Source organism: Pseudomyrmex gracilis, unplaced genomic scaffold (genome assembly GCF_002006095.1).
Source record: "Pseudomyrmex gracilis isolate BER0280 unplaced genomic scaffold, ASM200609v1 scaffold_5, whole genome shotgun sequence".
Lineage (NCBI taxonomy): Eukaryota > Metazoa > Arthropoda > Insecta > Hymenoptera > Formicidae > Pseudomyrmex > Pseudomyrmex gracilis.
The window spans coordinates 1,424,042-1,568,220 of record NW_018020589.1 but is presented as its reverse complement, the minus strand read 5'-3'; the positions used below and the strand labels follow the sequence as shown (position 1 = coordinate 1,568,220).

The 144,179-nt window shown below is 37.0% G+C and overlaps 8 protein-coding genes and 4 non-coding genes across 22 annotated transcripts in view; 7 read left to right on the top strand and 5 right to left on the bottom strand.

Annotated features, from left to right (window-relative positions):
• The window catches only part of LOC109857944, a 69,053-nt gene extending 47,705 nt beyond the window's left edge, over nt 1-21,348 (bottom strand). The window contains exon 1 of the mRNA XM_020434743.1: nt 17,462-21,348. Coding sequence (XP_020290332.1) covers nt 17,462-19,796 — 2,335 coding nt within the window. The 5' untranslated portion in view covers nt 19,797-21,348. The remainder of the gene's footprint in view (nt 1-17,461) is intronic.
• Nucleotides 21,349-29,709: 8,361 nt separating this feature from the next.
• On the bottom strand, nt 29,710-91,495 carry LOC109857950. 4 transcript variants are annotated; one of them, XM_020434765.1, is made up of 19 exons: nt 90,934-91,495; nt 90,785-90,850; nt 61,587-61,732; nt 51,394-51,566; nt 47,603-47,767; nt 41,971-42,875; nt 41,291-41,683; nt 39,193-39,373; nt 37,457-37,555; nt 35,176-35,396; nt 34,959-35,097; nt 33,709-34,445; nt 33,473-33,564; nt 32,431-33,029; nt 32,090-32,336; nt 31,535-31,780; nt 31,266-31,440; nt 30,773-31,034; nt 29,710-29,797 (listed from the first exon to the last, which is right to left on the bottom strand). In XM_020434765.1, exons 3-18 carry the CDS (start codon nt 61,729-61,731, stop codon nt 30,773-30,775), a joined length of 4,779 nt encoding a protein of 1,592 aa, XP_020290354.1. In that variant the 5' UTR covers nt 61,732; nt 90,785-90,850; nt 90,934-91,495; the 3' UTR covers nt 29,710-29,797. The 4 variants fall into 4 exon arrangements, 3 of the variants coding, with proteins under 3 accessions (XP_020290354.1, XP_020290345.1, XP_020290364.1); XR_002250559.1 differs by having other exon boundaries at nt 29,767-29,797; nt 30,773-30,833; nt 30,904-31,034; nt 90,785-91,495; XM_020434756.1 differs by having other exon boundaries at nt 90,785-91,495.
• Nucleotides 37,847-37,918, top strand: Trnae-uuc. Its single transcript has one exon. It is a non-coding gene; the product is annotated as a tRNA-Glu (tRNA).
• Trnae-uuc lies at nt 38,342-38,413 on the bottom strand. The gene has a single exon. It is a non-coding gene; the product is annotated as a tRNA-Glu (tRNA).
• Nucleotides 38,890-38,961, top strand: Trnae-cuc. Its single transcript has one exon. It is a non-coding gene; the product is annotated as a tRNA-Glu (tRNA).
• On the top strand, nt 61,285-61,356 carry Trnae-uuc. The gene has a single exon. It is a non-coding gene; the product is annotated as a tRNA-Glu (tRNA).
• Nucleotides 77,117-78,276, top strand: LOC109857982. The gene is made up of 3 exons (XM_020434812.1): nt 77,117-77,277; nt 77,508-77,670; nt 77,883-78,276. Exons 1-3 carry the CDS (start codon nt 77,146-77,148, stop codon nt 78,041-78,043), a joined length of 456 nt encoding a protein of 151 aa, XP_020290401.1. The 5' UTR covers nt 77,117-77,145; the 3' UTR covers nt 78,044-78,276.
• Nucleotides 91,496-92,161: 666 nt separating the features above from the next.
• On the top strand, nt 92,162-96,517 carry LOC109857388 (sialin-like). Of its 4 annotated transcripts, none has more exons than XM_020433632.1 (10): nt 92,162-92,395; nt 92,702-92,880; nt 93,528-93,733; nt 93,953-94,174; nt 94,294-94,378; nt 94,575-94,741; nt 95,010-95,159; nt 95,240-95,372; nt 95,589-95,842; nt 95,997-96,516. In XM_020433632.1, the coding sequence occupies exons 2-10, from the start codon at nt 92,796-92,798 to the stop codon at nt 96,288-96,290; spliced, it is 1,596 nt and encodes a 531-aa protein (XP_020289221.1). In that variant the 5' UTR covers nt 92,162-92,395; nt 92,702-92,795; the 3' UTR covers nt 96,291-96,516. The 4 variants fall into 4 exon arrangements, with proteins under 4 accessions (XP_020289221.1, XP_020289252.1, XP_020289241.1 ...); XM_020433652.1 differs by having other exon boundaries at nt 92,320-92,395; nt 92,705-92,880; XM_020433663.1 differs by lacking the exon at nt 92,702-92,880 and having other exon boundaries at nt 95,997-96,517.
• Nucleotides 96,518-113,291: 16,774 nt separating this feature from the next.
• On the top strand, nt 113,292-121,436 carry LOC109857764 (carbonic anhydrase-related protein 10). 5 transcript variants are annotated; one of them, XM_020434438.1, is made up of 10 exons: nt 113,292-113,647; nt 116,700-116,808; nt 117,924-117,974; nt 118,109-118,437; nt 118,708-118,803; nt 118,894-118,960; nt 119,670-119,824; nt 120,843-120,971; nt 121,056-121,101; nt 121,266-121,436. In XM_020434438.1, exons 2-10 carry the CDS (start codon nt 116,745-116,747, stop codon nt 121,280-121,282), a joined length of 954 nt encoding a protein of 317 aa, XP_020290027.1. In that variant the 5' UTR covers nt 113,292-113,647; nt 116,700-116,744; the 3' UTR covers nt 121,283-121,436. The 5 variants fall into 5 exon arrangements, with proteins under 5 accessions (XP_020290027.1, XP_020290043.1, XP_020290035.1 ...); XM_020434454.1 differs by lacking the exon at nt 113,292-113,647 and adding an exon at nt 113,965-114,258; XM_020434446.1 differs by lacking the exon at nt 113,292-113,647 and adding an exon at nt 113,965-114,297.
• A 977-nt stretch (nt 121,437-122,413) lies between these two features.
• LOC109857759 (leucine-rich repeat-containing protein 24-like) lies at nt 122,414-129,314 on the top strand. The gene is made up of 3 exons (XM_020434413.1): nt 122,414-124,454; nt 124,539-124,766; nt 125,327-129,314. Exon 3 carries the CDS (start codon nt 125,464-125,466, stop codon nt 127,486-127,488), a length of 2,025 nt encoding a protein of 674 aa, XP_020290002.1. The 5' UTR covers nt 122,414-124,454; nt 124,539-124,766; nt 125,327-125,463; the 3' UTR covers nt 127,489-129,314.
• Nucleotides 129,315-129,773: 459 nt separating this feature from the next.
• Nucleotides 129,774-132,587, bottom strand: LOC109857736 (CAPA peptides-like). Its single transcript, XM_020434360.1, has 4 exons — nt 132,485-132,587; nt 131,071-131,346; nt 130,523-130,666; nt 129,774-130,034 (listed from the first exon to the last, which is right to left on the bottom strand). Exons 1-4 carry the CDS (start codon nt 132,543-132,545, stop codon nt 129,952-129,954), a joined length of 564 nt encoding a protein of 187 aa, XP_020289949.1. The 5' UTR covers nt 132,546-132,587; the 3' UTR covers nt 129,774-129,951.
• A 1,440-nt stretch (nt 132,588-134,027) lies between these two features.
• On the bottom strand, nt 134,028-135,851 carry LOC109857499 (WD repeat-containing protein 18). Its single transcript, XM_020433846.1, has one exon. It carries the CDS (start codon nt 135,300-135,302, stop codon nt 134,028-134,030), a length of 1,275 nt encoding a protein of 424 aa, XP_020289435.1. The 5' UTR covers nt 135,303-135,851.
• Between the last annotated feature and the right edge of the window lie 8,328 nt (nt 135,852-144,179).

The window sequence follows — 144,179 nt, the reverse complement described above, 5'->3', positions numbered from 1 at the left end:
GTTGCAAGCTCGTATGTTGTAGTTATATAGATAGTACACGCAATATTAAGCATCATCTGTGCGCATCAGTTTGCGCTTATAATTAAATTTCGCACGTGTGCCATCTTCTGTCGTTGTTGTAACCGCGCGAGCGTGTACGTGCGGTGACGGTTCTCTCACGTTCAAAACGTCAAATGAACTCGTTAGGAAGTTTGGATGTGTATGTATCCATATATATATATATACGTATATGTATACGATATCGTATGTACTGATAAATTGCGCTCGTGTTGTTCGGAAAGTAATGTAGAAATTTCATATGCGGTAAAAATTGTCACCATATCGGAAACCGAAATTGATTATGTTACATCAAAGCCGCCGCGATTGTACATGACGAAATACAATTAGCGGAACTGTCGCTTTTAACGTACACCAATGTGGCGCGTTGGCCGAATTTCCGGTCGTTTAATTTAGGCAGAATAAATCGCTAATAATAATAATCTTGTGCTTGCCAATATTTCTTTAATTGCAGCAAAGTAGAGCAATTAAAAATACATAAAAATTAAAAAATACATAATCGTTTGATCAACCTTGTGGTTATTCTTGTTCTTTTCATAAAAAATCTAATGTCATAACATTTTCAAACAACTATATGAAATACGATACAAGTATGCTCACTAAAAGCATACATATTGGGAAAATATATGAAATCTTTATAAAAACCATTCATCATTCTCGGTATTACTCGTGTCTCGTAGATTTTCACAGAAAATATTGCACCATCAACCATAATATAGAAAAAAATGTATCTGCGTCTTTACTCGCTAACATACGACGCGACGTACATTATAGGTAAGATTACGTTTATTTCAGAATAAGACTAGCTACAGAATTAGCTACAGATGGAAGTAAGCATACTAAGTTATACATATATATGTAAATATATTCTTAAAAAACAATAAAAACAAAAAAACTATTTGTCGCTGTTCGAGAAACGAACTAACACATTTTTTCATTATCGTGTCCGTCAAGAATGATTTCAGAGCGTTATCAAAGATTTTCTTTTTTGACTCGTGCATCTGAGAAAAAGATAGCCATACTGCAAAAGTCATATTTTACGTGAAACATGGCTGGTTGGTGCACGAACGGTTGCGGTTATTTAACTACGAGTTTCTAAAATCCCTCTCAGAGAGCGTAAATTTTCACACGAGGCGATTTTCCAACGCACGTTATAAATCGCTGCCAGATACGTCGCCGAAAACGCAAAACTTTGCCAATAATTGGCGAACTTGGCTGGTAAAAGAAGAAATTGGTAACGATAAAAATTGCTCGTTGCTACAACGCCCAGTAGATTATGCCTGCCAGGCATATATGCATGAATGGCGTATACTGCATCATCGACAATGCGCCTGATGATGGTGGAATGCAACTGCACAGATCGGAATGCCGTTGTTCAGGACGGGCGGCCCATACATTCCATGAGAATATGCGAGAAGCTCAATTCGCGTAACAACATTTTCCTGTGTTATGGATTACCATATTCGCAGAGTTTTGTTTTCTCTTGAATTAAAAAAAAGTTGATTGCACAAGAGAGATAGATAGATAGATAGATAAATAGATAGATAGATAGACGCTTCATTTATATCGCGCTCTGGGAAGCCCCTTCAAGCGCATTAATAACAAAAATGAAAATATAATATAAAGTAACAAAATTAAATAAAGAAATTAAACAAAGTAATTAAGTGAGTGTTGAAAAGCAAAAAGAACGAAGAAAGCAAAAAAGAAAGAAGAAGAAGAAGAGAGAGAGAGAGAGAAAGAGAAATTACAATTGATACTGCTTTTTGCCTATCTAGAGATAAGTAGAATAAGTTTATCGCATTAGATTTAGGTGCTTAACACGACATGTTAACAAAAATTCAAAAGCTAATTAACTGCTACCTGTCTCGACACGAATCACTTTCACGTTGAAACGAAACACTTAATCTTTCAGTGCAAGACGCAAAAAATGATCTAGGAGTTGTTCAGACTGGATCTGTGAGATCCACGCGACTTTGCATATTTTTTTAGGTAGATCTCGGAGACCCATATCTGGCACTGATGGGTTAAAGTTGTCTATTATTCCCTTAAATTATACACTCCGTAATAAACTTGACCGGCATTTACGATGACGATGACACGTTAATTGCGTTTAACGAGCCAATTATTCGTATGCGTCCGTCGGTTAGAGCAATAGACTGTTATCGATTTATGATTAAATGTTCGAACAACTTCTAAAGAAGCGTCTCACCGTAACATAAGTTCACGGACGTGCACCTGCCAAGGACGTGCGGCAATTTGCGAGCTATCTCTGTTAATCACGAGATGGCCAGCCTCCGGCGCTTTCTATCTCGTTTTAATCTCAAGATCGAGAGATCGCGTGCAGCAATAAGTGCGCAGCGACGCAGGATCCACAACGAAATTAACGACGGCGTTACTTGCCACTAACGTTCCATCTGTAAAAGTTCTTCTATTTGTCGCGGGCTTTTATTACGAGCTTTCAAATGAGCGCGGTTCTAGGCGAGCGTATAATGAAGGAAAAATAATCCGTTCGTTAAAGTGTAACAAATCTCTATTGTTATAAGTATATATATGCATTTTTTAAGTACGCGCACTGCTCTGTCTCTTTCTCTTTCTCTCTCTTTTTCCGCAGTTTTCAACGAACCTCTAGAGAATTCAAATAAACGCCTGTTAAGAGGCTGTAACGTCGCATGAGTTAGCTTCTCGAGTAGAAATAAGAATTCCGGTGCCAGAAATCTTACGCAGTCAGAATTTTTATCCCGCGCGATAGCCCGTGACTCAACAGGATGGCATGGAAACGAAATATGTCAGTCCCCTAGACAGTTCAGGTAGAGAGGGAGAGATATTGTTGCTTGGATCCCAACGCGCCTTTCTCTCTGCGCTGGTTAGATGGGCAAAATTTTGCTGGATGTGTACTGAATTCCGAAACGTTTTACTTTCGGTTTATATATTTTGCAGAATATATCGAGAAACTAATATGCTCGGATTTATCAATAAATTATGTCACTAATAATTAATTTTAAATGTGCTATTTCTTGTGTAAGTATTTAGCAAGTCTTAAAAACTAAAAACTATTAGAAAAATATCATATAAAAGTTTAATTTCTCAATTAAAGAGAAACGTACAATTTAGAGGATTTTATTTTTATTGAATGAATACAAAACTTTTTGATGAAGTTTGTGATAGAAAAATTAATCACGTAGATTCATTAAAAATGACTTATTTATTCTAAGTAATCCTCATTGTTTTTCAGATGTATAATCTTATGTTTGTTCGATTAGAAAAAACAAAAACCGAAAAAGACGATGAGTAGTTATACACAAGGTTGCACGTAGCCGCCATTCGCATTCTCGCAAAACGTACTACAAGACGTATTATCTATTGTAATCGCGTTTCGCGAGTTTCTACCCTCAAATCCGACGATGAGGACAAGACGAACCGCCCTGAGAGAAACAACAATTTATTTAGAGCAGATAAGGCAAGTGTCTGATGCCGCGCTATCCACACAAGAGATATACGTGGCCCTCAACATCGTCTTACATAACATACAAGTACACATTTGCAGGAGCTAACTCACAAGTTGCTTTATCAAGTTTTTGATTGTCTCGCATTTGTTCTGACATTATAATCGCACAGAGATCTTCACAAATATTACATACATATCTATATTTCACATCTTTATTTAAAGAATGGAATATTTAAATCTCTACAAGTAAAAAACTTTAAAAATTTAATTGATAAATAAAAAAGATTGTAATTTATAATTTGTATGAGCGAATGATTGTATGATTCCATATTTCGAAATTACCATATGGAGTACACGAACTTATTTTATGCTTTGATCTCTTAAGTTGCTCTCTCATTAAAAAGTTCGATAGATCGCGTTTTAAAACAAGATGCTATACATTTGCTCTTACAATTTTTTATCTCTAAAGATAATTTTTCTATCTTAAAAACACTAAAATTTTTTTTATTTGAGTCATTGCGCACACGTTGTGATCGTTGCAGCTAAATATAACACTGAGATGATAATCGAACAGATACAGAGCCACGAAATGTTACTCATCGCGCTGACGCAACCGCTGATGTCAAGGCAATACTTGATGTGACTGAAGGATTTGCGTTAATATAAATGAAATCGTGTTCTAAAACGCCGCACAATCAAAAATCCGTGGCGCTTGACTACATAAGAGAAACAAAAAGAAAAAAAGAGACAGTTTATATAGAATTACGACACTATCTAATCTATACTCTAATCTCTATAGTCTTACTGTACAAAATTATATATATCATTTGACTGAAAAAGTTAACGCTATTTGTGTTCTAGTTATATAAATTCATTTTTTCAAGTGTTCCGCAATTTTCTTATAGAAATATTAAATATATGCAATAATAAGTGTGTTTACTTCAAAATATGATATCATGTTGAAACCAACTACATAGGTTTGTTAGCTTGACAACAGACTTAATCTTGTTTGAACTGCGATCTATCAAATGCCAGATTTATTAAATCCTGATACATACGATGTCATTACAAGAGAATTTGTCATAAATCTTACATTAAGTTCATCATCTATTAATATGTGCGCATTCGTACCGTATAATGAATGATTATCAAAGGCGTTCACTCGAATTTTAATTGTATTAAATTGATGGAGCTTTTATTGCTATGTGGAATATTTAGTTATTTGAGTATCTATCTAGGTTACTTTTTGTTAAGTTTAATGTAGATTCACCAGACAAAGAGACGTGTGTCGCATTCTATTGCTGACATTTCATTAGCTTCTCGTTAATGCATTATCTACATTTGAGTATCACCAATTTTATTATCTCAATTAGTATTATCATATTGAATTATTTCATTTTGTTAATTTTAATTGAATTTGACGTATCGCAATTGACGACAAACAAAAATCGCAGTTGTATTCACTCTCAATAAAGCAATGATTTATCGTCAACAATTTGTTAACTTTATTTGCTGTCTATCTATTTACAGAAGAACTTTTATATTTTACGTTGTATTGACTAGTCCGGATTCTGATTACGTCGACATGTGCCCGAGTTTCTCACGCAACTCGAGCCGGACTTTGGGTATTCGAAGTCCTCGCGCGGGTCGCAAGGTCGAGCTGGAGAGAATAGGATTAGAGGAGGAACACAGGATCTAGGTCACAGTTCCCTTTATTTGACCTCTTTCTTGGCTCTTCTCTCGCGGTCGCGCGAGTCCTCGCGTTATATATATATACTACTTCCCCCCCCCCCTTTTCCTCACCATCCTGTTTTCGTTCCTCATTCTTTTCATTTCGGACTATTCTTAATGGAGCTTTTCCGAATTCCCTTGTCGAAGCTATCACAATGCATAACGATGCATTGCCACCAAAGAATGCCGGCGACGCTTCATTGAATGTATTTTCGGTCCGCTTTTATCGTAAAAGAGTCGAGATACGACGACCGGTTAGAATGGTCCAGACTTAGATAGTTGGGCACAGAAGAGACGGAGAGCGCTAAACAACGTTAAAAGTGTTGCAGCAAATCACTTATGATTCACGCATTCCTGAACTTGCTCATATACTAATATTCGATCGTTTAGAAATATCTGTGAATTATCGAAAGATAATATATAAGTAGTGAAGAAAAGAAACTTTAAGAGATTTTAAATTATATATAGATGGAAAAGGTTAAAAAAATACAGAAAACTAAATCGCAATTTATCTCGCGACACTGAGCAATATGCAACGTCAGCGAATAAACAAGTTGATCTGTATTATCCGATAACGATCTTTCGAACTTCGATTCGGTAGCATCCGAACCGCGTTTGCGGTTTCTGGTAAAGTCTCGCGGTCGGAGTCGTGTCGATATATCGCTGCTTGTAGCTCTGAGCAAAGTTTCGAACATAATGTTTATACTCGCTATCGAGAACATTTAGCTCGATGTAAGTTAGATGTTTACGCAAAGTTTTCGTTTTTAGATTGAAAATTTACATTGCTAGTATCTAATTCTACCAATCGCTATGCTAAAGCGAACGATTGATTGAGAGAATTATTAATTATTTTATGTTGTAGAGATTAAAAAATCTCTCTAAATTAAACTGTAGATTGTATATATATATATATATTTATACAAAAAGCCTTATCTCTTAATCTCAGAGTAGAGTGCTTACGTAGTTGCCGCAGAACAGCAGTACGATGAAACCGATGGAGAATAGGTTTGATCATGCGCGAATTTGAGACCGTCCTGATTTCAAGCTAATCTTTTCAATTGTGCTTCGTCACCTGGTCAATGAAAGCGCTCAGTAACTCGCTTGCAAAACATCGCTAAAAATAAATTGAACTCTGTACAACCGATCGGTGCGTATATTGTTCAGCTCGGGAGATGTGTAATTTCTTTATTTCCCGCTATATTATATTATTATATCATTATTTATTAGGACAATGTTTCTTGCGCGTCAATTTGCAAGAGTTTGCGGGACGATTAAATCTTATATGTATATGACATCTATTAATTTTCATCAAACGCAACCTCTCATCCACGTCGTCGGTGATTTTATTCCATGCCTTCGGACATACCGTGACGAAGTTTCTGTTTCGTTCCAAAGCTGTTCATAAAGAAAGGTCAACTCTTATTGTTTTCTATTTTTAAAACGTTTCCTTTCATATATTGTCGCAAAAAATATTTATTATTTCTTGCTAACAAATCGCCGAATTTGGAGCAAAGTGATTTCACGAATTTCGTCGTCAGCGTTCTATGAAGTGTCGGAACTTTTTTAAATAACAATAAAATATTAACATAAAATTGCGACGAATATCAAGAAAAAGAAAATCAGACAAACATGACAAAAGCGAAAAGAAATCTGCGGATTATACACAATCACGTTACAATGAAATATTTATAAAAGTCCTTCTCAAATTCTTGTCGGATTTTCGTTCGTTTACTGAAACAGATGAAAAACAATATATAGAATCCTACATATTTAACACTCACGTTTTTTTTGTTTCTTGTGCAATGATTCACATCAGTTCGAACAGCTTAACGGCCAGCTGATGCACTTGGTTGGCGGCCGACGTGCTGCACTTCCCCCACACTACTTGCAGCTCATTTCCTTCTGAATGCAAATGACGCTTAAATCACGGAACTTAATTTCTCAGTTCACTTTTGCAGACAAAAAAAAAGCTTTGTATAGATCGCGATCTTGCCGGGCCGATTCTCACCAACGAGAAAAATCACGCGTTGCAACGAGACTGCGGGGAATCGTGCGTTGGAGGGGATGTGCGATCGAAGGACAGTGTGCTTTTGTCCACAACACAGATTTGTTCGTTCCGACGATTGGACACGCGCAGAAATTTCCGACAAGTAGATTTTTTGATCAGTAAAAATAACTGCAGCGTTGTTCGTTCGGAGAGATTTTGATTAATTAATCAAAGAAATGCATTTATAGAATGCGTTGCTGCTGCGTGTATCTCACTTTTCATCTCTTAATTCTGCACACTCATTTCTGTAAACTTGTACGTTGCCTGAAGCGAAAGTATTTTTAGATTATCAGAGAGAAGAGGAGGCAAATCAGCAATATTAAGTGCATATGAAAATACATCAGCATTTTCTGAAAAATATATTGCTTTAATCATTCTCTGCATGTATATAAAGCTATCTTAAGACAAATGTTAACAATTGAAATCAGCGTTCTCGCCGCAATGTGAAAAATACAATGCGTTTATCAGAGAAGGCACACGCGCGCGTATACGAAATATTGCTGATTCACGTACTAAGTTCTGCTTGGAATTAATTCAGTTGATTATATCTAATAAGGTACATTGATTTATATCAACTTGTCGTTCTTATACATTTGCTGTGATCTCTGTACAATGTCTTGATTCTCTAGCAAAAGAACAGCTCCAAAGATTGTCAGCATTGCCATCGATTCTTGAAACAGAATCGAATTACCAACGCAGAAATAAAATCACAGTTTTCACAAATATCTCACAATTATAACACCTAACTATATTGAAAGTCTAACACTTCATTCTAAAATTTCACTTATATAGTTATATAGTCATTTGTTACGCACTCTTGTGTCATCTCGCGCGCCCTATTTTCGAGCAATCATGAATGAAAATCTGTAGCGTGCACTTTGTGGCTGGCTCCGATCGAGCGAAACTCGTCACTGGAAACACTCAAAACTCGAATACGTATGCATTTCCGTTCACAAAAGCGCGAGCGCAAAAATTGCGTTATTCACAACGTTTGGCGTGACGTGACGCGCTTTGACGCAACGCAACGCAACGCAACGCAACGCAACACAACGTCAAAAGGATGCGCGTGCACGAAAAGGCGGTCTTTCGGTCAGCGCGAGTCGAGTCGATCGGTCAGGTGCGACAGGTGCAAAGAGGAAAACTGTGTGAATGAGAATGAACGAGAGAACTGTGCACATTCACACCTGACAAGATGCGACACGGCTCGCGGCTCGCGAGGAACTGGCAGGCCGCGCGGCAACGCAAACTCACCCGACCGCCCCTTTTCGACCGACCGAATCGTCGTGGAAGAACAGGTACTGTTCTTACTCCCCTTCGTCGTCGACTGCCGCCATCCCTTTATACAAGGCCGACCTTTCGACGTGCATCCTCATTTACCCCCGGATTTTATCCCAGGTCCGGACCGACACAGCAAGGATCCCTTTTTGGCACCTGTCGGGTGCCTTAGGTACATACCTGTTTTCAGTCTTTTGAACGTTTTTATTTGTCAGAATCAATTGTCATAAGATACGTGAGTATTGCGTGATACGGTAATTTTCCGAAAATTTGTTTGAAAAGAACATACCGAAAGAAATGCAGCGAAAACTACTTTTTGAAAAAGTATCGTAAATTTTGAACGCCGAAAAATATTAAAATTTTACAACGACTCATATAAAGATACAAAAAAACCTATTACAATACATTGCATATAAATCAGTTTTGACAGTAAAGTAAAATTATCTACTTTAACGCGTGCGTAGACAAAATGTGTTGACGTCATACGTTATATAGGTTTATAGAACACGAGACCAAAACCCGAACATTGAGCATGCGTCAAGCTTACGGAATACTTATATGTACATATGTAGAATGAAAACGAGTAGAATGAAACATCCGCCGATCATTGCATTATATTTGTTAGCGTTATGCGATAGTAATTATCCACATTTTTTCCGGTGTGCAATTATTTATGTATAACAATTATAGTTAAATCACACACACACAACCAATGAACTATCAGGAGTCAAGCACAAGCAGAAGGTTGCGATAATGCAACGATCGATAAATAAAGTCATTTGTCAAACTCTCCGCAGTCATTTATTATAATTGCGTGACTAATCGTTTTATTTATTTGCGATGATAAATCTGCGAACGATAAACCGTGTCGAGAATTTTTTTCAATCATAATCGCGTAGTTTACCTCATACTGAGACACTCCTCTGTTTAATATTTTCTTGTCATAGCGTTAACGAGTGACTCAACATTTATCGCCGTAATAAACTATCGGCACAACGCGGCGGTTACGAATTAATAAAATAATTTCTACGTGCAAGTAAACTTGAGTAATTTTAATTGGGTAATTGAGCAATATATGTATAATTTTCTGGTTTTTGAATTTGCATCATGTAACATATAAACAAAACAGATTTTACTACAAACAATTAAAAACAATTTTAAGGTAAGATATATAAGCATATTTTGTTTATGTTGAAAGTGCATTTTTATATCGTGTGTATATTTATATTTTTTATGAATCATGCTGAATTGTTACTAAAAACAACTGCAAGAGTTATTTTGAAAATCTAATCTTGTTAAAACCCAGACGTCAGGTTCGCAAAGGTATATTTGTGGCAATGTGAGATAACAACATAAAATTGCTCATTAAGAAACGAGGAACTAATTGCCCAGGTTGCTGAGAGAAGGTTACTGACATCTGAAATAATCAGCGAGCTGGAAAGCGACCTGAGAATAGAAGTAGCAAACGCGGTTAACAGCGGCATGTATTATACGTTAAACAGACGCGAAATTCGCGGCGATTAATATACGGTTGATGTGCAAAACCAGCGCAGCAACGAGAAACTGTCTTTTGTGTTTGCCAGATTATTACAGTCTGGTGACCAGGGCACGTGCAGATCTGTATACATACCGGTATAGTTGATACCGCCTTTGCGGCTTTTTTTTCTGATCCCGATTCGTGTTCTCGCGTGCTCATCCTTCACATCTATCCGTCTGTCTGATACATAGCTCGATTTGCGAACAAAAAGCAAGCCAGAAATGCAAACAATAAGAGAATCCTCTCTCTTTTCGCAAAGCGGCTTAATCTCCACCCGATCACTTCGCATATCGCTGATATTCGAAATCGGGAGAAAACTTGTGATCATTCTTTCAAAACAGATAGTCCATAAATGTAACACGTTCTTTTTCTAATAATTTTTATTTACCATCGTCAAACGTGCCTGACATTTAATTAATTTTATTTTCTAAACTTTTTTAGTTTTTATAAGAGATATTTTTTTCTTGTGCAATGTTTTTACTAATGCTCGAAAGAGTTCTAGTCACGTTTGAATATTGTTCTCTTGTAAATTGTCAAATTACGTGCGATCTGTTTCAACGATATTAGATACAAGCATTTGATATAAGCCAAAAATATATAGCTGTCGATATAAAATGAAAACCGAATGTAACGATATGTACATGTATATACACTATATGTACACAGGGAGAATATAATTTATGAGTAAAACAGCTGATTTCGGAAAAGATCCAGTTGTGTGATTAAAATAAACTGGATAAAATTAGCGAAAAGATCACATCATATCTCAACGACAAATCAACCTTGTCGTTGAAGAAAAAATAACATTTTCAAGCAACTTGTCCGCATATTACGTATTCGTGATCATAGAAGTTGAGATATCACATTATGTAAAAAATAAGTATGAAAACTGGCTGTATAAAATAAAGCGCGCGATGAATAATGTCGACGTCATCGTAAATATCAGTTCGCCGCTACTGCGCGCGAATCGGTACCTGAAATTCACCTCGTAGCATAAAGTTTCCGTTCAAAATCTCCTGCGCGACGGCGAATACATTTTACTTCTACTTTATTCGCCGTCTAAAGTTCTTCATTCGCAGAGAAGCGAGTTTATATTCTTGTTCCTTTCTTTTCTTCCGCACGAGAAGAAAACGCGATCGGAATCCTTCACCGCGTGCGTTCGACGGATCGCTCAAATTGCTTTCTGCAATTATTCTGGCGAAAAATGACGTTTTCTTTTCAGCCGCAGCGGTAGTAAAGTGTTTTTTTAATCACACAAAAATTGAGAATTTAATCCGAATTAGTCCGATTGAAATTGAAACGTTCGTGTTGAAGAACATATTAATTATTTATTATCATATTAAAAGCTTTGTGTGTCTCACATGAGGATTATGACAGTTGTTACATGAATGCGCATATTTCTGCATTTGATACAAACGACCACTGCTAATATATCGCTAGTTGCTTTGCAAGCACAACGGAACATAATATCCGACTAGTATTTGCGCGTACATTGCTCGGCAATATCTATGTTTGGAGAACATTGTTAATAAAAGCTTTACAACAATCACACATAGATTTATGCTTGTCGCACGGGCCGATGTCTCTTTTCGAAGACGTATGTACGTTAGACAGCTGCGCGTTGCAGTTTCCGAAGTTCCATTATCCCGCGCCACCTTTGAGTTTCACAACAGAGTTTACGCGCACAACTGCATTCACGGATCACTAAATTCTACAGACACGATGTCGATCAGAAACTGTTTTGAATATTTAGAATTGGTAATTCAAAATATCTGTAAACAAAAGTAGTAAAACAATAGAAAGAAAAAGATACATATTGCTGTAAGTATGTTTGTCGGGAAGATTTTAAACGCATACATATTAAAAACACATATTTATTATTTTTATGTATGTATGTAGTTCTTAAAAATGCGTCAGGTTATTTCTGCAATTTTGTAATAAAGTATCGTAAAGCATAATTATTCATCAAATTATATTTTGTCTATTTGTGGCGCACGAGCAACATTATGTCGGTAACATGTGCAAGTACTTAGGTTACAACTTGTGTTTCAACATCTACGCGGTGTTTGCGGTCGATTCGCGTAGCTCTAATTCATCCAAAGAGATGGATGTCGCATTACGTAATCGGGATAATATATCTTGTCGAGATTGTACACGATCTAGTATGTATGTACGTTCCACAATCTTCCATTATTAATCTGAAATTTCCCCAGAATATCTGTGTCAGTTTTAGTTTTAACAAATGTTTCTTATAATGACAGTCTGTACTGTAGACACAGAAATAAAATTGCGTTCAAAGGCCAGAAAAGTATGTCGCAAAATTTCAGTGGTTTTAATGAAACATCTTTTTTTTCCTATGTAAGTTCTTTTCCTGTGGGTTTTGTATGCCGTGATGACGTTGGAGTTTGAAACGTTCGTAGAGCGAACAAATATATTTCGCTTTTATCAAGCAATAATGTAAAAAAATATTTTTTTTTTACCACAGTATCTTATATTATTTATAATTATACTTTAAGACAATATTGTATATCTCTCGTACAAAACTCACTTCTTTTTATACACTAACTCACACTAACGAAATATATATAGGTACATACAGCACAGATCTTTGTTCCCAAAAATAAAAGTCTTATATCAATAGATATTATACGATGAAAACATTTTGATTTGCCATAAAAAAAAAGACTTAGAACGTCATCGTCAAAATGTTTTTGCTCGACGTTTCAACTTTCAACGAAACATACGCCTTTTTATTTTTATAGATGTTTTAAAATGATACATAAAATGAGACAATTTCAGTTTACGATTTTACAATCATTTCAGTACGTCTCTTCTACAAGAGCTTTCTCATGAATAGCTCGCTTAGCTATTGTGTTGATAACAGTACTGGTTACTCTTCTGAGTATTAATATTTCTACAAATCCGCGGACGAGCGAGTAGTAGTAGTACAAAGAATAATGAAAAATCCACGGCGCTTTAATTACACTTGCAACGATAGAAATCACAATGGTCGAAAAAGCGGAAAATTTAATTTTCCTTTCTTTGCTACAGTTGACTGGATAAGTAAAATAAAAGTTTGTTTCTGGTCACACAAGGATACGTGTGTGTATGTCATTTTTTTTTTATTATTGAATATTTATTTATACAGTAACACGTGCGATCAAAAGCGTAAACAAAATGCGGTTTTTTTCGCGTTGTGCGATCGTGATTTTTATTTTTTTAATTCGAAAGTCAGAATTCATTGTTCGAGTCGCATCGATGCAATTCATTACGGCGATGCATGTGCACACGATATGCAGCTGTCGGTGATGAATAAAACTGCGAAGGAAGAGCCGCGCACCAACGTTAAAACATAATTCTTTCTCAGCATTTTTAAAGGGCGTCAACAATACACCACGTCGTGTGTGACGACAGCAAGAATACGAATCGATAATTCTGTCGTTATGCGACGCGGCCTCGATTTCAAAACTAAGTTTGTCTTGTATTTATTGAAACGCATTGCGACGTGCGAGCGTAATCTTGAATTATTGTCCGCATAAAAAAGAGTGAGTAGCTGTGAAAGAAGAAATCTCTTAATTAATCTCTTACACTTTTGTGAGCTTTCAAAAAAGTCACGTATACTTCAATATATTTACACAATACAATATGCTTTTTTTTTTTAATAAATTTAAATGCTAAAACTTTTTCTAGAGACTTAATCTGTCTTATTTCGCCACAAAATCATTCATTCGATTCGAACGCATTAAATTTCGGCACGAGAAACCAGTATTGCGAAACAGTTCCACGCGGAGCATTTCAATTTTTCACAGTGCACCTGTACAACAAAATATGATATCACTTCGACATTCGCCCAAAACACACAAGCACGCACAAAAACTTTTTTGCGGTTTCTATACAACACAGATGATGTTTCTTTAATTCTGAGTAGAAATAGAAAAGTCGGGTCAATACAATTACTTTTTACAACAAGAATATAATTGCAGAAATATTAATTTTCATTTTTCTGTCTTTTAGTTGTGTGTTCCTGACTTTTGTCCGAATCAATATAGTTTTTCAAAGTAGCGACACAAATGTCTATATGATATACACACGATCGCATATTGCATTAAACTAGTGAAGATATGATGTAAATTAGAAAGATGCATAGACGACGACCAACGTTTGATTTACAAAATGAAAAAGAGAGTTTTGGATAAATATGTCATGTTTATTTATTTGTGTAGCACACATAGTCACACAAAGATGGAAAAGTTTTATTATATTTGGCACGAGATGAAGAGCAATGTTTACATCCTAGCAAAGTTACAAATAGTGGAAGGTTGTGAAAAGGCAACAGTTAGATGGAATAGTGTGTGTTTGTGCTTCGGCTTACAAAGTTACTTTCTGGAAAGTGCGCTAAAGCACGCTCTCTTTCATACTCAAGTCTCTACTCAAAAACGCAATGCAAAGTACCAAAGTAGCTCGGCGACGATAATGTAATTGTGCTATCTTTAATGTAACTTTTGCATCAAGCGTAATTGAACTTTGATACAACAAGGCTTAGACAACTTCTCACCCGCTGATTTCGCCGAAACTTTGTCGCCTGCCTTATCAAAGGGTCCGCCTACAACCCGACAAGAACTGAGAAACTTGTTACATCGTTCCTGTCGCACAAACAATCTTTTATGTTCCCGTCACAAATATAAAAAAAACTTCAATAAATATCTTATATCAAAAGATATATAAAGAAGAAAAAAAAACAATGCAAAATTTGTAGTGAACAAATGAAACAAAAAAATTACTTTGCGTTATTTAAAAATAAAACATTTAATTAAAATTAAAGTTTCTTTTAAATCCTATCCAATTATTTATATATTACTCGCGTGTAAATCTAGCAGCAATTTATGCAGCAAACGTGTAACGTTTCACCGTTGTGCTCTTGGTATATGTAGCATCGTGTAATGCGATGAGACACAAGGGATATTTTAGCATCCTTAACTGATCAAAGGATACCAGAGAGATGATGATGCTCGTTAAGTTGTTCTTATCTCGCGGAAAGCTCTTTGACATGGTCGTGCTATATAAACATTATACAGAAAGAAGTTGTGTGTAATTTTCTCTAACTTTTGTTTTTACTCATATTATATTCGCGATTATGTCGTAAGAATGGAAAGCGCTTAAACTTGATTTAGGATTTGGCTCTCCGGGAAAAACGATCAATAAAAATTTTTGTCGTACGTATATAGTATTGTCATATATATCCTATAAAGCACATATCAAAATATAAAGAAAACGCGATTTATCATGTAAAAGACGACGCTGCCAGCCAATTGTCTATTTGCCAGTGTCAAACGTAAGGCTGATACGCATCTAGCAACAAGTCCATTTGTTTTCAAACACTACGTCGTACAAACGTTTGAATTAAGGCCAACAACGCATAAAATATGCCTTTTGTGTCGCTTTGTATATAAAATGACTGGTTTTCGTGCTTGCGAATGGAATTTTACAAGTCTGATCGGTCATAAAATGACAACATGACAATTGCTATTTAGTTGTTTATAGTAATAAAACGAATAACTTTTGACTCAAAAAAACGACAGTTATAGAAGACACATCGCAGAAATGTAATTTAACACATGCGAAAATCTAAATCAAAAATGATGAAGGAAAGATGGAAGAATTGCGAGTGTATAGAACGAGAGCAAATCGCAACAAACGTCGGCAACGTCCGTTGCAACTGACCGTGCTGCATCGGTGCATTTTCGCGGCGACGCGGCACTAATCTGTTTGGCTGAAAGCCCGTTTCAGAAGAACTAGCTACGGTACTTTCCGGTACACGCGCAAGTCGCCGCATCTCGCCAAAAATTACACGGTTATTTTCTCTCTTTCTTTGTTGCTTTTTTTTGTTATTAACTCTGCGCTAATTTTGATAACAATTACTCTCGCATCGCAATACATCGTGAGCTTGTATCGCAAGCAGCGCTTAAAGCAAACGATCGTACCTCACTTCTTCATTGTGATAACGAGATAATCTTTGCAAAAAAATAGCGAACGAATCGGAAATGAAGAGTGTGCATGCGCGCGCGAAAGCTTTCTTCGCCATTTTCATAAATCCTAAAAGAAAGGCTTTAAGCCAAAAAAGTTTACGTAGGCTTCTGAGAAAGACTTCTAAGAATTGACAATGCCCGAGAGGAGTTTTCAACCTTTCAAAAGTCTGCCTGGTATTTTTCTTTTACGGTTGTGGATTTTTGTTCAAGTCTCTGGAAAAAGATGTCATGCTTTATGATTTATAAAGATTAAAATTTCACAAATCGTTCAATACAATTGTGAATTTTTAATTATTCAGAAAAAATACTTAATACTTTTTACGGGGATTAACATTTGAAAAACAATGTTATTGAAAGACCTGCTAAAATTATTCTTAGATCTAAATTATTTTGCTACAGTAATTTGACTAATGAACATTTGTAATGTCAGTTATTTCTGTATAATATTATTATAATGAGAGAGAAAGAGAGAGAAAGAAGAAATTTCTGTTGCATTAATAAAGAGACTTCTCTTACATTCAATTTATTCTAAGGTCAATACCTTGCCTGCTCAGGTGAATTTAATTATTCTACGAGAGAACCGATACTAAAGAGAGAAAGGTTCTTCAAAGAAGTTTGAAGGACCGACAGAACGGATATTGGAAAGCGAGCGGGTGAAAATCGTAAGAAAATGCATCGAAAGCAAAAACACAGTTTTCCGTGGCACGAGTTTACTTCTTGAAAAGGAAGGAAATTAACTGCCACAAACCTAAGAGAACGTCTGTGTTCCGTCAAGTCATACGAATATAGATTTTCTATTACTATAAAACATTTTTGAAATGTATTTATATTTTTAGTATAATATTATACGATCTTGGATATTTTACAGAGACAAAATATATAAAAGTTGCTGTATAACGACACGATATAACGCGCAATTTAGCTCGATAAGATGCAAAAACTTGGTTATGCTCGAATATTAAATATTTTTGAAACATGAGCGAAATACGAGCGCACTATGTCGCATAATACGAGTGGATACAATGAAGGCTGGCGTACTTTCACGGCGGAACTTTTCACATTAGCAAAAGGCACAAGGGCGATATCAGGCGTACCACTCTGCGGAGAGATAGTTATATAGATCGCAAGAGCAATATAAATTAAAGTTTTCAACCATCGCTTGTAATTACTGTTTTGCCGTAGTTAGTTTCGGCAAATTTTACGCGTAATATTTCTCTGATACTTTTGTTGCACATCCTCTGTTTGTTCATTTTTTTTACAAAAGTCAGAATAGTGGTTCTTGTAAGATTATTTATTATTTTAACAATTCTCACTACTGAATATATTGAGATCTTTTTTCTTACCTTGTGAATTTTTGTCCTTCTTTCTGCGCCGCTGTCTCTTCTTTTGCATTTCCTCGACGTAATTCGAGGACGAAGAGTCATCCTGATCTGGATACTCGCGGTTTCCGTCTACCGATTGTCGCATCTCTTCTTGTCTCTTCTTGAGCAGTTCGTAAACTCTTTTGAAATAATCTTTGGTGATATCTTCGTTCGATTTATTCGCCAGCTCGGCGTTTAAGTATCCGAGATCGCTGTCGGAACCATCGCCGCCATTTATCTTCGAGTCGTAGTCGTTCGTGCATTCCTCCAGATTCTCGCTTCCATCGACGATCTTGAAAGTGTCGCTTTTCTTTACGTTCGAGCGAGCGTACAGCTCCCGGTAGTCCTTGAAAGTACTCTTTGACGGGATCGAGTTGTAGCCGAAGTCCGGAGAATTGATGCTCAACGCGGATACGCTGCCGACGTCATTGCGATTTCTCACTTGAATCTTGCCGATTATCGGCGATAGACACCTGTCCTTGTTCTTCTCTTCAACAAGCAAGTAATTCTCTTGCAAGCTGGTGCCAGGTCTGCTGTCGTTCGCCGATGAAGTCTCATCATCTTTCATATCGGTTTCCTTTCTCATCGTCGATTTTTCATTTTCTTGATGGAACTTCTCGTTCTGTTCGTTAAACGGATTTACACAGTTTCTTAAGTTTTGACAGATCTTGCAGTTGCGCGACGAGCATAGATCGCGTTGCAGATCCTTCCATCTCGGTTTACTCATAAAGTCGTCCTCTTCTGGTACTTCTCTCTCCGATTCTCTGTGAAACCGTTCGCTTCTCTTCCGCTCTTTGTATTCTCTCCAGGACCTTTCCACATTCTCTTGGCTCTTCATACGTCTCGGGAGATTTGCCACGTCCTTGCAACTGTCCGTACTGATTGCCGTCGCCGCTGCTTGTCCGAGCAAAACGTCGCTTTTTGTTTTTCGATAGAGTTTCCTTCTGTCCGCGTTCGACGATTCCCTCTTCAACTGCGGCTTTGGCCGATCATCCAGTTCCGCAGCTTCAACCAGAGCTTCGCTTCTCGATCGCCTATACGTACGTCTTTTGAGCTGGAAAGCATCTGGGAATTCTTTGCAGCTTTTTTCTTTCTCTTCAAATTGTTTGCACGACTTCTCCTTCTCGAGTACTTCAGGATCGAATCGCAAAATACTTGTCTCGCTGCGCACCTTCCGTGTCCTGTAGTTCTTCCGATTGTTCTCGTGACTATAGTCCGAATATCTCTTTCTAATTCTATTATCGACAGTTTCCGAAACGTCAGCGCAAACTGCCGATCTACAACGCGCCTGTTCCATATTCATTCGCTGCTGTATCTTCTCGCGTAGAAATGTTCTGATCTTCGCCAACTCCTTCTCGGACATGTCATACTTTATCTTACGAATTACTTTATCCTCTGCGTTCAACGTAGAAGTCTCTTTCGCCGAGTTTTCTACCGAAATTATAGTGTTTCTCGATTGTGTCGTTTCTTCGCTTGAACTCTTCTCTTCGAAATTGACGGTGTCGTTTCTCATCAAACTGCGACTTCTTGAATATTTCTCATTCGGTTTGAATTTACCATTCTTCGTTTCATCTCCGCCGCTTTCTTCCTCGCGAACTAAGCTCAACAATGTCTCGCTCTGACTTCTCAGATACGCTTTAACTTTTCTACATCTGTCCTTAGCGACTTCTTCAGGAGTCTTGCCAATTGTGCTGCGCGTACATAAATCGTTCATGATCTGTTGCCGAAGATAATCACCGGCAGAATATGTCTTGACTCCTGACGTTAATTCCTTAACGTTCCTCTCGATCTTTGTCTTCGCTGTTGTATCTTCTGACAAACGAGTGGCGGACGAGTGTCTCTTTTTCTTGCTTCGTTCCTCCTTAATACAAACTTCGCTTCGTGACTTTCGCGGCGCAAAGTTGCACGTGCCGAATTTGCTGCTAAAGCCGTCGATATTACGATTTCTCTGAAACGGTGTCACAATGAACGACGCGGAAGTGGAAGACGTTGACGCGGACGATGTCGGTTCCTTGCTCTTTGAGCTGGCTCTTGACTCGTCGATGGGGAATTGCTCGTGAGTTTTCAGACCTTCCTTGAAAGAACCTCTGGCTCGTTGCGCCGTTCGCCCTGTTGTCTCCACCAGAAGCCGACCGTCCTTGTCGAGCAGTTGGATGACAGGCAACGCGTCGGCGGACGTCGTCAGTTCCCACTCCCAATGCAGCGGTTTCTGCAGCTTCAACCGGATGATCGGCTCCGCCGATTCGCTGAGGCCCGTGGAATCCGGACCAACCGGACTGGAAGTCGTCGCGCGAACGATCGGATGAGCGTTCTTCATGGTCCCGGTTTCTTCACCGTTCGCTTAAATAATCTGCTGGAAAACCCGCTCCACTCGCTCGCTCGCTCGCTCGCTTGATCGTTCTGATTAATTTTTCGTCCCAAACGGGTTCGCCGTCCGGGTTGAATTTCTTTTAAACAGGCTTTGCCTTGTCCCGGTCAATTTTATGAGCCCTCGAGACAGACTGATCGTTGTCTCGTTTTTCGCCCAACCGCGTTCACGATGATTGTCCGATAACGTTTTATTCTCTTGACGAAAATTATTTTTCTTGTTTAATAAAAACAAACACTATTTTCGTTTTAAGCATGTGGTTTCTTCCCTGATACTGATTAAATGTTGCAAATATAAATTGCAGGCACTATTTTTTGCGTGAGGCCACACGATCGTCGAGTTCACAAAACGATTTGAGAGACGCAGACTGTGCAACCGGTTACATGATTGAAAGTCGTCGTCGTTGAACCGTTCGCCTAGCGATAAGCTCCGAGTTAAAACTGCAGTCCCGTTTTCCAAGCACTCGCGAATATAGCAGCTGCGTGCAATAGTATGCGTTCTCGAGTTGCCACATTCGGGTTGTTGCATTCGCTGCGTGATCACATGATCGGCGACGAAGAGCGGACACGATCGCGAGACGGCGAGCTGCCGGTTCGCTCGTTCGTATCGTGGCGCGCAGTCCAAGTTCGCGCCGCGTTACATCGCTTACGTAACGCGACCTCGCGAGCTTGGCAGTCTGTCAAAACTCGCGGCGGAGACTCGGAGTTAACTTTCTTTCTTGTCTGTAGTTGATGGAGATGATATGCACACACATATACAGGGTTCCACGTTATACACGTCTCACATTGCGGGCAAATTTCGCGGAAGATCCATCTCCAGCGCGTTCCAGCACGCCGCTCGTAATTTGCAAAAACAGACGCCGAGCCGCTTTGCTCGCGAAATGATAGCACACATGCACGAGCGTGGTATGTTTGTGTGCGTCTGTATATCGCTGCAGGCAGTGATATTAATTAAATATGTTTCATAGACAACGTGCGCACGTAATAAACTACGTAATTCGCAATTAAATTTTCGTCAAATTTTCCTGAGATTTTATTTTATTTTATTTTATTTTATTTTTTTACAATATACAAAAAATTTATTTTATCTTCTTTATTTATTAATGAAGCACACACACTTCTTGTCAATGTTCGACGAAAAGTCAGTTAATTAACAACGCACAACAAATTGCTATGCCAATCGCAGATCTAATTTTCTGGCGTTTTAGTACAACAAATGCACGCGCTCGCGAGCAACCGTGAGTACGGGGAAGGTTTGGAAGAGGAAAATATTTCCACGACCTTCAATCTACCGGAGTTTAATCGCACACGTATAAACTTTCCGAAGGGATTCGTTCGGGTATCGCGTGATCGATCGCGAACTTCGTGATCGTCGTTTTCGTTCCTGTTCGAGACGCGGAGGATTTCGATCGGTCGATCGACGGATGTGTATCGGTTAATCGTCGCGTAACTTGCACGGGAGGCAACCGTGGATCTCACTGAAGAATCAGAGCGAAGAGAAAGAGAAGCGAATCTAGAGCTGAGCGACGCGGCACTACTGTAAATGCGCGCGGTGGCGTCATGCCGATCCGAAAATAAATCCCGCGGGATTCATCGAGTAGGGTACAGGAATTCCAACACGTGGGATGTGTCACGAATATCAGCCGAGACTTACATATGTGTTGTTTTTATTGCTCGCGCACAGATGTGCGCACTGCGTGGGTGATACGAAATCGTAATTGGAATTTGTATCGAGATTACAACATTACTGTTTGATCGCACGCAAATCGTTGTATTATTTGCATTTAGGATTGTATATTGCTAATTGCATAATGTGATTGAATGTCATATATAAAAAAATTCAAAAAATATAAAGTTAATCGGTACTAATTATATATTTTTAATAAAATATTCAGAATATGTAAATATAAACGTGCATTAGTAAGCATGTTTATATTTGTTCTTAGAAAATAATTGCAAAACTTACGAAGTAAGTTTAAGTTTATAAACCAGTGAGTTAAAATGATAAACAAGCGCTCTGAGTAAAGTAGACGCGCGCGCAAAACTAATTTTAAATCTGCAGTTTTAGAAGCTGTATATTTACTCAGCTTAAATTTGATTCATAATAACCGCGACATTACGAGATGATATATATCTCAGATATCTCCAAAAATAATTTTGATTAATAAACTAAGAATAGAATCTTTTTATTCGAAATTAAGTAAGTTTGAATTTTTTATTTCACGTAAAAGTAACCAAAAAAAGTAACACACACATATAAATATGTGTGTAATAAGTAGTAAATATCTGCTTTTAAATAATTCAAGATCATAGATACATTTTGTGTCAAACACGCGTCGAAGAAGATACATGACGTCGACTGGCAACTACAATATCGATATATCTCAAGAATAGATCATTGCCCTGCGAGAAATTTGTTTACGATCGATCGTGGGCAGAGTCGGCGGACGCTTGTATTGGTGCTTACATCTCAAACGAGTGTAGCATAAAATATTGTCGATATACGTTCGGGGTTTCAATATTTATTTCTTATTTGATTTAAAATTCATTCAGGCATTAATTAAAATTAATAACTACAGTCATTGTAAAATTGCTAAAATAGCATGTCAGCATAACGCTGCAAATGCGCAAAGATTAAAAATCCTGATATTTTTCAATATAATTTAAATAAAATTTTTAATATAATTTAAATAAAATTTTTAATATAATTTAAATAAAGAAGAGCTTCATATATGATTTCTTGAACTCAATGCACTCGATTTGATCGATACGACAGTTGCGCGATTGCATCCAAATTCGGTTAGTTTGTAATTACAGGAAGATAGGTATCCTTATATTTTGGTTTGAAATTAGTCATCTCCAGCAATCATGATGCGATTTATACTTTCAACAGAAATTTAGATTTAATAAAAGAGAGAATTTCGCGTACCCACGACTTAAAACAAAGTTTTTAGAAGCGGTGATGATTCTGTGAAGGGACTCTGACAAATCGAAGAGACAAAATTATTTTATACAGCATAAAAAATAATAATTTATTCAGCATCCAGCAGATATAAACGTACAGTAGACTGCTGGGAGTTACATATCTATCCGAATAAATGTAAACGAGAATTGTTGAATAGCTCGATAACAAATTGCATCACCGAGCATATAGCCAAGTACGCAGCTTGGTCTACGTAATGACCTTGTCATTTTTTTTTTTATATAAATCTCCTAAATATTATAAAACGCTATTAAAATATTCTGTGTCTAAAAACGCATCGAGGAGATTGAGAAACGATAAAATTGTTCTAAAATGATTCTTTTACACACGATCGCTTTTTTTATTCTTTCTTACATCTATTTCTAACAGGTGTCCCGGCTTCTGTGCCAAATACATTCGAATGTACAGGGCGTATTGTGCACGTGGTTCTTAATAGTCATGGTTCGTCGCTAATAAGAAAAACACATTTTCTATTGTAACACCACGATACCAAATTCAATCACCGAAGATAATTCGAAACTTACTCTCAGAATATAGATAAACTACAACATGATAATAAAAAACAACATCAGTGGCTGTAATAAAAAAAAAAAAAAGTTAATTGCCATCTGTATCACGTATGTTGTACGAATACAAAAAGCGGTATAAAGGAACTGCTATTCTAAAATTCTTTTAGCTTTTGCGGGAAAGCTTTTTGCACACCTAAACAAATTCTGCGCTTCTCACAACAGATCTATGCGCTAAGTAACGTTATATAAAACTCCGTATAATCAACGGGAGATTGCATTACATAGCGTTTTACAGAATCGTTATCACGCAATAATACTTACATTTATTGTGTTTACATATATAGTATATATATGACAATAATACGCGATAATACAAGTATATATATGCGCGTGTAATAATACTAAATTGTAATAAGCATTCTCTTGTAGCTTATCTAACCGCGTCGCTGTTTAGCTCGTACAAATGCAAATGCACTCGCTCGTACGACAAATCATAATACTTACAATAAGTCAACAGAACATACCCTTTGCGTAATTACAGGCGCGTTACGTTTCGTTTATCGCGGAATTGCACGTTTTCCAAGGAAATTGCTATATCACGTTCTATATTGCTGCATCTCTCATTGTAAAAAATACTTGCGTCGTGACACCTTGAACCCTTATTGCGTAAGCTGGTCTGACAGGAACTTGACAAAGGAGAACTACACGTACGTAATCGCAATAAGCATTCTATATTACCGCAGCGCGCGCGCATTATTATTTATTCAAAATAACATTCTCCAAAGGGAATAACTACTATTGATTTCATGAAATAACATATTAATGTCTTTATTTCGCGAAGAGCGTTTATAATACGTATCATCTCTCTCGCGTATGTTGTGTTTTAAACATTTGTGTTTGGAATATATATGAAATAGATTTCATTAAAACACAGTTTTTGAAAAGTAACTATACAATTCGTCACGTAAGAACCGGTACCAACAACAAAAATTTACGTCGCATCGTATCTATGTTAAATCAGTAGTCGCAGTGATTCCAAATTGATTCCAACTCTGGACTCACACAATCTGGACTATTTTGCACTAAAGGAACATACCGAGATACGTGCAACATATGAATGGCGCAACAAGTGTATTTTGCCGCTATTCTATTCACGTAAATTAGCGCAGTGGGACACGTCGTCGAAAATTCGCAAGGATAAGTCTCGACAATAACAAAGCAGTCCACTTTCGGAAATATATATCTAAAATATTCACATAGTATAAAATAACAATACACGAAACTTTTCCAAGGGAAGAACAGATCTACGCGAGATGAATGTGTTTTTACAGCTTGCATTGCACAGCTTGCAATCGCATATGCTCTTTCTACGCGCAATAGCCTCTTCGAGTTTGAATTTGAAATAGCATATACTTACTATCTCATTTTGACTGTTGCTAATTTAATTTGTAAGACAAATTATAAGGAAGCATGCGCATTTGAAATAACGCAAATTTGCTCTAGCTTTCTTTTTGACTGAACTAATTTTTAAAACGTAATCAGAAAATATAATTCAAACCTTGTATACATAGAAAGTTCTCTGTTCAAATTACGTGCTAGAAACATTTTGCGCCGATGTACAAGTTAATAAAAAAAAAAAAGAAAAAAAAATTTGTCCAGCACTCGAGAAGACCGGAAATTAGAGTATTTTACGAGTCACAAGCCGAATCACAATTGGTAGAAAAGAAACTATCGTGTTCCCACAAATCAACCGAATTCGTTCACGATCACGGGAATATCCAGACCGCGTTTGCATTTAAAGCATTCGAGATCGAGCAGCAAACGGTCTGTTTGAACGAGCGATTCACCACGAATCCTTTCGGAACACATTGGAAATTTGATTGTTGCAAATTCACTTGTCGCTTACGACTGAATTTCGCGCGTGAGATGTATCTTGCTTATTAAAACATACCATTGAATGAATACTTTGAACCGAAAAATTGACATTTTAATTTTACCTTCAAGTAAAGCTTTGTTTTTTTTTTCTGAAAATACATACATTTTAGTTTCATAAAAAACACGCCACTCATCAATCATACGAGCAAGCGTGATTTACTTTTTAGCAGGCGTTGCACAATTTCGTAAGAGAGATCTATTCTTCGGTTGATGACAAAAAAAACAAAATCACAATGTCACACGCGATGTAACTTGCTTGAGATTCGAAGAGAGCAACGGCTCATAAAAACTACGTATTATTTATATGGTACAGTAAAATACGAGCTGCGGAATTTCTGGTTTTGAAACGAAGCAGTTAATACCTGGATTCTCCTCGTGACTGGCTACTGCATGTATCTAAAAAGAAAGAAAATAATTAATAATAAACAAGAAGAAGATTCTTCGGGCTCCGGAGTCTTTAAACAAATGAATAAAATAACTTCGATTGTAGGAGCCGTTTGCAGAATGTTGTGCAGAGAATGTGCTTGAAAAATGTATATATGTATACACATATATACGTATATATGTATACACATATAAAAATTATTTCGACGTATATATGTATATACATATATACATTTTTCAAGCACATTCTCTGCACAACATCCTGCAAACGGCTCCTACAATCGAAGTTATTTCATTCATTTGTTTAAAGAAAATAATGTTTTAATTAAAAGCTTATATTAAAAAAGTAAACAAAATAGACGCGATACGAACACTTAGCGATTCGTGAACAAGAGCATTATTATTATTATTATTATTATTTATTTGCATTTATTAAACATAAAGAATTGAAAACTTTACATTTAAAACATGTAAAAGTTTGCTTTTAACTGACCTGCGCAACGGCATCCCGTCGCTGCAAGGAATCCTGACTGGCGTCCAGCAGTTTCTCCGACTTGATTTCGCGAACAAACTCTTGGCAATTCCGCGATGACGGTGGAGCTTTGTTCTTTTTCGACGTGTTCGCGGCAATCTCCGAGGATTCATCCCCGTCGAAAGTTTCTGAGTGAATCACAGTAAAACCGCCCAGAAACTGCACCGACTTTTTCGCACTGGGTTTAGTTAGTGGCGCGCGTGTTTTCTCGTCGAGCACGTGGACGTTTTTTTTATACTCTTGCGTCATCTTTGATTCAGCTTCCGTTTTGCAGACCGACTTATTGGTAGAATCTTCTGGATGCCTCGAGGCGGACGAAAGCCAAGTATTATTAGACATTTTAGTAACATCATTTGATGTGACGCTTTCGATCCCAACTTTTGTTCCCCTGCTGTCTTTTGTTACTTCGGGTCGGTGCGAGTTCTTCGCAGCGATGGGCGACGCGTGACTTTTGGTGGTGGACTTACACCTAGCTACTTTTTCCCTATCGTTAATTTTAGAATAACTCTCGACATTGGTAGCCGCGTCGCTCCGAATCTCGTAATACTTAACGAAGCTCCTAACTTTACCCGGGGTTATCGTTACAATGTCACGAGACGATTGGTCGTTATTTATACTATCTACAGGTGTTACGGCTCTGTTATTGTCATTATTATTACAAGGGATTACAGAAGTAATTTTCTTAGCTATGGCACACTTATCGCCGCTATCCGTCTTAGTTTCTAATTCTAGTATCGACTGACTCGCTATTCTCTTTTGATCGACGGCGCTTTCATTCGCGTTTACTTTGTCAGTCTTTTCTTCACCGCGGCGAGTCTCTTCTGACATTACATTATGCTTTTCAAATTCTTTGCTGTCGAAGATCTTGTTCATTGTCGCGGGCGCGCCAATGGGAATTCTCTTCTGAAATTCGTTTGTCTGCTCGCACTCAGTTTTTGTTTTCTTGAGTATTGGCTTGGGAATATCTTGCAATTTTTTCAACTCTAGTTTGATATCGACATTTTTTGAAGTTGCTAATGTTTCCTCAATTTTTATTTCTACGCAGGTCTCTTCCGGTGAGATATCTGAAGATTTCTCCTTGATCTTCATTTTTGTCGGGGAGCTATCCTCCACGATTTTAGTTTTTATATTGCACGATGATTTCTCGACCATCGTTATCTGAATATTTTTATTTCTTATAGTTTCCTCATCAATTGCAGGATCACAAGTGTCATTTTTACTATCCCGAGATCTCTCTTCGATCTTCATTTTCGTGAAATCTTCTTTCTCTACGATTCCCTCAACGACCGGTATGTCATTATTCGCGTCAACAATCCTGCTTGTAGGATCACGACAGACTTCGTCTCGAGATTCTTCAAACGTCAGCAAGTCAAAGCTCGCATTTTCTTTCTCTTTGCAAATTCTATTATCGATCACAACCGGGCAAACAATATTTTCGTTATCGCCTATCTGCGTAGTTGATTTTTTATTTTCGATACTTACTGTTTTTAACTTTATGTTACTAAAGTTATAAAGCAATTCGTTCAGTACGTCATTCTTCACATCACCGACACTTTTGTTTTCTGATTGCATTATGTCAGTGCTTGGAACTCTGGTAACCTTTTTTATCTCCTTGGATTTTTTTAAAACTTTTTGATCTTTTGTGTCCATTTCTATTGCTTTATTGAAGACAAGTTCGCTTTCTCTCGTGATATTCGTGTCCAATTCTATTTTATCTGATGCTTCCTTTGTAATGTTCAAAGCTTCATTTATGCTTGACAAAGACACTATAGATTGAGTCGAGATCACTTTGAAATTCAATGGAATATCTTCTATATCATTGGATAGCATAGTTTCCAGAAAAGAGTTTCGTCTGACCTTTACAGGAACATTTTTCTCGAAAATCTCTTCTAGTGGCAAAACGTTTTCACGATTATTCTCTGAATCTGAAACAGAATTGTTTGTTTCCTCAGTTTCTTCAATCGACAATCGTCGTGTTTCTTCGATTCTAGCAGATTTATTTGTCAGATCGTCAAAGAAAGTTCTTTCTTTCGATCTATTGTAAAAAGTGTCCTGATTCACGTTATCGGCAGCGTGATCGTTTAGAGAATTTTGAGATAATTCATTGAAAAGGATTGTTACGTTCTTGGCCGTACAATTCTCTTTAATGTCATCGGTAGCTGTTTTAAAAAATATTTCTTCTTCTCGAGTTGCTCTTTTTTGAATTATTTCCTCAGTGTTTGCTTGTTCACTTTTGCAAGCCGTTTCTGAGCTTTCACTTGAAAACTGACAAGTGTTCTCGGTGATTTTTGACGTAACATCTAGCTTCTCACTCTGATATGTTTGTTTTACAGCGCATTCTCCGCTTGTAGCAGTTTCTTCTATTACTAACGTCTGCCTATTTTCTTTTCCGCTTTCAAGATTCTCATGCTCGTTTTGCAATGTCCAATTAGATTCTTCTTTACCAATTTTCTCACAATTAATATCGTTACTTTTATCGTTACAATGCATTTGCGGAACTGTCTTTGATATTGCCTCAGCTTTGTTTAAACTCGACGGCATAAAGGCATCGTCATTCATCGTTATGAAAGTTTCTTCCTCAGAGGCACTCGAAGCGCTTGATTTATTTTCCAAAATGTCCCCGCAATCTTTTACGTCCATGGATTTGTCTTGTATTTCAGTTAACTTCACGGAAAAAACGGTACTTTGTACGCTGGTTTGCTCATCATTTGCAAGGACAAATTTACAATTTCGCTCACTATCGGATGACACACTGCTTTTTCTATTGAAGTCGTGTTTCGGACTGTTAAAAGGAGATGTAATTACAAATCGTACTTTCGTGCCTGCACGGCATTCTGAATAATCATTGTCATCGGAAATATAATCGGACGTTTTTCGATTATTTTTGTTCACGCTATCTTCGAATCGGCAATCATCAAACTTCTGACCAAAGTTTTCATCATCAAAAGGATCTCTCCACCTGTCCAGACACTTCTCGAATGGAAGATTCGTCGTCGTCACGCGAAAACATATGTCATCCGGTATACACGTTATCGATGACTCTTCATGAAAATCGTCGAGATTCGTGGAAGGCACGTTTACGAAATCGTCTTTATTCCGCATGGAAGACATCACGTCCTCGAAATCGTGTAGCGTGAAGAAGAGCGGTGGATATTCCTCGAGTGCTCTTCGTTTAGATGAGGAGGACAGAAACGGCGGTTTTGACGCGGTCGACTTCGGAACTGGGTCGTCACTCGCGTTGTTGCTCGCCGCCGAAAGTTCGGATATCGCATCATCGCGCGATCGCGGAAACTTCGTTTCGATCATACCGGTCGCGGTGTCGGTGGTGTCGTATTTGTTGATGACACTTTCGGCACTTGGACAATTCGGCATGTCGCATTGCGGCTGACAGCTTTTGACGGCAACTCGAGATTTGTTCCGTCGACATTTCTCCGGCGGGGTCGGTAGAGGCGGCGGCACCGGTTGTAAACATTTTTCCTGAGATCTCACATTATTGTTCGTTATCGCACCGCGATGGCTCGTCATCGATGGCGCGATCGGTGCCGATATGATTTTCTTGCGTTTCGTTCGCCGTGGTGGCACGGGTGGTCCGGTTGAAGTTTCATTATCTGTCGTATAAAAAAAATCTTTTAACTACAGAGATAGATTGTTTTTTTTGTTAAAATAAGGAAAAATAAAGATTTCGAATAATTTTTGAGGAAATTTCAAATATTTGATGTCGTTGTTATAATCGCGATTCTTACAATTATGCATAATATAACCGAATATGTAAATGTAATTAAGTTGAAAAAAAAAAACAATTGATTAAATCCAGAATGCGAACGCGAGAGAATAATCACGACAGACTGTCCGAGACGTACTAAAGGTGAGTCCTTAGAAATGACACGACAAAACTCCCCTTTTCGTAACACGGTCAATAGTAATACTTATATGTCACACACGTTACCACATATAATTTTCACATACTGACTGTAATTTATTTGAACACTAACTATAAATAATAATATATTTTTTTAGTTTAGCATATATTATTTTTATAAAAAAAACTAAGAATAAAATCTGTTTATTATTATTTCTTAAATATGAAAACGTTACACACACTCGCGTAAAAGTTCGTTAACAATTTTCCATTGTACTTTTCAGCGAGTAATGTTGTTGAAATTTGTAACGTTAGTCAAGTGAAAAAATATATTAAAAAAAAAAAAAATACTTTTTAAACACAGTATTATAAATTTACATCTTAAGAAATCGATATTACTTATCTCTTATATTTAATAAATTGTTTTACTCGATGAACGTTCCAAACTTCAACGACATCAATGATAAGAATTGCGAGAAGAATATACACTCAAAGTAGGGCTTCGCTAAATGGATAACACTAATTCGATTATCTGACGTAAATGCTATCTTCGGCAGTGTGTACAGTCTAATAAAAATCGCAGTCTTTTCACAAATAGAATTAATTATAGATAAGTTCTTCTCCCGTTTACGATCAAACAACAACAACACACGTAATGTAATGTATCAAGAAATTATTTTTTGTTCATCACTCTCTAAAATTATATTATTTTTATAGTATTTACCTAAATGAAAACTTGATGGCTTGCTCTACTGACGTCGAAGTCTTCTATACTTAGCAGCATACTGGCAGATTTCAACGCGTTATTGTCGATAAGTTCAGTCATATACAGGCTATTTGCGGTATTATGATTACCCATTGCGCTGGATGCGGCACTGCTATATGCACTCGAAGTATTCTGCACTGATGCTACGTCCGTCGTTTTCTGAATGATCCATTTGTTTGTCACACTGGATGCTTCCGATGACACATCAAATTTAATATCACTATAAAAAGAAGAAAGAATTTAGCCAAAATCTGTCTTTAAATAAAAAGTAATATTTACATACTTATACATATACATATACATAACAATGCATAAATCAACACACATAATTACACATATAATTTTATTTAAATTTACTTAAACTTAATATTTGTAAGAAATATATTTGTTTTATATAACTATTGTCTTAGTACATTTCTAAAGTATTAATTATATTTGTTCAAACGCTCACTGTAAGTAATTGCTCTGTACAGTCCGCTGATCTCTAGATTCTATGTGATTCTTCCGATTTGTGAGTTGCGAAAGAACCAACTCAATTGTTTCGGACGAACTCTGTAGCATCTTCAGAGCGTCCTCGTAGCAAAGGTTTAACAGATTCTGCCCATTTATCGCTACAATCCGGTCACCTAAATAATTGACAAGAAACTATTATTTTTATATATCTGTTTCTCTCACGCTCGATTTATTTCACATTATTAAACGAATATTTTACTTGCAAACCTTTATTGACATTTCCGGCCATATCAGCAGATCCGCCAACAGAGACCGCCTGAACATAAACGCCGCCGTCATTACCCTCAGTCACTTGCAAACCTATGCTACCACCGTGGCCGCGTTCCAGTTTGATCGTGTGTAAAATTCGTTCCTCGGCGAACGATAGCTCTTCCAAACGAACCATTAAAGATGCAGACATCGATTCATCTTCTGGAACCCGAAACGTTTCGTCGTTGGATCGTATATCGGTATCTATTCAAAAAAAAGTAAACAGACAACATTATAAGTTAGAAACATTATTTGTGAAAAACATTTTGTTAAAATATAAATTTGTCTGAATTTATATCAATCGTGTTGTACAGTTTAAAACTTTTCAGTTTGACTATTACCTATAGTAAGGTCATTATTTATATAATTATACGTACACACACACATGTAAAGACGTACACTTGAAATTGTTATTATATTTAGATATATGTAATATTAAAAGTGATAATAATTAATGATAACACAATATATGTACATGTATATGTTCTTAAGTAAAATATATAGTGTTATTACTTAGCACGTATGCCTCCGGCATGGGAGATTCGTTGGATCGCGCTGATAACGATTGGACAGACGATTCGGTGTCGGATTTTAGTGATAAAGATTCTGTATCGTCGGTAAGCGCGGCATCTTTCTGCGCTAAACTGCTGTAAATTGCTCGCGTTCCCATTTTCACACCTAACCGACGTGGCAAACTGGGTGTACGAAAACCACTCGATTGTCTTGACGTGCCGTAGTTCGGCAAACTGGATGTCTTCATCTGCAAGTGATCAAACTCGTATAAACTCGTTAAAATAGTTACATTAAATATCTTAAATATATTAACATGTTTTTTTTTTTTTTTATCGTTATACCTTGTGCAACGTTTTTTTCACGTCTGAGTTTTTTTCAACGTTTAAAACTTCATCTGGAACAGGAAGTTTGTTTTTTTCTTTCAGACGGACTTTATTAATAGCGGCATACAAGTCTTCAGGATTCTTAGGTTTATCTATTTCAGCGATATTGCTCGATATAACTTGTGGGAGTGAGTATGTACATTCGGTTTCTGTCTCGCTTTCAAGACCGGGAGAACCGTAAAGTTTGTTATCAGATTCTGGTTTGGTTTCTACGTGTTTCAACAAGATTACGTTTGATGTTGTTAAATCTCTGTCCGATTCTTCTTCCGTGTCTCGCGATTCACCTTCCGGCTCCAATCGCACGTTCACTTGCGCATAAAGAGCGTCTTCCTCCAATGAATAAAAGCCGGGTTCGCGACCGACGTCTTTAGCTACTACTACATTGCTATCCTTTTGAGGATTTTCGTTTTCTTTATTTTGATACTCCTCCAATTGCATTGTATAATTCACTTTCTGTTGCGCTTTAACTGTGTTTGCAATTGCTATCTTGGTTTTACCATCGCCAGTTTTTGTCTTTAATGGTGTTGTTGTTTTTGTTTCCAGAGGTATTCCGAAGTCTGGAAAACGATAGAAAATTATTTTTTCTAGACATCTTTATCTTTAGTCAAAGAAAAATATAACATATGAATAAAAGAGAAGAATGATCAATTTACTTTTTATATGTGTGCGTAATTGTACATGTACGTGTTAAAATTATTTGCATTTAAAAAATCAAATGTAGTACGATTAATTTAAGTGACGTTTGTGAGCAGCATTAATTAAGATATTTTGTGCTTAAGTTTTATTTATACACAAAAAGATTAACGACAAATAATTATCACTAGAAATTTCAACTTAATTTTCTGCGATATTTACGCTTCAAGATTTTCATAGAAAAGCAGTGCTGAAACGCGGAGAGCAAAGTGTCGTAATTTAGGTAGTTTCCCGCCGCATAAGTTTCGCAAGAAAGTTCAACTTCCCTAAGCATTTCAGCAAATTTAATCGATAGGAAAGAGTGTACCTTTCGCAATACCCTGAAGCGACGTGAGCTCTGAACGAAGTCTCAAGAAGAACTGATGATGCAGGGAGGTAAGTTTGAAGGCAAAGTAACTTCTAGAAAATAGAAAAGAGAGTACATTAACATAGATCGTTAGCGTTTGCGGGCAATGATAGACGTGTAATCACTACATATATTTCCGTTTCAGACACCGTTCGTAATCGATCTCTTAAATCACGAAACAAAATTACAACACTTACTTTCGATGATCCATCCGCAATTTGAACTTGCATCGTTTTCCGTTTAGCTTGCTGTATACCACCAGACAGCTCTTACTATAACTCAACGTTTGCACTTCTCGCCACTGAAAATTAGCTAGTTCCGTTCTCTCCCTCGGCTCGCCTCCCCGCTCCAGCAATTTCAATCCTTGAGAATGTATCGCCAGCCACACGTTGCTTTCCGTTTTTTTCTTGCCGTCCTTGTTCTTGTTGCTATTGCCATTAACGCTATTGATATTATTGCAGACTTCGTTGCGGCGTAACTTAGGGCTCGTCGCGTGCTCGTCCGTGTGCAAAATCAACGGTGCGTTATCACGAGAAACCGATTGGGCTCTGCTGTAAGCAGGACAGATTTCCCGACTGGATTTTTCTTGCCGATAAGCATTTTTCGAACCGTCGGGCGACGACACGACGACGTTGTCGTTGGACACTGCGTTTTTACTCTTTCGCTGCTGCGCTATCAGTTTCTCCAACTCTTTGGAGTCCATCGTGGCGATGTAGTAGTGCGAGCCGTAATCCGGCAAGGATTGCGCGTGAGTTATGAACATCTCTTCGGCTTTGTTCGAATCCAGACCATAGCGATCGCGGTGAGCGCGGTGTAACTGCGCCCGAAGTGTATCGGCGTCGACACAGGGCTGCGATTGATGCCGATTCGCGCTCAATATTAGTGCCTCCGGTACATAGTGCTCGAGGAGGAAGTAATCTCCGCATCCGTGCTCCTGTGGAGCGTACAATAACTTCAATGAAGCAGAGAAATTGCTGGTGAACTATGAAATTATCGTTACTCTATCTGTACGCGTGTCAGTTCCATGTTTTCAACTATTATTTTACCCAATGAGAACTAGTTCATCTTCGATTAGTAATCGCTTAATTATCCTTGCAGCTAATCGATTTAAATTCTTAGTAAAATCAAATCACATTTTTTATTTTAATTAACTGTCTAATTAACAAAAGTTAAAGATTAAAAAATTCTTTCCAATTTACTCATGTGTAAAAATGATTTTGATGGTTTTTAATTGTCATGTAGGAATTAATTCTGCAATGCGCGGAAAAGTAAAATTTTCGCGGAGAGTCACAAATATTCTCATTACTTTTTGTCGCAGCTCCAAATTTTACTTAATAGTATTATTTAGAACTTAATGATCATTCGAGATCCTAACGTTCTCGAATAGTTCACTGTACTGCGACGTTAATTTCATTTCAAGTATCGTATGGATCTCTCGTTAACTCACGGTGACGTTGTAGTTCCCAAATTCGGCTTGAAGCGCAAGACCCGTCAGATTTATTAATTCGGAATAAGGACAAACCAGCTGCTGCTCCAATATACATCGCCTTATTTGTAAGTATAGTAGATGCTTCGATATCCAATTTCTGAAAACGATACGATCAATCAGTTACAATGATCAAGTCATATGTATTGTTGTTGTCGAATTTGGCTTGAGAACAAACCTGATGCCACGAAGGGACGGCAGGAAGAATCGAAGCCGCAAGTACAACATGAAACTGGTCGGTAAACCCAGAAGACCTTTGCTCTTGCCGCTGCTTAACCATCCCGGTGGTGCGACTTTATTCAATTTCGTGTCAGGTGGTAATATTGCGAAATCCCCGGCTAGTAATACAGCCAGTCCTAGAGTGAAATTTTCATCGAGACTCTCCGCTTGAACAATAGCCTGCAAAGAGATTTGTGCTTATACAATGTGTGAAATAATACTTGTCCGCAGAATTAGTATAATAAGTGAGTTCTTAATGTACATAATAATAATTTTATTTTAGTGAAAAAAAAACTAAATTGACACACTATGACGTAATAAGTTGCCGATAGGATTGCATATTAATTTATAACGCAAAGTAGTTAATATAAATATACGCAAATGAGTTTAAAATATTTGATATCTTTTCAGCTTTTTATTGGTGTTCTTAGTTTTTACATGCAACACACCTATATGCGAATGAAATAATCGTATATAAAAAATAATCGTATATAAGATAGATAATCTATATGCTATGATATATTCCACGCAAAATTATTGTGAGATAGGCAATTAAATGCGGAAAGCGGCTGTATTTGATTTAAAAGTTTATTGTGACGCGACGCAATATCTATTTCTATCGCGGAATAATTGTCTATTGGTGCGAATTTGTGAAAATGATCTAATTTGCAAGTTCGAACTCTCAAGCCTCGAGCGACATACTCTATTTATTAAAAAAAAATTAACGCGTTGATATTTCAAGTATTCTTCAGTCACGTTTACAGCTCGAATTGGATGTAAAGAAAAAAACTACAAATTCAAGACGAAAACTTGTTTTTTTATAACTACCAAAGCTAACCGATAAATTTTCTCACTTTACTTCTGGCAAGTTGTTTAACTATGCGTCTCTGCCAAGTTTGTCAAGTATTCTATATACTTCTGTTTACGAAGTTTAAAGGCCTTAGCTGTGTGTGATAGTAATATTGTTTAATTAATTTTAAATATTACATTTACATTTAAATATTAAATATTAAATACATTAAATATTACAATATTTTTCTATTAAGATGAAGTATTTTCTTATATTGTTAGTTTTATTAGAAATATTTACAAGAATCGTTCTGAATTCGATTTAAAGTTGAAAAAAGATATTGAAACAAATAGTTTTTAAACAAGAAGAAATTTCACGATACATTTGTCGTTCAGATCGCATAACTCGAGGTTGTGGATTTGTCATATATAATGATTAGGCTTGGCGGCTTGCCAGAACTTCTCGTGAGTTCACGCCGGAATTTGTGGTCTCGTAAACAACCGGCTATGTCTTGGCTTTCGCGGCCCAACCGCGAGTTCGAGAGGCTACTACGCGCGTATTACGATTGAACCAGTTTCCGCTTGGAAAGAACTAGCGGACAAACTAATTTTTTAAAAGAATTTTGAAAGAAAGTATATTAAGAGTACGCATTCATCCGTGCGCGCAGCAAATAATTTCTTTGCGAAGATCTCGAAACCCAATATATTTTACTTATAGATGATACGATTTATTAGCGTTCTCAGGAATGATCTTTAAGAAAGTTTTAGACATAGAAGACTTTCTTGCAATAAAACAGAGTAATACATTCAATCTATTTAATAAATCTTTTCAATATCGTGTATGTGTGTGGGGTAATTCATCTCTCTCTCTCTTTCTCTTTGATAGTTTTCTATCAAACATACACCATATGTAAGTATACATCTTGTAATATGATGAAGTATTATTGTAAAATGTATTATGGATTATATGTTAAGATATTTTTTTAATCGTAATTTTATATATGTATGTAGTCCATTCAAGTAGATATAATTGCCCGACGAATTGAGCCCCTTATCGGTAACGGCCACTCTCCATGGCACATTCTCGATAGCTCTCACAGTTTTGATAGAGTTTCAATCAATTTTCTTGGGAAAACAAAAACGTTAGGTGACAATATCAAACTTTAAATTTGACAGAGTCTTTTTCATATAAGTAATTTATTTTAATTATTTCGATAATAATAATTTTTTCTAAAACAATTATTTGATTTTTTGTAAAAACATGAATTCTAAAACGTTTTTCGAAAAATAACAAAAACTTTTATTTTATTAATTTTTTAAATATATATAAACAGTGAAAAGTTACGTTTTTTTGTGTTTTTGTCCGAATTTATAACAAAATATAAGAATAAAACAACAACCGACGAAAAGTTAAAGTTAGATAAATTTTTATCTATTACGCTAATACTTACCTGGAATAAATCTCCGGCTGTGACCTTTTGAGGATCACAAGTTACCTCTACACGTTGTCCTGTTAGCATTATTACGACTATCCGGCCAGAGTTGCTCGCCTGCGCAAACGAATAAATTACTAGTTTATCATTATCATGTCATTTTTCTTTCTCTTTTTTTATGTGAAACTAGAGTTATATGCAACATATACAAATATATTCTAAGTGTATATGATGTGTATATACTATACGATAATATATAATATTACACAAAAGTTAAAAACATAAGTTACTTATAGTTTTTTATTTTTTAAATACATTAAATGTTTACACTTAATGTATTATTTTATTAAATATTATTTATATCGATTTCTAAAAAGTTGTGCACAATAAAGATGAATGTCATCAATATCCGGTATGGTCTAGTGGCTAGGATACCTGGCTTTCACCCAGGAGGCTCGGGTTCGATTCCCGGTACCGGAAAATTTTTAGTTTTACACACAACTAATAAAAACAAAATTTTTTAAGTAGTAAGTAAAAAATAAATTTTATATATAATTTTATGCTTTTTTTGCATATTTTTTATGTACATATTGTACATATTTTTAATATTTAAACAAATAAATAATTTTATATAATTTATATATGTATATAATTACATAAATATTAAATTTCATAAGTGTACAAAATAAGTATACAAAATACTATTTTTGTAAAAAAATATGTATTACTGTAATATTGATATATTTTGTATTTCAAATATTTTAATTATTATATTTTGTATGTAGTGATATATAACATTTTGTTTAAAAAAATTGTATGAATATTGAATATATTGATATTTAAATATATAATATAAAAAAATACAGTAAAAAAATCATAAACATTTTATGTCAAAAAATATAATTCCGGTACCGGGAATCGAACCCGAGCCTCCTGGGTGAAAGCCAGGTATCCTAGCCACTAGACCATACCGGATTGAGGAAAGTGCTTCTAAAGTTACAATATAAGCAGGTGTAAGTAAACCAAAAACTTTACACAATGACTAAAATAATTAATATATAATACATTATTATATTACACACTATGCATTTATTTAAAAAAAAGAATAAAGATAGTTCCAATTAAGTATTTGTATAACAATATAAAAATTCGACAAATATTATATTTATTTTTTATTACAATTGTTTCTTCTCTATTCTTTATATAATACTATAGTTTTTTGAAAATATAAATTTTTCATTATAATGTATAGGATGTCCAGTAATAACTATATCACTCGTGGACAGATAAAGCGGATTATACTGCGTCAAAAAGTCATTGCAAAACTAATAATAAAGAATTTTTCAATTCAATACAATTCCCTATACCTGTTGACATAAAATTGATAATTGTTGACCAAACATTTTATGTATGTGTGATAAGTACGTAAAATATAGACCTCCCTAACGTGATCCGGTATGGTCTAGTGGCTAGGATACCTGGCTCTCACCCAGGAGGCTCGGGTTCGATTCCCGGTACCGGAATTTTTTTTTTTTAATTTTTTGGAATGTAATTAATATGGGTAACTAATTTTTGAAGTTATAGGAGTAAAAATTATGAGTTTTTTTTTTAAATATATATTTTAAAGTCAGCAACTTAAGCTATGCAAAGCATAAGATATAGAGTACCAATCAATATCGCGATAAAAGATACTTTTATATGCATTTATATGCAGTTTTTCAAGAAAAAGAGAGAAGACTTGTATTTTTTCATACCTTGATTTGGCCTACACATAACGTTTTTGCGGGCTGATTGGCACGAATCACAAACTCAGGACCTACACATTGAGCTTTGTTGAAACACCTCATAGGACCACCAAGCGTTCGATACAAGCGTGATGGAGCTCTTTGCACTGCTTTTCCCCGTCTACCTCTTGGCCCATTTCTTGTCAGTATTCTGAAAATAGTTTTTTACACTTTCTCAAAATTATTAACAAATAAATAACGAGAATAAATTATAGAATTATGTAAAGTTTTAGAAAGAGCGTAGTAAATTATCATAAAATAAACGTACATAATTTTTTAATGAGAACTGATATTGCATAAGACTTATTTCTCTTGGATTAATTTTTTTCTCATTCCTTTTTTCTCTAAACCACGTGATTAATATGGATCAAGCTGGCTGGAGCTTATCATTAGGTATAAGAGACCGCAATGCTCGTAAGTAAGCAGCGAACCGGAACGCTTATAGCAAAATTTCACAGACGTGGAATGCGATTCACTATATGCAGCTGGACGTTAACAAACTCTCGCACTGAGTTTAATTAAACTTTAACTAGGGTAGACTCTACGGATGTTTTTTTGGGGCGCTCATCGCTAAGTGCCTTCTTATTTTGACCTTTTCTTTTCTTCTATTCTGTCTGTCTTCTGCCATTCGTACTGGAACTTAGAGAGAAGAAACGAAATAAAAGATCACAAAGTTCTCTCGAGGCCAAAACAATTTTTGCGATACGAAAGAAATTGTGTGGAGAATAAACTTGCAATCGAACGATAACATTTATTTTACTAATATTTTCGGAATATTTGAATTTGCGGACCGTTGAAAATTGTATATAGCAAACATTCTGCATCAACATTTCTGCGCTTTTTTTGGAAAATTACCGAGTTGTGAAGACAATAGTTTAATCAATTAATATTCTGATTTAATTTTTATGTAACACAAGTTGTAATAACTTTTATCTTTTTCCAATATATGTATGCTTCTCTATTTTTGCTCAACTATATGTCATTATAAAATCCAGGATTCTAACTTTCGCGAAGATTGAGGGTTCACCGGTGTATATGCCACGTTTCGATTTTTCCATAACCGACATGCAAAAAAGCACACTACAACCGGCTGCATCAACCAGTCGATTTCATGCGCTCCGGGCGTACGGAGCGCTTTGAAACTACAATAGTTAGCGTCAACGGAGCTTCAAGTGGTGCCTTTTAACGAGAGAAGCCGTATAAAAGTCGCTCGGAAGCGTTTATTAACACGAACATATGAGTGGGAGGCAAAACTTAATCATGCGGATGGCGTGTACGAAGATTCCGTGACTCTTTAACGTTCCATTGTGTTTTAATTTAATATCTCTCGTTGCAAGATTGATGAAATTCCGGCCGGGAAAATATGAATTTCGATAAGGGTAAATAAACAATATTTTTTTCAAAGTTTTGAGAGATGGCCAATTCCAGCTGTTATACAAACACTACGTGCGATAATAAACCACTGTTTGACATTTGTTTTTTCTGAAGAATGAAATTTGTCAGCAATGTGATACTATCTACATATTGTTTCGGATACTTATCAATCATCCGATTTATTGTATATAATATTAAAATTAATTATTTTTGTATATAATATATTTCTGAATTGTTCGTCTCTGATATTATTTTACGCAAAGTTGCGAGTCGGTTTGCTCTCGTACAACGGCGTTATCATACATTGGCATTGCTTTAAGAAAACTCTGTGTACGATTTTCCGAAAGAGCTGATTCTCTGCTTTTCAAGATCATACTTAATACAAAAAGAAGTGTCTAATTAAGAACGCAAGTCATTTCAGATACTCGTTTTCTTCTTCTCTTTTTGCTTCAAACGAAATTGGGTATTGATTAAAATTTTATTGCAGTAGATCGAACGGCTCGCAAAGATTTAAAATAGCGAGTTGCATCAAAATTGTTCCTCCGTTGTGTAATGAATAATAACACAACTCGTTATTTAAGTCTCTGATGAACAATCCGTTCTCTTTTTTCTTTTATCGCGACTGAAGCTAGTTTAACAGGCTACAGTTAATTAATGTCAGATAATTGATCGCGAAAATACAAACAATGACTACCTTGGTGGTTTCGCCGGCGGTTCCGTCTGGCTGTTGCACTCCGAGTCCGAGAAAGCAGCTCTTCTGAGAGAAGTGATAATTCGAGGTGGCTTCGGAGGTCCCTGAATTCCTCTGAGCTTTATGGAAGACACTGGATTTTGTTGTCGAATCGTCTGTTCTTCCTTTCGTGTGACACCACCGCTGCCACATCGAAGCTCGGTAGTCGCAACACTCGGTTGCGACAGTCGCTTGAAATCTTTGTCAGATTGTACTCTGCTCGGCAACTGGGGGTTTGAGTGTTGTCTTTGTAGAAATATTCTTTCCGGAGGTACTCGTCCGTAAAGATCCTCGCAAAGACGCTCGCTCGGTTGCGAACTTACGTCGGATTGTGAACGGCCGGTGTTCGAAGGATGCCTATTTTGTTCGTATTTTAAATGACATGCTTTGAATACTTAAAAAGTAAAATAAAACCATTGCACGGAATATACAATCATCTGTGTTTGAGTCGATTTACAGTTACACTAATTATAGTTATGTGTATTATTTATATAAAAAGGTCGATTTCTTTTTAATTTCAATAATGATAATGTTTTATTTTATAATATTTAAAAACAAAAAAATTAAAAAATAAAAATAAATAGTACAAGTAAATTTGATTTGTTCTTTTTTGGAGTTAATGTGGATATGTATTCTGCGCGTACCTGTTTATTGACGATGATCTGCCGTAAGCTTCGATGCCGCGGATCGCGGGAGGTTTTGCCGACAATCCATTGACTCTCACATCCTGGGAGCTTAAGAAGGGCTTAACCGGCAGGGCATATATCGGATCGGTGTAAACATTTCCGTCGGGATTACCATCGGCCGTCGCATTCATCGTCGTCGGCAAATTGCCGCTACTTCTGGTGTGTTGAAGCCGCGTGTAAACTGGCTGCGAATACGTCCGCGAATGATGATAAATCCGGCGTTGATGATATGTTGTTGACGGTCCGATCGATCGGCTGCCGCTCTGGATATCCAACTGCGATGGAAACTGCGCTTTGTAAGCGCTCAAGGTAGCTTCTTGATATTGCTGCTGCTGCGTTCCGCTTAAGCTCGTTAAATTAGGATGCGACTGAGAATTGCGCGATTGCGCTCTAAAATGCGTCCCTTTCATGTGATAATTGTGATAATTGTAGTGATAATCTTTCTGGCTCTTTGGCGGATGTTGCGTATAATCCTGTGTGTGATGTTGCAGCGAACGAAATTGATTATCCGGAACGTAATTCTGTTGTAGTTGTGGCTGATGACGCTGTTGAACAGTCAGCTGATTCGACAAGTGTTGCCCGACACGAACATCCTGTTGTTGAAACGACAACGGCTGATCGTTTGCAGCTGGTTGAATGTGAGTCTGTTGTTGCCGTTGTAAATGATGACGATAACCGTAGGTCTTTTGGTGATTTGATTGTTCGGTGATGACCCGCGTAGGATATTTGGCGTTCATCTGATAATATGTCGCTCGTTTTCGCGCAGCGTACTGGGGCGACCGCACAACTTCCCGATACATTTCCATTACTATGTGCGTAAAAGGCTTGGCTTGTAAACGCGTCCGACAATATTCAGATATCACCTACAAAGAGCAAGAACACGCATATCGCATTAATATAATGTCGGACTTTTATGATGTGAAACGACTTATATTGATACTTGATTAGACTAGAAAGAATTTCAATGGAAACTTTGCACAAATTATTATTTTATATAAAAAAATACTATTGCATAGAAAATTATATATAACCGTGTGTATACAGTTCACCTTAAAAATACTTAATTGATATCTTTTTTATATGTATATAGAATTACGATTATATATAATATGTATCTGCCAGACATATATAAAAATCCAAATCTAAAGTTCTTAATCGCAGACATAATAAGACCACGTCGATACGTTTATCGCGCTACTCAGCGAGCCTATTATCTAGTTTTGAAACTTTCTCGTCTTCCGGCAGACGAACTATTAGCTTAAGAGAACAATGGCTGTAGCCGGAATTCTATAGATCCAATAAGCTGAAATCCGCAGAGCGAAATGTCATTACTTATTAACGCTCTATTGTATATCGCGAAGTATTAAGTATAAAACGGTAAAAGATATCAAAAACATGGAATTCGATCAGAAGATAATAGTATATAATTCGGCAGACAATTTAATATAAAGAAGTATATTTTGCATAATATAAATCTGAGTATATAAATTCGTCGACAAAGTGTTTCACTCTTTCGTGACGAAAATTTTCTGTTATATGTACAAGCTACGGTCAGTTGTGTGTGACACGACGTTGATTCCATCATTCCGAAATATTCAAAAATAGCGATGTGCGGCAAAGATAATAGTCGTGTAAACTATTATTCTTAAATCTTCTTAAATAATAAATAATGGCAGATGATGAACTATCGCATTCACCGATTTGCAAAGTCAGGACTAAGGTTCTCGTCTTAACCCCCGACGCGTTCAACTTCCATCTGCTTTACGCGCTTTATCTGCGAGGATAGATACGGCAACTAGACAAAGTAGGTACTCGGACGGATAATTTATTGGACGCCGAGGAATCCTCGTTGAAATTGCGGCGCCGTGTTACGCTGCGCCCTTCGCGTCTTTCCATCTCCGCTAGCCTCGACCAATTTCATCAATTTCGGGAGTTATTAAGATGTAGCTGCAAACTTATCGCGGCTCGGAATAGACGACTTATTGTGATCTCCATGGCTTTGTTCTTCGCGTGCGATAACGGTAAGCGGCGTTTTTGAGATTGCTGGCCGTTAATCATCGACCTTCGCAAAATTATCATAGCTATAAACTACCTTCGTCCGCAATTTTGCTTTTGAAATCGCCGCTCGCTGTAGTTTTTAAGCCACGCTAAAATCTGCGAAAAATTCTTGGAATTGCAAGCAAACCGGTTGGTGAATTTATTTCTTATAATGTCGCAGCACCGTCGCCTAATGACGTCCCTGCGGCCGCATAAAGTAATCTCTCTCGAGAGCGAGATTTGTTTCGCGACTTAGTTTGCCTAAATTTATCGGTCACTTCACCGCGTTTGCATTAAGCTCGTTTTATTCTTCATTGTAACTTTCTCTCGTAATCAGTATAGTATTATCCACTTAGACTATTATAAAAGATAAATCGTTTGTGTTTAGATTTATTTAGCTGTTAAGTCTTTATTAATTTTGAGTGAATTATTGGAATATTCAAATAAGATTTTTTATGCACGAATGAACATCAATCATAATTCGATAAAGTAAGTCTTTTTCTTTCGTATTTAAAATTTCTGAAGAGAAGAAAGAGATTTGGTCTTTCACATCATACATACATATCTAATAGAAAGTTTATGTATTTTTAAAGTTGACAGAAAAATTTAAAAAGCGTTGAATTATTTATGTTTATATAAAAATATAATAGATATGCGCACTGTATTCTTGCGATGCATCGAGATGATGTTGCTACGTGCAATCGCATATTCTATCATACTATCTGTTTGTCCTAATATTTACACTCGAGAGAAATCTGTATTATGCGCGTTTCCTATCTGTTTACAGTTCAATCAAAATCATTTAATCACGATTGAGAACGTTCATCGCCAGTTTATCGATTGTCATGATTAAATTTCATCTTGTCGTTTGAAGCTTTATAAATAATAAGATAATATTCAATATACATAATATAAAATAAAAATCGACCGTGTATACATATATATGTATATACATATATATACAATATATATATATGCATATTAGTTCTCTTGATATGTAAATCGCAATTGTGAAATTGGGAGAATTGTAGACATTGTATCTGAAAAATATGCAATGATTTGATTCTGATACACAAACAACGAAAGTTTCAATTAATATTTATGTTTGTATTTATGTGAATAGATTACATGATGCAATACAATAACAGAAATTAATTGTATTCATTGATGGATTTATATTTTGTTCAAAGATTATTTATACTTAAATTAATGAACATATGCAAAATAGCACGTTTGTTGAAATAAAATCGGTACTTATTTTTAATATTGTAACAATAATGTCTTTGTGTTTGAATGTCATGCAATATAAAGCCTTTTTGCGGCGTTTTCTTACAATCAAATCAAATGACACATTTTTTTCACAATAGCATGAATCATTTTCCACTAGTGTTATTTTCATTATCTTGTTTTTTACGCAGCACCTTTTAGAACATGTTACACCGCAACTCGTCGAGCGATCGGTGGTGGCTGGAACGAACATTGATTCAATTGTGTGTGGTTTTCTTTCTCTCTCTCTCTTTCTCTCAATTCATATTGAAAGTGTTATCCACATATAGAGTAAAATATAAGAATGTATATAGCATTATGTGCTGTTCTATATACATTTCTCTGGGACTGTACATTCTCTAAAGAATTAAAAAAAAATGACTTCTTTCTATCTTGAAAAAAAAAAAGAAACAGAATAAGAAGAATTTCATTACATGTTCTTTCCAACTTTTTAATTGTCAACATTAAGTATCTTGATAATTAAGAAATTTTCATTAATATCTCATTATAACAAAGTTTCAAGTCATTTAAAGTATTAAAAAAAATCTGCAACACTGAATTTTATTATATAAATTGGATCTGTATTTTTATTTTGAGTTTTTTGTTATTTTTATCTTATCATAAAATGTTTTCTGCAGTAAGATAAGATTTGTTAGATATACAATTCAAACGTGGAAAGAAAATCGTCTTTTATCACCACGTTCTTTGAAATTTATTTACGTGCACGATGTGTCTACAACACAATATTGAACGTCCGTTACAATACAATATTGAACGTTCGTGTTTCCTTGTCACGCAAATCATCGGCGTCTGTCTACATCTCGAGTATCGTCTCATCGTCCGTCTCTATGCACAAATGCTGCGCAGCGTGTTCACTCTCTTCGTGATAGGTGATTCAATTAAAGCAAGCTTCTGTGCAGATGGCGACCACCCAAGAGCCGCATGGTGTCGTGGCTATGATTAAGCCTATGTGGTCCATTGATTAATCCTCGTACGTTATAATATCAAAGTCAGATATAAACAATGTCGCTGGTCAATTAGTTTTTTATTATTGAAGAATTAAGAGGTTGATATACATGTATAAGTTTCTTATATTTTTATTTATATGTCACCAAAAAAGAAGACAATCATATGCTTTGTTAGATTATCTTTTTTTTAAAGTACATGAACGTAATGCATGAAAACATACGACCATGTCGTCAAGACTGAAGCATTTGCTGGAGTTACACTCTAAGAACCGACGTGATACTCCGACATGTCTCGAAATTTCAGTGTCACGTTGGTGTCACGTATTATTAACGACAAATTGCTTTATTATCTCGCCATGGGGTCGACCTGGTTCCTCTTAGTGTCATGTTCTGCGCACATGCGCCTAATTCTAGTCCGACGCAGCTGCTTCGCAATTCACACGAGCACGTTTGCAATGCTGAATTACTCACCATTTGTAATGTAAAATATGAAAATTAATTTAACTATGTAATATTTGGTGCGCGAGTAGTTGATTTTGTTGTAAAGATCGGTTTCTGCAATATACTGGTTACTTCATGTATGATTATGCATATATAAAGTTTATAATATATATATATATATAACGCTTTAAAAATAGACTATGAGAAGTAATACAAGAAATTGCAAACATAATGACTATGATTGATTACGAGAAATTGAATCCTAATTAATCAACATTACTTGTATACGTTATTGGATATCGCTTGCGTGACTATAGATTACTTGTGGCCGTAGATTGATGTATTATGCTTATCTGACTGGAATCGTTTCGAACAGTTGCTAGCGATGTAACTGAAGAATCAAAAATGTTTGACAAAAATATACATGCGGAAAATGACTTACGCGTTGGCACGTGAAATGAAATATTGAATGCCAAAAAGACACCAGACGCTATTTGCTGATTTATTTCGTACAAGTGACAGTGCGCGCACACAAAACGGACTTGGAAATTTCGAGCTATCTAACTGTAGCGGCAAAAAAATTCGATATAGTCTCGGTTTTTTATTAAGAGATTGTACATCGCTCTGCACAATGCTCGCCAGTTACATAACACAAACGTTGTGTGCGTGCGCGTGAGTTTTTGCATTGACGATACAACAATTCAAATATGACAGCTTTTCAAAGAGAAAAAACAAAACGCGTTTTGAATGTGCGCGTGCGCGATTATCATAAGTAAAAAATTAAATAAGACAGAACAACACAGAAGTACAATGATATCGCTAGAAAGAGACCTTATAGGAATTGAATAAAAAACTTTTAATAAGACTCAAAAACTTACGTCGAGTAAATTCATCAAAGAGGCACGTCTGCGAGGATCAGGCTCCGTCATGGCAGCCAACACAGATTGCAAAGCAGAAGAAGGTGAAACGGAGACAGTCCCCGTTAACGCCGCTGCTCTAGGAGTCGTGTCCAATAACGCTCTTCCTAAAGAATACATCCACATCTGCAATTAAAAAGAGATTAAGTTTTAGTAGATTCGCAATTTTCATGACGACGAAAATTGGTCAAAAGGTGAAAAGAATAAGACAACTTATTCCTTTCACTTTTATTTGAAAAACTCTCTTATATATTGTATGTACAATATTTCTGCTCAGGTTTTTAAACTTGCACTGAACTTGCATAAAGCATTTCCTTGTTTTAGCAAGATGCTCAGTTGATAAATAAAGCAGCTGTCTCTAGGAAAAATATTAAGTAAGAAAAAACTATTTTTATTGAATTCTAACGGCAATAAATTTTGAACACTTTGTCGATTAATAAATGAAGAAGCAATAGCACACATTTCTCAAGCAAAGACACAGCATTCTCAGACGCAACTTTCATACATTGGCTAAACTGTTGTGTCGTTAAACTCGCGCGTCGAATAATAGGTACATCAAATTTGAATCTCGAAAATCGAGCCTGTTTCCATGTGTGAAACAGATTTAGTAACAATAAATTGTTTTCTTTTCAAGAAGAAAACATAGACACTCTCATACACACACATTTAAATATATATCTAGAAGGATTAGATAGAGATTCTAGAATATCGATATCAGTTATTGATGTTTTTTACTAAAAAAAATGATGTTGTCGTCCGATATGTTCATCATAGTTCGATAGTACTTCGATAGTACTTCGAGATAGATAGATTATGTAAATTTCCATACATGAAAAATAAACCTCACTCGCTAGTTCTATACTTGATATAGAATAACTAATACAGACAATAAATAACGACACAGAGAAGAAACTAAATAAGATCGTATCACTATGAACAATTCGTATTATGTACATTTTTATAAAATGTAACAGTGTTTGCATTTGTTTGCAGTTGTAATTATATTTCTCGGTTTTCACTAATTTTTTTCGCTTAGCGGTATGCGAGTATAAAAAATTCGTTAGCATTCGTAATTAAACGAGTCAAAAAGCGCAAATTTTTTGCGAATTCAAGCCACATTGACTTCAAGCCTGCAACCGCAACTTTCTTGTTTAGTTACGCAAAAGGGAAGCGAGAGAGATGGTAACCGTGTCACATACACCGCTAGATTCACGTGATTCCCATCGTATACCGTAGTGTCAGAGAGATCATTCCGGCAACTCGCGCTCGTGCACTACCACATCACGCTGTGAAAAATATAAGAGCGACAACCACCGGAAAAAGGAACGGTTTTTCGCGTTGACTTCGTGTCGCCCAGGTAATCGCTGTGTGTTCTGATGTTGAAGCTGCCGCCGTCGGCATTTTGTGTTTGCCGGAAAAGTAGAACCATGACACAAGCACAAATAATGCACACGATTCCGCTATCGGTGACGGATTTGGGACATATTTTGAACCAAAAGTATGATTTACACACTTACACTGAAAAATAAAACTTAAGTCTTGGATAAATTTTGAGATTGAAACGATATGAAGATATTATATATGTGTCTATTGGAACTTTCATACAAGATAAATTATTCGAAACATAAAAAAAGATTTTGAAAATACTTTATATATCACACAGACGGACAATTATAAAATATTTCAGACAATTATAAAATATGACAGACAATTATAAAATATGTGAATATTTAAATATTCACATCTTTAACTCGCGTGTTATAAATTCGTTGTTTCTTAATGCCGTCAGAAATCAGAGAAGATTACAACAAAAATAAACAAGATATTGTTGCTCGCGTTTACTTCCTTCTTCATTACATTATACAGAGAGAACTTAGGAAAAGACGGCTTCTCTTTTGCGCTTTGTGACTGCAACGTCAAATTAATTTCCTCCTGCAGATGTAGAAATCTTTTCTTTTGCCTTCCTGTTCGAGTTGTAATACTGAATATTCAACGAACTGTTAATTATCTTCTATCTAAAGCACAGAGAAACGTAATAAAATTTATCATATTTTCTACAGAGAGCACGCAGTAAAGCACACGCTCTTTTTAGTTTTCTTTCTCTACGAAAATCTCGTGTAATCGCAATAAATCCGAATTTTTTTCTATATCAAATTTTCACTATATCCGATTGAAACTGAATATTTTAATGTTAGTTTGCGTAACAAGTACAGACAAAAAGAAAAAAAAGAAATTGAATTAAATTCTAACGAGTTTTACTGCTCCAAGTATTTTACATTTAATCACTACCGTGCTTTTGCGTTAATCAATATCTATTTTCTTTTTTTAAACGCAAAAAAAAAAAAAATAAATATCTTTTATTCGGACACTATCACCATCACAATATTCTCTTATTTTGACAAAAACAATTTAGACAGAAGGTTAAATGTCAAGTTTTGTTTAACCAATCTATATAAAGTTTTTTATTTTACGCAAAGAAGTTTTTGGTAAATACATGATGTTGAATAGTATAAAGTCGAATTTATTTATAATAAAATTGAACATTGTGCTAAATCTTTATTCGAAAGGTTTACTTCTTCACTTGTTACGCAAACAAACTCTTTGACTATGACGTTTCTTCGTGATCGCGTAAGCATGAATTATCACACGTCTATCGCATGATTAATGAGCGCAGCGATGGAATGCATCAGGGTTGTACGCTTTTTGTAAAGAGTTATCTTCTCATTGAAGGATAGGAGCGAAACAGGGAAAAGCTTCGGAATTGGTGATATAAACGAACGAAGGACCGAAGTTTATTTATCGTGTGCGCCGTTTGTTCTCCCTTTAATCTGCAAAAGATAAATACCAGTCCGTTGGGGTAAAACAACGGAACCCTATCCGAGGCCGTTGACGGGAAGAAAGGATGGCGCTAAAAAGGGGGAAAGGGATCGCAACGAGGGTGGAGGAAGTGGAGATTGCGAGAAAATCCGCGTTAAATAAAAAAGTGCAGGAGGGGAACACAGAAACTGTCGTCGGCCTCAACTGCTTCTCTGTCGGTTCTTCGAATAGTTCGCCTCTCGCACAACGACGAAACCGTTAAAAATTCACTGAGCGTTGAAACGCAGCGGCCGAGCAAATAAAAAGTTGAGCTGTCAAAAGACTGGCGGCTTAATCTCTTTCGCTCTAAAAGGATTTTAATAGAAAGCGTTAATAATTCTTTCCGCGCAATTCTCTTTTAATTATATATCATCGATGGTCTCGCTCTTTCACATAAATATACCGTAACTTATAAGCGCAAACGTATAACCGGCCGGAGAAACGGAGTTGTTTCTAACAAACGTGTTTGCCCGTCCGATTTCTCGCTCATCGTGTTTATTCCGCTATGCGCAATCATGCAAATCCTCTCTTTTCGATATATTTACTTTCGTTAGTATGATATCAAGCAATCAGATATTGCATTATTTGATTAATGGAAATTTGCTCGAACGTTTCGTGAATTCGTAGAAATTATGTGTCACAGAGAAAGTAAATTGAGAAAAAAGAGAAAATTTACCAAAGAATAGAAAAAGTCAAAGTATAATGAAATATATAAAACAAAATTTCACACAAAATGCTCATGATAATCAAGAAAATTGGTTAGATAATTGGAAAGCAAGTGTAAAGTCAATATCAGAATATTGTTTTAAAATGTATCGCGCGCGATATCCTTGTGTGACGCGTTACGTTACTAAATTACATGCGTGCCATTAATTGCTGCGCTGAAAGTGACGTACTTTTTCCGAATCCGTGTCTGAATAAACGCGACCGGGTCGATATTCTGGCGGCAGGTACGCACGAGCAGTTTCCGGTGGTGCGAGCTGCAGCAAAACCCTACCACGTGGTGTCAGTTCCAGTGTGTGCGGAGTCACCACCGGTCCTGCTCTCGAACCACCTACCACGCCTCCATCTGAAACAAATATTAATGGGAAATGCGAGCTTGTTGTCAAAAGCCATAAACTTATGTCTACGGTATAAGTTCTCGTAGTATAACAAAAAGTTTGCACAAGGCATTCAATAAACAAGGGGAACAAAATCTTTTAAATCTTTTAGCAGCACTTTTATGTAAAAACTGAACTGTATATTGATATTTTCTTAATTTATTTGATCAAATTATGTAGATATTTTGAAAAAAAGACGGAAATTTTTTTCTGCAAAACTTTGCTGTATGGCAATGTTGCTTGTACATGAAGCGTGTCGATGAAATTGTGAAGTTAAATCGCGTCGAAGTCAGAGAAAAGATTAAAAAAACCTCTTCGATAATCCGCAAATCTAATCTTTTGCAAGCACGTAATCGTGTTTTCTTCGATCTATATCTACAGTTTTTGTGTCGACTCAGATGCTCTTCCATCGATGTCTTTAGGTGACTTCCTCCGAATAAGGTAAATAACAGAAATCGATCGAGATCGAGTTTTGTTCCGTTCTTTGTGTTAAAAGAATATGATTATTAGAATTGCATCAATTCTAAGATCCGGCAATTGTTTCGTAGAAGCGTCGCATTTTACATTAGCGTTATTTCATTTTCTTAGCTACGTCATCGCATTTACTGCACGAAAATGTTGCTTTTAATGGCAAAACAGTCAGACGTGCTCAACTATCCATTTACACCGTTCTCATTATAAATTTCGTATTATAATTCGCCATTCGGGGGTGCTAATTTTGCGCGTGTCACGGACATTAACAGCCTAATGGCGGGCTAAAGCGCCTTGACACGGAGAATATTCTCCTACGAGGACGTCCCGGATAATTTAGGCAAACGCTTCGACCGAAATTCTTCCCTTCCTACTCTCTGCCTTATAAAGACTCTATAGAAATTAGCGAAGGTTGGCAGAATTGACACGCTAAACGATTAATACTGCGAGCACACACTCAATTAACTTTTGTTAATACTGGCGCAATCACTTATGATCTGCCATCGCATTTTATTTAACCGAAACCGAAAAAACAATTTATATATATGTATAAATCTCTCAAATAGAGTGAAATATGTATAACAAATTGTAATACAAGTACAGATTGCTTTAAAATCGTACTCTTTCGAAATTTAATTGTAAAGCTACGAGAATATTACATTTTTCAATTTTTAATTTTCGGAAGTACAGTAAAAACATACATATTCATTTATTCCTCTTTATTTAAACTTTCTTAAGCGTTTATCAAGAAACTTAGATTTTTACATTTTGTATCATATATTTGCTAAGACAAATAGAAAGATAGTACGCGAGTATGTCCAACACCTGCCGTCATTCGTTTTTGTCATTTGTTTTGTTCGGTAACATGAGCCATGTTTTCTGATTTTTAATAATCAATCTCTACTATTGGACAGCTTTCCATGTAAATTAGAAAGCAAGAATGTTCGACGGAATGCTCCTAGCGATAAACTATTTCCGTTTACCAAAGATTTAAGGAAATTACGTGAGTCTGAACAGATCGACATGTTTCCTGATCAATCTCAGCTAATCTGAAAATAGAGAGAGAGAGAGGGACGACGACGACGACGACGACGACTTCGCGTAATCACGTTGTCTGATCATTTGCGAAATGTTTCTCTCTCTCCACGTTGATATCTAGTTGGAATTACATATAGCTCCAGTAATATTTACAATTTAATTATATAAAAAAGCTTTTGCATTTCTTTGATAAATTGTAAATAAGTGCATAAATTTAACAATTCAAATTGCGAAAAGAAATTTTTTTAGTTCTATTTTTTATTTGATATTGATTCAAATACTGAACGCGTTAATTATCGATGCCGTTTGAATTTCGTTGCAGAAAGAAATTCACTGGATAAATTGCACAACGTTCCCGAGCGTTTGCGTCATCTGTCACTGTCGGTTTTTATTATCGTCAATGTTATTTTTTGTTCGATGTTGAATCAGTAGTCGGTCTCTGTAAACGATCGGACTGTATAAACGAACGCTGCAATTTGATCACAAAGTCACGATTCACTATCTTGACCACGAAAATCTATGGAATCTAATGACACGATTTTTTTTAAGGTATCATTTATTACGGCAAAAAATTTGTAATAGCAGATCGGAAGATAAATATAATTAAGTAGAATTCCGGAAAACAAGTTTATGAAAAAATAATAGTTTTCTTGCCAACATCTTGCACTCGACGATTGGTTTAAAGAAATTGGAGATCCATAAATTACTGCAATGTGTGTTCATCTATTTTTCAACCATGCGTTAGCGAATTCCAGGACGGTTTCTTGTTTCCGTGGGTGTAACATAAGTGTGCACGCGTGTGTAAGAGAAGGATGAGAACATACGTATATATATATATATCCTGGTCTCATATATATATGTGTATATATATATATACGTGCGAATGTATATACAGAGCTTCGACATTGATAGATAGTCTCCTAGAGAGCCCTCTGCTTCTGTCTGTCCCATAAACACTGACCGTTTGAAATCCACCCTCTGCCACCCTCTCCTTTCTCCGCTCTATTTAGTGCCGCCTATATCCATTAAGCAATTTGGTGAGCAAATGTGGCCAAAAAAAAACAATTGTGTTTGCGAAATGAGAATGCACTGTGAACAAAATGATTTTTTCTTTTACGTTCGCAAATTGCTGATGAAAGTTTGAATAAAATATCATTGACAAGTAATTGAAAAAAATTTACATGAAAATAATACCGTGTATGACACATGCAAAAGTAAGATTGATATTTTCTGAAATGCGAATTTAACTTCAACATCAGAACTGTGTTGTAAAAAAGTTCTTTCCTGCTCGGTATTGAGTAGACGGGACTTCAAACTTATATCCTCTACAAAAAAAGAAAAATGCAAAGTCGCAGAAAATGTCGGTTCGCGGTTTGCGATTTATGGGTATGGGTTTCCTACGCGGATCAGATGCCGGGTTATTGGTGCGAGTATTTTAAGAAGAAGTCTGATACTGACGCGCCTCTTTCCACTTGAAAGTGCAGAAGAGAAATATGCTCCACCTGGCTCTTATTTGCAGCGCGGCTTGTCGCAAGTTAAAGACATTAGCATAATCTTGGCAAATTCGCATTCCCGTTGTTTTAAAGCTGCATTTGTTTAACATATGCAATATTAATCGTTTTTTGAAGTTTTTGACGTTTATTTATTATGTTTCTCTTCTTTTGTATTTTTATCATCACACACAAAAGCAGTGATTTCATAAAAATCACTCTTACCAAGTTTGTTCCAAGACAGAGTGCGAGTTCTACGAAGATCAGAAAACTTTTCATTATCACAAGCATGATCTACAACTTGAACGTTATTAAAATTTAGGTCAGGATATCAAAAAATCAAAAGTTCGCAAAACAAACACATCGTGAGACTCACCGCTCAAGGCTAACGCGCGATAACACTAGCGTCGGTTTTCACGAGGTTGGAATTTCATTTTATAAGGGAGAATGTGGAAATAACTGACATTCCGCGAGTTCCCGCTATTCGCATAACTTTCCGCTACAGTAGGCGCGACGATTTACACGAAGATGCATATCTCATCGTGACGACCGCGCGCCGATAAAATGGCTCATATACATCAGTTAGAGGACGAATAACGCTGGTGGCTTGATGCAAAAAAGATTTGGTATTTTTCAGGTTCTGAGGCGAGAAAAAGTGCAAAACCGTCGTCGGGTTTGACATTCGGTCAAAGCTTTGTGTTACGAACGTTTTTCATCACTCTTGTTATATCGGTCGGCCGAGCAAAGTTTTTGCAGAACTTAACTCTGGTTGCATTAGCTACGCCACGAGAGACCTACATCGAAACAAATGCATCTCAATTCTGCTGCCTTTAATAGCAATCCTCTGTTTCGCGGGTGAAGTTCCAGGTGAAGCCTTGAATTGCAAAAAAGCGAAACGAAGCATAGTGATGTAACGCACCGAATGCATTTCTCATTCAGGGATTTGGCTTGTACTTTTCAACAACGACAAGAAGTTTGCATTCGATTGATACAACAACGATTCACGTTTGGAAATTGTATAGGATTAATACGATTGAACAAACAGCGTGGGTTATGCTACAATGTTCAGATTTAAAAAAAACACAAAAACTTATATTTTCTCTTCACGATTTCTCTCTAAAAAAAAGTTATTTTTCCTCCATTAAAAAAATTACATTCTTCAGTTTTTTTTCAAACTACGAATGAGACAAAATGTTTACTGAGAAATATCTAAAAAGCAAGCAGTGTGCTCGGAAAACTGCTTCGGGACTTGATAAATAATCGAAAGACAAATTAATGTGAAAATTAGAACGGAAATCACTGTAATTTCGTCGACGTTCAAGTTAACCGTCGCCGCAAATTAATTTAGACGCCAACGACAATAAAGAAACATAATTATTGCCTAGATACGTGAGACGTCTTGGAAAAAAAGCTCACGGAAAAAGGTTAAAGCACTGCCGTCGCCGGCGCCAGAGGGTGCGTCACGGAATTCAGGGAGTAAATATTTAGTTTGAGCCTACCGGTAAATGACGCGACGGAGATGAAAGACCATTAGGGGTTATATCTCGCTTTAAGAGCAAAAGAGGGATCGCTCATCCGCGCAACCTCTGGCAACTCCTTAGAAATTTGTCTCTTTGAGAGAGACCGAAAATAAGTGAAACAGCCGGCTCGGCACACTGTATATAAAATATACCATATTTTACATTTTCTAGTTTTTTCAACGCTCCACTGGCCCTCATTCTATCTTCTGCGCGAGTATATGCGATGCCATATGAATGAATTAAAACGAAAAACAATACAGCAATCAATAATGACGAGATTCCTCAAACACTACAAAACTTTTTGAGTCAGACAAACTTTCCAATTCAAAACCAGAGAAGATTGTAATATTTTTACTTTTTATTGCAAGCAAGCGCAAGAGTATTCTTCGTTTTAATTACATATAATTTAAGAAAGATTATAAAAGTTTTAAGTTATACAATATCTCTGAAGTTTGATGCACGATTATACTATAAGAAATATAGTCGAACTAGAGTTAAAAACAAGAACTATGTATCTGTGTCGAGCTACGTTCGCAAACGTAGTTGCATCTTGGAACTGTCTTGAATGCTTCATCAAGACGAGGAATATTATCTGTCAGTATACTCTACACTCTCGTAAACTGTGAAAGGAGAGTTCGAAAGGTCGTTAACGCGAAAGATGTTTGGTGTGCAGGTTCGACTCTCCGGCTGTAGCGGCGGCGCAAGCAAAATGTAATTGATGATCGAGATGAAAGTCGCTAACCGTTAAAGAACGGAAGATAAGACGAGCAGGCATTTTCCATGCGTAAGATGAATCCAAAGAAAAGAATCGCGGAATCTCGAAAAGTCTTTTTTTTTTTTTAACAAAACTGTTCACGCGCTAATTTTATGTTTTATTATAAGTGAGACAAATGATATTTGACTTTTCATTAATAAAACTTCGAAATTTCTTCCGCAAATGAGTCGTGCGACGCTTCCGTATGAAACAAGATTTTCAAAGAATTTTACAAAAACAAATGAACATAAGCATGGAGAATTAAAAGAAAGACAATCGTTTCTTTGCGAATAAATAACAAGAGAGAGAGACAAAAATAAATACAACAAGAGAGAACTGCATATGTTGGGATTACTGGGATTTTTGTCCTTCATCTTTCGTCGAGTTATTCGTAGAGAGTGACCTCGATACCGCTTGGTATCCCTGTTTTGAGTGACTGGTTCAACTTGTCACAGCGTTAAATCTGTCGATTTTTATTCGTCGAACTTGTTTCGTACAAAGATAGCAGATCAATATTCCAGTCTCTTACAAAAAGATTCTCTAGATTTATCTATTTGTAACTATACATTCGTGTAGATTAACAGAAGATTTATGTATGTACAATAGCTTCCAAACAGATATTTCTAGATAGGAATATACAACCAGAGTCAACTTCATAAACGTATCACGATTACTACTTTTCTCCAAATAAGCCATCCGTTTTTTTTATATTGTACTATGTATTTTGATATATATACATATATTCTATGGACATACTTATAAACACATCTGATAAATTTATATTTGTATATGAGCGCTTACACATACGCTTGGCGCGTATGTTTTTCATCTTTTATTACAAATTTAAGTTTCTGTACTCAATATTAATTAGTATTTTAATGGTTTAAATATTTTTACAGAAATTTTCACTATTTGAATATAAAAATAGATTATAAGTATAAAGTGCGCAAAGACTTCAAAGCAGATTGCAACAGGCATTTTTTATTCTTATCTATTCCAATTTAATTATATTATCACTTTATCAAACGAAATAATTCTCGTGGAAGAGCAGCGTGTCAGTTTGCATTTGCGACTAATTAAAAATTGATTAATTATAATCAGAGATTCATTATTCGATAAGTAATGACTATAACAAATAAGATAAAGCAAAAAAGTGATTGTTGAAGTAAAATAAAGTTCAAGTATGTGTGTGCACCTTTGACAATAAAAAATGTTAAAACAACGACAGCGTTTGATAAAGTAACGGCGCCGAAGACGTTTCAAAGACATGCGGCATAACGCACGGATTCATTCATGACCCGTTTGTGAGGCGTGCAATGACGACGCCTCGCCGACGGCATTCAGTGTCGTCGACATTATTAAAGTCCATGTAGACTTTCCGCTATGCCCAGTAAAAGCAGACGTTGAAGTTCCAGGTTTCTCTTCCACAGGGTATATCGTGACTGGGTTAGTTCGCCGCTTTGAAAGGATGCAAAGGTGACTCCAGATGTCGGTTAACCTTCAGCCAGTCGACATCACGGTAGCGACTATGTGCGGTGACGATCCACAACTGTGTGGCGAGACCGCATTTCACATTTAAAACTGTCACGCTTACATGGGCTTAAGTGAGACTTCCTCTGACAAGATAGAAAAGTGCAATGTCGTTGAAGTTTGGAACGTTTATCGAGCAAAAAAAATATATTTTGCTTTTATCAGCAGTAATGTAAAAAACTTCTTTAACGTGATATCTTGAACACCTTGCGGACAAAACGAGATATATTGTCGTTAGATAAGATTTTTCTGATCTGCAATATATATATTAAGACGGCTTATTTTTTCGGATTAGTATTTTTGATATCTACGAGTTCGATACTGTGAAAATATAAATTACGTATAAGATTTTTTGAAAAATATTTTTTTACTCTGTTTAGAATAAAACTATCACATCTCTTAATTTCTACAAATTTTTTTCCAATCTTTGCTGAATTGCAACAATAATATATCGCAAAGTAATATATCACAAAATAAAAAATTATTACATAAAAAAAAAAGACAATTTTCTTTTTAGTCTGGTTATTTTATCAGAGCTTAACGAAGCAAGGACGAATCCGTGGCATTTCGGGTCCGGCGTCCTGCGGTGCCGGGAAGACGCCGCTTATTATACGGCGCTCGTGAGTCATGCTATGCGGCATCGCAATCGCATGCAGGATACCTCACGGCAATCTCAGAGAAGACCCGAATTGTCGACATTGTAAACACGCCTGTTAAGCCGCGCGTATGCGAGTCAAGAATGAGATGCGAGCCTGCAACGCTGTGAGCGCGGCTTGACGCGCTTAATCTCGCGCGCGGTTTTAACAGAAGAAAATGCTCACGGATTATTTCGATACTGAAGAAACATTCCATTTTAGAATATCTCTGTATCACTGTGTTCTTGCCAAGTATGCCTGCATTATTGATAGATTATTAAACAAAAGATATTATCTTTTTTTTTTTTTTGGATCTCATAATTTATTTATTTTTATCGAAGAAATTATAAGAACCATAATTTTTCCAATATTGTTCGACATATCGTTTGTTTTTACGTTTTTCTAATAACGTAATTATTACAAGACACAGGTTAACTTTGATATTCCGTCAATAAAAAAGTTCGATGTTATACAGTTGGTTTTTTAACATCGAGAATTGAATCTATTGAATCAGCTACAATTAACTGAGCTTTGTTCAATGATGCAATTAATTTTGTTCATTATCGAATTAGCAAAATATCACTTTGATTGATAATGTACCTGAAAACGTGATTATTAAATATTTCACGTCGATGATCTTTTGACGTTTGATTTGATCGGGAATAGTGCTATCGCCGCAACGTTTAGTTTCTTTTAAAGATAATGTTATCGATTTTCGTGATATTGACTATTCGAATATTGCGTTTGTATTTTCTCAACGTCATATGACACTTATTGAAACAAACAAATAGTATAATTTTGTACCGTGGCGTTTCACCACGCTCGTTCACAAATATTACTTTATATATCATGTAAAACAAATATATGTACATAAATATGTCCTTGTCATGTTACATCAAGTGGTCTTTACGTGTACTTTTTGCAAAGCACACTCTTTGCGGTACACGTTGTGTATTAATCTCGGGCGACGATAAATTTATTCATTGTTATACGTTATATATGATCCGACCGATGTAGTGCTGCATCTGAATACGCGTACTGTGCAATTTTCTAGTTCTTTACGAAAAAAAACTTGTGTGATATATTAATGAATTAAAACAATGAGCGTATTGCATTAATTTAGAACAGTATTATTATAATGTGATTTGCAAGCAAATTTCTCTTCTGCTATTGTAAATATAATAAAAATTAAACCAACCGAGGAACAAAAAAGTCAGAAATGCAATCTGGATGACATTCATGATGTATGTTTCGCGTACGCAAAAGAATGAATGTATACGACATTAAATGCAAACGTGCGCTTTTCAACCATTCATTATTCAATCCATCTATGCGTATTATTAATTACATGATGGGTTATGTAATTATATGTGATAACTAAATGTGCAATAAATATATGAGAGATTAATATTTACTGTCAGAACATTGAATTCATTGCATTCTAATTTATTACATAAGTTTCATTTCAAATTTGCGATAATTGGCTTTTATTATAAATATGCATATATATATGATAAAGAATAATCGAATAAAATAATAGAGAATAAGTTAATTTTGCATGAACTATTTTTTTCTTTTAGAAAAAAGAATCTCTAACTTCTCTTTCGATCTATCATCAATCACGTAATTCGTTCCGAAGAGTTTTGGCGCCAGAAGAACAGAGGCACCCAGATACGATTTTTATAGTGCATCGTGTCACACAGAAGGTATTTTTTATATTTCCGATGCTCATTGATGCGAGAAATAAACTGGATATAAGAGAAAATGCTGTAAGAGGATTGCCACGTCAAATCATGATACTGTTTTTCATTTTATTCTTTAGGACATGATAAAAAAGACAGAAAAAGTAATGACGCGATAGAGAGAATTGATGATAATCAAGCGTGGATTATCCGTCATTCTCGGCAACGTTAATGGAAATGTTCAAGAAAGCGTCGATACTTTGGCGGAGATGATGTGTAGATATATTTCCGATTCTACAAGAGAAACAAAGATTTACTTTTTTTGTCAAATATTTTTATAAATGTCTTTATGTTGTCATAAAGATAAAAAATGTAAATAATATTTTTGTTGAAATTATAGGAAATTAGGTTATATAAGATGATATTGATTGCTTATAATATCAATAATATTGCTAACATAAATATAATATTGATAAATATTGATAAACATTAATGTTATTATTATAAAATAGTAAGCATTTCTATACAATTCTTATATAGTGAAAATTTGGTATCCTTACCGTGTAATCCGGTATGGTCTAGTGGCTAGGATACCTGGCTTTCACCCAGGAGGCTCGGGTTCGATTCCCGGTACCGGAATTTTTTTTTTCACGAAAAATGAGCATCTGAATATTTTTTTATGTTTTCTATGTTTGTGATAATTACAAATAATTGCAATGTAGCATAAAAGTATTTAATAATATAATATCTAGTAATTATATAGAGAAAAAATATAAATTATATGCTTTATATATTTATTTAAATATTGTGACCTGAGATTACGCACACACGTAACGTGCCAATAAATTCTCACAAAATATTTAACTTACTTGAAAGAAAAAGATCCTGGAGGGCCTGGGCAGCCTGGCAAAGGAGAGCCCATGTTTCTGCAGCAAGAAGTCCTGTACCTCGCAAAGCAAGGACATCTCCTGCCACTACCGCGAGTCCTAAGTTCCCGGTCACGTCTGTCGGCATTCTATAAGCGGAAAAATAAAATTTTTTTAAATACTTTATCCAATAATTGAAAATTTAGTTATTTAAATCATTTGCACACATTTAACGTTTTATCTTTTGTTTTAACAAATAATATAATTATTTAAAATTATTTACAAAATAAACCTAATAAAAAGATTGTTTTGAACACTAAAAAGATAATAATTTATCTTGCCTTACAAGATGAACATGCATTCGATCGGGGAAACAACACAGTGTTCCGCAGCCCATGTCTCGAGTAAACAAATGCAAACAAGATGGGGCGTGCATATTGAAGGTATCGGGCTTATTGCTTGCTCAGCCGCGTTCATATTAGCCTCTTTGTTCGACATGTCACTGTGGCTTGACATACTAAAGAGAGTAAGGAACTATTCTGCAAAGGTTACTTCGCGCTCCTTCATTTCCTTTAAAGCAACATAAGTCGTAAAAATAGATACAAGGAAGATAAAATGTTTCTCTGTATATATATACATGTATCTTACAATTTATTTTTGTCATTTAAAACACCCACCGTTAATTTTTTAAATTTAAGATTTTTAAAATATAGATTGTAGAAGATCAAAAAAGAAAATTAAAGAAAGAATGCAGAAACATAATGGGGTTGAAGATAAAAATCATTAATCTCTGTGGATGTATTTTTAATCAAACGTGTAAAGATGTGCCCGCGTAAGTTCTTCGTCTGTGTTTGCATGTAACCCTAACAAACGTCATGTACATCCCGAGGAACAATCAGCAGATATACCGTAGTCACAGAAAACAATAGACGTCAGTCCTGTTTTCAGCAGTATTCTCCTCCGCGACTGCTCTTTCAAATAAAGTAACGTGGGGAAGCTATCGTTATCTGTTGTTCGCTACTCTTCACTGATTTCGGCCAAATGATAGGAGAAAAGCTATGTTTTCTACACGTTTGCACGCGTGAGCTGTATGTTTTATATCGCGCATCAAGAGAGATTTAATCTATTCATTCTTTTATTTATATAATTATTATATCAGGTTTTTAACAAAAGCGTAAATGTGTTCAGACATTTAATATTATAAAATATTATAAAAAACAAAGAACAAAATTATAAATAAAAAAACATTTTTTTGTACGAGCAAAATATAACCTTACGTTAAAATATAATCTTAAGTTAAAAAATTATTGATTATTGATAACATTCATTATGGAATAAAGAAATTTTTCCAACCTGTTGCATTTTGTTCGATTAATGTGACTTTAATTGTGATTGACTTCGCAGCATGACGTCCGTCAATTTATGGCATATTCGACTTTATTCGATTAGACGCGATCGTTCGCTCAACTGATATGTAATAATTACGAGATTATCGCGAGTAGAAATTTTCCAACGTGCACATATATTATCTGCAAGCAAGTCCCGTTAATAAAGTTATTAATAAAACGCGTAATACCATAGATGTAACTTTTCTGCAGTAATTAAGGAGCAATTAAGAAGATGTGCCGCATTCTGGTCGTGCAATTGTGATCGTGATTATTGATAATAAACGTCTTGATTAAAACTTTCTGCTTCAAACACAACTTATTCCGCGATTGCAATCTGTTTCGCACTTGACAGTACTGCGCGCGTCTATCGTGCATTATATTTTTCGATCATTTCCAGTCAACAGACTATCGTAAAATACATCGGATTTATGCGATAATGAATATCCGAGTCTGCATCCTGAAGTTCAAAAGATCAAATCGTGTTGTGACACCAAAATGTATTATTAATTATATTGTTTCGTGTATTCTCGTTGCAACATTAAAATCAAAGTTTTATTTTTTGTATTTGTTTTTTTGCGATTCTATTAGTATCGCAATTATAATATGCATTTTTTTTAGGTAATATATTTTTAAAATTTTTTATTAGAAAATAATATATTTGTTTTTTTATAATTAAGAAGATTCGCGTGTAAAATTTCAAGCTGTTTTTAACTTTTATTTTATTTTTACTGACATTCGTCGAAAGCTTGCTTTCTAATTTTGAAACTTTTGAACTTTGCTAATAAACCGCTGCACTTTTTGCGCACTTCTGCAATAGCGTATGTCAAAACTGATTTCTTCAGACAAACTAATATAAAAAAACTTTGCGGAAATATTAATTTTCCGCGACAAACATTTCGTTTCGCGGAACTAACCGTTTATTTTATAGTTGACTGATAAAAACAAAAAACAAAAACAAAAACGTCAAAAACAATTAAATAACAATCCGATTTGAATAGTGAAGTCTTGTTATTGCTAAGCGTTAAATACATACGCACAAAATGAATCGTCAAAAAAAAATATTATCTTGAGAGGTAAGTTTTATTTTTTTGTTTCAATATTTTTAAGACTTAGTTTTATTTTTTATATCATAAATATTTTATATATCATAAAATGCACTAAATTTTTCAAACTTTTCGTAACTTATTTTAAATCGATCTACGTATGCTCCACGCATTAGGCTATTTCCAAAGTACAATAGACAAACATGCAACCATTCACGTAACTCGGTGACCTTTTATACAATATTGAATAGCGCTTGAATTATGCAATATCTGAATTCGGTCAATTTAAATAGGTAACCTTGAGTGCTTTTGACAGGAGTAATACTTCATTCGAGTTCCGATAATTGCTTTCAGCTGATCAGATGCACATATTCACATGTATGATATTCTATTAGTTGTAACATTTTACGATCAATGTTATTAATTTTCGTAACATTATTGTGCATTGTTTCTTAAATCACTAAATCGTGTTTTTTCGACACGTTTGTGGGAGACAGGTATGGGCGCATATAATAATAACGTTAACACGGCCGTACGTGTGATTGCGGAGGCGCGCCGTTTAATTAGAGGACAATCATTTAGCGTTGACGGCGCGGAGAGCCACTCCGGTTCCGCACGATTTAATCAGAGCGCAAATCAAACTGCGCGGTGAACAACGCATGAAAGACTCCATCCCATGCGTGATCGTAATCGAATAAGCATTGTACGCGTACAAAATGTGACGTTAATTTTTTTGTTGTATTTTACATCGAAAACGCGTCAATAGAGCAATTTAAATCGAAACAATCGTGAATGTCATATCCTCCTCGTATGTAACCGAGCAATATTCGAGCTGCGAAATCGATTTTCGAGAACGCCGAGCGCTTTATCAGCGATTCATCCACTATTCATGAATCACGCAGAGGCGCCAGCTCGCAAGCGATATCGCGTCTCGTGGGACATATACATCGCGTAATCAGCTCGCTTGTGATCAATGCTTCGCACGATTTTACGTGTACCCACCTTACACATTGTCGATCGGCGCGTCATAGCGCGGCGGCGTTCGCGCTGTGATGATCTCGTGCGGTGCGAAAGCATGCGCCCGACTACCCGGCAGGTAGTATACGACGCAGGAGACCCCGACGAGAAACAGGAAAAACAGGAACACCAGGTCGAACATCAGCAGGGAGTTCAAGGTCATCAGCTGCATCGTGCACATACACTCCACGCTCCACCATTACACGCGTGCACCCACGCACCAACCGATCCGTCGCGCTCACCACCACCACCACCACCACCACCACCACCACCTCTCTTTTTTTCTATCTTATTCCATCACGCTTTACGATGTTCTCAATGTCTTTTTGTTTGCTCGATCAAAGTTTCTCACGAACGTTTAACTTAGACGCAAGAAAATCAGGCGTAGCGATCGGCAATTTTTGTAGCGAATCACTTGTATAAAAATTCTTAAGCTATATTCGTATTTTATATCATTTCTGTTATTGTTTGCTATTATTATACGTACATCACTAAAGCAAAATTCAACCGTCGAAAACAAGTTTAATTTGTGTTTAAAAAATATTTGTTTATTTGTTGTAGGTGTATTGTTATCAATATCTGTGCTGTCAAAGTATTATATTTGGAATGTTCTGACGCAATAGCAATTTTTTAATCGGGAGAGCCAGTAAAAACAATTAGTGATCAATTAGAAGTATATTGGAGCGCTGTAAACGGAAGCAAAAATAACGGTGAGTTTTATTTTGTTTCTTCTCTCTTTTTAATCATCGACTTTTTTTCTAGCCCAACTTACGTAGTCGTATTGACGATAAGAGTGTTCCGGTTGCCGAAGTAATTGGATTTCCTGCGAATTATTATCAAAAGTTATCGAAGCCAGTCACGCCAGAGCCGCGGCAAGCATTCTCGCTGGTAGGAATGTACGTGTCGATATCGGCGATTATGGATAGTATTTTCTCGCCAAAATGAACGCGGAATAATTAGGCTCATTATCGATTCCATTTATCTACGCATTCCGTCGCGTTCGAATAGCTGCATATGTCACTTCAATGGTATTAGGTATTAGGTATTATCGATTTCTTTGATTCGTGCAAAATCTGCGTACGACCAATTCAATTCTACGACTAGCATTCTATGCATTATAATAAAGTATGATTTATTTGAAAAGGAAACAGGGGCAACATGCTGTTGCAAAGTCGGTCAAGTTTGTTAAGATGCTCTCGGAAACTTTTTTATAAATCAATAATTTGATGAAATCTTTATATTAATTGATTCGCGATGTTCTTTTACGTATACATGTATATATATAAGCAAGGATACTTATAAGACTATCTCGAAATAATTGTCACCTCTCGAATAAAAATATAATAAAAAGTAATACTCTCGAAGACCCCTTTTTCGATTAGCTGACATATGTTATATATATATATGTCTGAAAGAATCGAAAAGAACGGTGACCTGATCTTGACAATAGCCACGAGAGTCGTTATTTGCAACGCTGGCAATATCCCGGAAAGAAGTATATGCTTTGAGTGCAGAAGACGGTAACACAAGCAGACTAATCAATTGACGATTAGTTGCAGTTCTAGACTTAGGTATATTCCACACCGAGGATTATCTGCGCGCGACTTAAAGGGTAGGAGCCGTAGATTCCTAGAGGAAGAGATCACATAATGGAAGAATTTCATTTAATATATTGTTACGTCTTATAGACTTCATGGTGTTCTCTTTCTTTTATCTTTCTCGATTAGAATAATTATAATAATTATATATTATTATAATTTATTTTTCAATTATAAAAATTCCTTATATCTAAAAAGAGACAGACGAGAGCAAAAGTTCACATGACAGAATAATACCGGCCAAAGTCGTTGACCGACCTTGTCTGTGCGGAAACCTAAAGTGTCTCGCTCGAGACCCGCATAACCGGACTTGCATGTCGTGTGTCAATATAATCAGCTGTTACTCTCCACTATAGCCCGACTCAGGACGTAACAAATATAAGTTTAATATATAATTTATTATTTATAAAAACAGTTACTATAACATTAATAAAATCAAATAAATAAAATAAAACTTGATTAAATAATTTATAAGTGATGCAACAAACGACAGTATCGAAAAAATTCACAGTGCATTAAATTTTGAATACAGACTTGTTCACTTTTTTGAATCGAGTGCTCGATTGCGGACGAAAGATTGCCCGTATTGAAGTGTCTGCATGAGTGATTTTCCAGTTACGCAAATTTTCCAGTATCCGTCGGTTCATTCAATGGGCCTCGCCGATGCGCCGACTTTCGGCGGAAATTTACGGGATGACATAATTTCCGCGCGGGTCCGGTACGCTCAAAAGGCGAATCTCATTCTTGCGTCAGTTGCCCATTCATTTCATCGGATTTCCATGAAAATTCGCAAATCATCGATTTGCGGAAACGCAAAAGTCGTGTAATCGATACAACGAATTCTAGACATACGACGTTTTTTGCAGCGTAATTCTTATCATTTGTCGTGAATTTTTACAAACCAGAATTATTTAAAAAATACAAAAACACACACATACGCATCGCAACATTAAAAATCATTAATGAAAGATAAACAAATAAAGAAAGTCTTCGTCTTTTTACTTTAAAGTTTTCTTTCTTTATTACAATAAAATTTCTCTGATTTCATGTTTTAATCGCTTTAAATAGTGTAATACCTTTCATAATTTGCAAAATGGAAAGATAGTTATCGGATAGGCATTTCAAACCAGTTCGGAAGTACTATTAGATACGAGCCGAGAGTCACGAACGAGCAGAAAAGAGAAACGAGGAATAAATCTCCTCGCCAATCTGATAGTCTTAGCGAAGAAATAAAGGAAGTAATAAAATTATTCCATCGATGGATTTAACTTTTCTCTGGGACTAAATCCGCATGGATCTCTCGAAAGAAGCGTTCTTAATTTGAATTTTATCCCGAAAAAAACAGCACTTGTTATTCTCTATTCGAGCAAAAAGTTCCAAAAAAAGATCCATACAAAGAAGATTCTACATGATATTAGTTACTGTATCTTGATGACAAGCAAGAAGCGCGAACGAGAAATGTCATGTTACGTTTACCATCTGTCGTCGTTTCAAGCTCAAGAGCATGACGTACATATTTTACGCGAGTACAGTACAACATGCGTTCTGTTGTTTAGCATCTCGATAAATTACACGCTATTATGTAATAAAAATGCAATATAGATATACGTTGTGATATTTGGAAATAGCAATTCTTGCCTGTATCGGTTTGTCTCAATTCAAAATTTTTTTTTATACACAAGGGAGATATCGGCTTATCTATTCTTCTGTAAATTTTGCGTGTGATTACTATATTGCAATAACGCGTGAAAAATTATGCGGTTTAGTTTATTTTTCAAAAAAAAGGTTTGCTTATTATTTCTAAAACCAAGTTTTTTATTTTGATAAAAGTTGAATTATATAGAAATGTCATAAAAATGGAACATTTTCAATGTATGTAAATATACACATGAAGAGAGAGACTTAGAAAAAGAGAGAGACTCCATTAATTCTTCTAAAAATAAAGAATGTAAATTACATTGGATATATGTCTTTGTCTGCGATTTCTCATACGTTCAACGGTGCGATGTTACAGCAGTCGCCTTCTACTACGTGAATATTCCGAAAGCGAGTCGAAAGAACCGGCGGGATTTACGCTAATTTGAGGGAGGGCATGGATTGCGGAGTAAATGATGTGTGAATGGATTAGATAGAAAACGTCGCGTGATGTATGGCAAAGTTGGTTTGCGCAGCAGATATGCGATTTTAGAGGGCGCAAAAATGGAACGAATAGCAACGGATCGGTGATTTCGAAGACGAAAAGATCTCCATTGGCGGCTCTCGGTATTTCCTTACTATTTTCGAAGAAATATACCGATATTGAACACAGGAGAGACGAACGAAGAGTTCGGTGCGGCGGTTTATGCCACCGTCGAGTAGTTGCTACAGATATAAACCGCGAGATAAACGACGTATTACCGGTATAAAGCAAGTTTCTCGAAGCGCCGCGCGACAGCTATAGCTGTCAGCGTGATGTACCATTGCACTCGTATCTTTCCCATAGCCTCTTTTCTCGATCCAATTCAACGAATTCTGTGAAGTACGTGCGTGATGCACACAACACGGGATATATACCAACATGCGGAATATGAGAAAGAAGTGTCATACAATGTTGAAAATGTGTGAAAATTTGAAAGAAATGTTTGAAAAGCGCAGAAGAATAAGAGGACGCCGACGCATGCATGAGTGCACATTTGTGAAATTTTTGAAAAATGCGCAGCGTAATGCAACGTTAGAAGTGATAAATGTGATAATAACGAAGAACATTAAAAAATCTTCAGTAAAATGACTAACAAAAAATTAAAAAATTGTCTTCATTATGTTGCGCCTTCACATTGTGCGTGATAGTGACATATTAACTTTTTCTTTTGATAAAATAATTTGAAAACTTTGTCAGTGTGAAAATTTTTCTCTTTCGTTCACTCCCGATCGATTGCAACTGAATCGACGATACGATATACGTAAACACGAATTTTCCTCTTGATTTATTCAATTCTTTGCTACTGCCACGATTCGTTATACCGCGTTTGTAATATATTTTGTGCAATCATTGCGTTAAACAGCTGCACAAAGTGCGATACTATTAAACTTAAGATTCGCGCGGCTGACAATTTTGTCACAGTCTTTAATTTTTTCTAATTAGCAGATAACAATGCGCGCTTCACGACACGCGGCTGAATTTGACTTTGGCGACTAATCATTAATGGACCGTTCGATTTTTACGACGCGACGATCTATTCGGGATTTTATTTAACGGATTTTCTCGCCGTCGTGTTTTCCTTTCCAGCTTTAACTTCTGGTTGTCACGCTTCAGCGAGTTCACTGTCGATAAATACGCGATCTACGTAGGCGATGAAAGCGTTTTTCGGATCCAGGTTTTATCGCATGTAATGGCAACACGACGATCTTTTTATGAAAACTAGAATATTTCTTGTGAACTTTGCAGATTTTGAAGATTCTGTGAAACAAGTCGTAAGTTTATTTAACTTTGTAACAGAAAATCTCGAATTTGTATTTGAGGCGTAGTTTATAAGATTTAGTCAACTATACAAATTATAGATATTATTCAAAATTGTAGTATTTGAATATGCGTAGCGCAAAAAATGTTCTGGAAGGACGGAAAGAATTTTTGCAGGAAGCGAGAGAGATTTGCATGGCAAGATTAATAGAAGGCACGCGGATGATCTTGGCGTGGCGTGAAGTAGGCGGAAACACTGAGTTGTGAAAACAAACGAAGAAAAAGTGCCTAGTGCACGCGGTGTGCGAACGCGTTAAACGAACCGCGGCATCATAATTTCCAACGATAATTTAATTTCACGCGAATGATAGAGTCTCCGCAAACTAGACAATCTTCGTTAGGCGAGAATTTACGCTGCGCGTTCGGGATGGCCATTTCAAAGCGTAAAACGCCAAACTGGGAAACAGTTCGAATTTCTTATCAAATTTCCAGTACATTGTTTCTCATGGAACATTATAATTCGCGTATCGCGAGAATATGAATCATATTAACAGTTGAGACTGAAATAATAGAAATTATTAGCAGCATTGATATCTACATTGTGTAAATGTAAAATATTGAGGAACACTTATCGTGATGATACGTGAGACGAATATATCAAGTTGTAGGTAAGCCATATATGACATAAACAGACAAATTTAAGAGAACTAGAGATTTTTTAATTTTTATTTAAGTGTTAGTGTTCAAATTTATTTACTAGATAAATCTGTCAAGTAATTATATATTATTTCTTTACAGCGTACGTACAAAATATTGTATCGTTTCGTTTAATTCTATTTGCACAGAATAGTTTCAGTGCAGAACGTAAATTGACTGTGATTCTATCTTTTATTTCATTCAATCGGTAAACGAATCTCTTATCTATATGCGGTGCATTTTCAAAAACCAATAATTTTATTTTTTTCTCGAACGTTGAACTGACGATAAATCTTGTTTTATATGAGATTATATATCTCTTTTTGTTTCACGATCAAATTCTGATAACATTGTCGTCGTTCTCGTTGTTTTTCGCGCCACGATTGTATCAATAATTAATTCCGCAATAACGAAACCCCGTTATAAATCGTATTTCTCCACGGGCGGAAATCTCGTCCACTTTCCGCCGTGTCGCGCACAGCAATAATCTTTTTCTTCTTGTACCTTTATCGTTACTTTTAAAATCTTTCATCAACGCGATCGGTTCCTTCCACCTTCCAACACGGCCGCAAATTGGATTTCTCACCGACATGAAATTCACTCTTCTATCCCCATACGTCGTTATGCGTTTCGTCAACGATTTTTACATTACTCACACGCTGGTCTTCTCATTGTATCATCACTCCCTACGTATAATCCCGTAACTCCAAAACGCAAATTTTAGAGGAGAGAGCAGTTTAAAAGTTTAAAGCTTTATATGTTTCCCTAGTAAAGAGATCTTTCGGTTTTAAATTTTTACCTTACTTATGAATATTTTTTTTTAATATTTGATGACCATAAAGTACATGACTTCCTAGGTGTCACTATGCAATAAACTGAAAATCCCGTATGTGACACTTATGTAATTATACGTAGAAAGTGACGAACTATAATTTCGATGAGATTTTTTTAATCTATTAGTTAGTGTTATGTAACATTCTCCAAAATTCAATACACACACAAAATCCTTATTTTGTTTTTCGAAAAGCGTACATGTCGAATTGTTTAGAGCAATTAGAGACTTGTTCAGAGTCATTTAGAATATTATTCAGACGACGATTCTAAACACAATGTGCAATTGCGACTTGTTAGCGAGAAAGATAAAAGAAGCCTATTTTATATAATATTAATATAAGAGAGACAGGCCTGTGTAAAGTACACGAAGCGGTTCAAGCGTGTGCATAACTAAAACATTTTGTAAAAAAATTAGGTCTTCCAAGCGAAAATTAGAGTCGGTCGGAGATAAAAATTTCAATTAGCAAACACGTTCCACTTGCACGTTCCTTTTATAAACTTGCTGAATATCACGGTAATTCTCATTTCTTCACTCAGTTTTTTCTTGTGTAAATATGTCCACAGTAGACAGAGAAAAAAAACATTGCTGAAGCATGGTGTATAGTACGTCGATATTTTTGCATTTTGCATAATGGAAGAAAATATGTGTGTTATGATGTTGTCTGATGACAATCGTGCTGAGTGAATAGGAAGAGGTATCACGGGCGAATCCGCTTTCATAGTAATCGTTCCCTACGGAAATGCTGTGATTTATGAAAGAACCGTCTATGAAGGCGACGCGTGTCAGAAAAATGGTTACACCATTTCACTCGGAAAAATTGTTTCTGAAAATCAAAACTGTTAAAAAACATCCTTTAATCAGATTTTATTTAACTTTCTAAGTAAAAAGTAATAAAAGTCATACAATAATTATGTAACAAATAAAAGATAAACGCTATGTCTAATTAATTTGAAAAAACATTATCTTATCGAGTACTGAAATAAGTCTAATTATCAACAGCATTAATTTCTCTTATAACATTTAATCATTTTTGCTCTTAATCTTTTTTTATCCAAAAAAAGATAACTTCAAGAAGAAAAACGAAAGTTGTTTTTGTATCATTTCTTTTAGATTTGCAATTTTAATTTTTATAATAGTTTGCAGTGTTGCATCAAAAGATTTTTTTTAATATAAAAAGAAAGTTTATATAGGTTACAGAATTTTTTTTAAATACATTATGCCAGCAAAGATTAAGTAAAATTATTAGTAAATATGATGTTTAAAGCTGAAATATATAAAACACATGAAATGTGATAAAAGAAAATCTTTCTACTTGGGCTTCATTACAGCATTGACGCGCATTTGACTTCTTAAATTTAATGAGGATCATCTTTTATGATGAAACCGCAAACGAAGAGCTTCCGGAGTTTGTTAACAGATATCTCTCTTGTCAGGTTGCAATTTACACCACGATATTTATAGGTCAATTTTTTTTAGAGACAGAAAAGCTCTTTTTATGTTTCTAGAAGTTAGTACATTTGTTAAGTATAGGAAACAATTTGCGTATATAAATGTAATACGTATTTATATAAAAATATCACATAATTATGCGTGATAAAGAAAGAGTTATTTTATGCAAGCCAAGCGTTTCTCGCTAAACAGTTTATTTGCAATACGCTATAATAAAACTTTTAATTCAGTTTTTCATTGCTCTATGCACAAAGAGTCTAATTGCTTATTTTATTTAATTAATTAGCTTCTCTTTCATTTCGTCATGCGTATACTCAGCAACATTTAAATAACAACTATGTCGGAAATACGGGCATTTCCAGCCAACGAATTCACACGTCAAAATTAGTCTCCCGTTTTAACGTGCAACCAGTTCTCGAAAATTTAACATATTATATATTTGTTATACAAAATTTTACTGTGAGTGTGATAAAAGAAATTGTATATAAATAAAAAGTGTGAGTTTTAATAGTATTTGCTCAACGTAAAAACTTACAATTTTACTGATAATTTTTGTTAAAAGAGAAAAATACGTTTTCGTAGATTTCTATATTTTTTAAAATATTTTCTATGGCATCACATATTTTCGCGAGTCATCTATGATTTCCGCAATCTATCTCGCTCTCACAGTAAACATTGCGTAGGAGTATGTCGACTGTCTGATATTACGAAAATGTTATGAATATTTGTATAATATTTCTTCAATATGTATTGCTTCCGAGTTATTTTGTATTTTCGCATGCAGTAAGTATACTTATACGGTTAAACTCTGAACTTTTCAGAAAACTTTGGTTATTACAATTAACAAAAGTTTGCAATTTATTTAGATGAGATTATTATATTATACAAAATATACATACATATAATTATCAGATACTAAAGTTTATCTAATGTTTTAGAAAAGTTTACAAAAAGTTTTAAAGAAGTGCACACGCGCAATGAAGATCAGCGTTCTTTCGTTATAACATACAGTCTAATTTGATCAAAGATCTCAATTGCGAAGTTCCACGTGGTATCGCCGATGGCGGTTTGCAAATTGCTGAATTGCAATTGCTATATTCGCGAAACGTAGAAATACCTCAATATGTTGAAATTCCGAAATAGTTTTCTATATCTTTGATCATCATCGGTCACCACTACTTGCACTTTGGTGAACTGGTTGCTTTTTCTTCGTAATACAAACGTGCAAATTGAAATGAGACGCGATGAGAAAAATCTATCAAAGTAAAATTTAATCAAAATTAATTAATCGCAACAAGCAATTGATGTAATTCTCGCGCGTTGGTTTCTCTCGGCTGACACGATTTCTCTCACGAAATTTTGCGACCAGAGTTGCTCGCAACGTGAATGCTAGATGAATACTGAAGCACGTCACATCGCTGGGCGCCGGGTTTCAACCCCCTTCTACGTGTGTCTCTCTTCCAGTCCCCGCGCTACTACCATCCCTCCGATCTATTCTAGACGCGCAGCCACCCACGCAACTGTTGCGCCCCCGCCCGTTCCTGATCTCATCCCTCGACATTCCGCGGGTTATCCAGCGAGCGCATGGTAGTGACGATCGAGTCACGTGTACAATTGATCGCGATCGATCGCGCTCGCGTAGTAAAATGTTCGGAATATATGCGGATGTATGAAATTAAATGCGATTAATTATCGATCGTTTCGGCCGCCGGAGCCGCCGCTAACAAAGTTAACAGCGATATTGCTACTTGAAAAAATTAATTTAATATATCGACCTTTCAACACTTCAAGCTCGGTGCTACCATAAATTTGATTAAATCGTCACTTTTAGAACGACAAACGATCTCAGAGAGAGAGAGAGAGAGAGAGAGAGAGAGAGAGAGAGAGAGAGAGAGAGAGAGAGCGCGTGTGTGTGTGTGTGTATTGATTTCCTCTCTGACTTAATTAATAAATTTTTAATTATACAAAATTTGGACATTAAATAGTTGCCAATAAAAATAGATAAATATAGAACAAAAATTTATAAATATACCATTTTTTCTTTTAGTTAAAACGTTTAAAACGATTATTTATTCAATAAACTGAAAAGAATATCTTGAAGTCTAATAATTTGTTTGTAAATTTATATTGCTACGTATATAATTATATCGGTTCTAAAAAATCTGGATATTATCTTGAATTGTGAATTTTATGATGTCGGTTAAATTTTCTAAATTTATATTCTTGACATGTGCACGTATGTTCGAGACGCGCGTTGGAACAAATAGCGGAACAATGCTGATGACATTTTAAACTCGCTGTATGTGAGTAGATGCTTGAATATGCAAATAGCTTATGTTTTGCAAAGTAATTCAGCACGAATACTTCTACAAATTGCTTCTGCTTTCAAACCCTATAACTGCTTTCAAAAACTAAGTTTATTTGTTTCAGCAACAAATATTCCAACATTAATTTTTTATTTGTTATTTTTCAGTTCAATTCAATATGACGATATACAAGACGCATCTCTTTTTGCGGCGCATTGTTGTTGGCAGACAGACTTTCTTGCCGTAGTTCTGCAGTAAATCTGTTTTAATTGCTCAGACGGAAACTTCTGGCGTGATTCGCAGCCATGATTAAGGAGTAACAAAAGCGATATGTGCAGAAGCTCAACTTAACGATCAACTCAAGATGCATATTAATCCTTTTGTAATACTGGAATGAGAATAATTTATTTTATATTTACATATATCTATATAACAAGTAAAATACCTATGCATTAAAATAACGTGTATAATTGAAAAAAAAACGCAGAGGTGAATTGTGAAAAACATGTTAATCGATATCTCTCAGTTACACAATGTACTTTTATAAACTCGACTCGAACGGTGTACATACGACTGCCTTCGGTTCTCTTCGCTAACTAATTAGTCTGGATTTATTAACGGTAGTTTTCGCAGTAGTCTCGTAGAATTCTTACAGGCAGTCTTCTGTTGTGAATGCGTAATTAATTATTCTCTCGTGAGGCGGAGATGGCAATAATGTGTTTCTAATTAGTTGTGTTTGCACGCGCGTCAAGAGTATCTATATGAATTCACAGTCATGAAAAAATACTGTCATTAAAATTGTTCGCACGTTCTCAAATAACTTCACTTTGTGAATAAGTTTTTTTTCCTGATAAACTAAAAATATAGATCTTTTACTACATGTTAATATGATTTTTTCAATTAGACTTAGGACAACACAATTTTTTTTTTCATTTTAATGAAGAAAGAAAATTTTTATAGATTTTAATGCGCTGAATTTCACTCAGTTTAAATTTTGATCCCAAAATTTTGCTATAACGTCAAAATGAAATTACTCTTGAAAATGATTATTGTTAAACAATTCGTTGTTTCTTGCAAACAAGTTTTAAATTCTCATCTTATCATCTCATAAAACACAATTTTTGTACTTTAAAATGTATCATTCTTGTAACTGTACATTTTTTTATTACTAAATAATGAAGACTCAAAGATAGCAACTTTAGCAACTAGGAAATCTCGTCGCACACATGATTCTCCAATACTTTCAAACTCGAACGAAGTCTTGGAATGAAGTATGATTTTGAGACGTACGAGGCGTGACGTCCGCTGACAATTTCATGAATAATTGAACGTGTGCTGTAAGCGAGCGTATTGGCGAGATATCGGTTTGTCTTGCAAACAGAATCTGCTAGCCAGCCGTCTGAGGCTACTTGATTGATTAACAGTTTGTGATGAATTTTGAATCGCTGACAAAGGTCTTGCGGTGGATCTGTTTACAATAGATTGAATTCTATACGCTATGTTTCAATTATACAAGCTATAATTGTTGGTTTTTTTATACATAATAGTTGGTTCTTTTATATGTTTAAAACAATGATAAAATTAGATATAATTTTGCTAAATTTTGTTGCTCTTATATAATATCGCAACATATATTTATCACATCTTAAAGTCGTGGAAACTCGCGTATTGATAATTTTAATCACACCGTAGAAATCAAAAGAACTTTAATAGATAAGATATTCTTCTTGGAGAAACACTCGAAGTAGTTTATATAAAAGGGACAATAAGCTTAACCTGATCAAACGTATCAAAATGTTCCGTTCAATCTTCGTGTCATTTGCTATCTTGATAGTCTCTCTTTTCCAAACGACTTTTGCTATTCCTGTGAGCGATTCCAAGACTTTTGTGCTCACTGACGAACATATCGTACCAAAATCGGAGGTGGTGAGTCATGATTGAGTATTTATATTGTTTTATTAAGTGCTATATTTTGAAATTTTATAGAAAAATTACAACTAATTCTCACATAAATAACAAGATACAAAATGCTTGACTTGTTCTTTTTTTCAAAATATATAAGTTATATACATTAACCGATGTTTTGTTTCGTTTTTGTTTTTTGGGAAAATTGAAATAGCTAAAAAACATTTATATGTTTTGCTGTATATATTTAGCAAAATTTGGAAATAAATTCACACCAGAATGATTGGATTGGAAATATCGAAGTTGGAGCACCACAGAACGATTTAATTTATTTTTATGGTACGCCTTATACTATACAGAACGACCTAACCGGAGTTGCAACGCTGAAATTAACATACACATTTACTAACAAAGGTGAGTTGTTTCTTTTTACATTACTTTTATTTGACGTTCACTTCTTATTAGAAGAATAAAAACATATACATTTATAATGCGTGTTCACTTCCTAGAAAGTAGTAGTTTATTAGCAATAAAATATAATATTAAAACTATTACATAATTGTATTGAGTAGCATTTTTTCAGTAAGATGGAATCATATATTTTGCGTAATTATTTGTCTTTATAGATCGAACATTTCATTATGTTAAAGTAGTGAGTGACAACAATTACGCAGTGATATGTGCTGATTCAGACGATTTGGGATCTATTTCATTCACTTTTACGGTTCGCGTAACTGCCTTATCATCTAGTAAGGTTATACCTCTTTTCGGAGTACGTTATATATAATATTATACTACTCATTACGTACATATATGACAATAATCATTTGTCTTATTTGAGATAATTTTATTTTGATTACTTAATACACATGCACAACGTTTGTTTCCAAACTTTCTTTGTATAATGAACAAAAGCTGATTTAATCAACTTGATAAAAACGTGTTTACTTTAAAAAAAATTATAACAACGAATTGAATTCTTTTATTGTAAAATATAAGTTTTCTTTTTTTCTTCCTAATGCGTATTTATTTATTTTTTGAAAGAACAAAGATTTATTATCTGAAATACAATTTATATTAATGTAACATTATAAATATAAAATGTAAGCACACATAAAAAATCTTGTTTGGAGAAATAAAAAGAAATTTGAAATTTATTTATTTTTTCCTCCCGATGTTTGTAATCAAACAAATTATAAATTGTAGTTTTATTCGCTCTTATCAAATCTGATGACTCTCTTCTTCTTTTAATATCGATCAAGATAAAAGACTAGTGACTGTTAAGAAAGTGTCTAAACACTTACATTGACGTAAAACTCTTTAAGGAAGCAGTGATAAAGTTTGCGCCGATGACAAAATGTAATTACGAGGAATTTTACCGAAACTATTGACGATGCTCGGACAAATAAGGAGAACAATTTTTGAAACTATAATATCGCCAAATGATAGTCAAACTTCCTGCTTACATTATGCGGAATATTATTTGGAAATTCCGTATCGCATTAAACGAGAGATACTTACAAGAAGTAACCTAGAAATTCCTCTCTACGAAACGACGCCTTTTAACCGATAAGGAAACTTCTGATCAAGAGTTTTCTTCGCCATAAGTGGCAGAAGAGAGCGCGTTACGAAAGCCGGAGGGGACGCGAAGAAATGGTCCCCGACATCTCCTAGAATCCCGGTCGAGTCTTTCCAGAGGGCAGTAACAAAAATAGTCTCACGCTGCATTCTTTTACTTTGACAAAGTAGAGCCGCATTTTCTTTTTGCGTCGCTCTTTACGCGCTTACAAATAATCAGAGAAAATAGGACAATGAACGTTCGTATCTGTTTGGACATCTGGAAATATTAAGAAATCGCATAATAGTTGCAGGAGCGATAGGTTTATTAGATTGTTTTAAAAATACATTTCTAGAAAAAAAAACACAATTGCATAAAGGGAGATCACTTTTAAACTTTGTATATCGGCAGATATCAGTAGTCTGTGACGACACGGATAATATTTTCAAAGAAAATTGCATTCTGCGTGCCGACTCTCTTGCTCGTTGCTGTCAGTCGGAAATGCATCTATGATCCTTTGGCATTATCGACGAAACGAAGAAGCGGATAACCGTGTTACGAGTCAATCTCTTCGCCAAGAATAAGCAACTCCCTGGAGGCTCTTATGGACACAGTGGTAGTAGTTCTTATTTCAGACGTAAAACATTAACGACGAATTCTCGTTGCATTTGCATTATGTTTAGTTTTGCTTCGCTGGTATAGTCTTTACTGTACAAACGACAAATAATTAGTAATTACGAGTTGGTGTGCGATTACTATTTCTTTAAAATGTTTTCTAAAGAAAGAAATGTAGAGACAAAGAAATACACACACACACACACACACACATACATACATACATATATAACATTTTCTTACATAAAATACATATGCATACAAAGTCACAATAAATTCTCTCACTCAGTGTGCACATCTTTATGCTCTTCTTTCCTTTCGCATAAGCGCAGACATTTGTTTTCACAATACATTTCTAAAGAAATCTCTTTCCGATATCTCTTCGACAGGAAATTATGTTTACGCCAGTATCCGGGTAACTTTCTGTCATCAGAAGAAAATGATCGGTGATGCGAACGTTTTCTCGCATTGTTGTTAGCACTTTGCAATTGTTTATATACTTTATTCTACTTGAATGTAGGAACCGCGTATTTCTTCTGCTTCTGTGATTTTAGACAAAACGCGTGATTAATTATGTTTTTTCACGGAGCACCAAGTCGGAAGTGCTACGTGCGATCTACTTGGAACTTTGACAACGTCCAATTTTATACCATTTATCGATAATTTATGAAGCCGATAGTAATTATCAGATTGTGCATTTGATTGTAAAATAATTTATAATAGTTTACATAGAGATATTATGTTTAAATTCACAAGAGAGATATGAATAAATGTAGAACATTTTTTATTAAGATATCTAATGCGAGTTTTGTAAAATTAATATACTCGAAATTCACTCGCGAGATTACGCGTAATATTGCGTATAGGAGAAGTTGCGTAGTATTGAATTTACTACTAGACAGTTTGCAACACCGTCACGCGCGAGTTTTGGAGAACCCTCGGCACTGTCACGAAATCTTGTAATAAGCTTACTAAGCCGAGAAGCCTTATATTGCAGCAAACCTAGCAGCAAAGTAGACGCGAAAAGCAGCAAACCGGTGCTGGCAGTTGTGTTGCGTATGTCACGTAACTGAGAGTCCACACTCCGTAAAAAAGTTGTAAGAGACGAACGAGCTGCTTGAGATCGACAGTGATTCGAGGATAACAGATACACTTGTCAAGAGTATTCGACGTAACGCAGTAAGTCTAATAACATATAACAACACACATTATAATTACAACCGCAGTCAAAAAAAAGAGATAGTTTCACATAAACATTTGCTTTATCAAAAAGTTTTAATTATATCCTATAGAAATTATGTAACTGTTTATCTTCTTTATAAAAAATTGATAAAAAATTTAAATAAATATTAAAATTAATAAATCTAATTAATCTCGAGGACTTTCGGTACGTGTGTCGCTAATTTGATTACGGAAGTACACTTGTGGTAGAGTTATTTTACGGATAAATATGAAAGATCGCTATTTAGCTTGAAGTCGACGAGGTCACAAAGTCAAGTGCTGTACTCGTTTCTAAACTCGACTTCTCAATTATAACTGACCAAATATTTGGCAAGTGGAGATGTAATATTGATGGTGTCATGAAACTTGGCTAGCACAGCTTAGACGGAGGGATGCGTGAAAGCAACGGCAGAGAGATTAAACTTTCGTACCTGCGCGCACAATAGAATGATCCGACCAAGGGATGCGCCGAGAATGAGGGCTTGTCGGACATATCGCTCTTTACAGAAATGATCGAGCTCCGGGCTGTCCTTTGCCGATAACAGCCTCGTCGTTGCAATTTCCTCGTTCACTGACCGCAAGCTTGAATCTGCATATTTTGTTGCGCGTGGACAGTCGTGTTTCATGTCACTTTCTGTTGCGTGGAATTGCCACGTAACCGGAACATGAATTTAGACGGAAATCAGAGAATTGTGTATTCGTTCCTCTGTCTTGATGCAGCGCGCGTGTTATGACGTGAAATCAACTAGTTCTCATTTACGTACGCATCGTTTTCGATAACGGACAGAGTCGACCGATATACGCGCTCAAATAGGAATAATGACCGAGCCAACTTTTCTAACTGGGTGTTCGACAGGCGACTTCTGAAATGGAATATCGGACACGTTACGCTGTTGTGGTGACCAACTTTTGTGACGTAACATACTGAACCCATTTAATTATAGGACGAGCAATTATGCAACTATTGACAGCAGTGAATCCAAATCAATCTTTGTTTGCTATAGTTTTAATATCTTTAAAATAATAATTTTTATTTTTCTAATCATTATAGAAGAATGCTGGATAATACAATTTCTTCTTAACAATTCATAATGAATAAACAATTTTTATATATCAGGCTTTTATTTTTCATGACAATTAAAATACGCGATGTTGAACGTTTATAAAAACTGAAAGAAAACATCAGTTGCTTCTATCAATATGTACTTTTTTTTTAATTGTAAAAATATTGATAAAACACGCGAAATAATCTATATACGTGTTAGATTCAATTACAATCGATGTTAGTTTTACTATAAAGTTCAAAAGACCTGTTACCATTTACCTCATTTTGTCAAAGCTTGTTTGACTTTGTTGTGTTTGTATTATTTGTTGTTGGACAATACAGCGAAATTTTGGTAACTGGCCAATCATTGAAAAGACGAAGCGGAAGAAAAGGAACGAGAAAAAGGAATGGATTATTGTACAGAGAAACGATAGTGTGCGCTCTGATAAAGATTGTTCTTTGTCGATAACGATTCTGCTACTTCTTCTTGCAATTCACTCGGCACGATATCGTGCATTGTAATCTAGAATCTCTCTATTCACAACTTCGTCCATTTCCGTAAATTTTCTATTGACGAATAAAATCAATAGAGATAGAAACGAGAAATTATTAAAGCTGTTTAATGCCACAAGACAAACAAATTAGCTTTTAGTTGCATGTATAGCAGTTAATGCGAGCAGCTATAGATACTTGCAAGAGTTACAAGTTTCCCTAATAATTACGATCTAACTTGTAACAAGTAGCATGAATCATAGCTCTGTAACATATAATAAATAGTTGATACGTAATCATTATAGGATAAATAACAATTTATGATAAAGAAACTTCCGCTAATTTTACGTTCACAAGAAAAGAACATAATTAATTTTTGTTTTACAGTTTGTTTTTACGTTCTCTTGTGTTATTTTAAAATATTATTTTGTACATTTTTATTTATAAAATTTTATTTACAAAATTTTAAGTAATATTTACGATTTACGTGTGTATGTATTTGAATGTGCAAAAACAACAAATATTCCGTATTTTAATTTTAATTTAAATGTGTGATAATTAAAAGGTTGAAAAGAAATGCATATCTAAGTTTAAAATACGATCGCACTCACTCTCAAGTATACGCATCTTTTGTACGCACTGGAATGCCGTGTGTAATCGTTTTCATGCGCACACATACACACAAACATCTCGGAGCAAAGATGAACGTGGATGTATATACTTGATCTCACTGTATCTTTGTCTTAAAAAATTATCATAAATTTTCATAAATTGCCACGCGACGAGGCAACTTGACTTTGTGACACAAATTGCTACTTAATAATTGACACTGATAAACACGCGGTTTCTTAGATAACAATTTACTTAACAAAGTGCACGTTTTATTTGATAAGACGTGTACTGTCCATTCTTATCATCATGTTGTATACAGCAATTCACAGTTTCGTAGAACACTCGATGTCATATCGTCTTTTTGATGTTTAACATTAAAATTGATACTTACAGATGATTGTTGTATGTAATCATCATGAAGAAACGTGAAAATAAAGAGAAGAAGAATAATCAAAACGCAAGTAACACGCCAGACAAAACAAGTTCAAGAGATTTGAGCGATGACGAGAATCAAGGTTTCGGAAATTGGCTCCGGTCTAGCACCGGTATCGAAATGATGCGTTTCTTTGTAATTGCGAATTCGATTTTAGTGTTCGTAACTATGGCATGGCCGAACATGAAAGAATCTTTTTACATTCTCAAGAAATATTTCATAGGAGAAGAGAATTAACTGTGAAAATATTTTAGGAATAAAATAATTACATTTATATTTTTTCAATTTTAAGCAATTGTACTTTTTGTGTAAGGAGCAACATTATCCTATTAATCAACAATTACAGTTGCTTGTTAGATATATTTATCAACGTAATTGTTATCTGACGTGTCGGCAATTAATCTCAAAAAAACAAATATTATCAACGTATATGTCATATTTACATTAAAGCAGATATGGGTAATTCTCAAAAAATGTAATCTCCGTGGACTGTAATCTCGTGGTATATTGACATAAAAAACATAGATAAGTTTTTTATATTGCATAGTCACGTATTCATATTACGAATGGTGACTTAAAATGGTATGAAAAAACATAATTCACCGCTATCCGTTAGTTAATAATAATTATTTTTTATCAAAACTGAAAGTTGAAATTTACGCGTTCACAGAGAATCACCCATATACCGAAACTGATAATATTGAAAATAGCAGATAGATATCAGAATTGATAATAGTATTTACTTTATGTAAATAATTATTTTGATTATTTTATTTCTTGCTGATTGATTAGAACAGTATTTAATCTAACGGTTTTAAGAATAAATTGGAAATCAGCGAGAGAGATCGATATCTGAAACAATCGTCAGCTTTCAAAGGATATAATATTCCAGCAAATATCAGAAAGTGAACAGACATTTGACAAACTTTTTTCATTTGGCATTTGAAAGTTAAATGCAGATAGATCGCGATTTGTTTGTGCAAGATAAAGTTCTTTTCAGTGGTTTTCTTGTTGAAACTTCCTCATTTTAAAAGAACAACTGTCTCTAAAAGCGTCGTGTAACTTTTAGTAGAATTGGCAAATAAATTAATTATTGAAACTATATATTAATAATATATATTTATATTATTAAATTAATATATATTTATATTATTGTACCATATATATATATATATATATATATACACATATATAAGTATTTAGCGTTTTAAAGTCTTGACAATGTTAGCGTTCGCCGTTCGCGGGGTGGTTCTTCTTTGTATATTGAGCTGGTACAGCGCCACTGTATGGAAGATGATCGACGGTTACTTCAAGGATCAGTTTCGTGCCTATATGGAGGAGGAATACGACAAGTATCCGCAAATGAAGGCCGACATCGAAAGCGCAGAGGCCGTCGATAAGAAATCCGTTTCGAACAGCTTGCCGGCCGAGTCGATTCCAAACCAAAGCGTCGACGAAAGCTATGGTCCCGACGCAGCGTGCCCGGCCGACATCGCAGACACCTGTCAGCAATATGCGGCCGCTTCGAGCAAGTGGAAATCAACAACAGAAGCAGTGACAGCAGGTGGTATTAGCGAAAACGCAGCCGCTGTCGACTCCAGTTCCACCGATAAAAATTCGCTTCTAGTCCAATCCGAACTGGAAAACAGAAAATCGCCATCGAGCAGCAGCGACGTACATGACAAAAAAGAACGAACGAGTACTATTATTTATCAGGAAAACGATCACAAACAGACAAAGAGCGAAAAAGACAACGGCGTCCTTGCGAATCCCACGTCGTTTCAACGTCGCGAAAAACTGCGACGTCGCTCTGAAAAGAGAGCGGCAACATCGGATCTCTCGAAGAAGATCTCGAAGGAGATGTCGCGGAAAAAGTCAAAGAAACAAAGAATGAAGACAATCGTTTTGACGGACGCCGGTGCAAAAATCACCGACGACGGAGACGACGATTTCTCAGAATTCGAAGAAGAGGAAGGAAGAGAAAATAAGAGGGTTTCCAAGGAGGGAATTCTTGTGACAGAGCTGCCGTTCAAACCAAGAGTAGATATTAGCGGTTTGGATAGGGTCAGCGCGGAAGAATTCTGTCCTTTGGCCTTGGAGAACGAAGCTTCCTGCGAGGAAACCACCACGTGGCCGTGATTACTTTTTGATGCGCGACATCACGGTGGAACTGCAAGTGCGAGATTATATAAAAAAATATATGCGCTAACAGCGGGATTTCTTGAAGGGTCTTAGTGACATGCTGAGAACCCAAAGTAGACGACACACACACACACACACGAGCCTACCTGTGTTATTATTAGAACAAATCTATCAGTCAGTGTGCAACTGTAATCAGTAGGAGCAATAATATAGAAGCTTAGGTTTTTGAATATGTTCTAATGACAGAATGTAATGATAGGATAGGGTTTAATGAAAAAGTCGATATATAACTCTCTTCTTATTAAGTTAAACTTTGATCTTTAACTGTTTCTTATTACTTGTGAGTTTATTTTATGTACGTAACAAATTTGCTTATAATTCATGAACATATATGACAATTTATGAAAAATAAATTATTGGCCATTATTCAAAAGAGTAAGATTTCGCTGCCTAAGGTTCGAATTCAGGACAGATACAAGAAATTCTACGGATCAAAAGGGGTCACTAAATAGCTAGTAACACTGTCCTTCGACCTTGCGAGAAGAGATTCTCTCCTACGAAGAGAAACTACTCAAGTGGCCGTGAGAAGTCAGAGAAATCGCGATTTACGATGCTGTATTGATTCATTGAAAAAATCAGAAATACACGTTCAATCCATTCGGCGCTGCACGTATCTCATCTTTTCGCATAATACGTTGAAGGATAAAATTAAAAAAAATTGGTATGTGAACGTCGTAGTGGTATGTGAACGTGAACGATGTTGTTACATTATGTAAGAACGATAAACGTATTGAGAAATGATACTTGTGGGAGATGTTTCGCATGCATAATCTCAAGGAAAGAAAAAGATCGAGATATTTTAAGCGTTTCTTAACAAGAAACGTTTCCGTATTCTGTTTCTCATTAAGCAAATTCTGCGAGTAACTTATAAGAAAGCGAGTAACTGTTCTGTTTTGTGCGGGAATAAAATTGTAATTTTAATTATTAAATAATTGTAATAAGCGAGAAAAGTATAATTACACATAGGTGCTCATTATCTGGGAAATTGAGAAAATTACACATATTTGCGACAAATAAACGAGAAAATTCATACAGTTTTTTCACAATATATTTATTTTAAACAACAGTTTTTGCTCCGTAATGTAGTTTTTTCAGATACACTATCTAACGGTCCGTGCAAATCATGTGTAAATCGACACAATTTACATTCGTTGAATGCGCGCGAAGTATCAATCGCATTTAAAAGCGATGACGTTCGTGAATGTATATGCAAAGAATATCAACAACTCTGTTGCAAATGACAACAACAGAATGCTAGATGAAACCTTCGCTTTAATTTATGTAGATTTTTGATTGTGCAATGAAGTTACTAGTATTTAACAGTGTTAGCGCTAGTTTCATTTACGCGAAAAATCGCTATGGATTCTAATCCGAGCCATATAATATACAGGTTGTTCATCGAAGTACCGCGGATCGGAACAGGTTGCAATATGTGGCGTGATGTCTTGCGCTCTTGATGCATTTCTTATCTGTGTGTCGCGAATGAGAAAATAAGACGAGAACGAAGAAGAGCAATTGCGCATTTTACGTTCGCGATTACTCGCGCGCGCGGGCGTGATTGATTAGGTATGTATTGCGTTAAAATTTTTCTAAATTTATTATGGCACGCGAAATGCAACGTGCGACGCGCGCAAACATAATCGAAGTAATGTCGCGATATTTCTTCGCGAGCGCGTAAGAGAGATGTAACGTTGAGAAGAGCGGTCTTGCAAACGCACGAAAGCAATTTCCTACGTAATTGAGAAAATATAGCGGCAATGGCCTCGTTACGGTGGCCGTCGATTTCTCGTAAACAACTTCCCGCGCGTCGCGCTCCAATTTGGTGCTGCGCTTTTTTATCTGCCTCCTCTCGCGCATCGTCGCGAGAATAATAATGCGGACGATAGCGTGTGGATATCTCGATCTACTTCCGGGGGACACTGCTGAGACAGGTTTTATTAATAACGTCATTTAGACATGATGTGTATGTATAAACATACGTTCAAATCGCTTCGGGCATATATCGACGATCACTTCTATCATCCTCGTAACCTCGGAAATCTGCTACTTACTGTTCAAACATACTAATGTGTGAAATTTACGTGTATGTGACATGGTCTCTTTTCGTGTTACTTTCACATCAATTATCTACAATACTCAGAAATATTTTCAGTGGGCTAAATGTTTTACTACGTTTCTACGCAGAGATTGTATAAAAATTTATACATCTTATTTTATAAAAAATAGAAAGAATATTTTACAATCTGTGATGTTGTTTTATTCGGGTTCTTAACGAAATTAAAAACTTTCTTGTTTAGCTCGGGCAAGTTTGAACCTATGTGCAGGATGTTGTGCAAATAATTTTAAATCAATGTGATTACTCCAAACGTTTCGGTTTATTCTATTCAAACCATCTTCAGTGGAATACTTTATTTGAACAATCCCTCCTGAATTTTTATAGACAAAGTGTAAATTACAATTAAAATTATGGTTGTCAAAGTTTTAAAATTAGAAAGTCATTGTATGTGTGTATGTCAAGCTTCGTCACTGTTGTGACGAAGAATATTTTACTTTATCGAAATGTAGGGAGATAGTGAATATATTTCCTAAGAACATAATGCAAATAATACTGAAAATAATTTTAATTTTGTTACAAAAGACACGCGCGATCTTCTTCAACAATAGCGCATAATGAACTTTTGTTCACGTGAAGAGCTCAACTTTGGCGATCTTACTTTCTCAGCGTGACAGTTTCGGCGAAAAGAAAGTAATCCTTTTTTTTTCTACGTTTTCAAGCGTTGCATCGATGAAGAGAAGCAAACTTTCAGAGTAATTAGAAAATACACGCAAATGGACCGTAAAATTTCATGTGATTCGAATCGGCAGAGAAAATCTAGTTTCACTTTTGAACTTGTGTTTTGTGTCCTTGTTTTTCTCTCTCTTCATATATGCCACACGTTCTGCTTCATAATGGATTTTCTAATGAAGTTTGTCGGACGAATTGGTTACAGCTGTCAAACGGTTCAATTGGGTGTCTCAAGAAAATTTACGTGCAATTTGGAGTATGACATGATTTGCACACTTGTATAAAGAACATTTAGCGAGTTTCACTCTGTTTGATGTCGACAATTAAAACTGTGCGGAATTGATTTATAAGACAGGCGATCAGCGAACGTGCAATGCCGCAGCTTCTTCGTTTTCGTAATCGGTAAACACGTAAGCAAACGTCAACAAGCGACATCCGCAATGTTCTAAATCTGCTCATTAGAATTGCATAATTTGCTGCATAACACATAATCGGAGAATAAAATGACGAATTGTTTGTCATATTTCCGCATCATTATTAAGAAGATAATACAAAGCTTGATATGTAGATTTTTAATGGTATTTTATCTTTGCATACATATCAATTATTGTTTTGGTTATTCAGATTATTGTATTTTCTTAAATATATATATTGTCATATAAAATTCTGTAATATGTATATTTTTACATATAAATATAAGTATAAAGTAACACTTATGTATACATATCTAAATTAATATTCTCTCTATCTCTCTCCCTCTATGTGTGTGTGTATAACATAATGGCATGATTTTCACATAAAATGTTTATTTCTAAATTGAATAATTAATAACAACAGTAATCTTTCCGTAACATTTGGTGGTCAACAATGAAATCCAGATGTCACGTAAAGATTGTCGTGAGATTGTGCCAGTCTCCTAAGCAGACAGTACGAAACTTTCGCCTCGGCACTGTATTGGAACGTATAATGTTGCACGTGAGCTTTGACCGAAACATCGTCGTTCCGGCGAGCGAAGCAATATAACGCGCTGTAATGTGACATGCGTTCAAGAGACACGCGTTTGAAAACATATTTATTTTCCTGCGCAAGATTCACCGAGGACAAAACACCGGTAGTTCCTCTTGCTGAATCGCAGTCGGTAGGTAGATAAGTGAACGACCTTAATGCAACGGTATTTGTGCACGATTTTCAAAGCACGTACGACAACGACGCGTTACGCGCACGTAAGATTACTGAATGCCGAAACTGTCCTGGTTACGCTGCCGAATCTCTGTAAAGACATTTTTTAACGCAAATTTATAGATCGCTGCAGGAAATTACACAAACTTAGGAAACTTGACCTAACTGTTAGTGTTAATATTATTTGATTATTATTATAATATTATTTTGTTAGTCTTCTTAAAATATTTTTTCTCTTTTTCTCTTTCAATCTCTTTCTCTCAAAATATAACTTGATATAATTAAATACATTTCAAAATGAATGACAAATTTCAAGGATTGTCGTACAATCACGTGAACGAGAGATAACAGTGCTTGTAGTGTTTCCGTGTAAATAAACACAAGAATCAACAAAAAAATCATATAAATCTTCCAGAATTTTATTAGTTAGCTTGATGCATTTACACTTGTAGACAAACTTGTTTTGTAATTTTCATAGTCAAAACAGTCGATTTTAAAAGTTGACAACCGACTGCATTTGTGAAACGTTCCTACTTCTAGTGAACAGAAATAGGAACTCGAAATTCTAGTCGGGAGCTTGTTGCTAGTGATCAGACATATGCAGGAACCCTCGTGAAGCGCATTCCAAAAGAGGGGAACGGGAGGATGAAGAGGAAAGAATCTGTAAGATCAGAAAGAGAAAAAAAATCTACGGCTTTTATTATAGACGCATAAATCTTGCTACACAAAAGATCAGTTAAATAAATTGACACATAGCATTAGAATATGTTGTCCGTAATAATCATATAATCGCTTGCGATAATTAAAAGCAGATATAAGATAAAGCAAAACAGAAACTCGTAGTATTTGCTGTGAAATTATCAGGCGAGAGCAACAAGGGAAATTGTAACGATAGCGTCAACGATAATGACAAGAAAAATGAATGAGACAGAATTCTAATTACAATGACAGAGGAAGAAAGCAGTTTGCAAAGTACGTGAGAGAATACAAAGAAGACAGAAATATAGAAAAGCCGTTTGTCAGAGATTGACACAAGTCTTTATGAACCTGCATTTCAATCAGCTAGAAAATAGAGCAAAGAAAGTCAGAGTCACGAAGCAACGATTAGAATGAAATGGATGAGAAGAAATGAAGAAGATGCAGCCGCACGCATCTCTCACTGTTCAAAGGACCTTTCGGCCTCTTTTGGTCGGATTGAACTGGAATACCTTTGGTTGGTCTCTCGGAAGACCGTATTGTCCGCGATGGGGATCGCTCGTGAGGGACCCGCGAGAAGACTGGAAGTGGACAAATGGTGGAGGGAGTGCATCACGGGACCCTAGCAGGGTATCCAACTTAACCTTAAAACACAACGGTCAAAACGCAACCAAATCGGAGTCCACTCACCTCGTAGCTCTCTCGTGTCGCGCTGCGTTCCAGCGACGCGTCCCTTTTCATTCACCGTCTTGCCGTCTGCTTGCAAATATTCCTTAGTACAACTTATTATGTAAAAACACAATAATAAAATACACTATAAGTTGCACATGTCAAAATACCCGGGCGTTCTAGAGCGCCTCATTGTCCTGCGCTCGTTTGAAAAGCGATTCTCGGCGCGAGCGCGAACTCGAACTCGTAACTCAGATTCTATGGACCCCTCTGGGTTCGCCACTGTCTTACGTCGTCCCAGAGGGTTCTCCCGTTCTCTGTTCCTGGATTGCACAGCGCGTTACTCGTTTGCGGTTTACGTTCGCTCACACGTGTACCGATCGTTACAGGTAAAACGCAAAAATGCGTAGGAACCGCGCGCTCCGCTCCGAAGCGGCAGATAAGTGTGACAAACGCCGACCGATGTGTTGCCGTTTGACCTGCCAGCAAACTAACCAATCGCCGCGCAGGTGGCATCCCGCTGGTCCCCGCTGCTGGAGAACAGCGGAGGGGATTGATACGGACCCAACTACCTGCTGCGCAACCTGTTGGGGCCTGTTGCAAGATGAAGATCAGGCCCCGGTTTGTCTGAATGGTAGCATACTACCAAGGATTGGTCGTTGATAACGTAGAATCTCAACTAACGGTTGATGAGTTTAGAGTATTCTAAAATTTATCATCGAACAAATAGAATCTGTGCAGAACATTACTCCATCTTCGCAAAGATGGGTTGATAAATTTTCCTTATTATCAATTGCCGATAGTTGAATAAAGTAACTATTATAATTGTGTATGTGTGTATTAATACATATATAAAATATGTGTGTAGTTTTTTGTAATACTATTATATCTGGTTAATATACACATAGTGATTTAGATTACTAGTCTATATTTACATAACTTTTTTGCTGTATAACATCTTTTAATTTAAAATAATATATATTTACATCAATGACTTTTAATAAATATTGTTTATGTAAAATATAGTTTTAATGATATCAATAAAAATTGCAGAATATTATGGTTACAAATAAGAATTAGTTGTGTGACTACTTTGTTTCATTCTTCCAACATTAATAACATACTCAGAGAATATGTCATTAGTATTTCTCGCCGCAGAAACACACGTGTGCACACAGTAATATTAAATCAATTATATTTAGCAATATTTATGACTAGATTATACGCATTGTGATGCCGTGATAAAGTCAGAAAAAAATAACAAACACGTGTAGAGATATTCATCGGTGATGAGATTCGCTCGTGGGGAAAATATTACGAGGCGGGTCTAAGCGCACGCGGTGCTTCAAGGCTGACTCGACATAGGTACTTATTGTATCAAGACTCGTTAACGGAGATGTTCATTCACTCGCACCGGCCAGATGACCAGTATGAGTCGTCGCATCCCGCTTGCGTTGCGCGTTGTCGAGAACAACCGGAAAGAGCAGGGCACTTTCCGGTGATATGTGTCTAAAATATCAATTTTATATCATGGAAGTATCAATGTGTCGGTTTGTTTGACGATAATGGCTGCGCTGGTTCGTCTCAAGCGCAGTAGTGTCCAGCTGAGACATGCGGCACTCGAGGTCAAAGGTGTGTATGCCCTCATTTCATTTCCTGTATAATAACGTTTTTCAAAGATCTTACGTTACTACTCTTACGCGCACAAATTCACATAAAAAATTAGCGGTTGGATACGTACATCCATTTGTAATCTAAAATAAATTGATTTTAAAAATTAAAATTGTGATTAATGTTGAAATTTTCAACTTTTTAAACCTTATTATTTAACGAATAATAATAGTAGTGTCAAGCATTCGTCGAAAAGCTACTTGTGTTATATCATCAGTGTGCCAAAGTCGAGGTCACGTGTACATACTATGTGTAATATACTCGTAGTAGCTAGCAAAGAGATAGCGCGCGAAGAGAATCAAACATCGGAAATGATAAGAGCGAGATCGCAGTCGATCTCATTATTTTTGGGTTCTGTGAGATGGCAGACTTCGTCAAGAGAGGTAGCGTGCAGTTTGTTAAGCGTGGCAGTTGTCAACTAAAACTCGCTGCACAAGAAGTTCGAGGTTTGTCAAAATATTTTGAATTATAACTGTTTTAATTCTCAGAGAGTAAAATATCGACATTTTTCTTTTATAGTATAGTCACTCGCATGCAGTAAAATTTCAAACAATTGTATTGATACCACAAATTTGCAACAATTTACGTGTCAATTACAATCACAGTATAAAAATCTATTGATTACTGTATATATTAAAACATAATAATATCTTTAGAAAGCACATATTTTTTAATTATTCTTATATCGATGTTGAAAACTAAAATCACAAAGAATCTTTCATGTTTAGAATTAGTACGCAGAAACCAGTCGTTTGAGTAACTTATCTATATCAAACATTGTCACCGATTTATTGTTTGAAGACCATAGATAATGAACGTATATATATATTCACGCATACAAAGTTTCTTTCGACAGTATTGTGTCTCAAACTTATAAAATAAACGAATTAAAAAGTAATTAAAACTTAATTTAATTTTATGTATTTTTTTTAATTAAGAGAGAGAGAGAGAGAGAGAGAGAGAGAGAGAGAGAGTAAAATCTTTTTACAGCTATTAGATAAAAATGTTTGCATAATTTGTCAGAATTTGTAACAATTTACAAATCGCATTGTAATAATTGTTAAGTATTATGTAGTTATTTGTTCTTTATTAGCGGCTGTACGAGCGCGACACATTGTCGCTGCATTAGTCGCAGTTGGATTTGCACTTTGCGGTGCGGTCGAAGTCAGCTCTTCCGTCGCATTGCTGGCAAATCAAAAAGACAACCATGCCATCATCGACACCTCCTGGCACTGTGATATGCTGGTCAATATCTCCAGCCGCAATCGCACCGAAGACTTTGAGATTATATTTATGGAGGTATAATCTCTTTATTTTTCACATTTCTCTTTTTTTTGATCGTTCGTTTAACAATTTGAATATCAGTTTCTTATACAAATAGCTTAAAGTATAAGTGTCAGTATCAAAGTTTACGAATTTAATTTAATTTTTATTTTGACACTAAGAAATAACAAAGAAAATATATTTTATCATCGTGAAATGTCAGCGATATTTATCGATATATGTTGTGAACGATAGCTACCGCAGGAAGAGCGAGCAGAATCGATTATGCGCGAGGCGTTCTTATGGGGACAGGTTGCTGGGCCGATATTGGGAGGTTGCCTGGTGTGGGGCCGATCCGGACCCTCCATGGTGTTCTCACGGGCGGTTCTTAGCGCCTGTTTAGCATCTTTGTTAGTGCCTGCGGCCTGGCGCGGACCGTCGCACGTCGCGCTTCGATTGCTTCAAGGATTATGCACTGTAAGTCAACATCACACAGACGTTATTTGTCATTACGTCTTAGACGAGGTCTCGATTTTGCATAGCACCGCAAACCATGCCATGTGAAACAAGAATTATTGCGACATCTTCTTTTGTAGGGTGCGACTATGCCTGCTGCTCACATGCTCGCGATGACCTGGTTTAAGAGCAACCACAGAAGCTGGTATTTCAGTTGTTACGCAGGTAGATCGTAAACGAAAGCGTGTAAATAATAAAGAATAAAATGAACAAGAGAGAAAACAATGTGCTTTATTTCAAATGAAAAATTTATTTGAGATGTTATAGTTCGACTTGTACAATAATTTTTCGAGGCATTTCATTGAGAAGACACACATTTCACACTTCAAGTTAATCAGCTAGTTCTAATTTCCAATTTAAGCTGTCAGCGTAGGTTACTGCCTTACCGGATGGTTGGGCACCGCGGTGGTGCGAGCGTTCGGTCGAGATTCTTTGTGCTATGGTCTGGTTCTTCTGGCACTATGCTGGTACTTTGCCTTCGGTCGATTTGTCAAGGACACTCCGAAGTCCTATCAACACGACACAACCGTAAGCAATGCTTCCAAGCCATTTAATGAGGACTGTCGCGCTGTCGGGAGCCTATCGATATCGTCTCCAGTGCTAATTGACTATCCGACAAAAACTATAAATAGTCGAAACCTATTGTTATTCCGACAACGTTTTAATTGTACTTGCAACGATCTTGTTATATACAACCAAATTCTATATGACTATTGTGATACTATTATTTATAAGTAATTTATATATTTACAAGAATTTTTTTATATTAAATATAAAGTATTTCTAATAATCAAAGGCAGCTGTGATACCATGGGGTAAGCTTTTGAGATCTGTCCCTGTCTGGGCGTCCGCAGTGGCGACTATGGGAAATCAATGGGGCGATGCGACGCTCGCTCTTGGCATGACCAAGTACCTGAAGCTCATCTATGGATTCTCTACAGCTAACGTAAGCTTTAGTTGGTTAAACTTAATTTACATTCGTGTCATGCGTTAGAAATAAAAATCATCAGTCCGGATTTAATTCAGGACTCGGTGTTGACCACGTTACCTCACATCGGTCACTTCATGGCTGCGCTGACCTGCGGTCTTTTGGTTGACCACGTTCGCGAATCTAAAATAGTTTCCACGACCACAGCAAGAAAGTTGGTCGTCTACACAGGTACGTTACGTAAGAACTCCTGTCATTTAATTTCTTAATCAAGTCATTTTATGTATTTAATTATTATAATTGAACATAAAAAGTGTCTTGAACGTATCGGGTTGAACAAATTTCTTTATTTTATATCAAAAAATAATTTTTTCAAAATATATTTTAGTTTTTTTTTCGATTTTGATATTTTCGGTAATACTGAACTTGTGAAATATACACAATTAGCACACTTTATCCCCGCGGCTCTGCTCTTCGTCGCCGGATACGCCGGCTGTCAAGCTCTGGGTGCTGCCTGGCTGGGAATAGCGGCCCTTCTCGTTTCCGGTACTGCACCAGCCGGTGCACTAGCGGCTATAGCGGATCTCGCACCTGCGGAATCGCCGGCATGCGCCGCGGCTGCGTGTGCTCTTTGTTCCACACTGGGTGCCGCCGGATTGCTAAGCGCCAACTACTTCGTCACCCAGGCTCTTCACGGCTCCGTAAGTCAGATCATTAGCACGCCGGGTGTAGACATACCGTTCGTTCGCGCAAATGTGACATAAGTATTGCGTCACACTAAACATTAGTTGTGTAATCTTCTTTCATTTTGAACACAAACAATTTTTATCGCGAAAGTGAATGTGGTGGTTTTAGATCGCTGGCTCTTGGCGATTGGTGTTCGGAGTCGCGTCCGTCGTCTTGCTGACAACCGCTGCAGTCTTTCTGGCTCTGGGTAAAGGCGTGCCGCAACCGTGGATCCCATCCGTGGCGAGACCACGGAGTCATGACGTAATCTACGAACAAGATACACTCGAACTCGATCACGAGGACGTGGGAGTACAGACCGAGCCTTACGGACCCTATGGATTGGAAGATGATGTCGAGAGCCTGAAAAATGTACCCCGTTCCTCGTCAATTCACTCCAAGATCTCGGTGACTTCCAATTGAAATGCAAATTTCTCGTGTCAATTTTTTATGTCTTATTTTGTGCCGCGAGAATATTTCGTCTCTCCGCATTACGGAGAAAATATTGTACAGTAATAACGCAATAACATACGCGTGATTTAACGCGCAATTATATGTATATAAGGTTTTTAAAGAATAAGGAATATGTATTTTATATATGACGAGAATTATTCCCTTAGAGAATATTACTTTATAATAGTAAAGATATTATAAAAAATAAATTATTTTAATTTTACTAGAGAAAAAAATAATTTAATAATTTTTCTTAGATATTATAGTATATTTATTTCAAACTGTCGCTGAGTGTTTCGTAAAACACAATTGGAGCAACAGTGTCTCCAGATAAAACCGTTGCAAAACAATGCGTGGATAATAACAGGTAAATTCTCCGATAAAACGTGGAAAGTCAATAAGTGCAAAAATGTCGACGTGCGTTGAAAATTTGAATAGACTCGAGGAAATAAATAGTAGATAAGCGTTATTGCATTGTTCGCTTTCGACTATTGTTGAAGTGGTTTCGCTTCATCAGGATGTTCACGTGGTGATATCTTTCTTCGTGTTATTTCTTAACTCGTTTCATACATGCAAACATACACAAGCGCAAGAGTTATGCGCATTCTACGGAACAATACAATAATGTCCTCTGCAACTTTCTACCTCCGGAGAAAGAGTGAAAGAAGAGTCAGCGATTGCGGCGAACGCTCTAGTTAGATATTATACATCTAGTTTAATTACCAGCGACGTATGTCTCTTTATCGCTGCTGATGCCGTCGCAAAAACACGTCTACGCCAGTGCATCTGGCACATGCACGGAATACCGGAAGATAGTGTAAGATCACTGTTCGCTCCGGCGAGTTTCCCACAAGCACCAATATCGAATTTGCAAAAAATCCATCATAACATTTAAATCGACCACTCGTGCTTATCGCAAAATTGATTACTGACTGGAATCGATTTCTCGCGTTTTTCTTCGCGCGCCGCGAAAATCAAACGCGGTAAATCGCGCGTACTCGTGTCCGCTCGTAGTACTCGACGATATACCTTGCTGGAACTGGAAACCATGTTACCGCGGATGCGGTGAATGTTCTTAAGAGAGTACTGGAGCGAGATCCGAAGTCAGTACTGAGCAGAGATGCCAGCTTCTGAACACTTGGTAGCATGCGGTAGCAGCGGTAGCATGGAGGGAATGCGCACACAACCTCAGATCGTGTACGTGTGCGCTCGAGACTTCGGGCGCGATCGGGTAGTAGAAAAAGACAGAGAAATGACTTTCTGTCTCGCTCTCGCTTGGGCGAGTTGGCGATACGATGTTCAACTCTCAATAATGTCGTAAGCGGCATAAGAAATGTCCGAATTCTCTGGCTCGTTCTCTGACTTTGCTTTATTAATTAAAAATTGTATTTATATGTATACATAAAATTTATATGTACGAAAAACTTTATTATGAAATGAAAAAGAAAAATGAAGAAAAAGAAAACGTAATTGTTGTGCCCGCGTCTCCACCACCATCAGTATATGCGCCTCCGCCACCACCTGTATATGCGCTTCTACCACCAACAGTGTATGCGCCTCCATTTCAATATGCGCAATATACGAGTGTTTCATTAGATTGTTTTGTGTCGTACTTATTGCTGTAGTTCAATGTAAATACGTACATAAGCTTAGAAAAAATTTTATATACATGATCATATGGTGAGGTTATAGAAGGAAAATGTATAAGAAAAAATTTCTGCTGAAATTTGACATTTCAATGAACAACAGCAAATTCTTAGCACAATTTACTTATTGCTGTAGAAGCATTTTGGATTTGATGCAGTAAATATGGCTCAAAACGAAATATTAGAGCCAGAGAGAAGACTGACGGCCGATTTCTTCATACCTCTCGATAGCTATCCTCTGGATAAATTCTTCTAAGAACCAATAAGGAAAACCAATTTTGGGAGATATCTTCTAGATAAAGTTATCGAAAACTTATCTAGAAGTGAAAAAATTGGCTGTGAGAGCGGCCATGCCATTGTTGTTTTTTACCACGGTTTCCAGCCGCTACTTTCAGCGCCGGGTTCCACTTCGCGTGGAATTCGCGAACTACAAAACGAGTTCCATTTTCAGGCGCATACGATACAAATGTATCTCGGTTAGAGTCCGTGCTAGATCCACTTTCATTCATGTCGTTGGACGTCACGCACACGAACACGATTTTGTTTGTGTGCGTGCCTCCATCACCGATGCTCTCGATGCTTGGCAGTTCTACTTATCGACAGTAAAGTGGATGTAGCACGGATTCAAACCGAATGAAAGTGAATTTAGAACAGACTCTAACCGAGATACATTTGTATCGTATGCGCCTGAAAGTAGAACTCGTTTCGTAGTTCGCGAGTTCCACGCAAAGTGGAACCCGACGCTGAAAGTAGCGGCTGGAAACCGTCGTAAAAAATAGCAATGGCCGCTCTCAGTCTTCTCTCTGTTAGAACCGTCGGTTTACAGGTCTCTATAGTCGGTATCCAGTATCGACTCTCTCTCTCTTAAGAGGGTACTGGATACTGACTATAGAGACCTGTAAACCGACGTTTCTCTTTTCACGTTCTGAGTCGTATTTACTGCATCAAATCGAAAACGCTTCTCTAGAAATAAGTAAATTGTGCTAAGACAGTGCGCTAGCTCTTTGGAATGTCAAACTTCAACAAAAAGTTTTTCTTATACAGTTTCTTTCAATAACCTCACCATATATTTATGTATGTAGAATTTTTTGTAAGCTTATGTACATATTTACACTGTGTTAGCGCACTAAGTACGACAAAAAAAAGTCTAATGAAACATTCAGATTATGGTTTGACTATCTAATTGATGAGAACAACGTCATAGTGTGATGATGTATATCTGATACCATATACTATCATTATGAATGAAAAACAAGTTCAAAAAAGCATTATATACCCATTTTCAAAAGCTTTATATAGTTTTGTATATTTATTTGCTTCTGTTCCCTTACAAAAAAGAACTACTGCCGATTACATATAAATAGAGTTAGTAATATAAATATTACTGACAATCACATAAGATTATTATTAGGTATTACAGGAATCACTGAGAATATTACTGGCAATTACACAGAATGCCAATAATTATTTCGTACCACTGCCGCAATATATTACTGCCAGTAGTTCTTTTTCGTAAGGGTAGAAGCGCTTTTAATGTTGTGCAGTAAATAAAATTAAAAAATAAGGAAATTTAGGTTATAAAAACGTCGGTTTACAGATCTCTATAGGTATCCAGTACCGCCTTAATACCGCGTGGGGTGTCGGGTGCCGTTATATATAGGGTAACATCAATATAATCAAGAGATCCCAGTTTTGAATCCGATCAAAACATATTCGGATTTTTTTCGGTTTGCTCTCACCTCTGGTGAACTGGCAACTCATTGAAGTGCATCTCTGCCATGAGATTCCTCTAAAATAGAAGTGTACACTTCTGTGATTCAAAGCCACCGAAAATTGTAGGTCTCTTGTTGCACACTCGAATCCGCACGAGAGTGTAAAAGAGAGGTTCACTTCAAACTACATCAATGATGATAAAATATTGAATGATGATGAAGAACGATTCACTAGATTTGTCAATTTAAATAATATTATTTTGATATCAAGTTGCATACGCAGATAATTTGATGAGGGTACATTCTCTGGCTCATCAGATACACTTTCCTCACATAACGCGATCTTTAATAGTGATAAATCTCTAATTATTATTGCAAGCAAAATAATTTCGATAACAATTGCAAATGTTTTTGAATAAACAGGAAATTATTTCTCAGTAGTAATATTATAATTTTGCATTGCGTCAAACTATGTGCTCACAAAAAAGAAGAAGCATAGCGTTAACGCTATTTCAATTACAACACACACTCTTGTAATAAAATACATAAATAAACACATACAAATGAATATCGGAAATAACTTTTTTTCAAACACATAATTTACTCTAACACAAATAAAATTTGATCAAATAATAAAAGATTAACACACAAAGAATAAAAATTTTGTTGTGAAATGAGTGTAATTTCCGCTACTCTCACATTTACTCTTATATCGTGTACTTTTTGTTTCTCGAGAAACGATCAACATTATGGGTGGAATATTTGTCACGGTGACCGTGATAATAACAAGCATAAAAAGCGCATAAATTATACTAACAAGTTACGCGCGCGTGAATGTAAATTATTTGAGGACTTAACGAAAGCACCAAGCATGGAATTAAAGTTTCCACGTTGTCATTCGGCGAGTGCAATTTCCGTTTTGGGAAGTTGCATTGGCATGCACATGCAGAGCGATGTAAATGGCCCCCAGGCGCGCAGATCGATAAGCGCAAATATTGATAAATTACATGCTTAAACAGCTTGATTTGTTGTCCCATAATTTAAGGTCATTACCAAGCACATAATTATGAAACACGACGGACTTGACGATTAAGTTAGGGTTAACGTAATTAAGTCCTTTGCCATTGTGTCTAATCTTCTCATTGCACTCCTCAGTAGACTTCTAAGAACAAATTTGATAGTTTATTTTTAAGGATAAGATTGTTGATAAGATCAAGTAGCTAATATTTTTATTAAAATTATCTTTACAATTGTTTTAAACTATTCTTAAGTTTATCCTGCGTCGCTTAAAACGCGTTACATTTTTACATACATAAATTTAAAAAAAAAAAAAAAAGCAAACGAATGAAGTGTATCAGTAAAGTTATCGTAACAAGTTACAAAACTGTAACTTCTCTGCAAGAAAAAACGATCGCTCGGAACTTGTCGCAACTGCAACGTTTCGATGCTCGAAATATGTAAGATACAAGTTATCAAGCAGTAAACTTGAGCAATTAAATCCCTCACTTTCGGCCGCGTTGCGAGAAATTATCTTGAGGTCGGACGGCCATAAAGAACAGACTCCACTTACAAGTGTGTTCACAGTTTTCACATAACATTTCTTGTGACAAAGTTGTGAATTTGAGAACGATGAATCTAAAGATAAATGCAAAAGTTTATGTTTTTAATTTTACCGATAAAAAAACTTGAAAAAAAGTTTTAGAATATTTTTTAACGTACGTCATTTATCTCTCATATTATTGCGATAACATGCAATTCAATTGCAGAGAACATAGATGCGGCAAAAAAACATACTCTGTATATCAGATAGACGTTTAAGAAAACATTTTAAGCAAACTTTTAGAAAACCGCGAACTTGAATTATTTACCGAATCTACTTTCGCAGCGCGAAACTTCACGTTGCAATATTCACTGATGCTACTCCTCTCGTTCGACGACCAATAAAAACTTCATGCGCCGTTATCGCTTTAATGTGAACAATATTCGAAAAGCCTAAGTAACATTTTATTGACATATCCGTTTTACTGGATTTCTATTGCTTGATACGAATAACCGCTCGATTTTTCCGCAACATTCGCATTTTGCGTCGAGTTGTGTTTCCAGATCGTTAATCCGCTTGCGTGTAATAATAGTTATGCCGTTTTTATTACCTTCTTTTTTATAATAGATGACGCATGTGTACATGTCACTCAGAGCACGGACTATTTTGCATAAATGACATTTATCGATTTTGTCACAAATGGCTTTTTATGAGAAAAAAAGAGAGAGAAAATGTGAATTTACTAATTGCAAGACTTTCGCAGAAAAATGTTCGCACACATATTTTTTGTAATATCTGACATTTAAATAAATACACGAAATTCGATATTGCTTGTGCAGTGTGCGCAACATGCGCAACACTGTTAGTTATCCACATCACTCGAATTGCTTTTCAATACACAAATACATCTTGTTCGTACACATATGGATTTTGTGTACTGTATATGAATCAATGCGAGATCTCTCGTCGTGTTAGATTACAACTGACGAAACAGGATATCCAATAATAAAACGTGCATCGCACATTCGTTGGTTAAGTAATTCGGTTTAACGAACGCGATTCGAACTTAAATATTTCATAACTTTTTACGCACAAAAATTTATTTTGTACCATATGCGAGTACACACAAAAACAATGTATTATATAAAACAGTGTATACAAATTTCTTCCATTTATGAATGTTTTACTCGATTTATAGAAACGTTCTCTCAAAATGAAAAAATTCTTTCTATGATTTTTTAAATAGAGCTTTTTCTAAAATCTCATAATATTTTGTTAAATATAATTCTCGGACTTCTGAAATAAGCAAAAAATTAAGATTTTTAAATAATTCGAGATTATGTATAAATAGATAAATTGTAAATGCATAACACTTCAAATAGATTAAAAACTCGTTCTTTATTTTAGCGCAAGTATTATTTCTCTCTTGAGATGTTTTTATATTAAATTCCACTCCAGAGATATCGGCTTAATAAAAACATCTGTACACATATAACGGCGCGCAGAATTTTTTTTACTGTGTATGCTTACACATATATGTTAAGGTCACAGAATATGATAAAAATGTAACATGTAAAGCTAATAACTGGAAATCGCGAACGATAATAAACACTAGTTTATTGAAACGGTCAAGAGAAAGAGAGAGAGAGAAAGAGAGAAGAAGTGAGATGTAAATATATTTGTGATAATGTCTATCTCGTCACAGATTCGCACTCATTTAGATAAAACAACGCCCCTTTGACCTGCCTTTTAAAAAACGATACGTAAGAGAAGCATGAGACTTTCTGCCAGGAAAACTCTCGCATTTACGTCTCGTCGTCGCTCAAAGAAAGCTTCCACCACGAAGCGCGTCCCCTGTGAATAACGTTCGTTATTCGTCCTGGAAGTGAGTTTATTACATTGTGAGCGGGTGCGACGGTTTTTTACAGCCAGCTACCGGTGGAATATAAAACGTCGTTGGCATACAAAGTGCAAAAACATAACCAGGTGGGGAATCCTTTCTCATACCTTTGACATATGCTTCTCCTTCAAGCTTCCTTATCTTCATTTATCTAACACGCACGGAGCGCTGTGTGAGTAAAGTTATTCCGCAGAAATGCGGGGACAATGGCCTCCATTCCATATTCCTTGACAAATCGATTTCTCCTCAGTAAAAATTTAGATGTCACTGTTCGTTACAGCTACTGTCAATCTCTTTCGTTAATCTTTTAAATGTCAGATGTCAATTTGAATTCCTCGCACACAGCAATGTTCACTACATTCTTATGTTTACGCGAAAAAACGTGCTGAAACATCAATTCTTAAGATGTTTTAAGTTTCAGTTCTTTGTTTTTTCTTCGAATATTCATTTTATAAGGTATCACCTAAAAATACACTGTACGAATATGGAACTGCAAATTTGTGCATCAATCCAGCTTCGTGATATCGATTTTCTTTTTCTAAAACACTCAGCACACACGCAAACTTACTTGATCGATAACTCGTTACGCTATAATTACGATCATAACACTTCGTGATTAAAACAATAAACCGCTCGGTAAAGCGAAAAATTTTTCATGGTAACGCTCATTGTGTCAGATAGATTCTCAATATCGGATATATAACGGACAGAGCGAATGAATAAATATCTCGGAAAAATTTTTAAATATTTATCGCCTTGTAACCATTACGTATATCAAGCGAATAAATCTGGGATTATCCATTTAGCGACAATCAATCATGTCGAGTTTTATTATGTTTGTTCTTTATGAAGCAAGTGTGATAAGCGACTCTTCCATATATTGACAATTGCTGCATACCGTTTTGCATATCGTTTATCGTGAGTAATGTAGATTTAAAGTGGTTTAGAATCGTGTGTATTTTTCTGATATTGATACACATTATTACATACGTGTTAAATCTTTTTGTTACATTAAAAGAGCACATTTTCCTTTCTTGTGATAAAATTTATATGATAAATTTAATTTTATATACTAACTACGTGTAATATTAAATAATATATACATAAATATAATATATATTATATGTCAGATTTATATAGAATACTAAGTCATCTGTGATTTGAAATCTGTTCTCTGAGGAAACAGACGTTATCTCTACTGGATGATATGATATTTGGTTTCATGTTGCATCGCGCGCATTCGACATTATGCCGAGTATACATAAAGTATGTGTGTATTATATTACATACACATATAAGATTCGCGACGAAAAAGAGAGAGAGAAAAAGAGCGCAATCGCGTGACTGGACAGAGGCGAGGAAGCATTATTAGGCACGTGCACATAAATGTTTCTGAACAGGCTCGTATTTTACTTCATTCCCAGCGATAAGAACCTTCCCTTCCGCGTGATTCGAACAACTCATTTCTGACAACCCATTCATCGTTTTCCGCCGCACGTAACCTACCTACAATTCACGATTGTGCACTACTTCCAGACGCAGCTGTCGAACAGATAAAACGCGCGAGAATGCATTTTCCATTCGACTCTCATTTTCCTCATCATAGGATTTTGTCATATATTAGCGATTTAACTGCATCAAAAGGAAAGAGTACGCGTTCTTCTTCTATTTCGGTAAAAACTAAATGTTCTTTATTATCCAAAATGTTATCGTATAATTTACGAATTTCTTTGTCACGTGTTCTCGTAATATCATTAGGAAACTTGAGATAAACTGATGATGCGCTGTGTGTGGTCGCATCATAGTTCCTCAATTTCATCTCGTATGAAGAGTGTTTATATGCATAGATGTTTATGACTACAGGGATATAGAGTATCTCTACAGTTATATCGTCGCTCCTCTCGATTACAGAAACCAGGAGATAAACTAAGAGGAACGATATTTTCCTCGATGTGATGAAAGTACATTTGAGAAAAATAACACTTTTAAATTAGAAATTTGAAATATATTTATTTATAAAAAAGGCCGGTGAGAAAATATGCGTAGATGAAATATGATTCTTTCTCGACCTATATCGATAGCGTCGCGCAAAATTGTGTTGAAAAGTTTCCGTCAACAATACATTGAATGTATTTTATCTGTTTAAGGTGGTGGTTCTTGGCGCTTTCAAGAAGATACAAAAATGAGATTTTATTTTCTCCGCCGTTTCCCGATCGTTTTCTTGCTGCTTGTCGTTTTGACGTGCGCCGCAGAAAGCAGCAACACTCGAGTAAGACGTAACATCTGGGATAATTTCCCGATAGTAAATAGAACGTGGATAAAGAATTGGATGGAGTTTGTTTATGGATCCGCACCACAAACTCCCGCACCACAAACTCCCGAAACCACCTTGGAATCAGAATCATTTGAAACATCATCGGACTTCTATCGAACAATCATAGGTGTTCCTATCAGATGCCCGCCTAATCATGTAATAGTCAGAGGTCGATGCCGATTATCGGTTCGTCGATAAGATTACTTTAAGAAAAACAATAATATAAGATGTATTTTTCTAAAAAACATTTTGTAATGTTAGTGTAACAGTAGAAATTTTGCATATCTTAACAACTGTATTAAATTTTGTTATATAAAAATGTTCACGCAATTAAAACACACGCAATTATAATTCTTGCATTAACCGAAAAAACACATTCATTTATATCTTATATATAATTTTATAACATAATGTAACGATATATGTAATTATTTACTGTAATAGTAAATAATTAATGTAACTTGACAATTATTGTCCGTGTGACTATTATATTGTGCTAATTAAAGCGGCTTTTAGCGTATTGATGAAACAAATATGTAACTACTACTTGATCCGCGATATTATGCCGGAATATTTATTGTCGACATCGAATCGAATAATGACATAAATACATATTATATAATGGCATTAATATTTATTAATGTATACAAATACTGTAATTATTAAATAATTAATCCCTTGTTCTTCGCGTAAGCTTTCATTATACGACACACGTAATATACTGACATGCTTATCGTGATACACACGACTTATAAATAATGACATAATTATACTTCTTAGTATTTTCTAACGAGAGCAAGCTTACTAAACATTAATGAAATCAACATGCTAATTGTAAAAGTAGAGTTTATATATTTTATATTTTAAATATAACTACTATTTTGAATATATATATATATATATATATATATATACATATATATAATAATTAAAACTGTTATATTCATTTGTACATTACATGATACTATTTTTGTAATTAGTGTGAAACCTAAGAATTTCTACTAAACAACAGTACATATTTTTAATAATTATTTTTTTGAATCAGTTTTTATGTTTTCAGATTATATTTTCACGTGTCATATGTCTACAGAATTTAATTTGTATTTTGAAAATTGAAAGATACGCTGATTAGGTTTTTTTTCATTTCTCTCTCACGTTTATGTAAATACTAAATAGCATATAAACTCGAGCGGAATCTCGTTCTGCCGCTGTGTTTAGTGTTTTCTTTTACGATCCCCGGCCGATATCTCGCACCCGCGAGGCTCATACTAAGTACCCAGTTCGATACCTAAATTACACCTGTCACGATTATAAAAAAAGAAAACGAGTTATACGAGCTGCGCGATAGATCGGGGAACGTAATAATGGCGCGGCGATGCATATCGAATTCTTTTTTAATGCCTGTATCGCGTGTAAACTGCAAAAACGCGATTGAGGAGACAGATAAGCCGTATACATTTGTAGGATTAATATATCGTTTACTTCCCTGCCGCGACGAAGCGCCGCCTATTCCACTTATCCGCCACGTATTTCCTCAATTATCAATTACCAATTATGTTCATGACATGGCTTTCTTGTACACGAAAACCCGGCAGATCGAATGTTTTATACATCTCTATGCCACATAAACACTACATGCCACATGAACACACGATTTCTCTTCGTGTGTTCATATTCATGGAAACATTTATGCATTCATACTCATGAATAAAACTCGATCGATACAATTTTCAATTGAAAAAATATTTTTTCATTGAACTTAATATATTCACAAAATAATTCTCTTTGGAGAAGAGGAAATAATATATATGTATATATATATATATATATATATATATATATTTGTTTTTAATTTTTCAACCGTAATAAAAATTAAACGCGCTTATTTTTACATTTTTGCAAAAAGCGCAAATTTGTACTTTTCAATTCACTGGTTCGATCTCTTTTTATACAGGAAAATTCAGTAGATATATACGCTTTTTAAAGAATCATCATATTGTTTTCCAAATGTCATTCTTGTTATTTTACGAAGCAACGTGTGATTTTATAGCACGCTTTTGTAACTTTTTCGGAACAGCTGATTCGATTCGTGCTCTGCGCTGGGACGGGCTTACAACAAAACGCACGCTCTCATACTTACTCGATTCGACTACATCGCCGGGCGCCGTGCGATATGCCGGTGTTGAGGCGAACTCCATATATAGAGACAGCTGTCGCTGAATGGAACAAGACCTGAATTTGCGTGATCGCTAATTGTGACTGCAATGCCTCTTTGTGACCGGCGCGCGCCCTACACCCCTACTTGCTCACGTACCCGTAGAGAGCCGGCCAGATTTCCTGCTCATTGTCAGAAGTAGACGGCCCTCTCGGCACTTGTTGCTCGCACATCGACATTTGTCTGGCGCACTATTATATCGCGCTGCATTTCGCTTCCGACACCCGCACACTCTTTGTCAAGTTTAGACGGGCGTGCGAGCGTGCGCGCGTGTGCATCGAGACCGTAAATGCGCGCTCGCGTGTTTTGTCCTCTCAAGCGAGTACGTAACAACTGAAAGGAGAAAATCATAAAGGGACATCGCGCGCCGGCTGCGATAACCGGCCGCAGCAAATCGGTCTCTCGGCAGCTCTCTCTCTCTCTCTCTTCCGGAATGACAGATAGTAACTGTTCAAAATCAAAATCAATATTTTTTTAAGGAATTATTTAAATTTTGCGAAATACAGTGTTTCACACAATGTATTTCTAAGTTTTAAATATCTTTCGTAAATTATTTCAATATTAAGACAGTAACAACATTATTTATATATAAAAAAATCCATTTGGACCGCAAAGTGCGCGTTTTTATATCGAATATATCGCATCTATTATTGCATCTTTTTCGCGTTGCCGATTGGTTGATCGAGTCGAGACGAATCGAATCGATAAGATTGAGAGAGTAAATATTGTATTATTGATAGAGAAGCGATTTTGACAGTTTGTCGTATACGTGGAGAAAATAAAAACCGTGACTAAAGTAAAGTCACATGACAGGAAAGAGTAGAAGAACAACACGTGGCTAAAGTAACGTGACTGTAATTTATGTTATATATATAACATTAAATACTATATATTATACATATAATTTATTATATATTTATAATATTATACTTTATATTATATTATATGTATTATATACATACAACAGTAAAGTCACTGATCTCGGTCGCGTGACCGTGGCGGGGTCACTGACCTCGGTCGCGCGACCTTGGCGGGGTCACTGACCTCGGCCGCGCGGCCGCGGCGAGGTCACTGACCTCGATCACGTGATTACGGTATATATATATATATATATATATATATATACATGTGTGTATGTGTGTATTATATATAGGTATAGAGTTTTATATATAATATATATAATATTCTCTTTTTTACTCTTTTTTCTGTTACGTGACTTTAGTCACGTGTTGTTTTTCCACTTCTTTCTCACTATTTTTCGAGTTTGATTTTCACGCGTTATTTCTAACATCTCTCATATGTATATTATGTTTTGTAAGACGTATATACTAGTCATCGCGGTGACAGATTGTGTTAACTTACACAACACGTTAAAATAAAAATAACAATAGCGAGCGCGTAGCGCGCGCCTGTATTGTGCTAGTGCATAAAGAAAATTAAAGGACATTTAAGTAACAACTTAGTATTATTGTGATCGCTGTCGGAAAAACTCGATTCTTATTCTACATTCTAAGAATGTGACGCGAAGATATGCCATCATGCCATTACGGCATACATTATTCTTGTCGGTATGGTAATTCTTTCTTTGCCTTGGCATCGCTTTACGAGCACCGTTTTTATTGGATTTTTGCGACGCTCCTGTATTCGACTTCTGAAAGGAATGTCTCATCGTTGCTGCTCGCAAAGAAGTTACTTCAAGCAACTGTTACGTTTTTTTTTTTTTCGTTGCAGCTGCAACTAGTTATTGCTGCGTTTGGACGTCTATTACGGATAATGAAAAAAAAAAGAATTATTTCATAAAACAAGGTAATTAAAAAAATTAACTGAAAAATAAATCGAATTAAATCTGCAGACTATCTGTACACATATATTGAAATAGACAGTAGTGATTTCTTCTTTACAAAACTACTCTGGAATTCTCCGCGAATATCCGAGAGTATTAACGTTTACAAGCAAATATCAAGGTGTTTCGAGTCTTATTCGGATGTCTGAGTAATTTTCCGGACATTACCCATGACTTCGATTAACGGCCGGCCATTTCGGTAAATGTAGATAGAATGAGAACAGCAACGTCATTCTGTGATTTAAAAATAGGAAAAAAAGTTGTTCGTGTTTCTGTCAAAAACATAGATTGGTTATTTTTTTTTGCAAGATATATATATAGAAAAATAGTACACTTATAGTACATATAGGTAAAATATTATTATATCGAAAAAATTTATGTGAATTTTTTTTACGACAAAAACTAATAATAACAGGGATTATTTTACGCTGTGTTGTTGTTTTTTCTATTTCAATCTCGCGTTTTCTGTTTCATCAATGAGATTTGCGTTTGTCATTTATGCTGCGTGGCTGTGTGTAGTAAGTGCGATATCGAAAACTGGTAATAATTAGATCATCAAAGCTAATAATAATACGTTAAATTAATATTCATAAACCGCGCGTCGTGCTTAAAACATCAATTACGGCAAATTACGCGCTCAAACGATCGTTTAAAGAGTCGAGAGCACTCCGAGATATTTACCGTCCCTTCAGTGGGAAAACACACGAATGCATGAATTGCCTAATTTAACTTCCAAAATTTGCTACGTAATCACCAATTTAAACTTGTATTTTCGACTTGAGTAATCAGATATATACAGTGCCATTTCGAGGAGGACGCTCGTAAAATATATGATACGGAAACGTTGTAGACGTTAATAACGCCTCTAAAGCTGCCCGAAGTTTTGACAGAACATAATGTCACGTGACACGGCTAGTTGCCTCTATACATTTTCGCCAAGATGAACCGTTAGCTTGTTACAAGCAGAACATTCCCGTGTTAGTTAGATCCTAACTTGTATGTTAGTCAAGTTTACAGAAGCATTTTTTAAATTATTATTATTAACAATTTATATAGATTGTTGTCTGTAATTACACTTTTTCCATTTTGCGATAACGGGGATGTAATTATATGTAAAATTTTTTTATTTACGAAAGATACAATTATATGCAAATGTACATATATCCATTAAAATACTTCCGCAATTTGCTTCGTTCCAATATTTGTTTCTCCCGCTCTGATAGTCGGGGAATTTCATAAATTTTCCTCTCGTCTTTACCTTCCCTGTTTTTATCCCGCCTCTCTCGTCGTCAGACTATCGGACATCGACCAAAAACACCGCCCTGAATTTGTCCAGTGGCCATAGGCTTTCGGAGGGGTGCCACTTGGCGTGTTCCAGAAAGAGGCAAACTAGTGTTTGCACACGTCAGGGCGACACGATCACCGTTCAAACACTCCCGCCCCGTTGTCTCTGGGAAAACGCTTTTACATTTTTGCATATCCATGAGGCTGCGCGCCACGAGCTAAGTCCGCAATATCGATAACCCATAATCGTCGTCGCTCGCTGTTCTGGAACGTGCCGACACGAGCGAAGCTCGCCCATAAGTCTCGCGGTGAATCCAATATCTACCGACGCGCATTGCAACAGCAATCAGATGCAGCCGGAGAGTGCATCCGGACATTCGAGAGCGTCGACCATGTCGCTCGTCCAAAACCTCTCTTTCTCTCTCTCGCTCTCTTTCTCTCTTTCTTTTTCTATCTCTGTCTTCTGTGTAGCTGTCTTACTACGAAGATCACGGCGACGACGACGACGACGACCACCACGACGTCGGCGACGACAACCTGGTAGAGAGCGGCGGTCGCGGGGCAACTCTTTGAAAATCGATAAGCGCCTCCGCGTAGAGTCGACCAGTCAGAGCTTTTCGGTATACTCGTGCTCGGAGATCCTGGCGGGGGCGCCCGGTGACCTCGAAACGCCAACGCCAGAGGATCCTCGAACGTAATTTCGCCTCGATGTGTCTATCGATATACTTCCCCTTCGATAAGAGAGTAAGACGAAGTTGGAAGTCGCCGCCGTAAAGTTCCGCGGGAGATGTCGGTGACAGGATTAGCACGCGCCGATACCGCCTGGATTCTTGCCTTTGGAAAAAACACGAAGAGATAAACCAGCGAAAATACGAATAGCGAGATTTTTGCGCAGCCGTTACTTGAAGAACGTGGTATTAAATATAAGATTCATTTTGAATATCTACATACACGCGTTTTCTACATGGAATGTAGAAGACGAAAGATTTCAATAAAATTCAAATTTATCTGAGAAAAATGTATAACTTTTTGTAAACTGATAGATTATAAGGTATTTGTGAACCGTCTAAATAATCTGTGATGTGCTATATAAGTTAATAATTATTACACTCTCCGCATGTTTATTAATAATGTATTATGTATTATGTGGAATATTTACACAATAATATTATATATCTGTACACAATAATATTATATAACTATGAAGTTGATTGTTCTATATATTACAAAGGACTATATAATAATTAAACTAAAAAAACCATTAAATATGTACTTTATATATAAATTATGTACACGTACATATATGCAACATATCAGCGCATGTATTGCATAAGGATATATTTTTACAGTTTTTTTGTTATTACTTATTATGTATTTACGCGCAACACGATCTGGTTGCTGCTGACGGGTCGTTTACGATATCGTGCGAAAGCACGTTAACGATCCAAATTAATAAATCGACGTCGATAAATCTCATTTCGATAATTATGTGAAATATCCGTTGGAAGTCGTATATGCGCGTCTGTGGTAGTCCAAGAAATACCGAGACGCGCGACGGGATCAGTTGGCCGATATCGTCGATGGATTCTATAAATTCCTGGCATACTTCTCCGGAAAGCGGGAGCAACCCCGAGATCGACCGACCGAACGGCCGATATAATAGCGCGCTCTGGTTACGCGCGGTAAGTCCCGAGAAGAAAAGAAACGCGAGTCCGATGGCGGTAGTGACGGGGAAGAGGTGTAGAAGGGCGAAGCGGGGTGTGATACGCTTCAAGATTTTCCGACCCTCGATCCCTCTCCGCTTTGTGTGCGATCGAGCGCAGTCGCTTGCATACAAAGAGAAGGGAAATTGCTGAGAGCCGCTTCGAGGTCGCGCTCTTACGACATCGTGCCCTTATCCGGCTTACGACTTCGCTTCTCGCAGGAGCGGGCTCGCCCTGCCGAAGGAAGGAACGCGAGCCACCCCTTCGAGACAAATGGGTCAATTCCCCGTAACTCGAGCCGTCTCTCGCGGGAACCTCCGTGTGTCGAAAGAGAGGCAGCGGAAGAGCATGTCCTGCATTTCTCTCTTCTCCTGAGTCCCTGCGCGAAACGCGCAGACGTCCCGATGTAGATGACGATGACCGCGAGCGCGAGCGGTGAGTATCCCCTGTGTGTCCGAACGCGCCGATGTGGCGACCGAACGAGCGTAGCGAGTGAACAGAACGGGACGCAGGAAGAACGAATACGAAATAGATCGCGAGAAGAGAAGAGAAAGAGAAAAGAGAGCGAGAGAGAGAGAGAGAGAAAGAGAGAGAGTATGTGTGTGAGTGTGTGAGTGTGTGTGCGAGAGAAAGAAGAAGAAGAACAGACAGAGAGGACGAAGAGAACGGAGCGCGCACGCGGAGAGTAGAGAGAAAGGATACACCTGGCGCGTGCGCCGCGGTACGTCGAGGGTAAGAGACTACGAAGCTGATACGAGAGACAGAGAAGAACATAGAGCGAGAAGGGAGAAGAGGGTGAACGCGCGAGGAGGGACGTATACATCGCCTCGTAGGGCAGTCGTTTCTCCTTCGTCGTTCCTTCGCCGCTGTGCGCTTTTAACGAAATTATTCCGTGATCGGAAAGAAAGAAGCAAACGAGGAAGAAGACTAGTAGTATAGGACGAGGAAGCGGCAATAGGCGGATTACAGAAAGACAGAAAAAACTCGTAGAAAACTCTCGGTGTTCCGCGAACCTGTCACGACGCGCTCGGAGGCATCGTCCTCCGGCGGCATCGTCCTCGAAGAGTCGCGTCGTCGTGGTCGACGGCACAAGCGGTGGAAGAGGTGGTGCGCCGGCGGAGGAGGAGGAGGAGGAGAAAAAGAAAGACGTCGTTCTCTTCGTCGACCACGGTCAGTATCCCGTAGTGCTGAAGGGGAGAATCGAAGGATAGTTTGCGCGAAAGAGGGGGAGCTTGCTGGGGATCGAAATCGCCGGCTCGCGCGCGTAGTCGACTCGTCGAACGCGGAAAGGAAAGCAACGGAAGGAAAAGCGTTGAAACGTGAAGTAAAAGCACGCTCTGCGAGATCACCGCTTATTGATTTCCGCAGGAGAGACGTCGCGCGCGTTCCTGTTTCGCGTTCCCGTCACGCGAATTTTCGGCCGCTCCGCTCGCTCGTCGCCGCGTCGCGGTGTTTCGCATCGCGGCCTCGCGATCGATTCGCGCGCTCCTGCCCCCGTCGCACCTGCGTGTACCTATTCTCTCTTCCTCTCTCTCTCTCTTTCTCTGTCTCTTTCTCTCTCTTTATCTCTTTTTCTCTTTCTCTTTTTCTTTCCTTCTCTTTTTTCTCTCTTTTTCTTTTCCGTATCTCTTTTCCACTGCCTCTTGATCATCCGCGATCCGTAGCCTCTTTCGCGTCAAGTGTGCCGAAGGCCCCGGCAGGATCGATTTAGTCACCTTCAACAGGATAACGTCAGAATGTGTCTTCGTCGCGGAGAGGATATGATAAGCACGGCGATCCAGGTATGAAGAAATCAGGAAAAATTGAAGACACGAGAAGGTGTAAGTAGGTGTATAAGTAGCGCTAAAGTAGAAAAGTAAATCTGACGGAGTAGAAAATCGGAATGCGAAAAAGTGAGATATCAGGTGGACGCCGATTGGGATACCAAGGAATCATTATGCCAGAACGAAAATAATCGAAGGAATCGAGGCAGAAGGCGATCGTGCGAAAGAAAGAAAAAGACGAAATAATATAGAAAACGATGACGGTTTGCAAAAAAAAGAAGCAACGTGGCTCGTGCGTGCGTGGACGAAACACACACGTCGGTCATTAGAATCGCATTGTCGAAATTCGGAACGCGCGGACGGAATGTTTGTTGCTCGGGATAAACCCGCCAGCAGTGGGTACATCGTTCGATTAATCGATTAGCGGCGATAACAATTTGAGTTTAGCCACTATCTCGGCTTGGAAACGCGAAGCAACAAGAGCCGAATGTTTGCACTCCGAAAATACCTGGCGAACCAAGACTATCTGTGAATTTTTCGTTTAAATGTCAAATCGATCTTCGAGATTGATTGCCGCTTCATTAAAACGGATCTGACAAAATCGGAACAGTAAGTACGATTAAAATAATAATGGGATAAAAAAATTTTTTGGCATAAGTAACGTGACTAATTAAGCTATGTTCTTTCAATTACTTTGATAATTACATATTTTATGATACGTATTTACATGATATGCGTAAAAAGTTTATATATTTATCATTTTTCTTTTATAATTCTATTCATACATAAGTGCGCAGTTTATATATTATTGCAAATGGAACACAGCAAAGCATTTATAATTTCTTGTTAAAAGCACAGTTTGTTATTTATATCACGTATTATGTTTTCGCTATAAATATATTAACACATTTGAGTAACAAAATCTACTTTAACATAAATGCTATCATTTTTTTATTGTTTTTTTTTAGATACGACACGATCTTAAAAAATGTATCAAATTTGTCTCATTTACGATTGCAAAACGTTTAAATGTTTGGTTCTTTACGTTAGACTAAAAAAAAAAACGATATAAAATAACAAGACATCAATAATGCAATAGAATGAGAAGATGGATTTTATCGATTAAGAAAAGAGAGAGAGAGAGAGAGAGAGAGAGAGAGAGAAGAAGGGAGAGAGAGAAGGAAAAAGAAAGTTATCTTGAATCAGATTAGTTTCTCTTTCAGTGTTTATACATCTAGGATATTATTTAATCTTGAGGAAAAAGTCAGTTTATTCGTCAATTTCGGTCTTTATTAATTCACTATCTTATCGGGCGCTATTTTCATCGCGTTCATGACCCACGATTTTTTCTCGAAATACGAGACCTCGACGAAGAGAGACAAACTTCCGCCGTTTTGGGAGAAAGTCCGTTTGTATCGGTCGATAGGCGACTAAAGCAGGATGAAGTGGCTACGTGCGAAGCACGATCGATGGCGCGAGGGTTCGAGATATTTCAGCGCGAGTTCCGGCGTGCGATAAAAGTATCTACCTTGAAGACACATCGACGAACTCAAGGCAGGGAAGAGAAAGAGAGAGAGAGAGAGACTAGCGCGGCGACGAAGAGTGGCTACCCTTTGAAATTCACGAGCGCGGAGAGCACGTACTCTCTCCGGCGGGACTCGACACACTCTTCTTCCTCGCGTGAACGAGCATGTGAAGATCCGATCGATCGATCGAAGCGAGCCGCGCACTTGAGTTCTCTCTGACCTAAGAATACAGCAGGTTCGAGTGAGGAACCGGGGTAGAGAGTGGACTCCAGAATGGACCAGAGTGGGGATCGAATGAGGAAGGAACCCCGCCCCCGTTTAAGCGGCGCCAGACAACGATGACTGCGGATTTTGTCTCCTCTTTCTTGCTTGTATCCGCTCGGAGTTGCATTCTCTTGTTGTTCGCGTCTACCGTGAATATCCGGAAGAAATGACAGCACGGTTTTCTCTTCCTTCTTGCCGACAGAAGACAAAACAATCAATCTGATCTCGGACTCGTGACGACGAACAGATACGCGAGAATTCTTTTACGCGCGAGAGTCTCTTACAAACGTTATTGTGCCGCTTGAGAAGTGCCGTCGCGATAACCCTCTCGTGCGGAACGAGCGGCGGATGTAAATTCGGCGTCGATGTTCGTCGAGTCGCGTGACATCGAGCTATTAGATTAGCAGCCGACGACGGCGGTTCGCGGATTTTTTTTTTTGGGGGGGGGATAGGCGGCGCATTTGACGGATCAATTACGTTATCGCGAGTTTTCCTCGCTCGAAACTTGCCGGTCTCGTCTGGTTTCTCGTGGGTGGTTCAAGTTGCCCGAGAGGGCGAAAGTCGCGACCTCCGCGGGCCTCCAAGGGGCACGTGAGAGGGTGCGCGACACGCGAGCACACTCGAGCCCAGCCCGAGAATCAACTGGTTCTCCTTCTCTCTGTGTCGCAGAAACGAGGCGAATGATGTCCAATTGACAAAGACCGCACAGCAGGAATGGCTCCCTTCAGTTCCGTCTTCCTCGGTGTCTGGGGAGTGTTTGTTGTCACTTTGATACAGGGTATGTATCTTCTCAATAGCATCAGGCTATCACGTTTCAAATCTTTCTCAGCACGTGATCTATAGAAAAGTCTTGATATTCTCACGATTCACTTTATCGCTTTATAAAGATTACGGATAAACTTTCGAAAACCATCGAATTTTTTTTTGTGAAATTTAATAAAAATGTTAAAAATAAATATCTCTAAATGAATTTTTGCCGATAGCAAGATTTAAGAGATGTATAATATCAAAATTTGCTAATACGAAGTATAGCTATAAAAAAAACATATAACTTTACACTCAATAACTTTGAGCACAATCGTCATCAGGAGCGCATGATCTTTATTTGTCGTTCCGCAAGATATGAACGATGGGGACATAAAATACAACGTGTGATATAATTTTAGAATAATTTCATTCATCACACTCTCATTAATTTTAAAATATAAACCTATATTAAATTTAAGTTAATCCTCAAAATGCAATAAAAATGTGTAGCCTAAATATTCTTCTCACTTTTTGTTAAAAATACAACTATGTTCTCTACAACATATTTTTTTTGTAGCAAGTGTTTTTATGGGTAAAAATCCTTTTAAAGATTTAAATTAATAATTAAATTAATATTTTATATCACTTGGAATATTTTCATTAAATTTCACATCAAAAAAGTATGGATGGAAAGCCGAGATTACTCTTAACGATTATTGTTAATACTGGTTGAATCTTAGAATTATTTTTTTTTTATATTATATCAATCATATTTTAGACATGAAATATAAAACTATATTTTTTCCGCATATATGTACACAGAAGCTTAATTTCTGTACATATAACTTTGAAATAAATTATTTTTCTTCTAACATATCTCTATACATGTTGAAACTGTATACTGTCAAATATTTGTACAAAACGTTTGACCACCAAAAGTTCCGAACTCTAATAATTCGTAATCCGATAATACATTGATTAAAAGTGATTAAGAAGTCTGACACATTTACCTAGTGCTATTTGATTTGCACAAAGAGCCTTTTGTTCGGCACGCAACAATAATTTATCCAATGCTCGTAAAGCAGCGCTGAATTATTGGACGTCTCGCGCAGATTATGTTGCTCGTTAATAACGAAACGTTTGCAGAATCGACACCAGTCAGCTGGGAAGAATGGTGGACGTACGATGGTATTTCCGGTAAGATATCCAAATTAGTCATAGATACAAGATCAATTGCGCGTTTCATAACGATATTATTCTTTTCTAAATGTAAAAATCTAATACTTTTGTTAAAAAAAAAAAAAAAACAAAAACCAAAATTGTATTCAAAGGTCCTGCCTTCTGGGGCCTTATCAACCCGGAATGGTGGCTCTGTAACAAAGGTCGAAGACAATCACCGGTCAATCTCGAACCCTCTCGACTGCTTTTCGACCCGAATTTACAACCGCTTCATCTGGACAAGCACAGAATCAATGGCGTGTTGGCGAACACCGGGCACAGCGTTGTGTTCGCCGTAGAGAACGACACCCGTCATCCCGTTAATATCTCCGGTGGTCCGCTCAGTTATCGTTATCAGTTTCACGAAATTCATCTCCATTTTGGCTTAGACGATCGCGTAGGCAGCGAACATACCGTTGACGGACACCCTTTCCCCGCCGAGGTACAATTAAAATGATAACAAATACGAAACATATATTATTTAATAGATTTATGCGTATACGGTTTTAGATTTTTTAATAAACGAGTTTTGAATTACACTCTTTGCTGAGTTTTTTCGTAAAAAATTTCATATTAAAAATAAAAATATTTAGTTAGTTTTATTAAAACAAAATAGTTTTGTGTTTGTATCTTGTAAAATATTTTTCTCCGAAGTTTCTCTCTTTAAATAAAATTCTCTTTCTGTATTAAAAACCATGTTTTATTTTCGCAGTTGCAGATATTCGGCTTCAACTCGCAGCTTTATAACAACTTCTCGGACGCGCTGCATAGAGCGCAAGGAATCGTGGCGGTGTCGCTTCTTTTGCAGGTACATGCCTAATCTCTTTCGCGAACCCTTATCACGCGGCGTATAAAGATCGGAATAAGCGATACGACAGAGACGCTTTCTCTCTTTTAGGTGGGCGACCTCTCGAACCCAGAGCTGAGAACGTTCACGCAGCAGCTGGATAAAATCAAATACGGAGGTGAGAAATCCAATAACGTAACGAGCTATGTCTATTCCGAAACACAATAATACCGCGGAGAAGTCGTAATCAATTCAAGGATAATTTCGTTGTATAGCTTGCGAATTTCCATGCGCGAATTCAAATATCAATATCAGACAAGATTAAAATAAAAAATCGATAAATTGTTTTTTATAATATTTCTTTAAAAAAAAAAAGCACAATAATAGAAGAATGTCGTTTGACGTTTTTATAACTTGATCCAAATAACATCTCACCAAAATAGTTGTTTTATAAACTCGGAGTTGTTCCATAAACAAATAATTGTGATAAAAATAGATTTGCATCTTGTTGAGGCAGAGAAATTTGGTTTGTGAATAAAAAAAAAAACTCCCCCCTAAAAAAAACAAAAAGCGGTAAGATTGATGTACCTTCGAAAGTTTAATAGTAGCATGCATTATAACTTTCTACGAAAGTTTTGCAAGGTATTGTCGCCAACTTTTTACTAGGAAAGATAAATCGATAATTACCATCATTCTTTAACGGGACACGAATGTTCCCTGACGTATGCAAATATGATCGAGCGGTATGCACGATAACCTTAGTGATACATGTAGCGGGTGTCTGTATCGAGTGTGTACGATGGCCGTGTCGGTAGTAATCGAGCAATACAGGTATAGGAGCACATAGATGAACAAAGTTGACGTTATCGACCGTATGAATTGCACAGGCCAAGCTATGGAAATTAAACGTTTCGGGGTGCGCGAACTTCTGCCGGACACGAAGCATTACATGACGTACGACGGCTCCACCACGATGCCGGCGTGTCACGAGACCACCACATGGATCATCCTCAACAAGCCCATATACATCACCAAGCAGCAGGCAAGTATCGTCGCCGTTCCCCGATTGCTTTTAAAATGCATGCACACGCCCCCGCACTCGAGCGTTCGCGCGCGCGACGCGAAGCATGCTCGAAGAGGCGAAGTGCCCAATTAAACAATTCCGATCATTAAGGAGAATCTTCGAAATATCGAAGAACATTCACCGTACTTCACAAATACTTCGCGTAATTAAATTATTGCAAAGTAAAAAAATAAGACATTTTTTCGTGATTTAGAGCAACATTGTGTCGTTTTAATTGTAATTTGTTTCTTTAGATGATAAAATTGAAGAAAAAAACATTAAAGAAAATAGATCATATGTTAGTTTTAAAGTAAACAAATTCTGCAGATGCAATACTGTATAAATATTTGCACAAACATATAATCTTTAAATTTATAATAAATTAATTTTTAACATATACACATATATACTTTATATAATCATAAACACTGTCATATATTTTATATGTATTCATATACACACATACACTTTATATTCACACACTGTATATATTCGTGTTATACAGACAAAAAAAATACTTTTAAAATAATAAAATAAACAGCTTTATTAATAGATCTAAGTTTCATTAAGGAATCTTATAACAGCACACGCCGCATAATAGATAAATGTGTTTTTAATGAATAAGTTGAGTAACTTTATGCTCTCATGTAATAACATTTGTGATAATCGATCATGTATTTAAATTAGCCGTCACATTGGAATTGCAAATGTTATTATTACTGATATCGATCGTATTCACCGATGTGATAATATCACTCACCCCGTACTATATGTAGTAACACAGAGAGAGAATCAAAGATGAATCCAATTTTAAATAACTTTTGCATGTGATAGTATAGTCAATCTAATCTCTATAAAAGTGTAGGAAAAATACATTACAAATAATAAAAAATACATTAAAAGTAATAAAACTAATAATTGAATTAAAACTGTTCTTAAGTCTATATTAAAGTAAAATAACAATTATTATAATCTTATATTTTCGTAATTATTGTAGCTGCACGCTCTGAGGCAATTAATGCAAGGAGACGAAAAACAGCCAAGCGCACCGCTTGCAAACAACTTTAGACCACCGCAACCCCTTCATCATCGTCCTGTTCGGACGAACATTGACTTCAATGTTCAGGTATGCCGCAATAGTGCAAGCAACAAGTTTATTCCAAATTACAAAGAGAATGATCGTGCTAATTTAATTATCGTACATGTTTAGGGTCCGAAGAATTGTCCGACGATGAACAGGGACATATATTATAAAGGTATTATAGAAAATTTTGACACGCACAGTGACAACTAGCTATGTGATGTCTTCACAAAGAAGATTTCTCTAAGCTTTTACACTATATATGAAGAAATATATATTTAAAAGACTTCTAACAGACTTCCCGATTGCATTAAATTCTTCCGTTGTCTACCTTTTCAGCCAATAGCTGGAAATAATACCCAGTTCTGCCGTGAGGTCAACGTTCGCAGTAACTACGCTTTTTCCCGGAATGAGCTGGAACTTTTCGCTGTAAGGAAAAAAATTGACATATCAATTATGGGCGGGTGATGCCGGGTCACAAAAAAAAAAAAAAAAAACAATTACAGCAAATAGAATGCGCGGAGAAAGTGACCAGCAGCGCCCACGTCGGCGCTGAGGTCATGAAAAAAAAAATGCTTTGTTGTACTTCTTAGACGTGAATTGCCAAGTATGTTTCCAGTTAAACCAGAAGAAAAAAAAACCCAGATATACCTATAGATCACAAGTTAGATGAGATAAGCTAATCGTATAAGATCTATTAATATATATATATATATATATATTGGTAAACTATCGAAAAAAAAGCTATGACTATCGTGGCCTGCGCGAGGGGTTAAGAGATGCAATTATATGTATAAAAATTTCCGCGCGACAAAGCGCGCTATCAAGCGAAAGTTTATACTATATTCTTGTAATAAAAGCTTGAAAACGCAGAACACCACACGCTTTTCGGTGGGTTTGCTCCATTTTTCCTCCCGCCATTCTCTCATATCCTAAATCGATTTTCCCTTTCCTCGTCATCGAAATTCGTCATTTATATAAACAATGGCCACTTGTCAAACGTTGCGATATTTGTCAGAAAAACTTGAAATTACAGAAAATCTTTTTTTAATTTCCTGTATCTAATTCTACATACATCGCTAATTAAGAGAGTTTATCCGTCTCCCTATCTCCGATACTCTTTACAGTCTCCTTTATGGACTTTATTACTCAAACAATAGCTATCCATCGCGAGCTGTTACGCTGTGATATCGTTACAAAGCTGTCAGCAAAGTAGCGATGCCGCTGATAGGTCAGACCAAAGTTGAAGTTTGCAATTCCGGAGGTGGCTATCGGAAGTGTGCGTGGTCGATAACGTAGAATCCGCCGCGCGGCTAGTTAATCCCAACTCGATCATCAAACGACATAGCTTTAACGTTTCGCGACTGTTTGGAGAGAGAAAATCGATTTTCCTTTGGCGAAGCTGCGCGTGCACCAGCTCTATCATCAGCTTCTAGCAGACTCCGCGTTGCCGCGCTCCAGTCGTCTCGTCATGTCCTTGCCATGACCGACTCCACTGAGTAACTCTTTCGTTGTAATCCCTATCTTGCGAGAGAGCAAGTTGCGCCGAAGAAGAAACTCGAAGAATGCTGAACGAGCGAGCGAGAAAGAGGCTACAGGTAGATGGGGGAAGATATTACTCTCATTGAACCGCCACCCAGACTTCGACGGTGCTGCCCGCAAACGACTGTGCGACTAGGAGACCGGAAGGGGTGAACGCGGAGAAGCGCGCTGAGCGGAAGAGAGAGGCAGAGGAAACGGAGGAAGTGGGAGAAAAGGGCGAACATGGGGAAGGGAAGACGAAAGGAGGCAGAGGAGAGAGCGCCGCGCGCGTGAGAGAGACAGATACGTGGATACAGATCTGTCGTGTCGGTGGCCGCTGCGGCAAATCTGCGGCTCTCCGCGGCCGATCGTCAAAAGACAGAAGGAGAGTGAACGAACACGATATTAGAGAGCACCCGGCCAGGATTTGGGTGCTGGCGCGCGGTTCGCGGATCGGTTCATCCAGAGCACATCACGAACTGTCGAAGGCCGTTTTCCCCGAGGTTGAGCGAAGAATGAGGTGCTCCGGTGATGGAGCCATCCTCGTGCGCTTGTGTCGTTCCGCGTACGCTCCAGCAACGGTCGATCCCGACCGAATCGGCTTGTGCGGATGCTCGTCATCGTCGAGGCTCCGTCGGCACGGAGATTGATTGATCGGCGATGAGAAGAGAGCGCTGAAGGACGTCGATGCCAGCCGACGACCTCGTGGCCCAGGTGGGGGATATCCTCTCGTGAGAGCGAACACAAAAGTGCATGGTAGAGGATACGCGTGACAGAACACCGAACGAGTGCGCGCAGCGACGTTCGAACGTGTCGCTTGTTTCGAGAAAAAAAAAAGGAGCAAGGAAAATATTCCGTTCCGTTTTTTTGCGAAAGCCAAGGAAATTCGCATCCGTGAAGATCGCTCGGTTGACGATTGATCTTTTTGTTCCAATCGTAGCGATTGTAATAAGTTCGTATTGTAATGTGAAGTTTACGAGAAATCGCTCGGATTGAGAAAAGAAAAAGCTGTGTGAGGAGAACGAGACTGCGCGATAGGATACAAGGACGGTGGAATTTCGAGATAGAGCAAGACAGTACACGTTCGTCTTTAAGATCGGCGAGAGGCTGTAAGCGGGGTTCTGTGATTGGTTAAGCGCATTCGCGGGAATCTTTTTTGCGCACGGCTCTCCGAGATGTGCGCTAATTCGTAATTTGACGAAAGGACGTGATGTGACACAAAGTGTTTTGCGGCTGATGGCTGTCGATCGGCGTCGCGCTCTTACTAGAGAGCAGCTAAAAATTAAGCAACAAAGAAAGAGAAAGAAATAGAAAAAAAGTAAAAGAAACTTTGCAATTAAGCGACCACAAGTTCGACTGTGATCGACACCGCTAATTCGCGCGAACGGGGCGACAACTACCTACGAGCTATACTAGATACCGTAGATTAGCAAACTGCTGCCTACTCGCCGCCAATTCAACTGAAAACTTTTGCCCAACTCAATTACGCCACACAGTCGTCTCGTGTTAGCGGCTGTGAGAGCGAGCGAAAGACGACACCGACCAGGAGTAGGTGCGCTCTTGGCCGCAACTCGAGGATCGTATTTCATAAGAGAGAGCTAATCGTGCTCCCACGAACGCTTCCGGGTTTTTCGTCAAGCTCGCGATTAATTTATGATAAGTGCGGTAAGCCCGGTGTGAATTACGTTGTGCGCCAACGAGTACGAGAGAGAGGAAGGAGGGGGTTAGTAGCACCGTTCGCGAACTCAGCGATTAATATGGCGAGACAGGCATATTCCGTCATTGATTAATATGCCGGCCGCGAGGAGAACAACGAGACGGGATTTAAAATTCATATCGCTCGCATAATCGATAGTTTGTTACTCGCGTTTCCTTTCTGACTTCGATTCTCCACGAAACTAGCGCGCGATCTAGGTTACTTGTGGTGAGCCGCATATCAAACACAGCGTCGTGCAATCATCTGAATCGGATGAAGGATCTCGATTTCTAACATTTCGTAATACGCGAGTAAGTGTTCCGATATCGGCGATAATATTACAGAAAAAACGCATTTTTTTTTCTATTGTAAGACTTTTGTATAAATTTTTTCAGATCACTACCCTAACTAAGCCTAAGGTCCGCGAGCGCTTATGTGCTCCCGCTTAAACGAGGATGAGATCTGAGCATTTGTTGGCGATGTCGCTAATAAGACGACGCTCCGAGCGCAGGTTTGCGAAATGAAAACTTCTGGAAGAAACAATGGAAACATCCACGCAAGCATGACGGCTTCATTCAGCGTCGCAGACGGCACGCTTAGGCAACCACGAACGAGACGCTCGTGTAAGAATAAAAAAAAAACTCCACTCTCGCAGAAAGGATACTGTTTCCTTTCTTTTATATTATACGTCAAATGTTCCCACGCGCATTGTCGTTACTGTTTATTTCACTTTTCGCGAACTTGTTTTCAAAGATTGCAAATTTTCTTACGAAAACATACGCTTAATGTAGACCCGCCTGAAATAAAAAGTACACAGTACGTGATGATCGATCGTTTCGCATTAGCTTCTCTTGGCTCGAAACGTCTAGTCTGTCGCGAGCTATTTGTTATTCTAACAATGTAATATTTCTTCTTTTATGCTCGACATCTTTTGTATGCCGACGTTCCGCACACACACACACACACACACATACACACACGGATTCTTCCGCCTATATTAAATTCCTATTTTCTGGGTAGCGATAGTAGTTCGCACTCGACTTCTTTCTTTCGAAGTTACCTCAAACGATAAATCCATCGCGACATGAGCGCGAATCTTCGCTGGGTCGCCGCGACGACCACAAAGTATCGAGTACACAAACAATCGATTAGGAGATGCTGACGCGAGGCCTTTGTTTCGCAGCTCGCCAGTGAAACGGAGAGGTATAAAGTCGACGCTCTGTTGCGGTGGAACCAACTTCCTGTTTCTCGCCTCGAGGCGAGAAGAGGATTGCACGGGATTAGCAGACATCGGGTAGACACCGATAAAAGGACGGTGTTATGTTCGTGACAAGGCCTCACCCTCTAGGAGGGCGCATACTACTCGCCCTTTTTCTCCTCATGGGGTGTTTCGCTTTGCTGTCACGGGCGCGCGCTTTTCCGGATTGGACCGACTGTCCCGCGGTGTGCCGATGCAAGTGGACCTCTGGCAAGAAGTCAGCTTTGTGTCCGGACGCCGGCTTAACGTCGCTGCCGCCGTCTCTCGATCCGGACATGCAATTGCTTGATCTCTCCGGCAATAAAATACCCGAACTGAAAGAGGAGACATTCTCTAAGGCCGGTCTGGTGAATCTCCAGCGGGTTTTCCTGCGCAACGCCGGCATTCACAAGATTCATCCGGATTCTTTTAAAGATATGAGAATACTCATCGAGATCGATTTATCGGACAATCACGTGACATCTTTGGAGCCAGATACGTTTCTTGGAAACGAACGGTTGCGCGTTTTGATACTCAGCGGCAATCCACTCGGTGTTCTGGTTAATCTGCAGTTTCCTGTACTACAGCACCTGCGGACTTTGGAGTTGGAGCGATGTTCTTTGACCGAGATACACGGTCAAGCCTTCGCTCGGCTGAGTGGCTTGGAGTCTTTGAAGCTGGACAGCAACTATTTGGAATACTTAGAGACCTCGGTGATATCTAATTTGCCACGATTAAAAACCTTAACGTTAGACGGTAACCAATGGAGATGCGACTGCAGATTGCGAAGCTTTCGCACGTGGTTGATTCCCAACGCACCCAGTAAACTGTACTCTGCGCCACAAACCTGTTCAGGTCCACCAAGATTGCAAGATCGCCGGTGGGAAGACGTGAAGCCTGTCGAATTTGCTTGCGAGCCAGAAGTATCCATTCTGGCAAGCAGTTTACAGGAGGAGACCAACGGTAACATCAGCTTAGCGTGTTTGGCGACCGGCGATCCCGAGCCGGAAGTCTGGTGGCAGTTGAACGGCGGATCGGTTAATGCTACCAAATTGACCGATCAACCTTATACGGGAACTCTTGTCGTTTATGCAACATCTGAGATCGGCACATCTTACAACGATAAACCCGTATCGTCCATAACCGTCGCTGACCGATGGAGCAACCTGACCGTTTATAACGTCAGCGACAGCGATGCCGGCGAATACGCGTGTTTCGCGAAGAACATCGCCGGTCAGGCACGGAGCACAGTAAACGTGGCGATACCTCGCGTCTACACGGCTCCTACTCTCTCCCAGAGCGACAACTGGCTGCTCTGGGTAAGTCTAGCAGGAGGCGGCGCGGTGGCCGCGTGCGTTTCCATCTCGGCCGTTCTGCTGATCCTCTTGTGCGGTGGAAGTCGACGGCAGAGAAAACGCGAGAAGGTAAAACTGCAAAGCAGTAGCAGTTTCGGCGACCAAGAAAAGAAGCTGCTAGATCTATCCGTGACAACCACCACGACTCCTGGCAACAGTAACGACCGCGGCAGCGGTCACGGCAGTCTTGGTGAGGCGTGCAGTACCGGCGATCTGGAACTGGCCGAGCGCGGTTCCATTTGTGATCCCATGGCCGCGGCCGCCGTTACCGTGGAGCGACTGCGACCCGCGGAGAGCACAGTGAATGCTATTCGTGCGGTTCCGTGCGCTACCGCCGGCGTGTTTCCGCCTCCTCCACCGGAGTTCACGACTGGCGTACTACCGGCTGGCATCTTCGGCAACATTTTTATCTCCGTTTCGCTGCCACAAGACACATCGTCGGAACGCTGTTATCCGGATCTTCTCGATATCCCCGTCCACGCAGTCAGCGGCACCGCGGCCACTGTCTCGACCGGCACCAAAGTTGCGGTCTTGCCGCCAGCATCAGCCGTCAACGTTTCCAGCTTCGCCACGCTACCGCGTCGAGCATTACGCTCCACCGAGATCGCAACCGGCTCACCCTACGATAATATGGGGCCGCGCATCACAGCGAATGGCAGTTCCGCGTTCTCGCTGACGGACATGGATCTGCGATTGTCGCCACCTCCCCCGCCACGAATCATTCAACCACCTCACGAGTTTGTTTCTCTCTAAGGCAGCGACCACCTGCATGTCGATCTGTATTATCGTACACACTATTCTCACAATCGGTAATATTCCGCTAATAACGTTTCTCTGATACACTGCGGAGTGTTCATTATTGGCCGGATATTGCTGTGCGTCAACAATTATCGCGCGATAATATTGACCGCGTCAGGCATCGCTCAAGGACTAACTCTGCGAGAATACATGTAAACGCCTTTCGAACGAGTAATCCGTATATGTTCCTCGGTGGAGTTCCGAAGAATGAATCATTTCGCATCACACACTAGTGACACGAAACTTGATATAAATCACATTGATTGTATCAACAAACTTTCAGTCCAGCATTTATGTTGGATCTTTAAAGAACTTTGTTGTAGGACTCAGAGTATTGATCACGCAACTGCCATTTGTGAAATCAAAATTTTTAAATAGCGTTTATTTATAAAGATATTAATTATCACGTAAATACACACATAATCTCTCAGAAAATTAAAAGGATTCATTATTAACCCTCAATTATCGTCGTCTATTTGCGTAGTAAATCTTCATGATGTGTCATCGTGTATACTTGATATAAGGCTAATAATTTGCGGAACGATCAAATATTAAAAATAGGCAATTCTGACGTCTCTATGTGTTATCATAAAGAGTGTGTGTCTAAAAAAACGATATCATAAAAAAGGCCTTTTTAAATTTATAAGTATCTTTTTTGAACTTTTATATTGTGTTTAGGGGAAAAAAAAAAAAAACAGAAGATGAGTGTGTACCACACATTTAGACAGATCCTTTTTCGGAGGTCTGTCAAGAGAAAACATTAATATCGCGAGTGTTTAAACAATCAACGGGAAATGATTAGTATGTGTCAATGTTCATTTTTGATGAATAGTTCGCATGAATAGGTAATCATGAATGGATAGCCGGACACCTCGCGAGGAAACGGCCCAAGTATAGTCGTGATTAGAGATTTCCCACGGGTGCAGTTGAAGTTGACGTCGTCCTTCCATGTAACGCGTACACAGCGAAACATGCATGCGGGGAAAGGACCAAAGTGAAAATCGATATCTCGCCGATATATCACCGAGATTAGTATACGGAGCATTTGATCGAGAGAGCCGGTATCGGCCATGATTGTCCGACCTATTGAATATCTGTCTGTCTATGCTTGTCTGCCTGCCTTGCCCGTTTTCCAGCCGACACCGGCTGAAAGCGGCCGCTTGCGCCTACCAGTGAGTACGTGTGAGTGGACGGAGAGATGCGTGAAAAATTTTTAAATTTAAGTCTCTTCTAGTCTGCTAAATAATACGAAGCGAGATGACATTTGTACATAATTAACGACTATTTCTTCAGACGATGGACCTTTTGACTAGCGTGAGCGAGCGCCGCGTCTCATTATCTTCCTCCCATTCATTCTCGACAGTATATCACTAGTTTGTTACATAATCTCTACGTGTGTAAATATTTGTTATTACATTACACATTTTCCGCGCGCTACCTGGACGTTGCAAACTTGCGTGCACGCCGGTGCGTTACACATGGATATATTCATTATTATTATGAACACTTTGTCAATTAATAAAATCATTGAATTTTACATATATCGAGTCATTGTTGTGTATCATCTTCTTGCATTCACTGTGCAGTTCGTGAGAAAAATAATGTGCGATATTGCATTACATTTTCATCGAGTTGGATTGTATATTAATTGACTATAAATCACAGTTCACGTGCGTCCAGTCAAGTCAACACGGAATTATTAAAAAAAAATTGGAACAACATGGTATTGTTTTCTGTACTCAATTTATACGCTAAAAATAAAATAAAACTATGTAGATTGATTTTCTTTCTGCAAGATTTTACCTAATTGGTTATTGCTTTCTGCATCGTGAATTAAAAAAAGTATCATGTATTTTAATTATTATTAAGAATTTATATAGAATTTTTATTTGCACACAAATGAATAATATACGTCATCAAATCAGTTTTAGTTTAATCTACGGAAATACATATTATATAGCAAAAGTATGTGTGATATAAATCACACGACAAACCTCTTTTGATTTTGTTTTATGCAATAAAACGACATTACAGTTTTTCGGTCAAGTAGTTTTTTCTCAGTAAAACTGTACATTAAGGTCAAATCATATTATTTCATTAAAATATGATTTATTTATTTGTGGCGACACAAAAGGGAAAAATGCATTTAAGAGATTGCATATATAGTGATTATATATGTTTATTTTATATATTTTTATTCAAGAGACCATATATTTCAGTGCAGATTATGTATTGTGTTTTATAACTTGTATGTAAAATGCAAGAATAATGTTTATCAATAATGCAACTCGAGAAGCAATTAAATAATCAAATTAGATTTCTAGAATGATTTTAACAGCGTTTTTGTACACTTTTTTTGTCTTTCTCTTTCTCTTCAGTCATTGTTCCACGAAGTAACCATGATCCAAACGGAATAAATCAGGGATAATTCACAGCGCCATGTTCATTCTCGAGGCCTAATCTTGGAGAGTATTCTTCTTGTTCTTGAATATTTCGAGAATCTGAAAATAAATTATTTTACGGAAAAATCTGTCTCTGTAGAGACTCTGAAATTATTTTGATTTAAAGATTGTTGAAGTCGCGACGCCTACATAACTCATTTTTCTAAATGATTCATCTAAAGACAGACAATAATAAATATTACGTCAAAACAGAGGAATAGGTATGACAGGTATTGTCTATGACAATTTAAATTTTTTTCTTTTTCTAAACGCCACACATTAATCTAAAATTTAATTCAACAACAATATCAATTTCTAAAACTCACAAACACGTTGAGTTTATTGTAGAATTTACGTTAGTTTTCTTTCATAACAATATCATAACACAATGCATTCTTATATTATTAAAATAAAATCAAGCTATTTTTATTAATATTTCTTATTAAAAGTCTAGTAATTAATAACAATCTTGTAATATATTTGACAAAGTTTTAGTTACAAATTTAGTAAAAACACGAAATATACGTATGATATTTTTTTATTCATACCTTGCAAATTAGAGTAATAAATTTCCGGATCGTCAGTTCTGTGCGTAAAGCGAAAATCTTTGTGCACGGGATCAGCCATTAACCAAGAAGCGTCCTTTTGTATTTTGTCAGCATATTTAAATGCTAACGGCCCGTTCACGTACTCTACATAATAGAACAGAATAACAAAAATCTGAATACTCGTAGAGAAAAATATATATGTACACATTTTTCAATGCAAGCATTTTTTGTTCCAGTACGACAAGTGAAGTTTTGAAGGGAATAATAAAAACACGATTTGGCATATAACTCGTTAAAAACTGCAAACACATGCCACATAATACTGCATTGTTTCACAGAAACAAATATATTCGAGCCTGTACATATTTTCTCATAGATTTTATCCAATTCAATATAAATTGTTTTAATTAATAACAGCGCCACACAGTGTCGATATGCGATGTATTAAACATTGCTGCATAACGGTCTAAGGTTAAAAAATTTTTGCAGCAAATTGCAAATTGTATTGTTAATCTCTTTCAATTATTGTATAAGATATTTATACATACCTTCATAATCGTGATCGGAAGAAGTGACAAAATCTTGGTTGGGAAGAGCATAGAAATTGATGTCGATATCGGGTATTGAATGGTGATTTTGATTCAAATGACCAAAGTTCCTCGATGGATCTGACCGTCCGTTTCGAGGCTTAAGTATTAATCCAAAAGAACGCTCCGATCGAGGAAAGATCATCATTTCCGAATTACTTCGACCAATCCTAGGAAATGAAATGAGACCTCTAGCAGAAGCAGGTCGTCTGTCATTGACTTTTAACTGTAAACCCCCTATAAAACGCATCAAGTAAAGTGACAATCAAATTAAAATTTAAAATGCCATCTTTTTAAATTTATTCCGAGTTTTATATGCGCGTGTGTTTTTCTTGAAAATGTCACATTGCATTGAAATTCTCTTTTTATAGTTTTGTTAAACATTTTTCTCATTAGTTTGCTATAAATATTTTTAATTGTTAAAATAATCGCAAAATTTTCTGCAAAAAGTAACATGAGATTATCTTATTATAACAGAAAACTTTTCGTGAGATTGTATTGAATACATTTTTTGTAAATGTCTAACATCCATGCCAGATATCTATCATACACAATCTCTGATTAGTTCAGAACTTCCTCTGAGGTATAGTTCTGAATTCACGAGATTGCAACAGACATATAAATAGTAACAGATACGAAGTTTCAAATTGATTGTTCATCACAAAGAAAATAATATCAAGATTAAATCATAAACAATATATAAACTTAATAAATTATTGATTGTGTCCTTCATCTGGGATGCACAAAAACTACAATTTAGATGCATATAAAACATGACACAAAAGTTATGAAAATATGTGATACTCAGTTAAACTTCTTGCCTCTGGCAGATTCGAAGTACTGGCGGACTGAGCATCTGGCGACTGAAAAATAAATAAGATGTCGTCGACGTTTTTCTGGTAAAAAAAAGTCGGATGTCATAATCCCTAATGATTTAATTTTTACACTAGCACTCGCGACACTAAACAATTTCCTGTGGGAATCTAGTGTAATACTTTTTTCCCGCGCCGCTGGCTTTTCTGCACTTTATTCCCCACCCTATTTCATTTTTATTTTGCGGTGAAAAGTATCGCGTCCGAGCTTAGTTTCCGTGGGAATAAATTAACTAACACGAACCGAAAAAAAACGTAACTTTTTAAATATTAGATTAGATGTTTTTATTGTCACTTGTGTATTTTGTTCGTGTATATTTTATATGTATATTTTTTATAATATTGACAATCTCTTTTTACGTATAAAAATAAAATAATTTTATGCTGACCTATTTATACGACTTTATATATAGTTCAGATATTTAAAAACTTGAAATTACATAAAATTTGATTTTAAAAATCAGGAAATGTTTAATAATCTAAAGATCAAAATAGTAACTTACAATTGAATGAGGTAGAAAATATTAGAAAGATTACGAAGATGAGAAATCGGTTGTTCTGCATTTTAACAACGATGATTAAAAGTATCGATGTTGTGTAGCTTAGAATCGCACTGACACTGAATGTGCCTCTTGTTGCTTGACGTAGGGATTTTATACCTCTATTCTCCTCCCGCAACCCTCTTGCTTTCTCCCTCCTCTTACTCTCTTTTACTTGAATTCCCTTGTCGGGATCATCTTACTTAAAATTTGTACGATGAATTTTTCATTATTTGTATCAGAAAATTATTCTGTATTTTCTAAGGTAAATGTTAATCTTATATAATTTTATATATTCTTCAAAACATGTAGTAGACAGATGAAGAAGATATATAAAATACAGAACAAACCTAGAACTTTTCTTCAAATATTTCGCGGTTGTAATATCTCTTTTATTATAAATTTTTAAATATAATTTTTTAAACATAATTGTGTTTGGTCCAAAAACTAAATAATTGTCAACATTTGAAAGGAAGATTTTTTTGCATTGTTTCAAAATATCAGATCTATGTATGTCAGAATATGTATGTCAAGTTTTATTTATATCCAATAACAATTAACAAAGTTGTAAATATTTTAATATGGCGGAATTTATAGCGAGCATTATCATGAATATGGCTTATTTGACTATAGTGTTATGTGTATAGCTATTGTGTTTAAATCCAATGTTTTTGGTTTTTTTGTTTAGATTTTTCTATATAAAAATTATATAAATTTTTTACATACCTATGTGGAGGTAACATTACATGTATTACTCAGGAAATTATTATTAATTGTTAGTGTCGGCTTTTATATGTTGCAATCTGTTAAAAATTTTACTTGTAAAAAACAAAAAAACACAATTTTTTGACGCAATTTGATATGTATCAACAAGAAACGACGCATGTAGCATCAATTATCGGGTATTACAGTAATTCGGACGATATGTAGGTGTAAAATGAGGCTATATCACGATGATACAGGGTAAATAGATTTATATTACACGTGATGGGATTATCGTGTGACAGATTATAACGCATTACTGTGTGCGTGACAATTTCCTGACACATTTCACCCTCCTCCTCAAAAAAATTTGTGGATTCAACGTAGACATATAAAAATTAGGTAAATTACACCATTTAATTGATTCGCTTGTAGAGACAATATACGTACGATTAACTTGTCTACGACAGAAACGTTTACGATACAGCGAGCGTTTCATTTATATGCATATGCCGGCTAATTTGAATATAAAAGAGCGTCAATGAAGACGGTATTTAACGTTTAGTGCGCAAGATCGCTATTTAATTAATTGTACATACTACACGTGTAGTCCAGTAAGTAGATATATGTACAAGTAAAAATAAACCAAGCAGACATATGCGTACGCACACACGCACGTGCGTGTCAGACGAATTTATTTCTATAGTGAGAGAGAGAGAGAGAGAGAGAGGAAAAAGAAAGAGGAAGCAAAAAAAAGGTATAGAATATTCTTCATAATAAAAGTCATATTTTTAAGTATCAGCATTTATGTATTTTTTATTTTGTTTATAACACGTGTAACGCTATATTGATACAGAGCGGTATTGATCTTCTTCAACCTGTCGATTTCTTCTCTCATGTCGTCTTCTTTATTCGATATCTTTTGAGATCTTTGTGAGCCCGTTTCACTCTCCACATAAGACTCGAAGTCTAAAATATCTGTTGAATTTCGTCCTCTAGAGATGATTTCTACGAGGCTCTCTCTACCATCAATGTCCGACGTCCTCTGCAGACTGCGCACTTCCAGACGCGGTTTAAGTGTGAAAGCGCGAAAGTTTTCAAATCCTTTCGCGAAAAATGCAGCGGTTACCGGACCCTTGTGTTCGATCGTTCTGAGCACCTGTCGGCTCGCAATATCCCAAACATGAACCGACTTGTCGGTAGACGCGGATAACAAAGTTCTGCAGTCCACTGATACCGACAGAGCTGTTACGTCCGACTTGTGAGCTCGAAACACGGCGTCTTCGTTCTCGCCGTTCGAGCTTATTTTCACGTGGTGCTCGACTCCGCGTGGCGGTTCATGCAAATTGCATTGAAATATATCACCAGTCGTGGAACCGACAAAGAGTTCGCTTTCGCGGATGTTTACAGTGACCGCGGTAAGCGGCACGTCAAACACCAGTGAAAGCAACAGAGCTCCGGTACCGAGTTCGTAAATGTTTGTTGTACGGTCTAGCGAAATCGTATACAATCTCGCACGAATGCCGCCATAGCCGAAAAACAGATCCCTGACTGGTAGACTGTGATTAGAAAAATTGTGAATAGCACGATGTTCCTCCTCGTTGAGAATGCTGTAGAGCGACCACACAAATACTAGGCCGTCTTCACCAGCACTGGCGAAGAGCGAACCGTCTTTTGTTGTAGCCAGACACGTGACAGTTTGATAGTGCTTGCTTAAATTGGCCAGCAATCTACCGTTGCAGGTCTGCCAGATGAATATCTTTTCACCCACCGCGGCTATAATGTACGATCCACTTGGTGTGCATGTAAGAGCGTTTATCTTGCCCGGTGTAATCAGTCGAACGTTGGACAAAGGTGACGGATTATTCAATGGCCAGATGTGTATACGAGGCGCAGCAACATCGGCGCCTAACAAGTAGCTATCGCTTAGTAGATGAAGAGTACGATGACCGAGAGCGGCTGTAGTCTTGAAGACAGACAACTGAGAACCGTTTCGTGGATCCCACACCGCAGCGCTCCAATTTTCTCCTAGAGCGTCACTTGTTAAAATCACTTCTTTTGCGTCGGTTATTTGCGACATTTTAGAGCTTTGTTGTTGTTGTTTTAACGAGTGTTATTCTTCTTGAGCACCAACCGTGTTGACATTTTCAGATACGCACGTGTCGATATGTACGTTGCACAGAACAGGTTAGGTTAAGTATTCTTCTTCGACTGCATATATCAGTAAAGAGAAAATTGAGAACCAAGACCATAAGAAAAACTAAATATTTTCGCCTTGTACGCCAGCGCTATGTTCACGAATGGTGCACATTAGCAACTACGTAGCCATCTCCACAATTTGTCGGTGCGTACGCTATATCGGTTTGGTTTGGTTTGGTGCTCTTTTGGCTCAGTGGACCTATAAAGCTAATCTATATACGCCATTCTATTTTGATAACAGGTTTAAAACCAATGAAGAGCGCGTAGCGTAGCGGTAGCGTACAGGTTTAAAACCGTGGATTGGATTCCTGACGCCAAGCCACGGAGTTGTATATTTGTTTAAATTAAAGATAATAATAAAGAAAGTGTAAAACACCGACAATTGATCCAAAAATATTCACAGCGTAACTACGCACATCCAACCGATACGGCTGATGCAATCCAACTTTTGCGTACGCTATATCCAACCGTAAACCTTCTATCAGAGAGCGGCCAGGCCCATAAGCAAATGTGTAATTATTTTTCCGCCCCGTAAATTAGCGCATGTCCACGAGCACATGTCGGTACAAGTGGTGCACATTGGAACTACGCAGCCATGTCCACAAGCGACATGTCGGTACGCTATGTCCACAACGTGCGGTTCTATTTTATGCACGAGTTCAAATGGTCACCTTCTTCAGGCGTGTGAGAGTATTCGCGAGCGTAGATTTGATTTCTTTTGGAATTTAAAATAACCGATCTCGTGATAAAAAGATGAGAAAAGAGAACGGAAAAGAATAAGAAAAAACATTGCAACTTTCTATACAACATAAATGTGATATACAAGAAAAGATGTGATAGTCAAGAAAAGAATATTATTTTAGCGAGCAGCATCAGAATTCATCATGGAGTGTAGTCAGGTATCATCTCCTTTTACATCATCATTTGCTGATGTAAAATCGACAAGTAATATGAACATGATATATCGTTTGTTGGTAAAAAGTATGAAATGCAAAAATGTACTATATCGACATGTTATAGGTATCAATTGCAAACAGCACTAGATGACACTACCTACAACGCATACTAGTTTTTGAAGAATATTTCTCTAAAATGATATACGTGTGTGTGTGGAGAGAGAGAAAAATAAGTATAAGTTTTGATAGTGGTAAAAAAATGTACATATAAATAAAAACATATCATATATATATCAATATACATCTTCTTGTAATTATAATAAAAACTTATACGAATTATTCAAAATTTAGTATTTCATTTTTAGATAAAGATTTGAAAAAGACTGAAACGTTTGGTAAATAACAATGTTATTTTGTTTACATGTATGATATATATATATATATATCAATAGCTTGTTGTCGCGCAAGCATTTTGTGAAGGTCATAATGTATCGCGTTTGAGTCACCATGACACTGGCTCGTCATTACCGTACATGTTTTTTGTTGAAGATAAGCGTATTTACATAGAATAAGTTTACGGACTCGCAATCAGTAGTATTAAACAAAACGTCCAGTCTTATATAAATTAAAAATTATAAATATCCATATCGTGAAAATCGATATACACAGTTCTCGATTATATTCATGGCGATTGCATATAAGTATGTAGTTGTATAAATACGTAATACTTAACATTCCAATGTGTATCGAGAGTATGTCAAGTGAAGTGCATAAAGTATGTCGAAATGCGCGTATCTCTCGCGCACACAATATAGCTATAAGTTATATTATTAAAATTATCAAATGCACTAAATAATTTATAAAGATGCGTATATACAAATTAATATATTATATATTTTTATATTAATATCATAGTTTTTCCGTAGATTTTTAAAAATAATATATCACAATTTAAAAAATGTATGTAATCGGAGTCCAGACATATGTGAGAGAGGTCATAGGTTTCTGACTTTATAATATTCGTACTTCATTGATGTGATAGAATTACGATGTATCTTTTATTCGGTAAAAGGTAAACGCGCGTGTTAATGCGCGTCAGGAGTGCCAAATGATCAAGTGCCGCGATGATCGAATTGTATTGTATTTAATTGATGTGCGCGTCCTTAATTAGTCGCGTTTTTCCCTTCGGTTCGTATCAGTATCCCACGAGCAAGTGAGTCTGTACTGATAGAACAGCAGTTAGTGATATTAGAGGATAATGAGTAATATTCATGTATAATATTTTTGCATTATGATTATCAATTTATTTGCCGTGTTACGGTAATCGTGATTTTATAAACTCTCTCTCTCTCTCTCTCATACACTTTTTCAATGCATCTTAAATTAAATGATATTTTTATAATTTTGTTTGAAATATCTGGAATGCTACACAGATCTACAGTTATACGTGGCAAAATTATTTTCTAAATTTTTATGATTTTTATTTACAGATTCTCTAAATTCTTTGAATCATCAACATCAGCTCAACAATGTTCCGATGAGTGTTATTTTATTATGATAAATTTTATTGTGATAAATTTTGAATATAAAGAATCTCCGTTACTGTTTTGTATATTTTTACATGCTACACTTTTCGCATCAGTTATATTATCTTCTCAATTTTAGTATACAAAATTGTGTCATTATTCCAAAAGTCATTATTATTACGTGGTATACATAAAAAGTAATTATCCGCTACGCGATATGATTACTTAATCTCAATTTAATATTAAAATAATTAGTCTCGCGCGCGTGTAGTTGAAAATTCTCTGATTTTTAAATACAATTTAAAAATCAGATAATTTAAAATAAAAAGACACGCACAGTAAAAAATCTCTTTCCTTCAAAATGCCTCGGATAATATTTTGCCAAGAGACTTTTCCTGTTTGTATCATCGATGTGTATATCTTTCTTTTCTCGAAAACTTTTCCGTGTACTCTTTTTTGTACAACACATTTCTTACATCTTACGTAAGAGTCAATTCTCTAAAGAGAACTGTATTCTATACATATATATATATATATATATATATATATATATATATATATATATTATATACCGGCTATATAAAATCACATCGATATTTATCGAGAGAGAAAATTATCTTCGGTTTTTATTTTTTACTACACAGTGTATATGTGTTGCATCGCGTATAGCGCACGATATCGAGAACGACACTTGTTACCTTCGGCAATAAATTTTACGTAGGCTCTTTACGTATGCCACATTTGTTGAACCTTCCGCTGAGAGTTGGGCGAGCTCTCGATTAGCAGTTCCGTGAGTGCGCTGCATTTTCTCAACGGTGTGCACCGCGCTGCATATGCATACGTTCATTTCGCGCGGCGCGCTCCAGGTCCCGGCATTAGCAAGTCGCTCTCGGCGTCTGGACACGTCCCGGACGAGTCCTGGCGTTCGTCCAGAGCTTACCGGCAAGCCGGTCTGCTACTCGCTCTCTCATCTCTTCTCCATGGCCACGGGATGCATCAACGCGCGCTCAGCTGCACGAAGTATGGCGCGCGTGTTGTGTTAATGCGGTGAAATGAGCCGTAGCCGAAGGCGTCGTTCGCCACGTATAAGGCCGGCATAATCGCGGAAAATGCGGCGCTGTCGTCACACACACATATACACACATGGTCACAAATCCCGCAATGACGTTCGACCTTAGCCTTTTTCAGTCGTCGCCAAATCGAGCTTCTTGCTATCATTATTGCGGCGGCGCGCACATGTGCGCGTTAAATGTTTCTTTAATGTTTTGACGATTGGTGTGTGTACGTATGTGAGATTCGGAGTGAACAAACTTTCACTATGAACTTTCAAGTATTAATTAATTCACTAGTGCGTCAGTCATTGTGCGACATTGTGCGCTGAAGTAGAATGAACTATTTTAGTTAAAATATTAGCGAAAATTTAGATCACTCGACTAATATTACACAATAAAAAAAATTTTAAGAATCTATAATTGAACTAAATGCGACAAATAAACCTATTATTTTTCGCTTAATTTGTGAAGTAGAGTGTATCTAAATGATGTTTTTTTCTGTATTTTTATTTAAAAAAAAAACAACTTCAAAGACAATTCATTTCAAATTAAAATCGAAAATCACAAATAAAAAACCGCTTAATTGCATATCGTGATTATTACTTCGACACCCGCTGCGCGAAATGAGAAAGTGTACAGAAGCGCTTATAAAAGCACCACCGTCGCGCGCACAAATACACACACATACACCACACACACACACCTGTACGTATATACGTACACTGTACATTGCGTGTACATTGTGCGGGGCAATAGAGTCTCTAACCGCGTGTACATACGTACGTACGGGTCCTTTATTGTCGCGAGCATTCAGCTTACGACGATTTTCCCCGCGACAAAGGGGCGACGAGGAATATGAGGTATCGCACGACTGCCAAAAAGCTGACTATGGCGAGCGGACACGGCAGTCTGTCTGTGTATGTCGGGCGCACACAACACGCGGGATAGAAACGCACGCGACAATCTCGTATTTCCATCGCGCCGTCTCGTTACGGAGCGTCTTGCGGCGCCGCGACGATAAAGGCGCCGGTAACTCATTGTTCATGCTCGGGACAATGAGCGTGCACCGGCGACTCGGCCTGATTCCGAACGAGAGACTTCTCTCTCTTCTCTTCGTACGTAAAACGTAATCGCGTCGGTCCCGCCACGCACATTTCGTAGTTAAATAGAAGCTGATGATGCTGGTAGTCTGATGAAATTATTAGTTCGAGTTACTGCTCTAAAAAGCCGTAAATTTTGTAAGTGGACCATGTGTATTATTGCTTGTTTATTCTGAATTTTTTTTCCCAACGAATACTTAACCACGGTAGTGCAGAAATTTTATGCGTTTCTCGAAGATTCATCTGAAAAAAATATTCGGAACGAGTGCAGAGATATTAGGACATAGTGGTACAATTTTAATTGTAAAATTTTCACTTCAGATATTTTTTTAAATATAAAAAACGCGAAGGTTTTTTTGTAAGTCTTCTGCAAAATTTTCAAGTCGACATCTACGTCGTACTCGGCTTCTTGGCGGGAAGACTGAAACCGCAAAAGAAGTTGGATGAAAATGAGATTCTGTTTCCGCGGGAAGCCTCTGTTTGGCCATGGAAATCGGTAAAGGAGGTCAGCGTATGCAAATAACAGGGTCGCGCGAGTCTGTCGTAGAGCCACCAGGCCGGGAGGATCCCATGGGTCAACGAACAAGCAGCGGGAGCGGCGACGACGGAGGAGGATATATATCTACCGTTCCGTTTCTGCCCTTTTCTCTTGTTCTTTCTCTTCCTCTTTCCATGCGGGCGGTTTTCTCATCCTTCTGTGACGCTTCCATAACTCTCGTTCTCTCTCTTTCTATCTCTCGTCTTTTAGTCTCTGCTAGCAAATGCAGCGTCGTGCAACGTTCTCGTTTTCCTCGTTTTGAACTCTCATCCACCTATCTTTCTCGTCGCTGTCGTCTCGTCGTCGTCATCGTCGTTCTCCTCATCTTCCATCTTCCTCCAACCCGATACTTCGATTCTTCGTGCAGTTCCTCGACTTGGGCTTCTCGCGGCAGCTACGACCGTTACGGCCCCATATATTTCCGCAGCCGGCAACGCCGGTGTTCGGAGTCACGTCTACGAGCGTAAAGGTGCCTCCGCCGGAGCCGTGTGCTTTTTCTTTCTCTCTCTCTCTCTCTCTCTTTCTCTCTCTTTCCCCCCGTCCTTCTTCTCTCGCCTACGTTTCGTCGTGGAAACATTCGATTTTTACGATACGAACGTTCCGCGTTTATTCCCAGCATCGGCATTCAGTTTTGCGCCCCTATGTGATCGATAGCGCTTTTCCTCTAGTTTTTGATTGCTTTCCCTCCCTTTGCGTTAGCCTTTTTCTCTTTCTCTTTCTCTCTGCTTAGAAAAGCAATTAAGTTCACCGAGAGAATATTCAGAACATTTTCACGCTGTAATCAGAATGAAAAGTATTATTACCTTCCTCTCTTAGAATAAACAAGATTGTCGTAGAATCATATCTTAACCAGGTGACAAATTAATAATCGTGTTTTAATTATAAAAAATTCTTTGTAATTAATTTTTTGTAAAATAAACGAGAGAAAAAAATATCTATGCACAATTGTTAACGGAACACTACTAATAATCGAAACCAGTCAGCGCGCGGCAATCATTATGTGTAAAAAATATTCCAATTTACTCTTGGTATTCGCGAATTAAGAGAGGGTCGCGAAAACAGCTTCGAGCCGGCACGTCGGGGTGACTAATCCACTGAGTGTTAATTAAAATAAAGGTACAGCCGCTGCTATGCGGGTAAGTAGAAATTAGCGTGGGGGGTCCGATGTGGGGTCGACGGCAGGAATAGGGAGACGCAGGGTTGGTCGAGAGGATAGGCCAGATGTCCACCCCTTTCGTTGGCACTCGCGTGACACATCGCTGTCGCGTTTTTGAGCCGGGCAGGCCTGCGCGTTTCGGTTAATGCAACTAGTTATGGACGCATGCTTAATTGCTTTAATTAAAATTCACGTTACGCAACGGGACATCGCTGGCGGAGAAGGTGTAGACGTGTAAGTCTTTACTTTCCCGGTTTGGCGTAATTTCTATATGCGCAAATAATAAAACTTTTTTTTGAAGTAAAATAAACGCAGAATTTTCTTAACGCATCACATCAAAAGATATATATCACAATGTGTATTTGGAACATTTGTCTTACTATTGTAAGATTCCTGGATGCGGTTTATTTTGTTACAACACATCATATATGCGTTTCGAATTACGGGAATACGTGTTACATATTTATATCTCTGCGCGATTTAACATTTTTAACTACACACATGCACAACAGAAAAATATATCTGACTGCAATAATATTTTCATCGTCGGTGATCCAGAAACACACGCTGACCTGTAATGTGTCCCGCTGTAATATCACGAGAATAATCCAATACGCATTTTATAGCGCGTAGCGAATATTGAGCTTTCTAACATTTTCAGCAAAAATGCGTACAGCGCCACGTGTAGACGAATAATTCCCTTTAAAATTCCAAAAGCGAGCGAGTGAGAAACCTGGGTCGCGCGAAACCTCGTAACTTCCTCACGAGCGGCGCGTACACGTGTCGGCGATTTGTTATATCGTATCCTGAAAATTTCGCCGCAAAGCCGGCAACACGGAAAAATTTTTTCTCGGGATTTTCCCCGGACCCGCTTTCCCGAGAAGATGAGGACGGTAGGTTAAGTTGGAAGGTTTTCCGTGGATCGGCGGGTACTCGGTTTGATAGTCGGGAGTTGGGGCGGTAGCCACAAGTGTCCGCCCGAGCGCCCTCTCTCATTAATTCTCCACCCTTGTTGCTTGTTAAGGTAGGGCTGCCAGCTCTCTCACCCTGCCTGCCCTCTGGCCTCCGCCATACTCGCTCCCGTCCTTGGCTCCGCGACTCGCCTTTCCTCTCTGTCGTCGTCGCGCTGCCCTCCGTTGCCGCGCCAGGGTGGAAATGCTCTCTCGAGTGAGGGCGTTTGTGTGAGGGTCGGAGCGAGTGAGGGAGCGCGCTATCCGAAGGAAGATGAAGCGCGGGGATGGAAAGCAACCTTGAGGGGAAGAAAAGACGAGATGAGGGACGCGCGGAAAAAGAAAATCGGAGATGGGTGAGAAAAATGGAGGAGAAAAAACGCGCACACAGGAAGAGAAAAACAGAGACGGGTCGAGCTGAAGAGGGTGGAATAGAGGGCGAGACGAGGCAATCGGCGGGTGCCGACGGGCGCGAATGTATTATGCACACCCGTTAAGTGACCGATGCAAATCGAACGTCACCGCCGGACGGTGGGCGTGCACATGACTGTAAACGAGTCGATTAGCACGTCGTTTCTCTTATTCAACGCCTTTTTCAACCAGGCGCCGTTGCGTCGCCAAACCCGAGCCTTGTGGTATTGAGGTTTTTGGAAGGAAGAAAAGTTCTGAGAATCTCAAATTATCATTATCATAAAATTGACATTCCTAACATTTCTTAGAGCACTGGACTGGCCTTTAGATAACGAAAATTGAAAAAAGACATTCCATTTACTTCAAATTACAAAAGTATCAAAGTTTACGAACAACATTATAACGTTAAAAATATCTTTTAACACAAAATGTGAAATTTTTCACTGTGATAATTCATTAGCTCTCTCTTAATTTTGAAACTAACTTTACAGTCTTCTACGTTGCCGTTTAATTTTCATAATTTTATTTTTAATTTTTAACACATTTATTCACTAAACTATAATTATTCATTAAAAAAAAAACAAAAATCTAATCAATAAAACTATATGTTGGTAAAATTATCGCAATAAGTCGGCTAGTGCAGCCATAGCTATAGCTATATCGTCGACAAATATTTACGCCGCAGGATATCGCAGCGACTGTCCCGGACGAGGTACAGCGCAGCATCCGTACACGATAAGAAAGAAAGAGAGAGGCGTTCCCGCCTTTCAAATAGCGCGACTAAGAGATCTCACTTTCGACGTCGTTTCTGAGGATCGTCACCACTACGGTCGCGTATCCTTTTGTTCGTGTCTAGCCGACGTTGGCGTCTCACCTGTGTCGCTCCTCGACTCTCCGCGTGCTTCATCTTCTTTTTGCGCCGCTCCTTCTCGTACTCGGAAAGCCGCCTCCGCTGCTTTTCTGTCTTCCTCTCTCTTTCGTACCCTTCGCGTCTTCGAGGGCAGAGTTACGAGGGGAAAGCGACAGGGTGGCGGCGTCGGTTGAGGGAGCAGGGTAGATGAAGGTCGTGGAAGGGAGACGGAGGAAGGAAGGAAGGGAGAGAGCCTGTGCGTTGAATTAATTCGCGCTT

What these genes read in the sequence shown, in the direction of transcription:
- LOC109857950 (XM_020434756.1), bottom strand. Translation starts at nt 61,731, where the DNA reads ATGCCGACAGACGTGACCGGGAACTTAGGACTCGCGGTAGTGGCAGGA. An exon ending in TTGCGGATGGATCATCGAAA is followed by an intron (nt 33,565 to 33,708) that starts GTAAGTGTTGTA and finishes TCTATTTTCTAG; the next exon opens with AAGTTACTTTGCCTTCAAAC. An exon ending in GCCGGAGGCATACGTGCTAA is followed by an intron (nt 31,781 to 32,089) that starts GTAATAACACTA and finishes TTTTTTGAATAG; the next exon opens with ATACCGATATACGATCCAAC.
- LOC109857764 (XM_020434438.1), top strand. Translation starts at nt 116,745, where the DNA reads ATGGCTCCCTTCAGTTCCGTCTTCCTCGGTGTCTGGGGAGTGTTTGTT. An exon ending in GACACCCTTTCCCCGCCGAG is followed by an intron (nt 118,438 to 118,707) that starts GTACAATTAAAA and finishes TTATTTTCGCAG; the next exon opens with TTGCAGATATTCGGCTTCAA. An exon ending in ACATTGACTTCAATGTTCAG is followed by an intron (nt 120,972 to 121,055) that starts GTATGCCGCAAT and finishes GTACATGTTTAG; the next exon opens with GGTCCGAAGAATTGTCCGAC.
- LOC109857499 (XM_020433846.1), bottom strand. Translation starts at nt 135,302, where the DNA reads ATGTCGCAAATAACCGACGCAAAAGAAGTGATTTTAACAAGTGACGCT.
- LOC109857388 (XM_020433632.1), top strand. Translation starts at nt 92,796, where the DNA reads ATGGCAGACTTCGTCAAGAGAGGTAGCGTGCAGTTTGTTAAGCGTGGC. An exon ending in AAAGTTGGTCGTCTACACAG is followed by an intron (nt 95,373 to 95,588) that starts GTACGTTACGTA and finishes ATACACAATTAG; the next exon opens with CACACTTTATCCCCGCGGCT. An exon ending in CCCAGGCTCTTCACGGCTCC is followed by an intron (nt 95,843 to 95,996) that starts GTAAGTCAGATC and finishes TGGTGGTTTTAG; the next exon opens with ATCGCTGGCTCTTGGCGATT.
- LOC109857759 (XM_020434413.1), top strand. Translation starts at nt 125,464, where the DNA reads ATGTTCGTGACAAGGCCTCACCCTCTAGGAGGGCGCATACTACTCGCC.
- LOC109857982 (XM_020434812.1), top strand. Translation starts at nt 77,146, where the DNA reads ATGTTCCGTTCAATCTTCGTGTCATTTGCTATCTTGATAGTCTCTCTT. An exon ending in TCGTACCAAAATCGGAGGTG is followed by an intron (nt 77,278 to 77,507) that starts GTGAGTCATGAT and finishes GTATATATTTAG; the next exon opens with CAAAATTTGGAAATAAATTC. An exon ending in ATACACATTTACTAACAAAG is followed by an intron (nt 77,671 to 77,882) that starts GTGAGTTGTTTC and finishes TTGTCTTTATAG; the next exon opens with ATCGAACATTTCATTATGTT.
- LOC109857736 (XM_020434360.1), bottom strand. Translation starts at nt 132,545, where the DNA reads ATGCAGAACAACCGATTTCTCATCTTCGTAATCTTTCTAATATTTTCT. An exon ending in TTCCGATCACGATTATGAAG is followed by an intron (nt 130,667 to 131,070) that starts GTATGTATAAAT and finishes TCTATTATGTAG; the next exon opens with AGTACGTGAACGGGCCGTTA. An exon ending in TTATTACTCTAATTTGCAAG is followed by an intron (nt 130,035 to 130,522) that starts GTATGAATAAAA and finishes ATTTATTTTCAG; the next exon opens with ATTCTCGAAATATTCAAGAA.